The sequence below is a fragment of the Hermetia illucens genome, chromosome 2 (assembly GCF_905115235.1).
Source record: "Hermetia illucens chromosome 2, iHerIll2.2.curated.20191125, whole genome shotgun sequence".
Lineage (NCBI taxonomy): Eukaryota > Metazoa > Arthropoda > Insecta > Diptera > Stratiomyidae > Hermetia > Hermetia illucens.
Window position 1 is genome coordinate 129,968,682 of NC_051850.1, and position 144,179 is coordinate 130,112,860.

The 144,179-nt window shown below is 41.3% G+C and overlaps 6 protein-coding genes across 7 annotated transcripts; 3 read left to right on the forward strand and 3 right to left on the reverse strand.

Moving 5' to 3' along the window:
• The first annotated feature begins 372 nt into the window (after positions 1-372).
• Positions 373-5,743, forward strand: LOC119648556 (arrestin domain-containing protein 2-like). Its single transcript, XM_038050326.1, has 3 exons — positions 373-400; positions 5,285-5,559; positions 5,617-5,743. The coding sequence occupies exons 1-3, from the start codon at positions 373-375 to the stop codon at positions 5,704-5,706; spliced, it is 393 nt and encodes a 130-aa protein (XP_037906254.1). The 3' UTR covers positions 5,707-5,743.
• LOC119648557 lies at positions 5,716-6,531 on the forward strand (the record flags this gene model as incomplete). Its single annotated transcript, XM_038050327.1, has 1 exon — positions 5,716-6,531. A coding segment is annotated over one exon (387 nt), but the record flags the coding sequence as incomplete, so codon positions are not given.
• Positions 6,532-22,198: 15,667 nt separating this feature from the next.
• LOC119649821 (cytosolic non-specific dipeptidase-like) lies at positions 22,199-44,745 on the reverse strand. The gene is made up of 11 exons (XM_038052156.1): positions 44,455-44,745; positions 30,518-30,623; positions 30,328-30,456; positions 29,989-30,271; positions 23,569-23,731; positions 23,416-23,503; positions 23,073-23,140; positions 22,913-23,013; positions 22,692-22,855; positions 22,385-22,636; positions 22,199-22,328 (listed from the first exon to the last, which is right to left on the reverse strand). Exons 1-11 carry the CDS (start codon positions 44,490-44,492, stop codon positions 22,248-22,250), a joined length of 1,473 nt encoding a protein of 490 aa, XP_037908084.1. The 5' UTR covers positions 44,493-44,745; the 3' UTR covers positions 22,199-22,247.
• A 4,520-nt stretch (positions 44,746-49,265) lies between these two features.
• On the reverse strand, positions 49,266-50,312 carry LOC119648558. The gene is made up of 3 exons (XM_038050328.1): positions 50,047-50,312; positions 49,853-49,985; positions 49,266-49,766 (listed from the first exon to the last, which is right to left on the reverse strand). The coding sequence occupies exons 1-3, from the start codon at positions 50,100-50,102 to the stop codon at positions 49,266-49,268; spliced, it is 690 nt and encodes a 229-aa protein (XP_037906256.1). The 5' UTR covers positions 50,103-50,312.
• A 12,078-nt stretch (positions 50,313-62,390) lies between these two features.
• On the forward strand, positions 62,391-63,716 carry LOC119650082 (OCIA domain-containing protein 1). 2 transcript variants are annotated; one of them, XM_038052586.1, is made up of 5 exons: positions 62,391-62,593; positions 62,661-62,786; positions 62,854-63,023; positions 63,084-63,259; positions 63,320-63,716. In XM_038052586.1, exons 1-5 carry the CDS (start codon positions 62,522-62,524, stop codon positions 63,556-63,558), a joined length of 783 nt encoding a protein of 260 aa, XP_037908514.1. In that variant the 5' UTR covers positions 62,391-62,521; the 3' UTR covers positions 63,559-63,716. The 2 variants fall into 2 exon arrangements, with proteins under 2 accessions (XP_037908514.1, XP_037908513.1); XM_038052585.1 differs by having other exon boundaries at positions 62,393-62,593; positions 62,649-62,786.
• A 9,577-nt stretch (positions 63,717-73,293) lies between these two features.
• On the reverse strand, positions 73,294-74,196 carry LOC119648260. Its single transcript, XM_038049908.1, has 2 exons — positions 74,076-74,196; positions 73,294-74,008 (listed from the first exon to the last, which is right to left on the reverse strand). Exon 2 carries the CDS (start codon positions 73,991-73,993, stop codon positions 73,454-73,456), a length of 540 nt encoding a protein of 179 aa, XP_037905836.1. The 5' UTR covers positions 73,994-74,008; positions 74,076-74,196; the 3' UTR covers positions 73,294-73,453.
• Positions 74,197-144,179: the final 69,983 nt, after the last annotated feature.

A 144,179-nucleotide genomic window follows, 5' to 3' on the forward strand; every position in this document is an offset into this window, starting at 1 on the left:
ATGGCATAGCGTTGATGATGATGAAGCTTCAGGGTAATGTTGAATGCAGTCCTAATTACCTTACTAATCTCGCTTTGCTGAAAATCAATTATTATATTTTCTTCTTTATCTGTATACTTCCAAACAAGAACCGCGAAGGTTGTCATCTTCCTTCCTTGGAAAAACCCATCATTATTCTTATACACAAAGGTAGCGATCATACCCTTGCTGAAACTGACCGTCCTGTTTTACTGCTCTTCTTTGATCCTCCAAAATCCTTGAGATACGAGTATACGCTCACTCTGTGTCCAAATGTTTAAATCCACTTTACCTACACGCATTCTTGATTGCTGATCACTTTTCTCGAAATTGGGGGCGGAGCTTCAGCAACATATGGCTTTCCCGCAGCAAAACAGCCAAGGTGCGTCTCTGAACCGCCGGTGCTTTTGAGGAAGAGCCAATTCTAATGGCCTGCGTAGGAGGTAGTAACCCTGAAGGAATGGCGATGGGCACAAGTTAACTGAAGTACTCTGCCCTGGGTTCTGGTTCGAAATAATAGCAACCCTTGTTGCTATGGAAAACGAAGATTAGCCTGAAGCGCTAGTCCAACGGGATACATTATCGACACTCTCAGTTATTGAGGACGAACTACAAATAGTTTCGGACATATTGGAACCAACAAAGTTGGAATCTCTCCGCTCCCGAGCTGTCGGTTAAAGGTTGGTCCAATTGGCTTGCCAGCAATTTTAATTTGTACATAGTAAAAGGAGTGTTGGCTGCCTAGTGTTTTATTAAAGAAACCCCACAAATCATCTCACGCTCCTTATGTAGCTCTAACTGCCTTTTGGATACCATAGGAAGGATACTGGAGAGAGGGATGTATGATAACCTGCGCCCGTTGATCGTGGAAACCGCTGATTTAAGCGCGGTGCAGTGAATTTTGGAGTCTGCGTCCTACGGTGGATGGATTAGTAAAAAATATAAATCTGCTCGGGATTTGATTGTCTTTGGTAACTGCTACGTGGTAGTGACGCTAAACAATAAAATCCAGCAAGCTGGTGCTTGATTGAGAGTTTTTTTTTTGGCATGGTATCGAGATAGATGATGGGCCGGATGAGTACATTATTACTGTCGGAGGCTTACAAAATTTCGTATTGAGATCCCTTTCAAGGAGCGTAATGTGTAATGGAGTGCTTGGCTTGTAGAGCTCAGTTTTGGTGTTGCAGATAACCTGGCGGTGATTATAGTCGTAACGCACACTGAATACTATATGCTTCTCAAACAACTCATATCACCCAATTATTGTTACGAATAGATCAAACCTGGTGGCGGAAAACACTGTGGCGATCCACCGTATGGAAAACAACAGTATTAATATCCGAGTTCGTAACTATGAGGTTGCCTCAAAACCCGTGGTTAAGTATGAATGAATTATTATTATTATTCTGTTAAGGGAAAGTCGCACCGTATCTCAAGCAGGCCTATAACCGTCAGGAACTTTAGTATGTTCCCTATTTCCAGATGTTTCAAATTTGCATCTGATATTAAGTGTTCTCACAGATGTCTCGACCTACTTTGTACAAGTGCCGGACACTGTCCCAGGACGTGTATAGAGGTTTCATCATACTCCTCACAAAACCAGCAGGCAGTGTCCGTAGATATCCCTAGCTTCCCTAGGTGATAGTTCAGCCGACGGAGGTTCTTTTTGGTGAGGTTTAAGTAATCCTTTGTGCGCAGCACCCTGGACTGCTCCATCCTTGGTAGACCCGCCCAGTATAGTTCCCTCAACCGTTGCTCTTCATTTCTTAGATTCATAGCCATGAAACCGTTTCCGATTCCACAGAAGGGTTCTGGCTCGTGTAAAGGCGTCCCTGCTCCCTTCTTGGCTAGTTCTTCCGCCGCCTCGTTGCCTTTCAACCCAGCATGGCCTGGAACCCAAAGTATTCAGACATTGTTGGATGAGGGGAGTGTATTCAGTCTCTCAAGGCATCCCCACACCAGTTTAGAGTTCACCTGGTTGGACCTAAGTGCCTTGACTGCTGCTTGGCTATCGGTGAAAATAACTATGTCCTGCCCCCTGTAGTTCCTTTGCAGATTAAAGGAGGTATATTTGCCTAAGGTGTATATTTCCGCCTGGAATATGCAAGTGTACCTACCCATTGGCTCAAAGTACATTTTCCTTGGACCAATGGCACCGGTACCCGCTCCCTCAGCTGTGAGGGATCCGTCAGTTTACTAAGTAATCGGTTGCTGGTTTAAGCCGTATGTTGCAGCCACGATCTCCCAGTTTGCTTTGTTACTCCAACGTGTTTGAAACTTCTTATCGAAGTGAAACCTCATGGTCATGTTATTGCTTGGTATCAGTAATTCGGGATACTGCCTAGAAAGAATATCAATCGTCCTTCAGTTTAGGCAGCTCCTCGCCTCACTGCCGTCCTAAACATTGCCTCACGGCCATCCTAAACATTGCCCTCTTTGCCTGCATCCCAGACGGACCTCCAGGGATCATCAGAGCCCTCGTGACTTTCCGACAAGTGTTTCCGACATGTGTCTTCCAGAGTAATTTTTGGTCTAGCGTAATTCCCAAATATTTGACCTCTGTTTTTCGTTTCACCTCCATATCATGTAATCTTATGGCTCTCAGTTGATCAAGCCTACGCCTCCTATAGTGGTTTTGGCTGGGTTGATCTGCAGTCCCAACTTCCTGCACCAGGCACTAGTAACCCTTAGTCCAGTTTGGATTTGGAACGGCGATAGTACCCCACCCTGTGGACAGCCTTGAGTGGTGTTCATGACAGTAGAATTTGTACCTGTCGGTACTTCTATTTGCCTGCTTTCTAGCATTTTGCCTATCCAGAATGCCAGAGTGTTTCCCACTCCCTTGCGGTTCAAGGCATCTTATATCTCTGGGTGCGATGTGTTATCGAATGCTTCTTCGATATCCAAAAACGCTCACAGTACAATTTCTATTGTTTCTATGGTATACCGTATTACTTCTGCCAGTTGATACAGAGCAGTTTCCTGCCCGGTAAGCGCGTTGACAGTGATGTAGGGGCTTACGCTTCAGAACGTTAGTTCTAATATAGTCTATGATTTTCTCCACCGTTTTGAGTACGAATGATGTTGGGCAAATTGGTCTGAAAGATTTAGGGTGAAAAGGCTCCATTTCTTCGCTTTCGTAATAAAGACCACTTTTGCTCTAAGATAATTCCTAGGCCTCCCTTGGTTAGTGCTGGGAAAATGCCATCTACTCCGGGAGATTTCAGTAGTTTAAAAGTTCCCACTGCCCACCTTAGCCTAGCTTCTAAGCATATCTCTTTTGCTGGTTTCTAGTTCTCCTTTCTTCCCCTTTTATTCGTAGTTGGGGTATCAGGCAGAATTTTGTTGCCTGCCACCGAGGGATAGGACACCGGAAAATGAGTTCTGAGAAGCAGGTATACCCTGTCCTCCTCATTCTCGGTAAATGTCCCATCTTCCTTTTTCAAACAAAAAGAGGACATTCCCCCGTCTTTGGATACAGCCTTGTACAGCCTGGTTGCTTCTGTGATCTGTTCGATCCCTTCACAGAATTCCCTGAAGCTGTTTCGTTTTGCTTCCCTGATCGCGTTGCAATACGCAGTCAGTGCACTTTTGTACCTCTGCCAGTCCCCGGTTTGTTTTGCCGGTTGAAGAGTTTTCGTGCCTCTGTTCTCATTCTGGCCAAATTCCTGTTCCACCATGGCGCATCCCTTGATGACTTAACTATCTTAGCCGGGCAGCTGGCCTCATATACGTAAATGACGACTGTGTTGAGGTTTTCCATCACTGTTTCTAGTTCCAGTTCGCTCTTGATGTCACCGTCCCCTTGAAGGTGGGCAATGTTGTTGCTCAAGTGCGTTGCGTAGGATTCCCAATCCGTTCCCCTGGGATTCCTTATTATTCTTTCTATTTCGGAGTTTCCCTCAATGTTGAATCTGAGTATCCTGTGATCAGACATAGAGGGTGCATCCGACACCCTCCAATTCCTGACCATTACGTTCATTAGAGTATTTCCTAGAGTTATGTCTAGTACTTCCTGTCTAGTGCTGATCACGAATGTTAGAGTGTTCCCTAAGTTACATATTTCTAACTTATTTCTAAGGATAAATTGAAGAAGGTACTCACCTCTACGAGTGGTGTCGCTGCTTCCCCAGACTTCGTGGTGGGCATTGGCATTGCAGCCGAGGAGAAGTGGTAACGCCCTCTTCTCACAATACTTCGTCAGTTTTGCGACTTGTTCCGGTAGAGCCTGGATTTCGTCTCCTGGGAAGTATCCCGATGCCACGACTGCCTCTCGAGTGCTCCTCCCGGCTTCCAATGAGACTTGAATAGCCACAAGGTCCCCGCGAAACTGCCACTGGTACATCCAAGGCTCCAATGTTCTCCTTGGAACTTGCCCTTGCAATTACTGCAGATGCAGCGTTCGCATGGTGGAGGTCTATTTGGGTTATCTTAGTGCTGGCCATTAGCTCCGTTATGAATGAGTATACAAGGCTGTTTGTAGTAGAAGTGCTTCGTTTCATTCTCATACACGTGGCGTCCGTTTAGGGGGAGGGGGTGAGTAAATGGATTTGTTGCATGGGGAAACGCCGTATTATATTGACCTGCTGATCATGTGTGCAATAGATGCATGCACTGAGGCCTAAGGCGATTAGAGCCAAGTCTGCAAGGGACTCATCTGAAATTTGTCTTGCCACGTTGCCCACCGAAGGTTATCTGGTACCATGCGAAGCGGGATGACTCTCAGAGAGCGCATGTCTTAGGAGAATTCCTGGGGGGATGTGTTTTAGAGCCGATTATTTGCGATTGGCCCCCTGTGGGAGTTTCGCGGTGGCTATGGTTGTCCCCCGGACAGAGCTTTTTGTGGGCTGAATCGTGAAGTTCCGCCGTACAACTCGGGCGCTATGCGCCTTAGTTGCGGTAGATTGTGCTTCGAAAGTTTCACATCCACCAATATAAATGCTGAGTCTGTACTTAGTATAAACCAGTACTGCTACCGCAGGACATACTACGTTTTTGTCACCGTTTAACTGTCTGTAGAGGATATATTTGATATCCTAGTAAGATATATTTTGTCCAATTGGTGACTTTTGCATTACTCGGATTAGTCCAGCCTGTACTTCAGTTTTTTACATCAGTTTCTACTGTGGCCGCTATCGATGATAGAATTCTACACAATTTTTTTCTATGTATATTTATAGCCATTCATATCGCAATTGAAGGATACGCATCTGTGCATTGGACAGAATCACGTAAGTATTTTTTGGTCGCTTTTTTCATTATACAGTCGACTATCGGGCACATGATCAGTATCTATCATCTGGAACTTATGTTCTAGGCCAGGAAGGAGGAGAGTCAATAGACCTGCACCCTGGAACATATTCATATAATTTTCAAGTGGCCTTATCTCCTCAATTGCCAAGTTCGCTTGAAGGAAAGTACGGACATATTTGCTACCAAGTTGTGGTAACGATCGATCGACCTTGGCGCTTTAACGATGTATTCAAAAAACCTTTTACTGTTTTGTACTCGTTGGATTTAAACCAAAATTTCACTTATAAGGTACACAAGGTAAACTGTTTGAATCTTTATCTGAATAACTCTAATTTCCACTTGCAGGCACCAATATATTTAGAGGTTGAAACAATATTTTGCTGCATGTGTCGTCTATCAGGCTTGTTAGCAGCAAAACTGAGTGTGCCTTTTTGAGGATACGCTCCCGGCCAGAAGGTTCCCTTTGTCTTCAAAGTCGACAATGAATCAAATGTTGATTGTGGAAATGTTCGGGTGAAACTCGTTCAAGAGATAGTTTTTAGCAGCGACACTCCGGAACGCGAGACTAAGAAAAAAGCCAGAAAAGTTGCGGAAAAAAATCTTGGTCCAGTATTAAAGCTTAGTAGTAAGGAATTTAAAAATGTCCTCGAGCTGCCATTAATTCCACCCAGCTCAATAAACTCCTGTCGAATTATTTCTATTTCCTATTCATTTTGTGGCGTTGTACACACTCGAGGATGTCACACAAATTTAGAACTGACGGCACCCTTTACTGTTGGTAGCGTTCCATTGCATGAAAGTGCAACCAATCCGGCAAATATTATGATATAATGCAACAACCAATAGCATCACAGCCGCCGGATCAAGGGGACAGTGCTTCAGGGTATACTACTGCAGGCAAGAGTTTTGCTTTTGAGCAAGCCTCCTTGCACTGATGCACATATATCAATGTGTTTGTTTTGTAGTTCCAAAATCCTATGAAGAAGTGATAGTATCTCCCAAATGATCTTGATCCACATGCCAAAGTTGAATTGCACATTCCTAAATATCCAGTTTATTATAATTTTGCGACAGCGGCTCCAGAAGAAGGAACCTCTAGTGATGATATTGGTTGGAATACAATGTCTTCCGGGTGGAAAAGTTAATTCGTGCCGAAGGAAAATGAAACGAATTTAAGGGGGCCATCCCGTGTGTCGGATCCACGGAATCGATTTTTTTTTGACATCAATTGTATCTAGATATGGTGTAGAATATATGGGTAAAGTGATTTTTCAATATTCGGAGTCGTTCGGATAATATAGTGTTAAACACGTGATACGTCGCATGCCAGATTTATGTCGATTGCCGTAATAAAGCTCGTATTTATCGTTCCGAATGACGTTCGAATGATTTCGCTAAAAGGACAAGAATTGAAGCTAAGGCTGTACATGTGGTTTTTGGCGAAACCTAAGGTTTATGGACTTGGTATAGCAGATTAATGATCAGTTAAGATTTTATGGCTAAAAACCACATCTTACTTTTTAAATTCGTTTTTCTTGAAACTGCATGTTGAAAATCGGCTGCCACCATAGCCCAAAACCTATCAAAGGAAATTCTTTGAAATTTTTACGACTTATTCAGAACATATTTCTACGGTCCGCAAACTAGGATAATTGCAATTAATTCAGTAGTTTTTTTTTATTCATTAAAGAAGCCGTGAAAAGACACCAAAATTCACAAAAAAGAAATTTACCACGGCCCCAAAAATTTAGCTTTTAATTTTTTTAATAATCCTAGTTTGCGGTCAGTAGTTAAGTCTGTATGTTAATATGCCGTTTACTTTTTTTCTTTAAGATGATCGCAGCGCCCTATAGTGTGGCAGCAGAAAAACACCTTTTTTTGGATATGGGTGTATAAATTGCTCTGTATTTGAAAAACGAACTATGCGATCGGGCTGGAAAAATTACTATGCACGCTCAAGATATTAATAATTCTATGGTGAAAAATTCGTATTTGTATCGTTATCCAGTTCTTCACAAAAAAATTCTAAAAAAAAAGCTAAAAAAAACGGCCTTCACACGGGATGACCCCCTTAAACCTAAAATACTTAAACCTAGTTCTTTATTATTTGCTATTTGTGTTCGTATTGGATATTGGTATATTTACATGCTTTTACATGACAAAATTATAAATATATTATATATAATGTTTAAAATAAAGCGAAATCTAATGGTGTTTGATTTTCTATTGGTGGAAATGAGCATGTTTTGAGTTAAGATTGAGACTAATTAAAGATCTCCCTTTTAAAATAAAATGTAGATCTATTCTTCTTTCCCTTCTTTAGCCTTTCTTCTGTTCAGTAGTAAGATCGGTTCATCTAGATGAGGGTGTCCAGCCCTCTGGCTTGAGAACCCACGGAGACAAAATTAATCAACGCTTAATGAAAACTATTAGAATGCTGATCAAATATTTAGAAATTTAGCTACTTGATCCAGATAGTAGTAGATAACTGCACCTGGCCCGCCCGGTAAACCTTACTGATGGGTTTTACTGAATTCTGTTGCAAAGGTTGGCATACATCGGACAGAGCTGGAGATAGGATCCATATGATCGCACATAGGTATTCTGAATATATTAACCGCCAGCTGAACGATTCAATCAGGAAGGACTAAGTTCTTAGAGACAATCTTCTAATGGTTGTTGACATCATCCCTCTATAAGGACTTTTCCATCGTCTGAAAAGAATACTGATGGCGAATCATATTTTAGAATTTTCATCCTTTGAGGTGTTGCTATTGACCTTAATAAAGAGGTAAAATGAATTAGCAAGGTCACGAGGTTGGACGGAAGCTTTTAACAAGGGCTGTACGTGTACCTTTAGATCTTAGTGGGTTCCGTATTATTTGGTTTTCGGTTGGTTTTAGTGCATGAAGCAGGTGCAAGGGAAGGTAGTAATACAAGTGTCACTGATAATAGAGGGATTGGATGCTGTATATTAGTCGACTCAGCTGTAGATGACCTGAGTCAAATCATGATGCGACGCCAATGCTTCAATACTTCGCCTCTTATTGTACTTTTGCGGTTTAAAAAGTGAAATGTTGTAACATGCTTTACGCATTTGGTTCCGTACTGTACTGCACCATCGTTATCACTTTAAAAAAAATTTCCGCTCAGAATTCAATGACAAATGGAGAATACAAAATGGTGAAAAATTTCAAATTCGAGTTCACTTAATCCATATTAGGCCAAAAGGTCATATGTGACTCACTTGCTCTTGATCATAGTGTGAACGATGCTGGTATATTTTCCTTTGTCAGAGTCATTGAAATTTTTCGATCAAGCATCCATAAGACTGCTCACACGAAGGTGGCGCCAAAGTTTTAACGCCATTTTCATCTGGCTATGAAATTATAGCACGTACACGACGCAACCTGTGGGAGATGAACTGCTCATTCATCAAGTCGTCGCAAGGCCGCAGCCTTGTTCACGCGACTGCAGTTAGCTTCGAGGATGGGAACAACCTGCAGTACAAGAGCATTATTCACCATATTTGAATTTGGACGTTTTATACGTTTTATTTCCCAGTTCCAGTCTCGGAAGAAATACCTAATACTTGCACTAAGTATCAATCATTTAGGCTCGGACAATCGTACCTATTTAGGGGGGCTTCGGTGGTGGTGGAAGCGATAAGTTAGTGGGAAAATCCGTCGGGAACACCCCTCAACATCGCGTGTTTCTACATGGTTTGAACCAGAATGTGTGAGGGTGCCGGGACATTTAGAAAAGTCGTAATGGATTTAGGCACAATACCTGTAGCTAACAATATTAGGGGAATTACATACACCCGTTCGAGATGCGAATATTCCATTGATTTCCCGAGCCGGCCTCTGGCAGTTCACCTTCTTCTCACGTACCTCCGTTCAATGTTGCTATATGTGAGATAACCACGCACAAAACCACTCAACGCCTGCTGTCAGATCCGAGAAAATAGAATACTCGCAAGTGGTAAAGCAAGGTGCACTAGCTAAAATAATGACGATGGTAACCAAATACTGAAAACTATTTTCGAAAAACTTGACATTTTCAATAAAAGACTTGACGAGCAATAGATAATAAACAAACAAATTTGCGAAAAACTTAAGCAATTTAACGTAAGCAAATAAAAATATAGCAAGAAATCAAATGACAAAAGTCCTAAAAATCATAACGTGGAATGCAAATGGACTGCAAAAGCACCTATGGTACAATAGTTGGGAATCTTCCTTAATACTGAGAAAATAGGCATATGCCTATCTCAATCTCAGAAAGCTACTTCACGGGGCCTGCGAACGCTAAAATCCGTGGCTTTTGCTCATACAACGCAATACATCCCAGTTTACAATTTTTGTTAAAAAAGATATCAGACACCACGCGGAATAGGAAGTTGAAAACGAAAAAATGCAGCTCGTGACCTTTAGTGTACAAATATTTACCAAAGTTGTGAAGATCTCCTCAATATACTGTCCGCCCCAATCTAGTGTTGAACAAGTGGGAAAACTATAGACTGGACGCTTCAGATGTAAAGGTTTTGTGTTCATTTTGTGAGAGAAATTTGCCCAAGAAGTGCCATTCTTCTCTACTTGGAGCGCAAGGTTTGTGTTTCTAGCAATGATCACCAGGGATCAGGGATCGCAATCCGAAGCGCCGTTCTGCAAAGGTTTGAAGTGAAAAGAGTTGACTAACGGTGTACCATCTTTCTATGAACGGCATTCTTGAGCGATGGTATCGATCGATCAAAAGAGCAATAATGTATCACAACAGAAACAATGACTTCCAAGGGTACTCTAGGGTTTTTGTAACACTTTCATTATACTGTCCGCCCCAATCTAGTGTTAAACAAGTAGGAAAACCATAAGCTGGATACTTCGGGTGTAAAGGTCTTGTGTTCATTTTATGTAAGAAATTTGCTATGCATGTTTTCCATGTGTCCGGATAGCTGAGTGGTTAGAGCACAAGGCTGTCGTACGGAAGGTCGCGGTTCAAATCTCGCTGGCTGGATTTGTATCGCGATTTAACCTCGGATACCAGTCGACTCAGCTGCGAATGAGTACCTGAGTCAAATTAGGGTAATAAGCTCGGGCGAGCGTAGTGCTGACCACACTGCCTCCTACAGTGTACTGTAGTGTACCGTTACGGCCTTGAATGAAGTGCTCTAACACACTTCAAGGCCCTGATCCAATATGGATTGTTGTGCCAACGATTATTATTATTATTATGTTTTCCAAACAAAAGAGCTCCTCTATTTTAGGCGATAGGTTAACAACATTTAGAGGCAGAGCATTATTTGAAGAAGCAAGTGCAAAAGTGTATGGATAGCTGAGTGGTTAGAGCACAAGGCTGTCGTACGAAAGGTCGCGGTTCAAATCTCACTGGTAGCAGTGGTGTCGTGATTTGACTTCGGATACCAGTCGATTCAGCTGTGATAATCTCGGTAATAATCTTGGGCGAGCGCAATGCTGACCACATTGCCCCCTTTGGGAAACTCTAATCCTGTAGTGTACCGTTATGGTCTTGAATGAAGTGCTCTAACACAGTCAATCATCTAATTAGATTGTTGCGCCAACGATTATTATTATAAAGTGCAACAGTACAGTTTCCTCTCCTGCGGTAAGCCTATATAACTAAAATTAATAACACTTGAAGTTATTAATTTAATATATTTTATTGATCTTCATCCTTTCTCAGTTCCAACTAGACTCTTAGTTATTTATTTAATATATTTTATTGATCTTCATCCTTCCACAGTTCCAACTAGACTCTCCCTTTTATTATCTTACTGCTACCTTGATACCTACGATGCTCGCTCGTTTGTGCATCCGTTATGCAGGTGCACTTAATAATGTTTATGATTCTATTGGTTTGTGCATCCGTTATGCAGGTGCACTCAATAATGTTTATGATTCTATTAGTTTGTGCATCCGTTATGCAGGTGCACTCAATAATGTTTACAATGTTTCGGAATTAACTGTAAATGGGAGATAAACGACCCAAGCGGATATTTAACCTCTCCCCTATTTAACTTGAAATTCTCCGTAATTTTACTGGATTGCGAGCTTTTTACAACAATTTTCATTTTTTTTTTTGTTTTTTTTTTTTTGTGTCCATGATATAGGGTAAGTATTATGATAAATAGTATTAACAGAAATGCGCTTACAATTGAACCAGATAGGTAATTTATATTTTTATGAAATTTTAAAATATTGATATGTTCCAAGTTTCTCTTATTTTCTAAAACTATCTCTTTGAAATCAATGTTTTTGGTGAAATTATAATCCGTATTTTCATTATAAAAGAACCTGTCAATAAATTTTACATTTGTTTTACCAACGGTTTGATTTAGTATCTGGATTGTACAGTTATTGATGTTGATTAAATAGTTACCATTTAGGTGTATGTTTCTGTCATCACAATAATTAACAATATTAGTTTGTTTAAGATTCTTACAGATTATAGTGTTATCATCAACCTTCACAATTTCTGTTCCATTATTTTCTACAAGTACGCAATTATTTCTTGTAGTACTCTTACTCAAGGGTTTCAACTCCCTTTCATAATTCAATTTTTCATCATAAACATATTTTGTTCCATTTATTTCTATAAAATACTGATCTTCTAACATTGCTTGTAAATTATTCGTAGTGGGTAACGATGTAATTAATTTGTACTCTTCAATTTTGTAAGAATTTGGAATTTTAAGGGCCAAAATTATTGTGTTTTCCTTATACTTCAGTAGTCCGGTTCGTACGTTTTTGAGTTTATAAAAGTCCAGTTTAGTCGTCAAAATTTCGGTTGCTGTTAGCATACTAGAGTGAATCAATCCATGTTTCATCATTGCTATGTTGTCAATAATCTGATTTAACTTCTCTTCCAAAATTCGGAGTTTTAAAATTTGGTCTGTTTTCAGTTGTTTTTTTTTTTTTTTTACTAATAATTTTTCGTTTTCTGTGAGTTGTTGAAAGGTTTTACTAATTGCGTTTCGGTCTGACTCTATCAGATTTTTAAGGTATTTAATCGAGTTATTAAAATGAGAATTGAGTTCAATTTATTTATTAAGGTTTTGAACTGCATTTTCACAATTCTCTTCTATTAGTTGGATATGTTCTACTATTTCCTGTCTATCTGTGGTGTTGCTAATAGTAGAAGTTGCAGTGCAACTACCCAAACTGAGGTCATCACCTGCAAATTTACGAGGACGTTTTATATTAATGGGATGTTCTCTACCTAATTCTTTAATCCTATATCTCGGTTCGTTCTTATAGTAATTACGTTTATAGTTCTTAACTGGAATAATTCTCCTAGTCTCCCTATAATCTTCTCTTTTCTTATTAAGCTTATTTATATATTTATTCTTGTACTCCTTCAAAGTCTTTTCAAGCATTGCAGGATCAGCCCGTACTGCTTGATTCGGAGTCATTTTGATAGAAGAGTGATATCTATCATTATAATTACTTACTGCCCTATGTATTTTCTGTAATAAAGTTAGATCTAATTTCCTCATAGATACTAGTTTTTCCTGTAATGTTGAGTGAAACCTTTCGATATCACTATTCCCTGTATGGGTATTAGGTTTCGTGAAATGTAATGCTATACCTTGCTCTCTAAAGAAGTCCTTGATATTAATACTGGCGAACTCATTATTGGTAATAATCTTCTGCGGTTTACCAAATTTAGAGAAGTGTTCTTCCAACACTTCGATCTTCCTATTCCAATTTCTATTTTGCAAATCATAAATATAAGCTTTTTTCGTCAGCTTATCAATTAGCGTTAGAAATGCCTGCTTCATGAAATAGTATATATCCATATGCAAAATTTCGTTTATACTAGTGGGGGTTTCACTAATTTTGTATTTAACTCTGAAAGGCTTACGTTCGTATTTGGTTTCCAAACACGTTTTACAATTATTAATAACTTTGGTTATCTCCTCGACTAACTTCGGGTAATACAATTTATCTTTTAGACTATTAAAGGTTTCTATAATCCCACTGTGCATACTCTCAACTGTGTGATATAAGGATATCTGTCTATGGATTTCCTCTGCTGTTTTTATTTCTCTAGCCCTCATTGTAGCTTTGATAAACTTTATGTTCCTATCGTCTCCAAATAGTTCAATTAATACTTGCTGAATTTTATTAAACTGATGGTATGAAAGTTCGGTGTAGATTCCTGTTATACCTGGTCGAATATACCTTCTTAAAAGGTCAACCCAATGGTCCCTATCCCTAGTCATATCCATATATATTATTCTACGGTTATGCAATATTTCTATTTCCTGATCTACGTCATATGCTAGTATTAACTGAGTTTTATATTTATTTACTATGGTCTCTTTAATAGGAATGTGATCCAACTGTTGTTCATCTTGTGAATGAACTGTAGCGTTATCTGACAAATCATTGATCGATTGGTTATCAGTGGAATTTTCTTTTTGATTAGTGGCTTCTGGAATGCGACTCAAGAAGTCTGCAACCTTGTTTTCCTTACCTTTGATATACTCTATATCAAACTGATACTCTTGTAGTTTCAGTAACCACCGTTGATTACGTTGACTAAATTCTTTCCATAAGTTTTCCATTTCACTTTTTTCTTCTTTATTTAAATGACTTAAGTCAACGTTCCCTTGTTCGGCATTAAGTTCAAAGCACTTGAGGTTTTCTTCATTTTCTGAAGAATCTACAGATATTTTACTACCATTATTTAGGATGAGACATTTATTCTCAAAATTGAAGATTTTCACAATTTTGGATAATATGTCCATTCCGATTAAAAAGTCATACGACTTCCCTAATAAATCCCTCTTATACCATTTGATTCCACCTTTTGGATCAAAGTTAAATTCTGTTGGAATATTTGTAATTACTCGTTCAACGCTTTCCGTGGTTGTATGGATTATAGTCTGCAAACGGATGTTAGTCTTATCGAAGATTTTAAACTTGCTACAATCTACTCTAGCAGAGTTCACAATGCTCATTGTTGAACCTGTATCTATCAAGCACTTGTACAGTTTATTATCAATGGTAAGATTAGCAAAGATTTTGTTTCCGAGGCCTAATTCATAAAAAAACTCTGGTTCAATATTATGAACCTCCTCGTTTACTGAATTAGACCCGGGTGATGGGTCATTTCTATTTTGGTTTGATCTTCTATGGGTCACGGTACCTATCTCCATAGGTTTAGGTGGTGATCGCCTAACCTGGTCAGAACGATTCCAGGAATGTTGTCTATGTTGAGTAGGATTATTATTACTTCTAAACCCAGAATCTCGGAAGTTATTTAGTCGAGAATTTTGTCGATCTTGCCAAAAATGTCCCGAGCTACGTCTGTATTGATTTGATTCTACCCTATTTGGTCTACCAAAATTTGAATTGTATTGTCCATGATTACCGGATTGTTTCTGTCTATTGTCCTGTTTGTTATGGTGTTTTCTATAGTCCTGACTGTTATAATTCTTTCTTTCCTGATATAGTGTTTCTCGGTCTAAATTATCTTGATCGTAGCCCACTTACGAGTATAAAATTCAAATTCAAATTCAAAACAAATTTCTTATATCACGTGACAAATTACCACTAACTATTTGCTTAATTCTATTCACTAATAACGCGTAGAAAGTTTGGCGAGTTTCCTCTGTATTCGATTCATAAGTGGCGAATGTATTGATTTCTTCTATAATATATTCAATTTTAGAGTTAAGATCGGAGATAGAACATACTTTGAGTTGCGTTATTCTTCTCGAAAGGTTCTTGTAGTTCGTAGATGGTCGAAAATGTTGTTTGAGTAAATTTCTAGCCGACTCCCAGTTTTCCGGACGATTATTTAACAAAAGTTCCTTTGCCGCTCCTGTAATTTTTATGTTATAAATTACCTGCCAGGCTTCTTCCCGTGATTCCTCATCAATAGCACTAAGATGACCACCAACGGTTGTTAGAAACTGCGTTAGCTGCTTCCTGTCTCCCGAAAACTCTTTTATGTAGGCAATTTGTTTTATTATTGTTTCTGCTCGATTCGGCCGTTGCAAATTAGCTAAATTCTCCAAAGCTGCTATCAATCGTTGCGCTAATACGTTATCCATTTCGGCTTGAAGGATGCGTCGATGGTAAATAACTAGTCTGTCTCTACGTTGAGTCTTGAGGTGAGTCTATTTCACTGCACTTTTATATTAGATTTTTTTTTTTTTTTTTTTTTTTATTGCTAGGATTCCAAACCAGCCTCAGAATGTGTTTTAAGACGGATTTATGCTTGTTACTCCGCCTCCTAGCTTTGTATTTATTTTAGTTAATATATTTTTTTTTTTTTATATTATTAAACGAATCGCGACACTTGATTTTTTTAGTTAAAACAACTTTGTTTCTAAAAAATTGCGCCGGTTCTTGAACGAATTTAAAACACGTAACTTCGCGTATCACTGGATCCTGCTCGATGCATGGATCCTACCGACTGCGCCACTAAAATTAATAACACTTGAAGTTATTAATTTAATATATTTTATTGATCTTCATCCTTTCTCAGTTCCAACTAGACTCTTAGTTATTTATTTAATATATTTTATTGATCTTCATCCTTCCACAGTTCCAACTAGACTCTCCCTTTTATTATCTTACTGCTACCTTAATACCTACGATGCTCGCTCGTTTGTGCATCCGTTATGCAGGTGCACTTAATAATGTTTATGATTCTATTGGTTTGTGCATCCGTTATGCAGGTGCACTCAATAATGTTTATGATTCTATTAGTTTGTGCATCCGTTATGCAGGTGCACTCAATAATGTTTACAATGTTTCGGAATTAACTGTAAATGGGAGATAAACGACCCAAGCGGATATTTAACCTATACTGGCAAACTAGCGGAAAAAAAAACACTTGATATCAGTTATTTCTTCGTAACTAAGGGAATCTCAGACGAATACATCCATGTTGACAACATTATAAACATAATGGTCGATCATTCGCCTGCTATGATGCTGGTCAGCAAAGTGAGAAGAAAAGGCTATCCTTCCAGGCTGACTAATTGGCAAATAAAGTGGGCGGTATTCAAAAAGTACATCGAAGAAAACGTTTGCATAAATGAGCAAATCAACACTGCTCTTCAACCAACTCGAGGTGAAAATACAAGAGTTGACTTCGAAAAACACTCTTGCTCATCATGGACTGAAAAAAACATTTACAGACAGTTTCGCTGAGGTTAGCGAACTAATTGCAGAGAAAACATTGATAATGAAACTGGATAACGGAAAGGAAAAAACTCTAAACTTTCTGACAAACGAGCTAAAGGCCTTATTTAGCGAATATAACAAGTCGGGAAACCGGAAGCTCAGCACTTCAGGTATGAAAGGTTTTGTGTATTTCCTTTATAAAGAGATTTGAGTGTGCATCTGTCTCATTAGCATGTAGCACGTAAAATATGCATATATTATGTCAAAATTTCCACTTTCAAGTAATATTTACATTCATAGTCTTCAATTTGCAGACAAGCAGCAGGATCATGCTCTATGCTATAGCCTACATTACTGCAAAATTTCGTGATTCTAGAGTGAACTTAAGGGGGGCTCTCCTGTCAATTACTAAAAAATCTAGTAATGTACTATTATTAACTTTATTTTAGCAGGTATCGGTATGCAGGGTATTTCGGAGTCTAGGCACCATATAGTGGCAGCCCCCTGATTTTTTTCAGACTTTTCGGTTGGGTAGTTTCTGAGAATGGGTTCGTTAAAAAAATGACCACTTTCAACCCCCCGCACTCCCCACCTTTTCAACAAATGCCAAAACTAAGACCGGCTTCGAAAAGTACTAACCGAGACCTTTAATTTGATACCCCACATGACTATATTTGATGAAAAAAAAATTTACATCCCCTTTTGCATGTATGGGACCCCCCCTTAAATTCGACGTAAACGGATGTAGCTCACTATATAGGTGAGCGTTTACAGTTCCCACCTTTCTACCAAATTTGGTGCCAATCGCTATAACCGTCTCCGAGAAAAATGCGTGTGACGGACAGACAGACAGACAGACTGTAAACCGATTTGAATAAGGTTTTGCGTTTACACAAAACCTTAAAAATGAGTCCTTTAACAGATTTGTCTCAAATGTGGCAGCACACAAAAACATAGGTTACTACTTATGGAAGGCTGCGAGAGACTTAAAAGAACCTAGACAAAATCATCATCACTATCAACGGCGCAACAACCGGTACCCGGTCTAGGCCTGCCTTAATAAGGAACTCCAACTGCAACGAGGTCCACCAATTCGATATCCCTAAAAGCTGTCTGGCGTCCTGACCTATGTCATCGCTCCATCTCGGAAGCTAAACATTCTTTGGGAGGATTCTACCTTCGAACGCGGCCAAGAGTTCGAAATTTTTCTTGCTAACAACCCAAGTTTCCGAGGAATACATGAGGACTGGCAAGATCATTGTCTTGTACAGTAAGAGCTTTGACCCTATGGTGAGACGTTTCGAGCGAAACAGTTTTTGTAAGCTGAAATAGGTTCTGTTGGCTGCCAACAACCATACACGGATTTCATCGTCATAGCTGTTATCGGTTGTGAATTTCGATCCTAGATAGAAGAAATTATCAACGGTCTCAAAGTTGTAGTCTCCTATCTTTATTCTTCCCGTGTGACCAGTGCGTCTCGGGTCGATCTTCCCATGATGTCGATATCGTCAGCATAGACCAGTAGTTGGGTGGACTTAAAGAGGATCGTACCCTTTGCATTTACCTCAGCATCGTTGATCACTTTCTCCAGGGCCAGGTTAAAGAGGATGCATGATAGGGCATCCCCTTGCCGTAGACTGTTGTTGATGTCGAATGGTCTTGAGAATGATCCTGTTGCTTTTATTTGGCCTCTCACATTGGTCACGATCAGCCTAGTCAGTCTTATCAATTTCGTTGGGATACCTAAACAAAATATCCCCCCCTCCCCCCATTAAACAGCAAAATAGCAAATAGATTCGTTCTACGCAGGTGCCCAGGATCACGAATTTGATAGAAAATGCAATGGAAAAGACAGGTGTGCTCAGCCGCTTTTCTTGATTTCGCCCAGGGATTCGATAAGATGTGGCAGCAATGCATGGTGTATAAATTGCATAGGGGCCTCCCAGAGGAATTATTCTTAAAATCATATGTATACGAGCACCTATTCAGAGTAAACCACGAAGGAACATAATCTGTATTGAAGAAAATTGCAGCTGGTGTACAGCAGGGTAGTGTATTGGGCCCAATACTGTTTCTTTTATATACCAATGGTACATCTTGCTGTGCTGAAGCTAAAATAGCGATATTTGCGGATGACACCGCTATTCTTATCATCGGTAAAACTACTGACGAAGCAAAAATAAAGCTACAAACAACTATTGACCAAATTGTAGAATGGACCAAGAAATGGAAAATAAAATTAAACCAAACCAAACTAACGTACATTAACTTCACATACAAATCCTGCTAAAGTCATCATAAACGGATAAGACGTGCCGCAAGCGAGGGAAGTTAAATATTTCGGTATGCCATTCCATGCTAAGTTCAGTTAGAAAAGGCACATCCTAAGAATGAAGGACGGGTTAAATGCCACATACAGATGTACTGGCTTTTGAGGAGGAATTCTCAGCTCGACGCTAATTTACAAGCTAACCCTCTGGCCCACACACGTACAGCATCCAGCTCTGGGGGTGTGCCAAAGAATCCAACTTGAAGATCATATAAACGTTCCAAAATAAAATATCTAGAAGCATAATAGACGTTAAACTTGGGGTTCCGTCCAGGGTAGCAATTCATCAGACGCTGCCCCACCTCTTTTTTTATGATGCTAAAGCAGAAGGGGATGCCTTTCGATGCTATAAAGCTATAGGACAGCCTTGACCAAAAGGATTGAAATATTGGGAAAGGGTTGAGGGTGAAGGAAGTGGCGATGCACTCTTTACCTAGACATCTGTATGTTGTAGTCAGACGGGAAGACAGATAATGTCGTGGCATCCCAATTGCTAGTATTATATTTCAATCTCCACCACTATAGAAGAAATCGCCGTGACCCAGCTAGTAGATGAAGGATTACCCAGGATTCTCAAATACAAGCAGATGCAAGTCAAGAACTACCAGTTAGAAAGCGGTGTTTCCGTATACTGCGACATGCAGATTAGTGAAATCCACCCATACATTCATGCTGGTTTAAGAAAGAATATGCACATCCGAGCGGTCGTTCTACAAGGAACCATTAAAAGTTCGTATGGCAGGCTATGTGCTGTTTACCAAGCCAAAAAAGTAAAACTAGAAAGCACACGAAATTGCAGTACCAACACATCAAGGCCCACCTGCATCGACATAGTTGGTCATACGATGAAGTCGCAAGGTTACACCCAAGTCCTGAAATCACAGACTGATATATCCGTTTGCCGAAGTAATGCCGTTCTTCTCTACTTGGAGCGCAAGGTTTGTATTTCTAGCAATGATCACCAGAGACGTGATTATTTGGTTGCGAAAAGAGTAGAACAACGGTGTTCTATCTTTTTACGAACGATATCCTCGAGCGGTGGTATCGATCAATCAAAAGAACAATATTGTATCACAGCAGAAACGATGACTTCCAAGCGTATACTTGGGTCTTTGTAAAACCTTCAAAAACGACTTCCGAACATTGCCCGCAGAGCTACGGTACTTTGCTTCGGTTACTCGAAGAATCTTTCTACCAGGGGACATACAACTGAACCCTCAAATATCTATTGAAAAGTTTGTGGAACAACTGAGACAGTTACGCCCGACAACGCTGGCGAAAGTATGTGCACTACTAGTGGAATTTAATTGTATGATTTTCATAACATAAAATATGCATGCAAGTTGATATATGTGTGTTTTGAAATTCACACAATTAAATGCCACTAAGAGTGTACATACCTCCGGCTTAAATTCAATTTTTATGAATGGAAGTGACAGGATTAATAAACGACATTAATAATTAGCACTTGCAACGCAAAAAGTGCTTTTCGCAGTTCTCAAAACGAATTAATTCAAATTAATTACAATCAAAAGTAAAAGCCGAAAACGAAAAGTGCCGCCAAATTGCAAATGGCGTAATCTGTCATCACAACGAACCTTGCTGACGTGGAGCGAACTTGACCTGGAACGAGCAAAACGAACACATCCTTTATTTTTTAAGGACATTACGCAACGCTTGGATGTGGCAACAATTCTCTTTATTAGTGGTCGCCTCGTGTTGGAATTTCAACTAGTCCTGGAGCTTTACGATTTGCACTCGGAAACAACAAAAATAGTCCACGTTTCATCAGTAAGACATCTCAAGATGTAATGACCGGATGTCTGCTGTAGGATTCGCAAGGAGAGCAGAATCTAGGTTGCTCAGATAATCAAAACACGAGGGGTATAAGCTTATCCAGCTTACAACCGGTTGTGTGTGTCGTTTTTTTGGCTTATTTTATAATGAAAAAACAGACAAATTTTATTTTTTAATGCGGAATAGTGAATTTTTTATTCCTCATATACCGATGTTTCGAGGACCAGTTGTCCTCTTCCTCAGTGAGCTTTTGTTTGGACAAGACAAGAAACTTCAAAAGCAAAATTCATACGGACTGCTCTTAACGACGTAATTAGCTGCTTTCCTGAAGAATTAGCATTTAACAATGGTAGTGCCAAAACTATCGAGGAGGCTCTAACCAGAATAGAATTGGAGTAGTGTCTTACGCAATGAATAGTATTCATGCTGGAAACCAAGATATCTCAATCAAATCTGAGAGGTAGCCACTTGATTAGAGCTGTGAGTAGAGAAACATCCCAGAGCGGCGTCATCTTTCCGGTGTTGTTGGGATTGAAGGTGGTATTGGTGTCAGGGATGGTTTCGTCTGTTATGAGTGAGATTATGGAGGGCGCACTGGGAAAGATCCGGGCTCACCACAAATCTAATCACAACTTCCCTGATGCTAGTTAGCACGAACCCAAGGGCATTCGAATTTTATCTTTTCGAGGCTAAATGGAGAAAGATTAGCACTTTTCACCAATGCAAAGTATCTGTGTGTGTTACTAATCTTAACATATTATAGAACTGAATCTTCACAATTTTTGCATTGTGCTTTCTACTTAGCACAAAGTGTAGGACCGGGAATGATGTGTTGCGAGGTTATGAAACAGTATTCTTTACCAGCAGACCAAAGATGGTTGCTAGAGTTTTCCCGCATACGCACAGTGTAGCTGAGCCGCCCAGGATTCACCAGTTATACTCAAAAAGAAGTAGGATTTGTATTCAGTGTCGATTTCCTCGGTGGGGCAGTGCAGAGATGCGCTGAACAGTTTGAGAGGCACGCTCAAAGTCACCCTCCTCTGTTTTCAGTAATAGGAACATTGAGGGTGAATCGACAGGTCGCCCGCTGGCTAAACCGGGATTTCCTCTTGTCAGTCTCTCGGATTGAGAGTAGAATCTACTCGCACAAATTGACAGCCACTAACTTCAGATGACCAAGGCGTCCCCACCGCACTAAGCCAAGGATGATTAGGTCTTTCTGCAGCAAACTCGATAACGAAAGCTTTCGGGCCGGACGTGCAAATGCATACATTATTATGGCACTGAACTATAGTCGTCAGATTCGCCATAGATATCAATTTGCTTTGCTGATGTCGCGGAGGGAGAAGAGAAAATCTCCAGGATTTTCTTTGCAATTGCTAGAGTTAAACTTCGGACATTAGGTAAACTATTATTTGGGGACCTCAAAGAGATCTCTGGTTGCCAGGGAGTCGCTACCCTTTGTAACCGCAACAGATTGGTCCTGAAGGTCGGAGCTGGCCAAATTCTGCGACCTTGTCCTTTCCAAAGCAGTGGTGACTTTAGGAGTTGGTGGTATCGGAATGTAATACCACAGTGCTAATTGGGCGTCTGGGCATCCTTTCCAGGGCAGGTAATCACATATAAAAAAAATTTATTCATTCTTTAAAAGATATTTTATTCAGCACAATATTTTCCAGCAATATCTATTTCTTACTTTCCGGCTTCTTGTGGCAACCACAAGGTAGATTTGCAATTTCGTGCATGTAGGCTGCAAGTAGTTTAGTCTGTAAAAACCGTTAATGAGTAACTTGCGAAATATTTATTATCTGCGAATACCAACCCCTTCAACATAGTTTCGTATATCAAGTTTTTCATTTTGCGAGTGAGCTCCATCGTCAGCTGCACCGATTGGTAGTAGGATAACATTTTTTCCAGTGGCCTCTTGTAAGGTAAGAGTGACAGGAATCGATCCACCCTCTCGAGTCATATCAGGTTCAACGTTGAAAACATGCTTCACAGCCTTCTTGGCTGCTTGGTAGTTTTCATGATTCGGGTCTGCTGTCCATGGTTTTCCTCCATTTACTTGATATACCTGTCATTGAATTAGTACTGTAGACGCCAGGATGATTTATCTTATCTTCAGATACCTTCATTGTATTAGGAGATTTCCTTTCAGCCCACTTTTCATTGGTATAGTCAACCACTAGCTTGTCGACTTTTTCAGGAGCTTGATTTGGAACAGTACGAATGGAAAACTTTCCAATAACTTTCTTTGGTATAACCGTCTTTTGACCTTGTTCGTAGAATGCACCTGAAATTTTCCAAAAAGCATATAGATATGTGATCAATGCGTAGACATTCTTCTCACCTTCAATTCCGTGGATGGAAAGGGATGGGTACCGCCAACGATGCATTAAAATTTGTGCTTTATCTTCATTGTGACGTAACTTGTTTGCTCCGATGTTGCTCCTAAAATAATTCCGCTTTGTGAAAATACATGAATTCAAACTGAAATGTGGGCAACGTACTTAAATTCGGGAATCTCAAAATCAATATTTTTATACATATCTTCCTCGCCGGGTTCAACGGGTGCAACCTATATGGCAGGAAAATAAAATGAGTGATAGGGTCTAGGTTAATTGAGACAAAAAATAATAATAATGAAGGACGCCGATGGTCCAGATTTGTTATGATTTGTGGTCCTAAATTTGCACCCTTGTGGGCGAAATCTGTTATACCCTTAGGAAGTTTAGTAGTTTGGGCCCCTACTCCAGGTGAGGAGTATGATTAATCTAAATATCATCAAGATCCTGCACTAGTGGGTAAAAATTAAGGACCATGAATCTTAAACGAAACAATAGGTATTATTACGTCATCTAAAATTCCAGTAATTAAAATACGCCCGTTGTCGTCTGTAAGACTGTTAAGAAGGTAGATTAAATCGGCCATCGCTTCATGTCTAGGGAAAGATAAGAAATTGAATCATTCAAAGTGTAAAATGTTGAGCATCCGGAAATATCTTACATAGTGCCTCCGTAGATTCCACTATGTAAGTCCTTCGTTGCACATTCGACTTCTATGTAGTAATAGGAAATCCCTCGAAGTCCGTATGTTATGCAAGGCTTTTTTGTGCCTAACCAGTAATTATCGGAAATGCAAACATAGTCCACATCGTTCAAAAAGTCATCTAAACAGAACAGCCAAAAAAATTAAGAGAATTTAATAAATGTAAAAACGTAATGGTGGCAAGCAAATTCAACGTGGACCGCTGGTAAGTTTCTTCTAAAAATTACTCTAGAAATCCCTTCAATATACATATTTTTGCACTTTTGCCTCGAGTTTGGGAAGGTAGCTTCGGGAATTGACACTATTTTCCGAAAAGCACGATAAAAGGGGAGTAGCATTCTATCACTGATATAATTTCTTCTCGTTATCGCCTTGGCTGAAAGACGTGAAGAGGTCTAATGGAGTGTCATCTTTCTTCAAACGTCTTGACAACGGGTTTGGTTTTTTTCTTTTATCAAGTCATGAACTAGGACCACAACTGGATTGGAGAAGAGGCTGTCAGAGTCACAGTAAAGATAAATACCAACAAAAAGAAAATTCTCAATCCGTTGAGTCATGGCATTTTTCTTCTTTTCATGTTGGCTTTATTTAAAACTTACAAATGCATCAGCCTTCTATCCATGCTCCTATACATAATTACCGTTGCTATCACTAGAAATATATAAATGATCACCAATATATATCTACGTATGGCATTAGGATATCCTGATATAAGAAAATACACAACAATGAACCTTCTTGATGAACAAGCCACTACATGGCATACAACAGTGGAAGAAGAGTGTAGACTTCTTTAAAATTCCCAGAGGAAACTAAAGCACATTCCAAAGAACCGATAACACTGGCACATAGTTGCGGTTGACCTGTTATGCCCTATGTGGGAGTTTATGGCAACTATATACAATATATACGAAGCCGTAGGGAGAATTTTAACTTAACTTTAACTTTATTGTACTATCCTCTTGTGCGCCTGTTTAGGCAGTTTCCTGTTTGCATCGCTCGCAAGCTTTTTGAAATCCAAGAACGTTGTTCTTGATTGTGGGCCCTACTAATATATCTTTGTATTGAACCTGTGGAGGCAAAAGAGTTACATTTGAAGTGCATCTTGATTTTTCAAAAAGAGTACCCTGCTAAAATAAGATTTACCCCTTTGTGGGGTACAGAGCGTCAACTACACCTACACGCCATCGTTGGCGATTACCTGAGTTGCGTTTCAGCCCCTCATCGCGGTTTCTCGAGACGCCCGCATTCCTCCTCTACTGTTCTGCACCAAGTGCCCCTAGGGCGGCCCACTCGTCGGCCACCTTAGGAGAGTGGATTCCACTGCATGGCGTAGCCCGCAATGCAATTGTTATCCCTCTTTAATGTGTTACCTATTCACTCCCCCTTCCGCCTTCCAATCACATCTTGCAGGGTAGCAGGTATTATAATAGCATCAGGGCAGCATACTCCGATGCAGACAGGTGATGATGAAGGTTTAGAGGCTTCGAGTGGGAATCATTTTCCATGTGTTACTGGCAGACAGCAATACAGGAAAAACACTAGAAGGGAATAGTGTGAACTTGATCTTGGTGTTGAGATAACTGCATTTCCAGACTTTAGCAAGCCGATCTAGTGCTTTTAATGCGTCGGACGACTCAACCTTATTGCCTTAAATGCGCCTTCGAAGCTTTGCCCATCAATGCAGATAGAGAGAGTGCGATGACCCATCAGGCTGAAAGCCTTGGTTTTTTCGTGTTTATCATCAGGCCAACTTTACTCTATTCAAATTCAGAGCCATTTGACCAAGGTCCATGACTCGGTGAGAGTGCGGTCAAGATGTTTGAGGAAAGATTTTATTTTCCTTTGCACTGAATAATATCGGCGACAGGATGCAGTCCTGACGGACTGCGCTTTCGACCTAAAATTCCTCTGAGATTTTATCTCGGTGCAGCACGTTGCATTTTGCGCCAACATATGTCGCTCCCATAATAGTTGTTTGGTTGTCCGGAATACAACTTCTGCGCGGAGCATCCCAGATACACTCTCTGTTCACGCTGTTGAAAGTTTTCTCGAAATCCATGAAAAGTAGGTGAAGCGGAGATCCAACCTCGGCGCACTGCTCCACAATTACTCGCAGGGTTATTTGTTTATTAAACAAGCAAAAGTAGTTCTTTGAATCTTTATTATTCAATATGCGCATTTCAGTAGCAACTTGGTAGCTTCATCAGTCGGTTATAACTCCTTGATTCAAAGGAATAATTTTGCTTGTTTTAAAAAAAACGAATGTCAGTACAAACAGGGTCTTGTCAAAGCTCACTTTGGTATTTAGATCATTTATTACGATCACAATGTGACCTTTAGGAGGCTTCCCTAAACTCCGTGTAAATGCGCGTAGAAGACATGGCCCGGAATCTTGCAGTCAGAAGTTTGCCAATAGCCACCAGGAACAATCCGACGCCGGAATCGTGTCTACTACCACTCGGCTTTCTAGAGTACAAAAGCACATTTCCAGAAGAGGGAAACGAGAACTCGCCAGAGTCCCACCATCTTGCTTCGCTTAGGCCAAGCACACATTCCAGAAACCAATTCTAGTTCATTTTTGATAGTCAAAGGTCTTCGGAATTTAGCCCACAAATTTCTATCCCTTTTAGTAGCCTCAAGCAGGGAAGACTTTGAGTATATCCTTAACCCACAAATCACAGGGCAGAAGGTTAAACAGTTAAACGTTGTTGGAATCGGTGAGTATTTACCGAATTTGAAGTGAGATAAAACACATGTCAGGAAACCTGTCGACGAGCGGGATGAAAAAGACCTTGCTAAATACCAGGCGATTGTTGAAGAATACAATAGCAAACGTCTGGCGAACGAGCAGAAGACGAAGCCCATCACTCTGAAACGCAATCGATCTCAAGACGAAGTCGAGTAAGAATTTTAACTTAACATCACAAGCGGAGCAGAGTGAGCAAGAGCCCAGCCGCTCAGCAACATCTGAAGAAAAATACGCAGCAAAAGTCAGCCGACGGGCCACGAATTGCGAAACCCTTCAGCGCCGTGGCCAGGAGCCACTTACGTGTGGTGCTGACGGATGGTAATTCCGCTAGCGGCAAACTAGCGCCAGAGGTGTGGATCAGTGTCAAGGCCAGGTTGTCGGAGAACACCTCCTGGACACCGAGGGAAAATACACAGGTTTCATCCCCTGTCTTGATTGCTCTCAGGTTATAGCTTGCGAGTACCAATTCTCTAGGGACTTTCTCGGTTCGTGCGTCGCTAAGGTCATCGACGCCTCGGAGGGCGTAAAGCTTAATGTCATCCCTTTCGACGAGATTCCTAGGAGAGTGGTCGATCGCATCTGGTTCCCGAAGATCCGTATGGATAAGGACAAGCTCGTCTAATCCCTGCGCCTTCAAAACCTCAGGATTCCCATGGACGACTGGGTTGTTATCAAGGAGGAGGAACCCCAGACAAACAGCCAAACATAAGACATATACATCACACTAATACAGGAGCCCTGAGTTGGAGGTGACCAAACCATCAAAAGGCTCCAAAGAAAAAGGACATATCAGGAGCATGTATTCTCGCGAGGAAGAGCCTGTATGCTTTTCTGTGTCCGGATCTGAGCTCCAGCGACCTAGTCGTGGTCAAGTTGGAGCAGGCGGGGGCAGAGGACGTGTATATTTCTTCGGCTTACATGGCTCATAACCGATCAGCTCCGCCAGAAGAACTACAACACTGACGAACATCATAGCATACCGATGTGTAGCAGGGGCAGTACACTTCCATTTCCCCAGCTCAGAGAATTGTGACGGTTGCGAGGACGTCCTTGATATCACCCTAATAACCGACAATGCGATTCTTAGGGTGGAAGACTGGAGGGTGGAAGACTGGAGAGTGTCTGACCAGAGATCCTTCTCGGATCACAGTTGGATATTTTTCAGTGTAGATCTCGCCGCAGAGGTATACAAACCCTTCAGAGATCCCAGGAGGACCGACTGGAGAAAGTTTGGTCAAGTAATTAATAACCAACTCTCCGGTGCGCAAATTGGTAAGATTGGCACGACAGACGAACTGGAGTCAAAGGTCGGGGTTCTGGAATGCGATACCGCCTTTAAAGTCTCGTACCCTACTAAGTACAGCAAAAAGACAGTGCCATCGTGGTGAAATGAAGATCTCTCCAGCCTTAGGAAGCTGACCAGAGAAGTCTTTAACATCTGCTACAGGCATAAATATTGGCAGCCATACAAGGACTGCCTAAAGAAGTACAGGTCGGCCATTAGGACCGCCAAGAGGCGGTCTTGGTTGGACTATTGTCAGAACATCGAAAGCATACGAGTTCGGGAGGCTCAGTAGGATTCTGTCCAAGGAACATAAGAGCGCATCCTTTCTTAAAAAGTCGGAAGGCTCCCGGGCGGAATCTTCTAATGAAACCTTGGAGCTGCTGGTTCAAACGCACTTTTCAGCCAGCGAGGAGGACTATGAGTCAGAACCTTGCTTGGAGGGTTTGCTGCCACCCCAGCTGTGCGAAACTATCAAATCGGAAATTATCGAGGATAAGATCATTAAATACGTTGCAGCGTGCAGTGCCGTCAGACTACGTGAGTCCGGATGCTGGGCAGCAAAATTGTACGGCCACATTAACATCATAGACGAAGTACCTCGGATAATCTGGGTATTCCCCACAGACTATGCCACACGCAAGCTGAACTTCACGAGAAACTTTGCTGTGGACTTTCCAACCAGGGCAAAGTGGAACAAAGGCGGCGTGTTGCAGGGTTATGACTCAGTATTCTTTATCAATGGATCAAATATGGCCTGTGGAGTGTACCCAAGTTATATGGTCTCCTAGGTTTCGCCAGTGTATTCCAAGCAGAGGTACTGGCGATATTGGAAGTCTGTCTATGGCTGGAGCGAGATTCGAGCCCCAAGCGTAACATAGCCATTCTGAGCGACCATCAAGGCCTTGCACTCAGCGATGAATCCCTCCCGGGAGCACTGCAGAGACGCGCTGAACCGTCACCCTCCCCTGGGCTCACAGGCATAGGAACATAGAGGGGAATGAGCGGGCTGACGAGTTGGCCAGGCGAGGCTCTGCTCTTGGCAGCCCTTGGGTGAATATAGTCGGTGTTCCGCTGGCGGCTGTCAGGGACGGAGTCTACTTCCACTACCTGGTAGCCGCGGGCCTTAGATGGCGAGGACTTACGAGTTGTGCCAAATCAAGGAGAATTTGGCCCACCTATAATATAGCCCCATCACGAGAGCTCCTGTGTCAGACGCGTGCAAATGCATTCAAGATTACGGCGATCTGAATGGGGCACTGCCCTATAGGGGACCATGCCGCCAGGCTCGGCATACCCTACAATTCGCATTGCCGAAGCTGCGGAGAGGGAAGGGAAACCCTGATGCACTTTCTCTGCGATTGCCCAGGTCAGGCTGCGGACACTGGGTAAACCATTCTTTCAGAGAGATTTCTGGCTGCAGGGTGGGGGAAGCTACTTTCTTTTGTAAATGCTACGGGCTGGCTCTAAAGATCCGGCTAGACTCTGCCTCCCTGCTCTCATAACAACTGTCACGGTCTTAGGAGTTTGTGATATCAAAACAGAGCGGCCACTGATACCTACCTACCTACCCTACAGCATATAATATTGACAGTACTTGCTTATTGCTTATTTTAAGAGAGACGAAGTAGGACATCGTACAGTGTCCGTGTCCTATCTAAATTTACTCCTATGGCCGGAGAGGTTGAAAGTTAGGCTCTGGATTCTTGAAATCCGGGTTCGAACCTCGCTCCCTGTCGTTGCTGTTCGTATTGGACTTTGTTCTTGCTCCGCTATTGTAGACTTATTATTTATACATCATTAAATATGATACCAATGAAACTGGTGTCCGGATAGCTGAGTGGTTAGAGCGCAAAGCTGTCGTACGGAAGGTCGCGGTTCAAATCTCACTGGTGGCAATGGAATTTGTATCGTGATTTGACGTCGGATACCAGTCGACTCAACTGTGAATGAGTACCTGAGTCAAATCAGGGTAATAATCTCGGGCGAGCGCAATGCTGACCACATTGCCTCCTAGTGTACCGTTACGGTCTTGAATGAAGTGCTCTAACACACTTCAAGGCCCTGATCCAACATGGATTGTTGCGCCAACGATTATTATTAATGAAACTGGAGCATAGCGTCATTCAAATGGGCAACGAAATGAAAATGACAAACGGAATACTATATAGTATTCGTATATTCCATAAAGGGGTGAGCAGGGGACATACTTTTGCAATATTTCAACCTCGCGAATTTGTCCAAAGTAGGCGTACAGGTGGTGCACCTTGTTGAACCAATTGTTTTCTAAGATAAAAGACCATACTTACTATCTAAAAGAGCCATAAAAAAATTCAATTATTACCTTTTCTCTTCATCAATAGTTCCGGTAATCCCTTGCTACCACTTTCTTCCATTCCTTCAAATACAAACTTTATATTCACAGGCAATTGGAATCCAAGATCTTGGTAGGCCTGAATAGCATGAAGCCAACATAAAACGGGTCCTTTATCATCACTAGCTCCACGAGCGTAGAGTTTGCCATCTCGTTCAGTTAAAGTGAATGGCTCGGTATCCCAACCGTCCTCCTTAGTCGCAGGTTGAACATCCAAATGACCATAGACTAGTAAAGTCTTGCAGGCTTTGTTCTGGAAAAAAATCTATGGTTTTAAAGGATTTATTCATATGTTAAATAACAAATTACATTTCCGAGCGTTGCTAGGATCACTTTTGGGAGGGGGATTTTTTCACCACTTGGTAGCGTTTCAAAACCAATGTCAGCTAACTCTACAAATGCTCCTCTTTCCCGTAATTTCAATGCCATCCAGTTTACCTGGTGTTTGGAAGATGAGATTAATATCTCATTATAAATCCGAAAATGTTAATATTTTTACCATTTTGTCAATTTCTTCTCTCAATTCCGGAGTAGCTGATACAGACTTAATTTCACATGCTGCTCTCAAGTTTTCAATGTAAATCTCTTTGTGTATTTCAATGTACCTGAAAAATAGGTGGATAGAGTTGCACTAGGTGTTTCGAAGCAATTTTTTGGGCCTCCCATAAATGCAAAAACCTAAACTGGATTTGTTTATGAGCAAGTAATAATGATTAGGTGTGTAAAATGTTAAATGTCGATGATTGGGTGGGGGTAGTATGTGTAGGATGTAGCATGTTGCATGGCATACCAAAGCTCATTTATTTCGCTAGGTTCAGCGTAAAATCAACTAGGTGCATCTTATTGTACCCTTCCTTTGGGTTTGTTGTTTCTCTAGTGGTATTTTTGCACCAAAAGAGAATGGGACAGTCCAATAAGACTTAGGATATCTTCCTAAATGCTAAATCTGCATATTGGGTGTTCACTATGGATCCTTATCGTCATGTTTACGCAGAGGACATTGACTGGTGATTAGACCTATATCTTCATGTTTAGTTTAGTTAGTTAAAGTATGCCTTTGCGCGCACATAAGGTCATTTGGTATACATTGCGACAATATCTAGAGCCAGAGAAGTGTTAAACGATTTGTACATATATCTAATCGCACCTTGTCTCCGTTGGTGTTTATCAATGAATTGTCTTCTCGTCATTCCTTTTGGAGGGCGCCTAATACTCTACATATTACTCTATGCAAATAATGAAGGGAAAGCACAAATGTTTATTGCATACACCTTAGCTTCAAAACAGACCTAGTTGCTATGTTTTGCCCCGGGTTCATTATGTCTTTTCGGAGTATCCCAATCCCAGTTTCATCTTCTGTCTTAAATCTGCCTGTGTTCATATTATGTGGTTCCTGAGATGGTTATCACTCCAACGATTCCAGTCCTTTTCAACTTGCATTGTCTGGACTTTGGTATCGAAACAGTATTTGAGTGTCGTAAAATTACCGCTCGTTTTCAGGGTTGGGCTTTTCATTGCTGCTTGTGCAATCTTCGCATGTCGCAGGCGATAACCTCTCCCTTTACTGCGAGGTCTGGGGGACAACTGTCAAGGGTGAGTGTGCTCTTCATTGCACCTGTAATGGAGACCAGGCGAGTCTTTGAAGAGAGGACAGTTTTTTAGCAGCTTGCCTCTATTCCACCTTTGACCACAGTACTAGTGCTCGATAGGTAAATATGGGTTCCTATGACTTGGTAGGTCCAGCACCTTGTATGTGGTTCCAATTCCCATGCATAACCTATAGACTTTTTGCGGCAAAAAATACCTGCTTGCTTTTATTAATTACATACCCACGATGTTTTTTACAATTTCCTTTCGAATCCAGGATCACTCCGAGATATTTTGCCTGATTTGGTAGTTGAAGCCGTTTACCGAAGGAGGATGTAAGTTTCAGTTCATCAGCTTCTTCTTTTTGGTTCACCTCAGAAGACTAGTTTCATTGGAGTTTATCGAGAGCTTGACTAAATCCTTCTACTATTCAGATTCAAAGCTCGCTTGCGGGTGTCATCTGGAGCAGCGTTCCTTCTGTTGTTCGTTGTCTCCACTTGCTCACAGAATCTCTTCCACGGATCCTTCTAAGGCCCAAACCTCATTCAGCAAAGTTCGAGGCCAAAATCAAATTTAGTTGACTCATTTTTTAACTTTTTCTTTCGCTTCATGCTATTTAAACTAACTTGCAAGAATCCTAATATTTATTTGAGCAGTTGTGCGTGTAAATGTCAGTCTATACATTACTCAGGTAGATCGATCTACACACGTGTCAAAACAGTCATGTTAGGAATTGCAAATCAAGACGAAATATGAAGGTTGGCTATATCACTTTGATCATTAGCCAGACATAGAAGATATCTCTCTCTTTGTAAGCAATTTTGAAATTCTCATAATGCTATATAGTTAGTTTGTTTTGTTAGGGTTTATGTTCAGACCGGCTCAGCTTGCGTTTCTAAATCCAGAGCCATTTGGACAAGGTTCGTCACTCAGTGAGATAGTAAGCAGATGTCATCAGTCTAGTCAAAGTGATTGAGGAAAGATAACAGAAGAGATAAGGCAGCATGACGAAGGTCATCGTATTAGTGACAAGATGCTACCTTGCGGACCCCGCTAGGATTTTAATTACTTCGAGATTTTATTTCGGTGTAGCATCAAAAAAACTTCTGCCCCTTTCGTAATGTTGGGAAGAAATTCTTTGCCATGCATGTTTTTACTACTCCGGGCCCGATATTTTACTTTCCCATATCCAACTGAAAACTTCCAATTGCTCTTCTCTAATTATTGCGGGTGTTATCTTTCAAGTCTCTTTTGACAGCCACCCTTACCGTGGCAGTAGCCCCTGAGTTATGAAATTAAAAAATTGAGACCTACTTGAAACTTACTTTCGTTTGCAAAGTTTCTTCGAAAATCTTTCTTACTACGCTAAGCAATAAACTTTGGGTTTCTTTTAGTTTTTTATAGGCTGCATTTGGGCTATTTTTCTGCTGGGTGTACCTGAGGGTACACTATCTCACTTAAAGTTAGGTTTTCTACTGGATAATGTGCATCATCTCAACATTGAGCCGAACTTTGTTTCTCTTACTATTTGGGCCATCGCTTTTGGTGTCCAGCATTCCCATTTTGGCCTTGGAGCTTTGTTAACGGTTCTCTCCCTAACTGGAATAAAATTATCTGGTGCCCATTGGGGAGACAATCCAGATTATCTGGGTCCTACAATCGAACCAGACCATCTTTTCTGGTGTGTACGTTTTACGTATATCACCTTCGTTCGCCAGTACAATTTCTAACTGCATAAAATTTAATACCTGCTATACAAGATCCGGCAGGTTTCTCAATTGCACCTAAACAGTCCACAGTCGATCCAGCCGCCTCTTGAACTGAAAACACCATTCACGTGCGACCAATCCGGACGGCGCCATCAGTTCAACTCTGGTCGTGAGAGATGTTGATAAACATATATGTATTACACGTACGGATTTTGCTTGATTTCCTTTCAGACCAACCGAACGAATGAAATGTGCTTTCTTCCTTTTTTGCTGGTCATCAGCAATCACGAACATTGAGGAGCATGTTCTCGAACTCGGTCAAAATATTACTTGAGGGAATGTATCATCTATACACATATATATGTATGTATATATTGCCTACCAAATAGTAATAATGTTTGGAGCAATAATCTATATTGGATCATGTAATATCGCCGCCGGGCGCTCATGCTGCGACTCCACCAGTCCAATCTATCATCATCCATACATCTTAATCCTGTGTGACCCTTTAAAAGTGGAGGCCGAATTAATCTTATTTTTCCATTCCACTTAACAGATACCTCCTTTCTGGGTATTTGACGCTAGCGACAATATGACTATTGTATAAATTCTCCTCCTTTGAGGTCGTGTCGCAATCGTTGACAATATGTCCTTTATCCTCACAACTTCTGGACTATACGGATCAATAACCCGCGCGCGAAGTACTCATAAGAGTTGGGCTACAGATCGCGCTACTAGTATTAAATACATATGATCTTTAGTTAATTCTAACCGTCGAAAAACACGCGTACCAATTTGACAGCTGTCCGACTACTAGTTTGTGGGGTGGAGCATTTTGAGTGAAGCCACTTTCGTTGGTTTGAAAAAAAATGGATAAAAAGGAATTCCGTGTTAATAAAGCATTGCCTTTTGGTGAAAAAAAATACTGAAGGCAAGGCTTGGCTTGATGAACATTATTCGGACTTTGGACTAGGAAAATCAACCGTTGAGAAGTGGTTTTCTAAGTTTAAACAAGGTCGATATACGCAGTGGACGCCCCAAAGAGGCTGTTACCGACGAAAACATAAAAAAAGTACACAAAATAATTTTGGATGACGGCAAAGTGAAGCTGATCGAGTTGTTGGACATATCGTGCATGTATGCTTGGGTATGCGAAAGCTCTACTTAAAGTGGGTGCAGCACAAGCTCAATCAACCGAAAACAACGGGTTGAGGATTCTGAGCAGTGTTTGAAGATCTTCTTCTATAAAAAACCCGAATTTATGGATCGATATGTGATAATGGACCAAGAATGGCTCCATTATTTCACACCAGAATCAAAACGATCGTCATTTGAGTGGACTGCACATGGTGAACCGGCTCCAAAGCGCGCAAAGACGCAACCGTTGTCTGGCAAGGCTATAGCATCAGTATTTTGGGATGCACTTGGTATAGTTTTCATCGACTATCTTGAAAAGGGAAAAATTATCAAGAGCGACTATTACATAGTACATGAAGGATGAAATCGCGGAAAACAGCTCCTTTTGAAGAAAAAGAAAGTGCTGTTTCATCAAGACCATGGACCGTGGCTGAAATCAATGAAAACGATAGCAAAACTCCATGAGTTGAGTTTCGAATTGCTTCGCATCTACCTTTTTCTCCAGATGGGCCCCCAGCAACTTTTTCCTGTTCTTAGACCTAAAAAGAATGGTCGCTGGAAAGAAATTTAGGGCCGATGAAGAAGTAATTGTTGAAACTGAGGCCTCTTTTGAGGCTAAAGACAAATCGTACTATAAAGATGGCATCGAAAAATTGTATAATATGATCGCTATAATCGATGTATAGTCCTCGAAGACAACTATACCGAATAATAAAATCAAATTCTATCAAACAGTTTTTTGTAGGTTAACAAAATTTTCAGTTCAACTGACTCAAATCTGAGGTGAATAGGACCCCTTTCATATTAACAAAATATGTATCTAATTTTGTTATATTCTTTATTTCGGTCCTTCGAGAAAACTTCGGGGTCCGGCAGAATCACCCCCTTCCCACTCACCTCTCGCGGAAGAACTGGAACTCTCCAACTTTTTGTATAACTGCCGGTAAAAGAACGCTTTTCATTAAAATCTAAGGAATTCCAATTATTTCAACAAATCTTTTACATCATCAAGAAACAGAAGCACTTTTTTTGTTGTAAAAAAAGTAGAAAATGTCCTATACCCGCTTCGTTGGTTAGTTATTTCGGCTTCAGCAAGCGAATTTTACTGTTTTAAGTGAAAACCCTAAAATAGACTCCCCGCCTTATTTTCAATAATGACATCGATTCTATGGTGTAATTTAACAAAACCCTCAAAGACCGTTTTTTGAAAAAAAAACTCCGTGTGTGAGATTATCAGCATTTGAAATTTCAACCAAATTTAAACAGACTGAAAAGCCCGCGCCATGATGAGTGACGTCAAAGCTCGACCCAAGAAACTTCAGTAGCCCGACAAGTGGCGGTTACTCATAAAAATATAAAACTACCAATATTAATTTTCCCTGTGAAATGCTAAGGAGGACGATGAAATATTGTTTCGTGCCTTCCTGCAAAAATTTTGGTTGTCCGAAAGGAGATTTTCGGAAGAAGCGGATCGCCATCGTATGACGGAATCAGGTTTGAATTGTGACGATCATTTCAATGTGAGTTAGCATTTTCTAAACTTTAACTCCAATCCTCGAATCCATTATGCGATTGCGTTAGAATTTCGTGTCATTGCTATTCAAATTCAAATCAAGTCACAAGAGACGAAATACCGCAGAATATGCAACATGATCAAGGTTCAAATCCTTCTCAGTGCAAATCCATTTTTTTGCGGCCTTTGAATCTTTTAGAAACGTTTTATTGTCATTCAGTTAGAAATGTCAGAATTTGCTATCTAGCTTGTTTCCATTACTACCGAAACGTAAGGTAAATTGAAGGATTGTCTTTTCACGAAACAATTAAAAACTGATTGATTACTTGAAAAGTATTATAATAAACACTAAGCCGGATGTCTTCACGTAGATAAGATTCAAATTGCTTGCTTGATGACTCGCCTTGTGAGAATTCAGTTTTTAAACCATTATAATTAACAAATGAGCGTTCTGAAATTGTTTTTTTTAACGGATATGGTATTTTGGCAGATGAAACTATTATTTCGGCCTAAAATAACATATAGTCATTTTCTAACGCGGGGAGTCTATTCTGCCTTATTTTTCGAGGAATTTAAATTTCTAATTAGGTCATGAATGTCTTCTGTGATAAGGAGGCCGAGTTTTGATTGTTCCTATGACAGTGTTTTTTCTTTTTCAACTTGGAGATCAGTTTGACTGAGATAATTATAATAAATTTACTTACTGTGAAGAAAAGGACCATATAGGTTATGCATAAGGGCCGGAAACTTTGACCTTTCCTTAGTTGGTTGTATGTTCCACCGATTCAAGGTTGAAACAATTACCCCTGGAGAAAGCATCCCTGGACAATATTCAAGCATGTTTTAATGAAAAGGAGAAAAGAGAATTCGGTATCTCGACAAAACGAATAAGATTGACTAGGATGACCCTCACTAATGGCATAGGTCAGATAAAAACAGCAAGATCACTCTCAAAACCTTTCATTATAAACAATGGTCTAAATTAAGTTGAAGATGATCATGCATCCTTTTTCACCTGGCCCTGGAAATGGTCATCCGTGATGCTGACGTAAATATGAGAGACACAATCTTCTCATATTCACTTCCACCCAAATGCTGGCCTATACTCACGATTATATCAATATCGTAGGAAGAACAACAAGATGTAGACACGGTCCTCATCCATATTAATTGCGTTCGAGAGAAGAATTCTCCAAAGAATTTTTCACCCCCTTCAATAGGATGGTTGATTTCGTAGGCTATATAACGATGAAATTTATGAACGATCGTGGATAAAATCCGACGATCATTCGCATAGCTGGGAAAGTCTACAAGGGCAATGTCTATGGTAGAAAAAGAAGGCAGATCCTGCCTCAGATGTAGCGACGGCGTAGACCATGACGCCAGTCGGCTTTTAGGGATAATAAGTTGATGGACCTCGGTGTTAAACCGGGATGTCTGGAGTTCCTTATTATTATAAGGCCTAGCGCGGTTAGCGGTCACTGCGCTGTTAATGATGATGATGATTTGAGAGTTTAACTGAGCATTAAAGCATTATCCCGATTATAGCTGAAAATAATGCTAAGAGGGTACAAGCACGTATTCAGCAAAGTTTTCAGGAACGCGATTGGGACCAGACCGAACAGTGGCATCAAGACAGACAAAGTCTACTACGTATGGAAGAATTTACTACTTTCTATGGATAAATAGGAGATACTAAGGAGTCATTTCCCAAAAGTTGCCCTGAACAATATAAACACTTTTTTTGCACTTTTACTATTCTATTTTTACCACAGTCGAGAAATAGGTAATTGCAGCTTATCTTTATTACTTTGATTAAATAAATTTGATTGATAAATAAATAAGGCTTAATTAGTAAACAGAGTCGCTCAGTTGATCGTTTTGCTACATATATCTCCAAATGGAAAAATTCTATTCATTCCGTTGCTATAGAAGGATAAGAAAACGTTGATAACAAGAAATAACAAAACCGCAAGAAGAAAGTCTTATCATGGATAGATATAGATAAGCAAGTTTATGACGAAACTCAGAGTTCAGTTTACCCGATATCGGTGCAATGATTTGCATATACATATAGTCACGTACGTATAATAGATACAATTCACTAAGGGTCACAACAAATGATGAAGAAAATAAGAACACTCTATCAATATAGTCTAAGTGGTTTTGATGGTTATACGTAGTAATATTGAGGTCTTAGAACCCTACAAACCTGAATCGAATGTAATACGTGATAGCCTGGAAAACCACATCAACTCTATGATTAATACATAAAGTTGAATAGTTATGATTGAGTGAATGAGGTGAAATTCTTATCTCTTTGAAGTGCGAGCCAGCTGGACTTCTTTGAGCGGAGTTCCTTATGTTGCATTGTAGGAGCTAGTGTATGGGGGTGCATGTTACTGACGAAATTGATCCTAATGGCCATTTATTGTAGAAAGGGTACTCAAAACCATGGGGGCGCTGCATAAAGAATGTTTTTAGTTGGAGATATAATGTTTCATTCATGAAAATTTCTCAGGTCTTTTTTGCTCATAATGCTGTTAAGGCCAGATAAACACATTTTTAAAGTTTTGTATAAAATAAAATCTTATTAAAATCGGTTTACTGTATGTCTATGTATCATCTAAACTTTTCTCCAAAACGGCTCCTTGTATCACCAAATTGTGCATAAATAAAAAATATAAATAATAATAAGCATAAAGAATAAATACTGAATAATAATAAATAAAGAATAATACTGAACATTTTCGATGAAATATGGCCACTAGTAACAAAGTTATTAGCCACTAGAGATCCGATGCTGCTTTTTCTAGATTTGTTTTAAGTGGGCTTCTGCAGAGCTGCTAAACCAACTCTCATTGTGGAATTATTCAGATACTAACGAAGGTGAACTATTATTATGCGGACAGTAGTTTCAACAAGAAATTAGTTATGTAAACCGCTTTTGAAAAATAATGCCCAATTAAATGTTTAACTGTGGGCAAGTGGAACTGGCTTGCACTCAAGGAAACATAAAACGATACCGTCCAGGTTGCGGTTTCCGGACTGTTTTAATTTTTTGTGTAATCCAAAATCTTATTAACATCGTTTTACTTTCTGTCGGCCTGTTCTCAGAAACGGTTATACTGATTGACACCAATTTGGTGCGAAGGTAAAAACGCACGTATGGGGGAGGGGAGGAGACTGCTCATGAAAAGGAGGGGTGCAACGCTCTTTTTCAACGAATATAGTCATGTGGGATATTAAATGGAAACTATCGATTTAAACTTTTTAAAAGCGGATTTCAGTTCTAATATTTATGGCACAAGGGAGGAAGACGGGGATTGAAAACTGGCCATTTTTTCACGGAAATATCCTCAGAACCTGCCACTACACGTTACCTAGACTTCAAAATACCCTTCATACCGATATCTGTTCAAATAAAGGTAATAATAGTATTTTAATATAATTTTTAATAATTGACTGCAAACCCCCTCTTAAGTTTTTCCTGAATTATGCAGTCAGATCGGTTATAATATAAAGCATGATTCTACCAAGTTTGGTGGAAATTGCACTATTACTAACAAAGTGATAATAGGTCAAAGTTGTCTCAGACTGTGAATGCCAATAGCACGCGAAAATTAATATTCTGATATAATATATAACATGTAATATACATGTATACACTGCGTGCTTATATGAAAATGTACAAAAGCCTTTGGTTTCCCAATTTGTTTTTTTAAACGGTATGACTTAGGGAATATTTCGACAAAGCAAAATGGAAAGCTTGGTATAATTTCTGATTAATGGTCTTTTACTTTTAAGTTTTGGGCTAGTTTTGTGGAGATTTTGGTGAATAAACTTTTAACAGCAAATGAAACTGAATCAGTATTATCAGCCAGACTCTGCTTTTTCTGGAAATTTTAGGGAGCCTTTGATAACGAATGCAAATTCACTCCCAGGTGTCATCAGTTTGGAAAGTTCATATATATTGTCTCACAGCAGCTTTAACCTCCTATTCGCTTTAATATTCCTTACCTGTTTCACGAGGGAATATTCAAATATTCATTCCAAAGAAATTTTTATTCCACTTTAATATCTTTTAATCGTTTTCAAAGTATTCTCTATTTAAGTTAACAAACTAGTTTAATCTTTTGCTTCATAGCTCAAAGATTGTTTGCCAAGTAGAACCCCTCCCATATTTTTCTTTATCTTAGTAATGCCAGTAAGACGCGTTTCTTTTTTACAAGACAGAAAACTCAAAACGGGAAAGGGTTAAGTATTTAACAGTCACGCTATTTTGATGCCTCAGGTTGGGCTACACCAACTTAACTGTCACAAATTGGGTCTTTCCTACTTGTTTAATTGTCTGATACTTAGGAGTAAATTCTGAACGAAATTTAAAAGTATTTGGTAATATGTGCAAATACGTATTTCGGGAACCAGCTGTCCCCTTCCCCTGGGAAAGTTTCATTTACAATTTGAGTTTTTTATAGCTAGTCATGTAATTACAATATCTGAATTAAGCTTCTAGTCTTCCCCTCGTCCCTCCTAAAAGTTCTACCAAGGTGGGAAAATTGCTGCCCATCTCCCTGTTTAGCCTTTTTTCCGGGGCATTTTCCAGATGTGGAGATTCTCCTATTAGTCTAGTTTCCTAACGTCGTTCATTTCCTACAAAATATTAGCGTTGCCAAACAACAAATGGTGTCCCTGCTCTATTATGTGTTTGGCAACCGCGGACTTTATGTGTGGGTTATTTTTTATTTTTACGCATTTGGCCTCCTTTATGTGTTCTAACACCTTGGTGTGGACTAATCGTTTTGTTTGCCCTACGTAAATCTTGTCATAGTCTGGGCAGGAAATCTCATAAATGCCGCTTTTTTCTGTACATTCTGGAAATCGTGATTTGAGGTATGTGTATGTGATAGTTTGATGTGATTGGGTCGGTTTCCTGTAGATGTTGAATTCAAAGTTCCTTCTTTCCCGGATTACTTTTAAGTCTAGGAACGCTATTTCCTCTTCCTTTTCGATCTCCATGGTGAACTCGATGTTCTTATGTACCCGGTTGAGTTTCCCGAGGACTGTTCCTGCTTCTTCTCTTTTGATGATTGCTAATATATCGTCCACGTATCTGATCCAGAATCCCGTGAGTGTTCCAGCTTCCTTGAGTTCATTCTTCAGGTTCTCCATAAATAGAATTGGTTGCCCGTTGTTGCCCCGGAGGTTGTTTTATAAAATTTATTCCTGAATTTCAAATAGGATTCACTCATGCACGTGAAGGTCAGTTTCTTATATAGTTTTGGCTTCTTCTTCTACTCGGATGAGTTTTTATGTGTTGTGATCCATTCTTCGAACAAGTATAAGGCTTCCTTCATCGGTACGCTTAGAAACAACGCTTTTACGTCGAAGAATACTAAAATTTCATCACTTTGTATTCCCCGGCCTTGTTGAGTCTGGCAATGGCTTCTCTGCCGTGTCCCACTGCGCGTTTTTCTATTTTAAGGCCAAAACAAAATATTGCGAAGTGGCTCTTGGAAGAAGTCAAAAGGTAAGGCCTTAAAATAGGAAAATGGGCGGTTGGTTCCCGAAATACGTATTTGCACATATTACCAAATACTTTTAGCCAATAAAAAGGAAAAATTTTAAGACTTCGGCTAACACGGCTAACCTCCTAATTACAACCATCAAATTTAAACCTATTCTCTGACTTGATTTTTGTATCGTTTGTTAATTTTTGTGGCGCCAGGATTTGTCCCCTGAAAAGTTTGAGGATTAGAGTTAAGTAAAATAAATTATTAAAAAAGCAGCACTGAAGATATGTCCTATAGGTTGTGTCCGAAACACGTGTTTCCTACCTTTAAATAAATATAATTCTATAGTTATATTGGAAGCATTTGCTTTTAATAGTTTTATTTAAAAAGAACTATAGTAAACAAAGGAACTATTTTTATAAAACTTACACCAAGTGATTCATCAACTTGTGCTCAATGTGTGGGACAGCAAACCAATGCCCGACGACTGGCAAAGAAGCATTACCTGCCCCATACATAAAAAGGGAGATATCACGCAGTGCAGCAATTATAGAGGTATCACGTTGCTGAGTACAATCTATAAAATATGCTCCACTATCTTGCTAGGCCAGATAGCCCCATACGCCCAGAACATGATTGACCCATACGAAAGAGGCTTCACTCCAGGCAAATCAGCAACAGATCAGATTTTCTCTCTGCGGCAAGCAATGGAAAAACTGTTAGAATATGGACAACAGTTGCACCATCTTTTCATTGACTTTAAAACCGCCTATGACAGCATAGCCAAGGTAAAAGTGTGCACGGCCATGAGAGAATTCGGTATCCCGACGAAATTGATAAGAATGACTAGGCTGACCCTCACTAATAGGATAGGTCAGATAAAAGCAACAGATCACTTTCAAAACCTTTCACTATAGACAATGGTTTAAATTAAGTTGAAGATGATCATGCATCCTTTTTAACATGACACTGGAAATGGTAATCCGTAATGCTGACGTAAATACACTCTCGAGACCATTCGACATAAACAACGGTCTAAGACAAGGGGATGCCCTATCATACGTCCTCTTCAGCCTAGCCCTGGAGAAAGTGATCCGTGAGGTAAATACGAGGGATACGATTCTTTTTAAGTCCACCCAACTCTTGGTCTATCCTGACGATATCGACATCATGGAAAGAACGACCCGAGACGTACAAACTGCTTTCATCCAGATCGAGCAGGCGGCGATGATCTTGGGCTGCACATCAATGAAGGCAAGACAAAATATATGGTGGCAACGTCAGCAAACCAAAACATCAAACCGCACTGGTCGAACGGGAAGAATAAAGGTAGGAGACTACTACTTTGAAACCTTTGATAATTTCTCCTATCTAGGGTCGAAATTCACAACCGATAACAGCTATGGCGATGAAATCCGACTTGCAAGATCATAGTCTTGTACAGTAAGAGCTTTGACCCTATGATCAGACGTTTCGAGCGAAACAGTCTTTGTAAGTTGAAATAGGCTCTGTTGGCTGACAACAACCGTGCGCGGATTTCATCATCGCAGTTGTTATCGGTTGTGATTTTCGACCCTAGATAGGAGAAATTGTCAACGGTCTCAAAGTTGTATTCTCCTATCCTTATTCTTCTTCGTGTTTGACCAGTGCGGTTTGATGTTGTTGGTTGATTCGTCTTCAGTGCTGACGTTGCCACCATATATTTTGTCTTGCCTTCATTGATGTGCAGCCCAAGATCTCGCGCCGCCTGCTCGATCTGGATGAAGGCAGTTTGTACGTCTCGGGTGGTTCTTCCCATGATGTCCATATCGCCAGCATAGGCCAGTAGTTGGGTGGACTTGAAGAGGATCGTACCTCTTGCATTTACCTCAGCATCACGGATCACTTTCTCGAGGGCCAGGTTAAAGAGGACGCATGATAGGGCATCCCCTTGTCGTAGACCGTTGTTTATGTCGAATGGTCTTGAGAGTGATCCTGCGGCTTTTATCTGGCCTCGCACATTGGCCAGGGCCAGGGCCAGGGTCAGTCTTATTAATTTCGTCGGGATACCGAATTCTCTCATGGCCGTGTACAGTTTTACCCTGGCTATGCTATCATAGGCGGCGTTAAAGTCGATGAATTGTCCATATTTCAACAGTTTCTTTGGGTTAGATAGTTTTTCAAAATGAGTCCGTGAAAGAAAGAAAGATCACTTTCACTTGGGGGTTCACAGTTCTTACCAAATTTCGTATAATAGGAGTAACCGTTTCTGAGAAAAGTACTGCGACAGACAGGCAGACAATAAACCGATTTAATAAGGTTTTTTTTTATACAAACCCTTGAAAATGGTGCTATGCCAAATTTTCCCGATTTCAAGTAATTGAAGGGATTTTCTCATCAATCAAATCTCTTCGGTAATCGCCGTCGTTTCTGAGCACACATAAAGTCAACCGAAATGCACTTTCGAAAGTTGTCGAATAGTCTGGGTATCAACCGAAGATGCAGATTAAAGTGTAGATTAAATATCATCTGCAGGAAGGAACAAAATCCAGAAAATCCATAGCACAATTATTATAATTAAAATAAACTCCATTTTTCGAATGGATCGTTGGTCAGTATCCCGGCAAATTTGAATCGAGAAAGTCTGCAACTGCTGCGAATTAATGTGAACTTGGACCAAACCTTCATCACCTCCAAATAAATATACGACATTATTAATAAAACGGCACTGTGCCAAGTATGTACGAATGGAAAGTATCAATATTGTGCGGTTTATCGGCGTAACTATGATAAATGCTGCTGCGTAGGCCTAAATACAAGTTAGACTGATAAGAAGCTTCAAGGCAGACAAGAGAAGATGGGCTCGTTATTAGATTATTCAATTTCTATGTTAATCGGTTGATGACAATTACCATTGACAAATTCGTGCATCTGAAGCCTCAGAGTAGAACAGAAATCACATATTTGCATTCATACGAATCAAAATGCCATTACATACCTGAATAAATGCGTTAACTGCTGTGGCAATTCCGCCATTATACTCCACTTTACACTAAGGTAGTAACCACAAAAAAGCTAACAAATAAAATATTCGGTTTGGTTTTTTTAAAAGGAAATATTTTTCACTTAAAAAATAATTTGGCTTCACGAAATTTTTGAAATTGTCAACTGAAACGTGTAACATTCAAACTGCTACTGGACGTTTCGAACAATTCGCTTTCTAAGTCAGTTGGTATAAAAGGTCTTCATTGGCTTATCAAACCGCAGAAAGCAGACATTTCATTATTTATGGTTTAATATACTCGGTGAGAATAAAATATGCCTAACGTGCAACTTTATCGGACAAACGAAAAGAGCCTTTGATAAATCCATTTTGGCGCCGTGAGCTTTTATCAGAGTTGGTAACAATATGTAAAATGCATTTTGCAATATTCAATGTTGCCGATGTGATACTGATTTTAAGGTAAACGATTGAATGAATCAAAAATTGATTTTGAACTCAATGCGAAACTCATTATCAGCTTCATGGCCGCGCTTGAACTAATCCAAACAATAAATCAGTTCACAGCTGATGTAATCAACGTACCATGATTGCTATGATAAGTCTACAAGATGGCTATCAGTTATGTTTTAACTTTCGCCAGATGTTTTTAAGTCAAGATGATTCTATGCATGAAATCTTTTCACTGGAAATGGTTCATTTTGTTGACGATGAAGGTACAGCCCGACAGTCAGAAACTGTCAACTCTTCAATGAAAAAAACCGGATTACCGGCAAATCTGAACACTTCAGTCTCTTACGTGTCATTGTACAAAACTTCGCATGTCCTTAACAGATACGTGACCGCGCGCCGGAATCTGAAAAACGAAGCAACATAAGACATCACGCGAGCCTTACTAAGGATCAACACTCTAGCTAGATTTGAAAATTCAAAAAAAAAAAAAAAAATAACGGCTCGATCGCGCGAGTGGAGCCGTAAATTTCCTGGCCCGAGTGCCATGATCGATAGGCAAAATGCACTACGGATCGCACACTTAATTAATGCTTCTTCTGACTGAGATGTACAATAAGGCGCGGCTATTGGGAGGATTGGAGGATGCCCTTCTTTGTGGTTAGTTTTGCGGGTTAGAGAGGAGGTGGAGAAGAGAATGTCCTCAAATCAAAACTTTAATTTCTCTCATTTCGGAATAATTTATTTAGTCCAGCGGACAACGAGACCTTCGGGAGATACACGTGGATTTGTGTTTCTACTTTAGTGCCGTACTCCTTAGTTTGGTAGAGATTTAGATATGTCTTGCATCCACCAGTAGCAATGTAGAACTATCTACTCAGTATAGATTGCTACCGTTGTTGCCTGTCATAGTAGGATTTTAATTGTAGTCACAAAATAAATCCATGTCTTAAGAAGACGGTGAGGTTAAATCAACTCGACAGGCACTCAGGTAAAACCACCAAGGACGTAACTGGACTCTCTCCGTACCGAGTTGCCTCACCAGAGGTTATCTGGTACCATGGGAATCGCGGTGGTTGTCATATGTTTGAGGAGAATTTCCGGAGGCTACCCTCTCAACCCGGTTATTTAAGGTTGGCCTCCTTGTGGTAGTTTTATAGTGGTTGTGCCCACATCGCAGGTAGACTTCCTTGTGGGCTCAAGCGTCGAGTTGTTATACAATTCGGCGCCGTACGGTGTTAGATAGGCCTCGCATCCATTGGAATGGATGTTGAGCCTACAGTCCAAATCAATCCATGTCCGAAGAGGACCGTTAAACCCCCAGGACCTTCATGTACTTCTCTACTTTGGCAAATCTGATTCAAAAGTAACTTATGGCATACGTCTTTCGTCTTACAGAAAAATTTGACTTTTAGTTCTCTTAAGCTGCTGGTATCCCAAGCTATCTTAATCTGAACAATTTATCCAGCCTCAAGCTTCAGTATATTTAAAAAGCTCATAGTAGTAAAAAAAATATGTAATCAAAACGAATCAAATTTAAAGCGAAGGCCATTCAAATCCTAAAAGATTTCCAACTTCATGAGAGAAAAATTAAGCTTTTAAGAATTCCGGCGATATAAACTGGACATTCTGGGTCTAAGCAAAGCGGTGTGATGAAACCCTGGAGTGTACTCCCTTGTCTGCTACAGCATTATGTTTTATATTCTAAGAAAGCTACCTCAGGGTGCCCTTTAATGATCTGGGGGCTGGTTTCTAAATCTTGATTGCGAGATTTCGAATCGTATTAAAGAGCACCATAACCATACAGATTTTTGATAAAAAGAAAAGGATGCTTTTTTTGAAGAGGCAGTATAAAAGAGGATTCTTGCAAGTGACGTTGCGATCGTGATGGTTGATCTGAATGCCAAAGTCGATTTTGATAAGACCTGTTTGTAGACGCAGGAGATTTAGTGTTTGCATTCTGAATGTGCGTAACAAAAGGGGGAACTGAGATCGGCCTCGAAAGGGATGCAGACGATATGGTGGCCCAGCGGCGGCCCACCCCAACCTAAACATTAGCCTCCTACCGCTTCCAATATAATGGAGGGGAACCCAACGTTTTGTGAGGAATCTGCCTGAAATCACAGTCCTAAGTGCCTCCCAGACTAAGGATGGGGTGACGGTACGGTCATCCTCCCAACTTCGACTAGTCTGGTCGAAACTCAAAGTCACGACTCAAACCAGACACCAACAAAGTCAATAAAACGTGACGATGAACTGAATCAATAATTTGAGCTAACTTCTCGGCAAATATTTAAAAGGTGGAGCTCCGGAATTTCCGATGAGCAAGTGAATGGACAAGATCAATTCTACTTCTTTCTACATCCTTCACTCAGGCACCTTGGTTTCAGCCGGCTATGCAGAGAAATCCGCTGAAGAGCTCTCTTTCCACCTGGTGAACAAAAGCCTCCTAGGGTCACTTAGGCATCAGAGTATTCGCAAGCGGAGGAGGCTCTGATTCTAATACTAACAAGCCCAGTGGTTGTAAACCTCAAAAAAAGCGGAAATGCCACCTTTCGGGTCCCACGTTGGGTGTCAACTATGTTACGGTGAGAGTTCAGCGTGGCATCACCTTGGCATCAACACAGTCAACCAATCAAACTTCCCTTACATGTTTGTCAGTCGTGAACACCGACTGCCCGAGATAATATATGGAACTGGACGGCACGTGCTGGCGCTAACCCGAATGTTAGCAGCTCGGGTTTTCCAATATTATTTCTCTGTCAAGACGCTGAGATTTTGTCATGTGCTTTGACTCAGAAGTCAGCAAAATTAAACCCACCCGAAGTAAACTATTCTAATAGAGACGTGACGGGGAGGCAGTTTGATATCATCGAAGGTTAAAATTGACACAGGTGGTATTAATCCGCGTCTCTATTAGAGTAGTTTACCCCGGGTGGGTTTAATTTTGGTGACTCCTGAGTGATAAAATCTCTGTGTCCTGTCAGGGAGATAATAATGGAGAACCAAGAATCGCAGCCCTCACCTCACCGAACTGCTAGTATTCGGGTTAGCTCAAGGACGTGCCGTCCGGTTTCATATATTATTTCTCGCAGTCAGTGTCCATGACTGGCAAACCTGTTAGGGGAGTTTGTTTGATTGACAGTTTTGGTGACTGTGTTGGTGCCAAGCTGATGTCACGCTGGACTCTCATCGTAACATACTTCACCATGATCCGGACTCGTACAACATTCGATATCTTGTAGATGATATGGAGGGCCACCGTAATCACCACATTTGGATACGGACGGTCACTTGAAACAAAAGCAAAACTACTTTTGGCATGAATACAATCAAATGGAGTAAAGCTTCGACGGTCTCCATGCGTAACATTTCCGCACAGTCCCTACAGAGTTGCTACTTCCACTTATTCGCAAATTCTGGGAATCTGAAATAATTCCTTCTGAGTGGATGGAGCGGATGATCATTGAAGGGCACCGTCTTGAGTGTGATAACTGGCAAGGTACTTGCATGCTTCCTGCTGTCGAGAAGATATTGGTAAAATCATCCTGGAGTGATCTACGCAGGAGCGGCATTCCAGAAAAAAAAAATAAACTATTATCAGAGCAACATATCACTGTGTGAAGTGTCAAGTGCGTACAGCCCAAATATCAGCGGACTCTGATTGATCAGAAAGCGGCAGTGGGCGTGGATAGATCACACTAAGCAAGTGCGACAACTACATTGCGGGCTACCTCATTATCCTAGGATGGGGATTACGTTAGAAATACATAACATAGATCAATAGTGGAGGAGTACACGCTTTCTCGAAAAATCGTGGAGGCAGCTAAAGCACGTTTGCTAGGAAATTACAGCGAATGCGCGCAGGTATCATAGACATGCCATGCTCCACATGAAAATTTTGTATTTATGTAAATAATTAGGAATCTGGCTCCGTTCCAGTCTATAAATATGTACTTGTGTGAGTGTTTTTTTTTCAATTTCCCTTGGACTTGAATAGGCAGATTATAAAACGCACTTTAGAAGTTGACGTTTGACTCCCGAAATGCGGATATCTTCAGAATTAAAATTTTAGTTAAAAACAGTTTTATTTTTATTATTTAGTTTCTCGCGCTTATATATAAAAAAGATAAAGTTTTTACATATGTGTCCCAACTAAAACTTGAATATATTAGAATTAGAAAATCATTTTCAAAATTAACTACCCTAGATCTGCATATTTTTGTGCTTCTCCGAGTACGTATAACAGTTAAAGCTTATTATTAATTTTATAAAAGCTATAAATTGACTATTGAGCATTTATGTTGTCAATTATTATCAAAAATCTTTACAATAAATTATTCTACTTCACTTCATCCTCAACCTCTCCTTTCTAACAAATTGATACAATGAATTTCTTCTGCTTTGGAAAGCATCGTCTCAAATTTATATGAATTATTACACCTACAAATTTCGTCTAGACAGTCAAGGCTTTGTTCATACCTACAAGCAAAATAGGGAGGCTCAGTAATTGCTATCACAGAAGGTTCGTGGGAGTAGGCTTTGCTGATAATATTTAGGATTTCATCGTTTGGCTCTGGTCTCAACTGTCTCTGTTTCAGTTCGATAATGTTCAGTTTGCCAAACATACCCCGTTTCTTCTCCAGTAATTTACTTCCACATATACGGTTGGACTCATCCTCAGGCGTTGAGTAATACCAGTATTCCATTTCAGGACCAAAAATTATAGTAACCGCGGTGAAGACGTCACCATTCAAGCAAAATGCTTCAATATTATTTGATTCTATTTCGAATTGATTGACACGAAGTTTATATCCTTCAGGGGCAGAGTTAAGTTCATAGTTTAGGATGGAATAGTACTGAAAAAAGATTGTTTAAATCCTTATAATCATATATGTAAGTGACAAATCAGTAAAACAGATACAATGTGAACGCGGATACTTACCCATTTATAATGTTTATAAATATTTGGTTCCACGTGATTTCTTTGCTGTCTCCTGAATTTCTTATGGCGTTGAAGCTCTTCCAAATTTAGGAAACAGAACCCGTCGTTCTTGATTACAATACCATCTTTAGCTCTGAAAATGAAAATAAAAAGGTTCAAGTCGATAGATTCCCCTTACAAATATATAAATTTACTTTGAAGGATTATAATTCAGGAAGGTAACGTAAATATTAATGATTTTATCATCCATTCTTTCCGGAGCAGCGTCGCCACACACTCACTGGATTATCTCAATAAATACCACGATTTTTTTGGAATTTTTGAAAATAAGCTATTCAGTGCATTGTAGTTAAGTATGCACGCGAAGGAGTAGATTTAATGACTAACATTTGCATTGAAAATATTCTGCTTATTTGGCATATTTACATGCAGATATTGAAGGGGGAGTAAAAAACCGGTTTCCTGTTTGGATTTTGACCTTTTACGGTTGTAAGTGCGAATTTAGCTCGTACGTATCTACCAACATATGTACGTGCAACTTGCAATACTGAAGCAATGATGTTATTCCAAATAATTAAGGATTGTTAATGTATAAGTGAGGGGTACTAAGTACATACATTCTTCTAATTGACACGGTGGGAAATACAATATTACTCTACTCAATTAGGGACTTCAGTTCTCAAAAGCTTTCCATAAATTGCCCCCTACATAAAACTAGCGAAAACTTGAAAATACTGAAAGAATTCCTTTTATATATGTGTGAAGGGTAAAATAATGGATTAAGGAGGTCAACCCGTGTGTCGCATCCGCTGAATCGAATTTTTTCTTTGGCATCAATTGTATCTAGATATAGTGTAGAATATATGGGCAAAGTGATTTTTTGATATTCGGAGTTATTCGGAAATTATAGTGTTAAACACGTGATAAGTCACATGCTAGATTTATGTCGATCGCCGTAATAAAGGTCGTATTTATCGGTCCGAATAACGTTCCAATGACTTCGCTAAAAGGACAAGAATTGAAGCCAAGGCCGTTCATGTGTTTCTTCAAGAAACCTAAGGTTTACGGACTTGGTATAGCAGATTAATGGTCAGTTAAGGTTTTGTGGCTAAAAATCGCATTCTACTTTTTAAATGCGTTTTTCTCGAAACCGCATGTTGAAAATCGGCTGCCACCATATCCCAAAATCTATCCAAACAAATTGTTTAACATTTTCGCGACTTATTCAGAACATATTTCTACGGTCCGCAAACTAGGATAATTGCGATTCATTCAGTAGTTTTTTTTTTATTCATTGAAGAAGCCGTAAAAAACGGCAAAATTCAAAAAAAGGCACCGAAAATTTAGTTTTTAATATTTTTTAATAATCCTAGTTTGCGGACTGTAGTCAAGTCTGTACGCATCGCCCTCTAGCGTGGCAGCAGAAAACACCATTTTTTAGAGATGAGTGTATAAATTGCTCTGTATTTCAATAACGAACTATGCGATCGCGCTGGAAAAATTACTATGCACGCTCAGATATTAATAAATCTATGGTGAAAAACTTGAATTTGTATCTTTATCCAGTCCTTCACAAAAAAATTCTAAAAAAAGCCAAAAAAAACTGCCTTCACACGGGATGACCCCTTTAAGATTGGATTTCATTGGGGAGAAAACCCTCGCTTTTCATAAGTTTAACTATATGTCCGCCTTCTTTTATCTGTCTTTTTTCACCCACAACCTTATTAAAATCGATTTAATGTCTGTCTATTTGTCTGCCACACGAGATTTACTCCGAAACAGTTGGAGCTATTGTCCCAAAATGTGGTGAGAACTAACACTTCACTTCTAAAAAAACGCCTTAAGTTTCTTCCTAGAAGTACAAAATATTGCAGCCATAATATTAGACATAATTTTGAAAATTTAGAGGACAATCAAACTATTATTGTAAAAGCTATCCAAACAAAATTTTGTATTTTACGTGAATTTATTGTACTCTAAGATGTGTAGGATGTCACCATCATATGAATGGAGGATTTGGAGACATACGAAGGAATATTTTGAATTTTTAGCTGTGTACGAGTGGAAAAAAGTGAATGAAGAGTTTTTTACACAAGATGAACATCGAACCTTTACACCATAAGCGTCTGACTTCCGGTATTCCAACTTCTTTGTAGCTGGGAGGAAACGGCCCTTTCCGGTGTTAAGTCACTGTAGAAACATCCACATTTTGGCCTTTTTTGCTGAAAGAATGCCCTAACACCTTTCGAATGATAAAGAATTAAGATAGGAAAAATATCTAAATACTGTTATTTTGAATTTATGTGCAACACCTCTTAGACGCGTTTTTTTCGAAACTACATTTTTCACGTTGGCCGAACTCATCATCATCAACGGCGCAACAACCGGTATCCGGTCTAGGCCTGCCTTAATAAGGAACTCCAGAATCCCAGTTTTGCGCCGAGGTCCACCAATTTGATATCTCTAAAAGCTGCCTGGCGTCCTGGCTTACGCCATCATTCCATCTCAGGCAGCGTCTTCCTCGTTTTCTTTTTTTACCATAGATATTGCCCTTATAGACTTTCCGGGCTGGATCATCCTCATCCATACGGATTAAGTGATACGCCCACGTGACCTATTGTGCCAGATTTTATCCACAACCCGACGGTCATGGTATCGCTCATAGATTTCGTCGTTATGTAGGCTACGGAATCGTCCATCCTCATGTAGGGGGCCAAAAATCCTTCGGAGGATTCTTCTCGCGAACGCGGCCAAGAGTTCGCAATTTTCATTGTTAAGAACTCAAGTCTCCGAGGAATACATAAGGACTGACAAGATCATTGCCTTGTACAGTAAGAGCTTTGATCCTATGGTGAGACGTTTCGAGCGGAATAGTTTTTGTAAACTGAAATAGGCTCTGTTGGCTGCCAACAACTGTACGCGGATTTCATCGTCGTAGCTGTTATCGGTTGTGATTTTTGACCCTAGATAGGAGAAATTATCAACGTTTTCAAAGTTGTATTCTTCTCTCTTTATTCTTCTCGTTTGACCAGTGCGATTTGACGTTGTTTGTTGGTTGGTTTTTGGTGCTGATGTTGGCACCATATATTTGGTCTTGCTTTCATTGATGTGCAGCCCAAGATCTCGCGCGGATCGCCGCCTGCTCAATTTGGATGAAGGCAGTTTCTACGTCTCGGGCTGTTCTTCCCATGATGTCGATATCGTCAGCATAGGCCAGTAGTTGGGTGGACTTAAAGAGGATCGTGTCCCTCGCATTTATACCAGCATCACGGATCACTTTTTCCAGCGCCAGGTTAAAGAGGACGCATGATAGGGCATCCCCTTGTCGTAGACCGTTGTTGATGTCGAATGGTCTTGAGAGTGATCCTGCTGCTTTTATTTGGCTTTGCACATTGATCAGGGTCAGCCTAGTCAGTCTTATCAATTTCGTCGGAATGCAGAATTCTCTCATGGCCGTGTACAGTTTTACCCTGGCTATGCTATCATAGGCTGCCTTAAAGTTAATGAAAAGATGGTGCAACTGATGTCCATATTCCGACAGTTTATCCGTCGCTTGCCGCCGAGAGAAAATCTGATCTGTTTCTCACTTGCCTGGGAGTAAGCCTCTATGGTATGGGCCAATGATATTCTGGGTGTATGGGGCTATCCGAACTAGCAAGATAGCGGAGAATATCTTATAGATGTTACTCAACAACGTGATACCTCTATAATTGTTGTATTGCATGATTTCTCCCTTTTTATGTAGGGGAGAAATAATGCCCCGTTGCTCGTCGTCACGCATTGATTTGCTATCCCACACCTTGAGCATAATTTACTGCGCATTGCTGTGTTTGTCTGCAATGCCGGAGCTGAAGTCACTACCACTCGCCAATCACAGAAAAACTGTGGCTGATGTGAATACTGCCTGTCCTAATTAGGACGGATGCCTCTCGGAAACCGTTGCAACTACCTTACGTCCGTTTTGATTCGCGGCAGCCGAGTTGAGGGGGTCGTTCGTCTGGTTCCTCGCTGAAACCCCCTTTGGTTTCAGCTGGGAGTGTAGTGTTGTCGCGGGGCGAGAAACTCCTGTGCCGAACGCACGCAAGTGCCAATCGCGGTGGCCATGACATCGAAAACAAATTTTTGACAGCCCAAATTGTTTTTTAGAAATACCAAAATTATTTCTTTTAAGTCGGTGAGTAATTTATTATCCCGAATGTACATTTCAGTAGTAACTTGCTACCTTCATCAGTGGGTTCGAACTTAAAAAGAATAATTCTGGTTTTTCTAAAAGTTAAAATTTTTTAACTAAATTAATTTAACTAAAGTCTCATAGGGAATGGATTTCCAGTTAGTGATGGTGGTGAAATGCCGACGTCTTATGAGAATATATAGTCGATTGTGTCTTACTGTTCCCACTATATAATAAAATGTAAAGTTAAGTCACACGTGTTGGATATCCCCCGGGAAACCCTTTTACCTGAACCCGATACAAGATCACAATACGTTATTACGAAACACACCGCAATAAACAGTCACAAATATAATTAGGGTTTTACGCGAATTTGTCGGGAGAGTAAAACCCGTAATTAAAGGAATGTATCCTGGGTTTTTTTAGCGATATATATAACTGGCTTTTCCAGGATAGTATTAAGGACATTATGTAAATAGAAATAAGAAAGAGAAAGGAATAGAAAATAAATGTATAAATACGCTGACTCACAGCCTGTTAAGTCAGTCTGAGTTCGAGCTATGTATTGATCTAAGTGTAAAATCGAGTTTTTTCTTCGTTATTCGCTCAAGAGGATGGGAAACCGCAACCACGACACCCCTCTACACGTAACTGGCGCAGTCGGCCGTTCAACTACCAAGGATTTTATTTTCGGTGTTATAAGCGAAAACAAAAGTGACGTGGGTACAAGATTTATTGGATGCCCTACCGACGTTGGAGCGTAAAGAAAATAATCCGCAAGTGAACAAATACAAAACGAAGAACATGGACTTCAAAACGATAACTGCACACATAAGCTCGTTGCCTAACTTCATGGGGGACCAGCACGATCTTCATACTTTTATAGGCTCGATCGACTCAATCCAAAAGATGATTCAGACTTTTTCAGAAGATCAACAAACGCTCATCAACTATCAAATCATGGGAAAGCTTCTGGGAAAACCGAAACAAGTCGTCAACGCCTTGCCATCAACGCAGTGGATTTCGATTAAAGGGGCACTTCTATTGCATTTCGACGAACCGGAATCAGAATCCAGACTTATGGAGAAAATACTGGCAGCACAGTTCACAACTCCCGCCAAACTATACGAGTATGTAAGTAAGTACTTGAATATTATTTGCAACAAAATTAAAACGAATGTTGCATATACAGCAGAACAAGCTGCAAATGAGATTAAATTAAGAAGGGAAATGGTGAAATATTGCTATATTGATAAATGTCCAGAGCCTGTAAGGGGAGTGCTCTGTGCGCATAAGCCCGACACTTTAGAGGCCGCTTACGCAGTTTTAGTGAATGCGGGATATCTTCGATTTAGTGTAAATCAGAACAGAAACTCATCCCAATACAATAATTATAGTAATACTGTCCGAAATCATGTTAGTTATCGTAATAACGCTCCGAATCAATTCAACCGAAACAGAAATTTTTCTCAATACGATAATACTTTTAGGAATCAAGTTAACCATAATCTTAATCATAACTACCCTCCGACTCAATTCAACACAAGCAGAAATTCTTCTCAAAATAATTATTCCAACAACAATTTTCGTAATCAAGTTTATGAACCTAAAACAAACTCAATTTAATCACCGTCAGAATTCAGGAAACTACAATCAGAGACCACATAGTCGGAATTTCAGGCGAAATGATCTTTCAATGCCTACCGATGTCTCAATGAATACAGCTACCACTTCAGGATCTTCATTACATATGGGCTTCGAAAAATTTTCGATTACCAGCCTCGGAAGACTCCCAATTCTTCGATTAACCATCGAAGGAAGACCTTTAAAATGTCTAATTGATACTGGCAGTACTCATTGCATTATGAACTCAAAATTAGTAGGTCATAATCGGCGATATCCATTAGATAAACCCTTCATCATGAGCACCATACATAAAAAAGAAGAAATAAGATATGGTTTAAAAACTGAATTTCCATCCGAGTTTCGTACAAAACATCATATTGGGTGGAAACTAATCGATTTCGTATCCAATACATTCGACTGTATTATCGGTCAAAACGCCCTCTCCGGTACGCAAGCAATTTTAGACTTTTCAAAAAATATAATTACAATCAATAATATTTCACTGAGCTTTATCCAAGAAGGGGAAAATTATTCAATGATAGCAAACGAAGTAAGTAACATTTTAAATAAAGAGAGTTCTGAAATTCCCGAAATCTCAGTTAATCCAAATAATGAGACTAATTATACAACCGAAGAGGATTTAATGATAGAAAGAATTAAGGATGAATTTGCCGACATCCAATATGACAAACATAAGAAACTAACTTTCACTCACGAAATAAAGCATGAGCTGAAGCTAACGACTTCTGAACCCATATATCAACAAAATTATAGGTATCCGTACTCCCTTAGAGATTTCGTCAAGCGTCAAATAAAGGAAGATTTAGAACAAGGTATCATCGTACCCTCCAAGTCTCCGTATAATTCCCCAGTATGGGTTGTGCCTAAAAAAAGCAACGAACATAGGTTGGTGATCGATTTTAGAAAAATCAATAATTTAACCACTGCTGATAAATATCCGATTCCTCAGATCGACGATATACTTGGTCAATTAGGTAACGCTAATTATTTTACAAGTATAGACTTGGCAAAGGGCTTTCATCAAATTGAGATAAGGCCCGAGGATAGGCATAAAACCGCATTTTCAACAGACGAAGGACATTTCGAATTCACACGGATGCCTTTTGGTCTAAAAAATGCACCGTCAACCTTTCAGAGGTTGATGAATTCAATACTAGCCAAATACATAAACAAAATATGTATCGTATACATGGATGATATACTTGTCTATAGTACAACTCTGATAGAACATGAAATCGCCCTAAGGAAAGTGTTTCAAGCTTTACGAAACGCAAATTTAAAGATTGAAATGTCTAAAACTTCATTCCTAAATAAATCAACGGAATTTCTAGGCCACGTCATTACAAAAGACGGTATTAAACCGAACCCTAAAAAACTTGAGGCCATAGACAAATTTCCATTACCAGCAACACAAAAACAAATTAAATCATTTTTGGGACTAGCAGGATTCTACAGGAAATTTATTAAGGATTTCGCGAAAATTGCGCGACCAATGACTAGATTTTTACAAAAAGACGCCAAGGTCGATTTAAATAACACTGACTACAAGGAAGCATTCCAAAAATTAAAACTGTACATCTCTAACCATCCTATTCTTCAATTTCCAAATTTCAATAAACCGTTCGCAGTCACAACGGACGCTTCAAATTTTGCGATAGGAGCAGTGTTGTCACAGGATAATAAACCAATATGCTTTGCATCCAGAACACTAAATTCTTCAGAAACAAAGTTAGCAACAATCGAGAAGGAGCTACTAGCCATTATATATGCTTTAAGCTATTTCAGACCTTATATTTACGGACGGAAGTTCGAATTGCACACCGACCATAAACCTCTTACATATTTGGAAAATCTTAAAACTGATAATCCGAAACTGCAAAGATGGAAACTAAAGTTAATGGAGTACGATTTTCATATCAAATACATTAAAGGCAAGGTAAATGTAGTAGCAGACGCATTATCTCGTATAGAAATAAACGCTTTAGAGGGTGAAAGTGATTTAGCAACGCAGCATACTTCTTACGAAGATAATTCACATTATATTCCAATATCCGAAAAACCACTTAACTGTTTCTCTACCCAAATTGTTATCAAAGTAGGCGCAACAAAGGTTGCCAAGAAGGAAAAAATTAATCGAAAAAAAGGACTACATTTTTTTTTAAAAAGTTCACTGAGACGCAAGCTAAGTACGTGCTGAACAACCATGTACCTTTAATAGGAACTACAGGAATTAAGGTCCCAACTAAAACACATTTATTGATATTACAAAAAGAATATAATATTTGGAAACAAGCAAATAGTAAAGCAACTCTGGTTAATGCTAACTCTTTACTATATGATTGTTCGCTCAGCGAAATCATGGAGATAATTGCAAAAATGTATAAACAAACAAACCACATTGGCATAAATAAATTGTACTCTGAAATACGAACTAAATACTACTACCCTAAACTAAAAGATTTTATTCAAAACTACATAAATAAATGTGAAATTTGTCATCAAAGTAAATACGACAGGAACCCACCTAAAGAACCTTACAAAGAAACATTGACCCCTAGTAAAGTTAGAGAAGTATACCACATGGATATATGGTACAAACATAAGAATCAGATGTATATAACATGCATTGACAAATTTTCCAAATTCCTCGCAATTATACCAATAAAAAACCGTCAATGGGATACTATCATAAATGCCTTGACGACACTTTTCAATAAAATTGGTAAGCCTACAAAAACTATTACAGACAACGAATCAGCTCTCATATCACAAAAAACACAAGAATGGTTTGAAAACGAACAAATAGATATTCATTTTACGAGTCCCAACCACAAGACAGGTAATTCAGATGTTGAGATCGCACATAGAACTCTTAACGAGCATATACGAATCTTTTTACTCAGGCAAAAATTAGAAAATAACGAACTAACCCTATTAGATCCAGTACAAGAATGCGTTAGATATTACAATACAACAACACATTCTGCACACAAATATAAGCCATCAGATGTGTATTTTGGTGAAGTAAATACTGAAATCGTCTACGAGAATTTGAAACAAACCAAAAAGAAAAATTTAGAATACCACAACAAGAGTAGACAGTCAGCAGAATTAGACTCTAACTGGATTAAAAACCCAACACCTCAAAAATTAGACCCCAGATTCAAAAAAGCTAAAAATAATCAAAAAATCCACCCACAAAATATGAAAAGGCTCAAACATACATTTTCTGATATCTGATGGATGAGACAAAAACCTAATAAAATAAAACTGATATGAATTAACTCAGATATCTTGGTTGAATCGAGGATATATAGTGGTATAATATTAATCTAATTATAATAAGTACTATTACTGTTAAGCACATTTAATAAATGAGTAATTGTAACTCCAAAATCAGATGTAATTAGAACAAGAAATAGAATGTATTATTGTAAATAAAAAAACAGATTCAGCACATAATTAATTAAGACTGTATACGATGATGTATCACCATTAGAAGCGTAAATCATAGAAAGTAAGCAAATCCTATACAAAACTTACACCTACTCAAACTGCGGACAGTTTGTACTTAAAGGGGGGAGGAGTTAAGTCACACGTGTTGGATATCCCCCGGGAAACCCTTTTACCTGCACCCGATACAAGATCACAATACGTTATTACGAAACACATCGCAATAAACAGTCACAAATATAATTAGGGTTTCACGCGAATTTGTCTTGAGAGTAAAACCCGTAATTAAAGGAATGTATCCTGGGTTTTTTTTAGCGATATATATAACTGGCTTTTCCAGGATAGTAACTAAGGACATTATGTAAATAGAAATAAGAAAGAGAAAGGAATAGAAAATAAATGTATAAATACGCTGACTCACAACCTGTTAAGTCAGTCTGAGTTCGAGCTACGTATTGATCTAAGTGTAAAATCGAGTTTTTTCTTCGTTATTCGCTCAAGAGGATGGGAAACCGCAACCACGACACCCCTCTACACGTATCTGTAAGAATATGAGGCATTTGTTTGATGAACTATGTATTCACAAGTAGAAGGTCATGAGTGTCCACAAAATCGACTATACGCGTTCTCAAAGGGAACAAATTTTGCAATATATAATAAAATTAATTTTAATGAATCATCAGCAAGAAAATTTTCGGGGAACTATTAGAAAACGGAGAGTTTAGTGCTCCAGTCTGACAATTGACTTCTAAGAGCTTATATCTGCCTAGAACCCCCAAATAGAGGTTTTTCAAATTTTTTCAGTCAATACATTTTTAAATTATAAGTTACCAAAAATCGATTAAGCAACTTTTTAGCAAAAGGAAACAAAAAAAGGCGGTTGTAGGGCCGATTTTTCGAAAGTCCGAACGGTGTGTACTTCACTAAATGATCGAATGAAGAAATTATAATCAAATTCTCAAGTTGATCGGATGAAACGTTCTACTGCTCGCCGATTTTGAAAACGTGGTTTCGGCAAAAGATGCGTTTGAAGTTTAGAAAGGTTATAACTTCTACAAAATTGTAACTTCACTCTGATATCTCAGCATCATACAATTGCCTTTCCATAGCCATATTTTACCCCTGCATTTCTTTTATGCTTTAAAGTTTGTGTTTAGAGGTTTAAATGTTGTTTCCTTCTTAGGAGTTGGTACAGAAGAACTAATTTTAAGAATATTTCCAAGTTGGGTACATACAAGAACGTAATTGATTATGAATCTAGCGGTGTTTTAGCGTTTTTAAACTAATGAAAAAATATGTAGAAAAAAATTTCAAACAGATATAGCCTTTTAAGGAAGACACATGTCGGAAAGCCACGAGGGCTCTGATGACTTATAGACCCATAGCAGGGAAAAAATAGGGTTGCAGCCCGAAGATACTACTTTGGATATATACTGCAATAGTAAGGCCCGGTAATCTGGGCAGAAAAAACCGAGCTCAACACACAAGCCAGGGAATTACATAAGCTCCAAAGACTGGCTTGCGTGTGTATCAGTGGGGCAATGAGGACATGCCCAACGGCATCCCTGGAGGCCCTCCTGAGATTAACCTCTCACCATCTGCACATACAGATACAGGCAAGGAGGACAATATTCAGGATGGCCGGTAGTATCAGTGAGGCGGGGCCTAAATCGAAGGAAGATTGATATTCTTTTTAGGCGATACCCCGAATTACTGATACCAAGGGATAACATGACAATGAGGTTTCACTTCGATAAGAAGTTTGAAACACGTTGGAGTAACAAAGCAAACTGGGAAAACGTGGGTGTGACATACAGCTTGAACCAGCAACTGATTACTTGGTACACTGACGGATTCCCCACAGCAGAGGGAGCGGGTGCCGGTGTCATTGGTCCAAGGAAAATGTACTTTGAGTCAATGGGCAGTTACACTAGCATATTCCAGGCGGAAATATACGCCATAGATAAATATGCCTCCTTTAATCTGCAAAGGAACTACAGGGGGCAGAACATAGCTATTCTCACCGATAGCCAAGCAGCGATCAAGGCACTTAGGTCCAACTAGGTGAACTCTAAACTGGTGTGGGAATGCCTTGAGATACTGAATACACTCGGCTCGTCCAACAAGGTCTGGATACTTTGGGTTCCAGGCCATGCTGGGTTGGAAGGCAACGAGGCATCGGACGAACTAGCCAAGAAGGGAGCTGAGACGCCTTTACGCGGTCCAGAACTGTGGAGTCGGAAACGGTTTCATGGTTATGACTCTAAGAAATGAAGAGGAACGATTGAGGGAACTATACTAGGCGGGCCTACCAGGGATGGAGCAGTCCAGGGTGCTTATTGGGGGATATGAACCCATCACACAAAGGATTGCTTAAACGTCACTAAAAAGAACCTCCGAATTTTAGTGGGAATTCTCAATGGTCATTGTCTGTCTATATCTACGGACACTGCCTGCAGGTTTTGTGAGGAGTATGACGAAGCCTCTATACACGTCCTGGGGCAGTGCAAAGTAGGTCGAGGCATCTGGGAGAACACTTAATACCAGATGCAAAGCTGAATGATCTGGAAGTAGGGAGCATAATAGAGTTCCTGACAATAGGTACACTATAACCAGTAAAAGGGCTTCAGTTCAGCTGAAAAACGGCGGCTAAAGGAAAACAATTTGAAGGCCCGATGAACTTGAGAAAACTACTTCTTACAGCGAAAATGAGTTCCTTCCAAGTAAGTTGGTGTAAAGAGAGGAAAAATTGACCAGATGAAGCGGTTAATGTAATTTTCTCTGACAAAAGCATAAAATTCTTTTTGATTTTTGGCGAAGAATATGATGATGAGTAACAAGATGAAATCGGTTTTCTTATGAACGTGAGTGTATACTTACATACATACCATAGCCTACTTCCCTGAGAACCATATTATATAATTTTCGCACATGCTAATCTTTGAGCCCTTCAATTGTCACCACCTTTTAAATTTTTGATAATCCGTTAAGATAAGGTTATTATAAAGAAGTCATAATTCTCTATTACTAGAACAGTTCAGCTTCTGGTTTCCGACCTGCTTATCTCTCAAATGTAGGTTTGCAATTATGACACCTTTGCAGATTGTACCCATAAGTCAGCCAAATATTTCCAAATATGCAGACCTATGGAATCATTAATTAGTAACGTCTGGCTGGTGTGGTGAAATGCCCTCCTACGTCACGGAATAGAGCTGTCTGGATATATTTATTTCCTGACAATATTGGGCAGAAGGCATTCTAGTACAATTTCACCTAAAAGCAAAACGTCAGAATCAGCCGGTCGTAAGCCGACAATTTTTAGGTGCATAAAAGTGAAGGTGGGATAATAGGCCAGATTCAGCGTTGTTATTAAACCGGATACTAATTATCCTCACCCAATGTCAGACGCGACTCTCCCTTCGCCCGGCGGGGCTCCCCCCTGCCCAAAGCCACGCCATCAACATCCGTTGGTAAGCTTCGTTCGCTTCCGCTTCCAAATTTGATTTACATTTCCTCACCCCACAGGCCCATTACCAGTTTTCTGCGGAAGAGCTTAGGGTACTTCGGGAATGCAACACCGAATCGTTTTTCCAGCGTTCCTTGCCAATCGGGACTGGTCTCGGACTGGCCGCGTACTATGGAGTGAAAAGAGGATTTCTCAGTGTATGTTCCAACATTGCCGAAAATTGCGAAACACTTTTTCGACTTTGAATAATAAATTTCTGTGTAGCCTAACCAGCGGTTCGGAGCGGTGCCAAAAGTTGTAGTGAGCGTGATCGTTGGATACTTTATAGGAAAAGTAAGTTATCAGAGGAAGTGTGCTCAGAAGCTGATGCAACTTCCAAACTCCAAATTGGCTGAAGTTTTGAGACAACGGAAGAAGGGCAGCCTGTACGATTCGTGAGTATCCTAGAATTTTCCTGGAACGTTTTATTTAGAGTCCGGTTACTGAATATGCAGACTAACACCCGATCAAGGCCTTGGAGCCGGTCTCGCCTTGGCTCCATTCACGACGCCCAACCCAGACATCTATTCCGATGAAACCATCCGCAAAGGCCGGGTTAATTCCTTGGATTTGGACACAGAGCGACCAGTGCAAAAAGGACTGGACGATACTTATCGACCGACATTAGACAGTAAGTTTCTGCTGGCTCCATTTACTCTTAATAAATGCAATTAAATGAATACCATTCAAGGTCCCGCTATTGTCTATGAGGACAACTTGCCGGCTGAGCCTCCGAAGCAAACAGTCAGCTACGACGAGCTGCGAAAGCAGAATCGTGACGAATATTACAAGAAATCGCAAAACCAGTTCTATCGTCCGGTTCCACCAGAAGCTCCGACGGTTATTCGCGGGAAGGAGGAACCGACTGCCCCCGAACCGGAGAAACCGCAAGGCACAAAGAATCGCTACGGAGATGTGTGGACGCAGTGAAGGAATCCTTTGTTAAGTACTTAATGCAAGAGGAATGTTGCTTGGTATTAGCGCGTAGAGCTTTTTCGTTATATTTTTATATTGTCGCAAATGGCGCGAGCAATTGGTATTTTATGCAAAATGTAAATTGATTGTTTAATAAAATAACACGAACCATGTACCCTTGTTTTGTTGTTTCGCTTACTTTATACATTTTCTGGATCTATTCTCTGTTGACAAAGTGGGAGAGTTTTGTTACGTTGAGAAATTCCAGTGGTAGTTATATAGGCTGGCTTCCAGATGGTACTCTAATTCGCAAAAATAGAAATACGGCGGCCAGCCCGCCCGCTGTATTTAACACGTTGGATCGGGGATTTCCGGGTAATGAAGACCGCCTCTTCTTCTATGTTCTCAAGATATTCTTTAAACTCCGGGGGTCAATTATTCCTTGGAGAAGAGTCTAATGGTTATAGCGTGTTCAGTAAAATTAAGATTAAAAAATGGAATTCATACATTTTATTCAAGTGAATTTTTCTCCATTACATCAATATTGGTCCAATCTTTCTCGCTACGAATAAGGGCTTCACACTTATTCTCCATACTTTGCACTAAATTTTGTGATTTGAAATAATAAAAACTTGTTTTTCCTATTCGCTAGTGTTGATTTATATTTTGCTGTCTGCCCGCAGAATTGTTAGCACTGATGAAGGGGACAATTGGTTCCCGAAATATCGGTATTTGCAAAATCAACACTAGCGAATAGGAAAAACAAGTTTTTATGATTTCAAATAATTAATCGCTAGAAATACGGCGTAATTACACTCAGCTAAATTTTCTGCATCACAACTGTTTCCATATTCGTTTCAACGTTACTTCCAGATGTCGAATGCTTATCTTCTTTCCTCTTGTCAATTGGATTGACGTCTGGGTTTTGAGCAGGCCAATCTAATGTGATGATGCCATTTGCTTCTTTCCCGCGGGTGCCACGCTTGGGATCGTTATCCTCTTGCAAAATTCATTCGAATCGAATCCTTTCCATACAACGATCCGGCAGACTTCAACAATATTTTCTTGAATATTTTTTAAACTCTGCATCGAGATTTCTAGGGAAAGTATGAATTTTACCGAATCCTAGTTAAGAGAAGCATCCGTAAACATGGAACTTTGCTGGATGTTTAAACGACCGTTGTGGAATTGTTTCTTCTTTTTATGACCAAGCCCGTTTCCAGCAATTACTGATTATAAAAGTCGATTTGTTTGTAAATATTACATTGCTCCAATCACGGTCGATATTTTCCTTGGGCCAATATACATGTTTTTTAACGTGCTCCGATGACAGTGCAGGTTTTCTCATCGTACACTTGTGAGAATTATCGGATTCTCGAAGTCTGCCTAAGTGTGTTTAATGACATCTTAATTTTCTTTTTATGTTGCTGTTCACAACGATAATGTTGGAAAGTTCGTGAACAAAGAGACGATGACATCGTTCTACACTTATTGATAATCCTACTTGACCCTCTTCCTTCTGATTCATTCCGCACCGAATATCCTCGAAACTTAGGTGTCTAGGTACCTGGAATAAACTCATTTTTAGACCCGCTTTATGACTGACGAGAAATACTGATTCGAAGCGTTTCTTGTACTTGGCGCTCATTCTTTTTAAGAGGGTCATCCCGTGTGCCGTTTTGGAGAAATCGTTTTTTTTGTATGAATTGTATCTGTGTATAGTGGAGAATATGCGGGCAAAGGGATTTTCCGATGTTCTGAGTCGTTCAGAAATTACAGTGTTAAACAGGTAAGGTTTTTTCAGCCGCGGCTAGAGTACTCGATGAGAAAGAGCATCGAATCTTTTTTTACCTGTTAGTTTTTTACCTGGGCCTTATAAATTCGAACACAGGTATAAATATAAAAAGATGGAAAACCAATCAATTGTGTAAACTTATTTGCTGTTTGGAATAAAAAGGATAATCCAGTCTAGAGTGAGCACTGAAAGGCCTTCAAGCTATACTCAGTTATATTTTGTTGTAAGTATTGTGCTGTTTGTGTGTTCAGTGATTTTTTTAAATGGATCGTACGAAGGGAGATCGCTTTAACGTTCAACGTCATGCTCGCACTAGAAAACGAGTATTTCATGGGAATCGATACTTATCAGAGAAAAAAAAGGATTTCACATCAACATCAGCAAAGAAACTTTTAGCAAGCATGAACATGGATGTTCCAATTGCGACAAGTTTTGTATATTGTATATTGGATTTTGCTGGAGTTTTCTCTGGTATTTCCGCAAATCTCTGCAAATAATAAAATATACGTTGTAGTAAAAAAGGAATGCGTAGGACATGTCGAGAAAAGAATGGGACGCGGCTTAGAAATGCAAAGAAGAATCACAAAGGCATTGGTGGAAAAGGGGCTGGAAAACTTACTGATAAGGTTATTAACGACCTCACTACATTTTTTGGGCTAGCTATTCGTCGACACGCAAATTTGATAGAAGGAATGAAGCAAGAAATTTGGGGAACTTTCTTCCATAAATGTTCTACAGACGAAAATCCTCAGCATCCAAATTGTCCAGCAGGCGAGGACAGTTGGTGCAAATGGCGCAAAATGGAAGCTAAAAGACGACTGGATAGTTTCCACCACTAGAAGGCACCTTTGACTGAATAAGTTCAAACAGTCATCAAACCAATCTACAAAGATTTGTCACGAGATGATCTCTTGAAAAGATGTTTAGGAGCAAAGACCCAGAATAACAATGAGTCGTTAAATGCATCGATCTGGACTTTCGCTCCTAAACACCTCCATTCTGGGGCCAAGGTCGTAGAAATAACCACTTTCCTGGCTGTAATTATTTTCAATGAAGGATTCAATGGAATTCTCAAAATCCTAGTGACAATGGGATGTCAAGTTGGTCACATATGTAAGTTTTATGCCGACCCCCGTAATGAAGCGCGAATTTGGCGGTCCGAACGACAATCGACTGACCTCGCTAAAAGAGCCAGAATTGAAACCATAGAGCAACAATCGGCCTTACAAGACTTTTTTGAAGAAACGAAGGGTGCTCTCTATGGACCAGGTATAGCAGATTAATGATGAGTTAAAATTTTACTGTTGATGATCACATTTAAATTTTCAAATGCGTTTTTCTCAAAACTGCATCTTGAAAATCGGCTGCCACCATAGCTCAAAATCTATCCAACCAAATTGTTTGAAGTTTTCACGACTTCTTTAATACATATTTCTACGGTCCGCAAACTAGGATAATTGCAATCGGACGGGTCGTTTTTTTTTATTCATAAAAAAAAGCCGTGAAAAAACACCAAAATCCAAAAAATTAAGTTTAAAAGCCCACCAAAAATTTACCTTTTAATCCAATCCAATCCAATATAACTCGCAACCTTGTCGTGTTTTTGCGATGATAAAAGGGAGCGTCTTTCCACCTGTTGGCACTTTCGGTCACGCTGCTCCCAGGGCAGAGGTGAGGCAGCGTCTGATGAGTTGCCTCTGCCCTGGACGAAACCGTCAGTCAAATTTTTGATTTTTTCAATTCTTAATGCTTGGGGTGCTACGCTCCAATACTAGGGATCCATGGACTAAAAAACGAGGGAGTAAGTTGCTCCTCATTTAGTCCGGTCCACCATCAAGTGGATGGAGACTTAGGATCCCGCAGATCCTAAACAATTACCTTTTAATATTTTCTAATTATCGTAGTTTGCGGACCGTGGAATATTGTCCACATTAAAATGCCGTTTATTTTTTTTCCTCAGATGAACACAGCGCCCTCCAGCGTGGCAGCAGAAAAACACATTTTTTGAAGATGGGTGCATAAATTGACACGTATTCCGAAAACTATCTACGATCACATATACTAGAGATATCAATAAACATATGGTAAGAAAAATCACGTTTCTATCTTTATCCAGTCCTCCAAAATAATTTAAAAAAAAAGGCAAAAAAAGCCTTCACACGCGATGACCCCCTTAAGCAGCTACCTACTTCTGCATTTAAAACGGACTGAAATGAAAATGCAACTTCGATTTTGCTTTTATCCTAGAGGTTTCAAATTCTGATCACCTTCCCTCTATCCTTATAAAATAAGGAAATAATAGTGAATATGTTCTTAATAAACACGCTGTAATTCCAGCTATCAGCACCACAAAACGGGTTACACTCTATTTACCGTTTTTTAATTTTGGTTCGTCTTAGCATTTTTTCGATATTTTCATATTTTTATAAATAATACGTTTAAGAACTGTTAACTGTGTAAAATATTAGGTTGATATCTACTTTCATTTAAAATCGATAAGCATATTCCCAAGCGTCTGTCGAACGGTTCCCATATTATAGAAATCAGTAACGAGGGCTTTTGCTCAGCATAAGGCCAACCCTACATCATATTACAATGTTTGTTTATTTCAATTTGGGGTGGCTCGGAGCGCCTAGGTGATTTTCTCGATCACGTAGAATGGTCCCGCGAGGACGGTTGGCAGGCAGTGCCTATAACGCCAACGAAATCGATTTTTGATTTTGGTTGATGTAACTGCTGGTAGACTTGTGTTATGTCCGCTTGTGAGCATGTGTTTACACTTTGGTTTAGCTGAGTAGGTGGGAGGGGATGCTATTTCGCTTTTGCTTGTGTCCAAAAGGTTGCTTCCAGGGTATGGTTGAAGAAACTGATGCGTGGAGATCCAAGACTTGGTAGGAATTCGTGGGAAGATGCTGGCGAAGAACTGTCCTTTTGCTCTAGAGATTTGTTGATACTCCTCATTCCAGACGTCCATAACCTTTTTGGTCCGTCAAGCCACCATCGTCTAAAATCTATCCAACGAAATTCTTTGAAATTTTCAGGACTTATTCAGAACGGTCCACAAAGTAGGAAATTGCCTCCATACGGGACGACCCCCTTAAGGAGGACTCAACGAGCAAATGAAATCGCCATTGGTATTTTATTTGCTTGATGGACAGTTTTCAGTGATCTTTTTGCTACGACCGTTGAAAATTCTTGTGAAATTGCGGTTGCGGTTTACGCCATGCAATGGAATGCACTTCCCCAAAATGGCCGAAGAACAGTAGAGGAGGTGCGCAAGTGTCTCGGGAATTCTTGACGGGAGCTGTAGCGCATTTCAGGTAACCGCGAGAGATGGCGTGTAATTGTGGCTGACGCGCTATACCCCACCAAAGGATGTATGGTAATCATATATATATTGCTTCTGCTAACCGTTGGTAATGGTATCACTCCACTCATTAACAGCGTTATATCCGCTTTTACTGTTTCGTCCAAATCTAGAAATACAATTATCTCAACATCAAAACCAAAATGAGGCTCTTCCACGCTAATGTTTTCTCTGCGTTGCTATACGGGAACAGCCCATAAACGCAGCGCATACACTTGCTCAAGTTAATATCATAGAAACCAGTGAAATAGCCTCAATGAAGACTCTGGTGATTATGTTCCTTGTTGAACCCAACACTGCCCGCTCGCTAATATCAATGCCGTATTTTCTATATCGAGAGCCAAATCCAGACGTTCAGTCATGTAGTTCCTACCAGTTATCCGCAAAGCACTTTATATACATATGTCAGCTTTTTTCCTCGTAGCAAAGTTCTTCCCGACGCTATTCAAAGTCAGTTGTCGTAATAGCCCATAGCCGTTCAAATTACGTTATACAGCGCAGTTTCAGTCAGAATATTCTTTAGGCTGACTTTGTATCTGAATGTTTCGATAATCAGCTACCCATGAAAAATGGTTCTATATTGGGTGGAATACTCTAGAATAAGGTGGTGAAGTACTTAACTGAGCGGGTCGCCATTCAGGAGGAATAAATTGTGTAACTTGTACTTGAATTGTACTACATCTCCGCATCTCTGATCTTGAGTTACCTTTTTTTCATGGATATAATACATTCTAGGCAGCTTAGGAGTTCTAGCGTATGGAAATTGCTGAAAGGATGTTAATTTATTGCGAGTTTTGGTCCCCCATCCTTTAGAATTTAGCCAGAGTTCATTACATTTGGAAATGTGTTCAACCATTTGATTTACGCCGAAGAAAGAGATCTTCAATAGTGGTGGGTATTTCAGGAAATAAGGACCAGCTTTGTGTGCCATGTCATGTGAGTAATATGTTGTATTGAATTATTTAAGTTGGAGATAATCTACACCCTAAGTGGTCAAAGGGTAGTATAGGTCCCAAGACGAAACGTGGGTTGGTACCCACAATAGAGAATAAAACCTGGGAAATGCCTGCTAAATTAAGATCAGCAGCTCTACTACCAAACCCTATCTCCACCTGCACGTGGTGATCGCTGGGAGCTCTTTCTTAACGAAAAGCTGCAGACGGAGAAGGATGAAAGCGAATCTCCCGCGCCTAAAAACGGGACAAATTGTACCAACTGGTCCTCCTGGTTGGGGATTGGGTAGGGCTGACAACCCTACAAGGAAAACAACTTGTTACGAAGCCACAACAGGAACCTCGGACTGGACGGATAACACAACGACGAACCCGGCAACGACAAAGGAATAACGATTTGCGCATTTTCTCATGGAACGTGCGCTCCCTGTACAGAGATGAAGCTGCTGAGCAGCGAGCCGATACCCTGTCCCAATATAGGGCTGATGTAACAGCGCTACATGAGATGCGTTGGACAACGACCGGTTTCCTGGAGAAGATCCGCTACACCATATATTATAGTGCCTATCCAGTATGTGCTCGGAGTAAGTTTCTTAGTCAGCCAAAAAATGAAAGCTGCTGTTATCGACTTTGGAAACATAAGCGAACGGCTATGCACTCTTCGCCTGCGAGCCAAGTTTAGAAATATAAGCCTCATTAACGTTCACGCCCCTACAGAGGAGACTGCAGAGTCCGAGAAGGATATCCTCTACGAGACAGTTGAACCAACCTTCGAAGCCTGTCTCATATATGATATCAAAATCATACTTGGGGATTTTAACAGCCAAGTAGGGATGGAGCCCGTATTCAGGCGATATGTTGGCTCCCATAGCTTACACCGAAATACAAATGATAACGGACTGCGGATTATTCAGTTAGCAGTGTCACACGAAATGGTTGTTGAAAATACCTGGTTTGCGGAAAGCGGTCCGCAAACATACGTGGGCCTCTCCAGACGGGACCATTTTCAACAATATTGACCACATGTTGATCGAACGCCGCAACCTCTCAGCCTTGATGAATGTCAGAACATATAGGGGGGCCAATATAGACTCGGATCACTACCTCGTTGGCATAGTGCTCCGAGCTCGAATAACAACACCACCCCGAATCCCCGCTGACAATCAGGTGAGAGTTAACACTGAAGCCATCCACAACGACACCTATAAGAGGGAAATGGATGCCGCAATAACCGCAGTCAACAGAGGACCTGGAGATGAAGCATCAACAAATGATCCTCCTCTAAAGAACGTTATCATTGATACCGCCACAAACATACTTGGCCCCGAGCCGCAAAAGGAGTCGGAACAGCTGGTTTGTCGATGAATGTAAGGTAGCAACGGAACGCAATAATGCCGCATAGCGAGTAACGCTGCATTCTCAAAGAACACGGGCACGCGTTGACACATATCACGAACTCCGTCGAGCGGAGAAGCGACTTCACAGATGGAAAAAGGAAGCCTGGGAGAACCAACAAGTCTGTGAACTCGAACAGTATAGGGAGCAACCGCACCAGGCGCGCAAGTTTTACCAATAAGTCAGCAGGATGAAGCCTTATACACCTCGATGTTCATTCTGGCGAGACAAAGAGGGAAATCTGATTTCCGACAGAATGGGCATATTGGAGCGATGGGTTGAGTACTTTGATGAGCTACTGAACAACCAGAACATTGGCGAGTTGGAGGTCGCGCCAACTGAGGACGACGGATAAATACTGCCACCACTAGGTATAGAAGAAACAGTCCGTCCAATTCAGCGGCTAAAAAATCATAAGCCGTCAGGAGCCGATGGAATTACAGCCGAATTGATTAAATATGGAAGCGACCAGTTACACTAAGTGTTTCATCAACTTGTGCTCAAGGTATGGGACAGCGAATCAATGCCTGACGATTGGCAACGAGGCATTATCTGTCTCATACATAAAAAGGGAAATATCACACAGTGCAGCAATTATAGAGGTCACGCTGCTGAATGCTATCTAAAAGATATTCTCCGCTATCTTGCTAGGCCGAATAGCCTCATCCGCCCAGAACATCATTGGCCCATACCAAAGAGGTTTCACTCCAGGCAAATCAGCAACAGATCAGATTTTCTCTCTGCGGCAAGCGATGGAAAAACAGTTGGAATATGGACAGTAGCACCATCTGTTCATCGACTTTAAAGCCACCTATGATAGCATAGCCAGGGTAAAACTGTACACGGCCATGAGAGAATTCAGTATTCCGACGAAATTAATAAGACTGACTAGGCTGACCCTGACCAATGTGCGAGGCCAGATGAAACCAGCAGGATCACTCTCAAGACCATTCGACACCAACAACGGCCTACATCAAGGGGATTCCTCTTTAACCTGGCCCTCGAGAAAATGATCCGTGATGCTGAGGTAAATGCAAGAGGTACGATCCTCTTTAAGTCCACCCAACTACTGGCCTATGCTGACGATATCGACATCATGGGAAGAACCACCCGAGACATACAAGCTGCCTCCATCCAGATCGAGCAGGCAGCAATTGGCGCGAGATCTTGGGCTGCATATCAATGAAGGCAAGACAAAGTATATGGTGGCAACGGCAGCACCGAAAACCAAGAGACCAACATCAAACCGCACTTGTCAAACGGGAAGAATAAAGATAGGAGAATACAACTTTGAGTCCGTTGATAATTTCTTCTGTCTAGGGTCGAAAATCGCAACCGATAACAGCTACGATGATGAAATCCGCGCACGGTTGTTGTCAGCCAACAGAGCCTATTTAAGTTTACAAAAACTGTTCCGCTCGAAACGTCTCACCATAGGGTCAAAGCTCTTACTGTACAAGACAATGATCTTGCCAGTCCTCATGTATTGCTCGGAGACTTGGGTTCTTAGCAAGAAGAATTGCGAACTCTTGGCCGCGTTCGAGAGAAGAATCTTCCGCAGAATTGTTGGCCCTACATGAGGATGGGCGATTCCGCAGCCTGCATAACGACGAAATCTATGAGCGATACCATGACCGTCACATCTTTTGCGACCCCCGTGGATTCTGGTTAACTAGAAAGCCAAATAAAATATTCTCCTCAGTTGAAGCGAATCTGCCGTCAATGCTCTGTAAATACTGCTCCATTCGAATCTTTTGAATGAGTCTTCGTGGTAAAGCTAAAGATTATATCTCATCACTCTTTTTATACCAACCAATCCAGACAGGAAAGATGAAATCCTTGTTTACTCCATGAACATCATGATTGCATGCAATCATCAATAGCCAAAGCGAAAAATTTATCTTTGCTACTTTGGATTTTCTGCAAAAACAAATCGAACTGAGGTTTGGAAGTTTCGTTTTTTTCGAATTGACTCGTATCAAGAAATTTTACGAGACTTCAATGTTTAGTTCTACCTGCTCATCCATTACAGTTAATTTTAGCACTTCCACGTTCTAACATTTACGAATGAAGACTTTCCTGATGACTACAGAACCGCAAGACCGGCCCTTTTTGATCCAACTCAACACTTTCGTCCTTATGGTGAACCAACCGTGACAAACGGAATCGACGAGCAAACATAGGGATTGGAGCCCCCGGCACGATGTGCTCCACGCAGCCAGAGTGAAAACCATCCCCGCTTCCATTGAATCTGATTTAATTACAAGCTCGAATCAAATCTCTGTCAAAAAATGCATAAAAAGTACATACAAAAATAATATCGGACTTAACTAAACACTTAACGTCTAACACTTTCCTTCGCAAAAAGAGAATTAAGAATTCTTGTACAGCCTGAATGGATTACTCCTCAAGTACTAAGCAACTTAAGCTACTCCGCATCCGGCGCCGCGGGGGCGAGTGGAATTGTCGCCTTCGCGGCGCACTATTGCAGTCCAGTCTTCGCGGCGGAGTCTCGAGGAAGACTCCTTCGAAAATGGTGTCGAGGCTCATGGCCCTTTTTGGTCTATAGCTAGTTGGTGTGTGGATCTGAGCATTGATCTCCTCCAGCGATACTAAGTCGGTGTCGTGGTCATGAAGTCTTTGGTCATGGCTTCGATTGCTGTCGTCGGCCTCCTCCTCCTCGGGGTTGGGCTCGTCGACTTCTGGAATGGACGTGATGGAGATGTTTTCGATGGGCGAGGGTGATCTGCTGGACGGCGCTATCGAGCGTATACTGAAAATGGGCAGCTCGTCGATGTGGTTGAGCGAGATGTTCCAGGGATCCGAGATTTTCCGCAGCGGAGACAAAGACGAATCCATTCTGTCTCGCGGGGATCCTGGCGGTGTGCTTGTCGTGATTCTGATCCGCTCGTTTTCGTTATCTACTGAGAGTTCTGCCATTTTTTTGCATAATGCCTGCGGAAAATGGAAAGTGATGAGTGTGCGGGCTCAGGAAAGAAGCGGTGCGTGAAAATACGCCTACCAAATTGCGCCGCTAGAGTACAAGTTTGTTTTGATTTCTACTTTTTTCGTCGGGGTCGTGGCCGATTTAAATCTGACATTTACGATAACGAAGTGAGGCAGTGTCAGACTGCAAGCCGCTGTAACCATTCTAAAAGGGTGTCAAGAAAGTAAATGCCATTTTCTCTTGCAAAAAATTTGAAATTTGCAAAAGCTCTAAACAACTACTCTATTAATAATTTCCCATTTTACTTATTTAAGGGGGAAACTTAAATATGTATTGCCATGGACTTAGCTTCGACTAGTGGAGAATTCACGAAATTAAAAGTATGATTACAATACACTCAATTTATTATAAGGCTAAAGGAGTTACTTAGTAAACGGCTTACCCTCCGATGCCTTAGATACGTATATGGTTCTCTATATCTTAACAAAAATGTCATCCCAATCATTATTATTATAAAACTATTAACTTCAGTTGATTGTGCGAGAATTTCATTACCACATATCGACATTTACGCTTTTGTTACGTAAAAGTTTGCATTTTGTTAGTGAAACGCAGAAAACGAAGGAAATACGTACGGATTTAAATATGAAAAGTGGCGGTAAAAAAATAGCAGCGTCGATTTTATGAACTGTGAAAAGGAAAAATTAATTTCAGAGTTTGATAGCGATAACATGCAACTTCAGCAAAGGCAAAATGAAAGTAAATTTATATAAAAAATTTTATCAGAAAATAATGAAGCATAACATAAGGGCTCGAAAGGAAAGGAAAAAATAATAGCACTCAATATGTCGTTCAACAATAACCAACAACGCAACAATGTTTGGGTTTAAGATAGGCTTGCCACATTTTTTGCAATTATATTGGTTATTAAAGGTAAGAAAAAAGGACATAGTGTCAAAATAAAGTATGGCGGGTGTATCAAAACCGCTTCGTGTCTCTGTTGGAGTTCATCAAGGAAGTGCCCTCTCACCACTCCTCTTTCTCCTTGTTGTGGACACCGTTACACGGGATATCCAACGTCCAGCGCCCTACACACTGCTTTATGCAGATGATGTTTTCCTAGCATCTGATAGCAAAAATGATCTGGAGCAACTTGTTCAAAAATGGAATGATCGCCTCATGCAACACGGTCTCAGATTGAATTTAAACTGAATTTTTCACGCCCGATCCCCATGAAACAGGCACAATCACTGTCAGCGGCAGTGATCTGCCCAGAACTGAGCGATTTAAATACTTCGGGTCAACGCTATTAGCCAATGGAGAGCTGCGTTATGAAATTGCTTCACGCATTAACGCAACCTGGATGAAGTGGCGTTCCACAACTGGTGTCCTTTGTGATCGACGTATCAACGAACGTCTCAAATCTAAAATTTACCGCAATGTCGTCCGTCCAGTCGCTCTCTATGGTTCTGAGTGTTGGCCGACCATAAAAGACAATGAACTGCGTCTTGCGGTAATGGAGACGAAGATGCTACGTTGGACTAATGGCGTCACACGTTTAGATCACATCCGAAATGAGGATATCCGCGATCGTTATGGGGTTGCACCGAGCGTGGAAAAGTTGCGAGAGAGGCGTCTTCGATGGTATGGTCACGCAATTCGTGCAAACGAGAATTCACTTGCAAAGATTGGTCTGAACATCGAAGTCGATGGTAAACGACCAAAAGGCAGACCTAAGCAACGGTGGCTTGATACGCTGGATGGGGATTTGAAAGCCTCGAGATTGCACCCAGATCAGGCATTCGATAGAGCCAAATGGCGAAGCCGATCAAGACGAGCCGACCTCGCTTGTGAACGAGACAAAGGCTGAAGAAAAAGAAAAGGAGAAAAAGAAGAAGATTTAAAAACATATTTTTTATTACTTCTCGCAAGTTTTATCAAATTATTAAAGCTGCTAAACAATTGCACAGTATCTTTACAATCTATATTGGAATTGAAATAGATAAGTAATTCCATTTTTTATCAGGTTAAAGGATGCTTTGTTTCTTTCGTCTCGCCATTTCCTATTCATTGCAGAAAAAACTCTCTCTGTGAATGCTGACGTAGCGGGAATAGATTGTAGCAAGTCGGGAAACCGGAAGCTTGAAGTATAAGAGGTTTTGTGTTTCCCTGTGTGAGGAGCTATGAGTGAATGATGTTCTGGCTGTACATTGTTCAAAATTCCATTGATCTCTATTTTTTAAAAAGCGATTTAAAAAAATCATTTGATGGAAAGTACTGTAATGATAATAGTGAACCTCACAAGGTTCACACCCAGAGTCTAATATTATTAGCAAATGTGAAGAACTTAACCTACAACAGATGCAAACAAGTGGTAAAGCTTGACGCTTCAGGTAGAGAAGGTTTTGTGTTTCCCTATGTGAGGAGCATAACGCAGTTCTCCATTCGCTGATAGTATTGACCCGAGATATTTAAATCGCTCAGTTCTGGGCAGGTTACTGCCATTGCCAGAACTGAGGGATTTAAATATCTCGAGGGACAGGTTACTGCCATTGCCAGAACTGAACGATTTAAATATCTGGAGTTAATGCTATCAGCCAATGGACAACTGCGTAATGAAATTGCTTCAGGCATTAACGTAACCTGGATGAAGTGACGTTCCACAACTGGTGTTCTTTGTGATCGATGTATCAGCGCACGTCTCAAATCTAAACTGCAATGTCGTCCATCTGACGCTCTCTATAGTTCTGCGTGTTAGCCGCTTATAAAAGACAATGAACTGCGTCTTGCGGTACTGGAGACGAAAATGTTGCATTGCACTGGTGAGAATGAGAATATCCGCAATCGATATTGGGTTACACCGATCGTGGAAAAATTTTGAGTGAGGCATTTTCGATGGTGTGGTCACGTAATTCACGCTAACGAGAATTCACTTACCAATATTGATCTGAGCATCGAAGTCAATGGTAAGCAATCAAAAAGCCGGCCGAAACAACGGAGGCTTGATACGCTGGATGGGGATTCAAAGGCCTCGCGATTACATCCTGATCAGGCATTTGATAAAATAAAATGACGAAACCGATAATGACGAGCCGACCCCGCTTGTGAACGGGACAAAGGCTGAAGAAAAAGAGGAAGATGTGAGGAGCGACGAGTGCACGACGGCTCCGTGTCACATAGCTAAAAATTCCATTGCCTTCTATTTTTTAGAAAACGATTTAAATAAATCATTTAATGGAAACCCCTGCATTGATAATAGTCAACCTCATACGCTTCATACTCTGAGTTTAATATTATTAGCAAATGCCAAGAATTTAACCTACATCAAATATAAACAAGTCGGGAAACCGGAAGCTGGGCGCTTCAGGTATGAAAGGTTTTGTTTGCTTCTTGTGTGAGTGTATTTGAGTGTAGAACTATCCCATTTGTACCCAGCCCGTTAAGAATATGCATTTAGCATATCAGATTTAGTACTTGGGGTTGTAATTTTACACGGTAAAAACAACTTTGAACTACTGTAACTTTGTTACTAATAGTATGATTTTGATCAAACTTGAAGATTTTTACACCCCCCTTCTAAATGTATGGGGCCCCCTTCTAAAGGGGCTGGGGCGAAGTAGATTCTTCATAAATACGACTTTAATATTTCACGCTAATATCAATTATTCCCGTCAATTATGACTTCAGCATCGTATTTGCATGGCTGTGAAAGCAGTTTATTCGCGCAACATTGATAAGTTTGAACTGCTATAACTTTCGCGTTAATATCCAGATTTCTATGAAATTTAGCACGTATATACAAAATATTGTCCTCTAAGCTTGTACAGACAGACAGACAACGAATCAATTTTAATATCAAAAATGATTATAAGGAACAGACAAATTGACAAAAAGTTGAATGTAAGAAATTATGTATAAGGAGAGGAATGCAATATGTGATGTCACACTGCAATGTTTTTATCATCACTTTACATGACTTTTCACCGAAAAGGGTTTTTGGTTACAGAATAAAAAGAATTACGATTTTTTTTACTCTTGTTTTTGCCCTTTTTAAGGTTTTGTGTGTAAAACAAAACCTAATTAAAATCGGTTCACTGTTTGTCTGTCTGCCACAGACATTTTTCCCGGAAACCGTTGTAGAAATTTGCACCAAATTTGGTGGAAAGGTGGGGACTGTCAACGCTCATGCACACAGTCAATTACATCAAGAAATCTTTTCTAAAAGTATTTGCATAGCTAACGCATCTACTCCGATTTTTTAAAAATCTGTTAGGCGTATTATTCATTCATTTATTTCAAATTTATCGTTGTTCGACCATTCCTAACTGATAGAACGAGGTATTTTATTAGCGGTAAGCTATTCCTTTGTAGACAGCGATATATGAACTGCCGCGTTATCATGCATTAAAATTAGCTTTGCCGATTGAAACCGCCTCAAGTATGACAAGTTATGGCGCAGCATTTCTTGGCAACTTTCGGAATTGATTCAGGTACCGATGGTCTTGGTAAATGCTGTCGCTACCGACTGGGGCGTCGCAAAATAGTGCGATTCTTTCTTCAAATTATGCCGTAAAGGTGCTTAAGAGGGGTAGGGTTAATTTGTTGAAAAAATATGATTTTAAGTTTTTTTTTTCGGATACAGATAGTGCCAACTTATTTAGTCAATTTTCATATAATGATGACACATTTGAACAATATATCCCGAAATTTCTATTGCAAAAAAAAATAAAATTGAACGAGTGACAGTGAATCTCCAGAGGCACTTGGGGAATTAGTTTTTTTTTTGGCGGTGTACACGATATCTCGAAGTAGAATCATCTGAAACGCAAAAATCAAAATCAATTTGTTAAAGGAGTGTTTCTCGAGGTAACCCTGGAAGGAGTTTTTTTTTTATTTTTAAATTTTTTGTAAAATTTGAAAGCAAAAAAACCTAGTTTTTTCTAAAAAACCTAGTTTTTGCTAAAAAACTGGCTAATTCAAACAAATTTAAAGTTAATATACATTAAAAAAAACCAAAAGTTTCAGGGATATCTGGAAAATTATGCGAAGAAGTGCTGCGCAATTTCAAGACTATTGGTATAGCAGATTTTGAGTTATAGTGTACTCGGGCTTCAAAAGTAGCAAGTTTCAAAAAAGCGATTTAAAGTTTTGCACACTGAAGTACCCGGCCGGGAGCAACGGACGTTCAAGTACTCATAACTTCGTCAATTTTGAAATGTTATACATTCATTTAAAAATGTAAAGAAAAAACTTTAAACTTTGAGTACACAGAGTTTCAATGCTGCTCAAAGAAGGATAGCTTTTAAACTTCTCCAGAAAACAAGAAAGGATGTTAGCTTGTAAGCTTCTCCAAATAAGACTGGTCGCCAGAGCTATAGCACTCCTCGCTGCTCTAAGTATTAATTCATGGTATCCAGGCGCAGCTGAACCTAATTCCGTTAGCCAGGGTATAATTGTCCGCGGACATGATGGAATACGTTTACCCGATTAAATTGATAAAACTGACTAGACTAATACTGACCAATGTGCGAGGCCAGATAAAAGCAGCAGGATCACTCTCGAGACCATTTAACATCAACAAAGGACTTGTTAGCACTGATAAAGGGGACAAGTGGTTCCCGAAATATCGATATTTGCAACCATAATAAGTATTACTAACGAATAGAAAAAACAAGCCGGAATATTTTGTGTTCATGTTACACATTCACATATTTTCATTCGAATATGGCCCAAAATATTCTGTCATATTTTTTTCAAACTACAAGATGTACATACATATTACAGACGCAGATATTATGCTTTCCCTAAACAAACAAACATTGCCTATTACCGAACACTATATATATATACTTATATATGCACGTATGTAAATTGATTGTACACATATTTCCGATTTGTTTCTTGCATAAAAGTATATATATATTCAAAAAGCCCACGGACCCTCTTCCCCGCCCAACCGGACCGAGGGGCGACCAACCTAAGGATGGGCTGAAGGCAACATCCAAAGGCCCGCATCACAGCGATGATGCGTTTTAACGCAAAGTGTGTGCGACCATGCAAAAATGTATTACTACATCCCGATTGTCGCACACTTCAGCCAATGACGCGGAGGTTCTACACTACAGAGACATGGATCTTATATCGAAGACAGTGCGGATCAAGACTGAAACCCATTAGGTCAGATTGTTACCGGACAGGACTCTTCGGACTATAGCACAGGTTGCAAGGATAACGCTTTTTGCATCTCCATGTATAGTCCAGCCCTAAGATCGAGCGTTTTCAGCGCTTTATGTAAGTTCCGCGGGACTAATCCCGTCGCTGAAATTACAACTGGGACTACTTCGATCTTTTGTAGTCTCCAAGTCTGCTGCATATCGTCTGCCAAGGGGCCGTAGTTCCGGATTTTTTTGTGCTGTTTTTCAACAGTGTTCCGGTCCAACGGTACGGCTACATCGATTATAAAGCACGCTCGTTCTTCCTTCAGAAGCAGAACTAGATCGGGTCTGTTATGATTAACACTGTGGTCGGTGGCAAAAGTGTGATCCCACAGTAGTTTGACCCGATCATTTTCCAAGATTCTCTGCGGAGTATACTTATAGTAAGGATGGTAGGTTGCCACTAAGTTATACTTCAACGCAAGGTTTTGATGGAGAATCTTGCAGACGGAGTTATGACGATTGGTGTACTCGGTACTGCTCAACATCCTGCACGCAGATGTTATGTGCTGGATGGTCTCCTCTTCACAGTTGCATAACCTACAACTGGAGTTGGTGATTGAGGAGTCGTGAAGAATGTACCGTTTATAATTTTTTGTTGGGAGCGAAGCATCCTGAATTGAAGTTAGGAATGCTTCGGTCTCATAGAAAAGTACACCATTTGTCAACCATTTGTTGGAGGCTTCGATGTCAATGCCTGACAACAACAAATTTTTTATATGACTTCCGTGAATGGGTTTCTCTTTCCACATGTCGATTTTCTGTTGGACTGAAGTAACATTCGACATGGGATCCCATTCTCTGCTTCTCAAGTTCAAAGGAGATAATTTATTATCTGCCATGACGGTAGTCTGATGTATTTGGCTAGAGGATTGTTTCTCATAGAAAGACTCACGAAGAGAATGCACTACGAAGAGAATGTACCCCCCTTCCTCCCTGATGACGTGGGATAGTGATCCTCAATTTTTCGGCAGCTCTATTGTGCATGTTGTTGCTTGCAATATGCCGAGGTATTTGTAGACGTCCTCCGAATCCATACCCTCAATTCGGATGTTATTTTGGCTGTATCCTTCGTTGTCGGTGTGTTTTCCCCGAACAATTGTTTTTATGCGACATTTTTCCAAACCCAACTGCATACCGATATCCCTGCTGAACTGGATGGTGATGTCCAGCAAGGAGCGAAGTTGGTTCTCGTCTTTGGCATACAATTTGATGTCGTCAATGTACATCAAATGGCTTAATGTACATTTCGACAATATGCCATGCTCGACTTGGAACCCGTATTTGCTTTCATGCAAAAGATGGGATAGCGGATTCAAAGCCAAACAAAACCACAGTGGGCTTAGAGAGTCGCCTTGGAAAATGCCACGCCTGATTGGTATCTCTCCTGATATTTGTGAGGATACCGATAGCTTCGTGCTCCAATTCTTCATTACTGTTCTCAGAAGAAGAACGACATTCGGGTTGATTTTATACAAGCGTAACACTTGTAGTAACCACGAATGTGATATGGAGTCAAAGGCTGATTTATAATCGATGTAGGCTGTCGAGATATATATATAAAGTAGGTATATTGAATACCGTTTGTTCAATGTATATACAGATATATCTATCTAAATTAGGCACTACCCCAAAGTTTCATTTACATATCCATATAGATACATACATATTTCTGTCTTGAGTAATTCATATATAAATGATTAAGGGGGTCATCCTGTGTGAAGGCCGTTTTTTCGTTTTTTTAGAATTTTTTTCGTGTAGAACTGGGTAAAGATACAAATACGAATTTTTCACCATATATTTATTAATATCAGGAGCATGTGTAGTAATTTCCTGCCCGATTGCATAATTCATTTCTGAAATACAGAGCAACTCATACACCCATCTCCAAAAAAGATGTTTTTCTGCTGCCACGCTAGAGGGGTGGTAATTATCTTAAAAAAAAACATGTAAACGGCATTATAAAGTGCAGACTTAACCACCGCAAACTAGGATTATTAAAAATAATGAAAGCTAAATTTTTGGTGCCTTGTTAAACTTTTTTTTTGTAGATTTTGGTGATTTTTAATGCTTCTTTAATGAATAAAAAAAATTACCGAATGAATCGTAATTATCCTAGTATGTGGACCGTAGATTTTAATAGATTTTGTACAGCAAATTTTCAGCATGCCACTTGTAAAGGCTTGGCTTCAATTCTTTTGATTTTAGCGAAGTCATTCAAACGTCTTTCGAACCTATAAATATGCGGTTTATAACGGCGGCCGACATAAACCTGGCAAGTGACATTTTACTTGCTTAACACTATAATTTCGGAACGACTCTGAATATCAAAAAAACACTTTGCCCATATATTCTGCACTATATCTGGATACAATTGATGCAAAAGATAGATTCCTTGAATCCGACATACGGGATGACCCCCATACGGGATGACCCCCATAATAAACTAAAACGAAATGTTTCCCTGCGTCCTGTCATTCATGTGAGCTCACCTTGCGGTGGTATTGACGAATTGATATGGTATGATGACGTCATGCACGTTTTAGAATGCATGAGATTCACATAAAATGTAAAAGTTTCACCTTTTATAAGTTTGTTAATAATAGTCGGATTTCTTTCAAACTTCCCAGAGTTATGATTTATGTTATCCTTTATACCACTTTTGAACTTCTGGCATGAATTAAGGGGTGTTTTCGGCAAAATTTCTTAAATATGCTAATATACTATTATTAACTTTATTTGTATAGATATCGGAACGGGATGTATTTTAAGGCCTAGATTTCATTTAGATACACCACTGTGATTTTTTTCAGATTTTTCGGTTGGATAAGTTCTGAGAACGAGACTTGTTACACTTTTTGATGGTCATATTTTGAGCCCTCACTCCCCTATGTTTCATTCGATATCAAATATGGATACCAAATACCAGTTTCGAAAAGTACTAATTGAGCTCTTTCATGTGATATCCCACATGGCCATATTGTGTGAAAAAAATTTTGCACCCTTCTTTCGTAAACTTAACACAAAATGGTCCCACTAGCCTGCTGTATGTAAAGGGATTCACAGACCGCACGCTCCAAATGTGACAATTGGTCTAACCATTTCCGAATAAATGAAAGATAGACGGACAGACAGACATCGACTCGATTCTAATAAGGCTTTGTTTCGCACAAAACCATAAAAACAAGTCGGAAACCGGAAGCTTGATACTTGATGTTTTGTTTGTTTCTTCTGTAAACATATTTGAGTGTAGAACTATCCAATTACTTAGCCCGTGATGTATATGCATTTAGCATGTTAGACTTCTCACTTTAGTGTAATGTCGATATTTAGTATTTTGGATTGCAGTAAATTTACACGGTAAAAACAATTTTGAGCTACTGTAACTTTGGTAGTAATAGTACGATTTTGATCAAACCTGGGGATAACATGTTTCATATTATAATCTACTGTAAATTTTTGTAGGTCTAGTGTAGACCTATGGGGGGATTCTAGTCAATTTCCCGATAAATATAGTAATATACTATTATACAATTATTATCTTAATTTGGGCGGATATTGATATGGAGAGTATTTTGAAAGGGAGCTTTATGATTTTTTTAGATTTTTCGGTTGAGTAGTTTTTGAGAATGGGTCCGTTAAAGAAATCGTTATTTTCGACACCTCCCATTCCTCGTCTTTCTAACAAACGTCAAAACTAAGACCGGCATCAAAAAGTACTAATCAGGCTCTTTCATTCTTTCATCCTGACTATATTCGGTGAAAAAAAATGTACACCCCCCTTTTGCATGTATGTGGACCCCCCCCCCTCCTTAATTTCAACGTTTTATTTTGCAAACAAAACCTTAAAAAGGAATTATTTCAAATAAAATCAACAACAGTCTAAGGCAAGGAGGTGCCATATCAAGTATTATTTTTAACCTGTCCTTGGGAGAAAACTGATCCGCCGTGCTGATGTAAATACGAGAGGCACTATCCTTTCTTCTTGAAGTCCACTCGAATACTGTCCTATGCTGACAACCAACGACCAACAGAGCCTATTTCCGCTTACAAAAACTGTTCCACTCGAAACGTCTCCCCACAGAGTCAAAGCTCTTACTGTTCAAGGCAATGATCTTGCCAGTCTTCATGTATTCCTTGGAGATTTTGATTGTTAGCGAGGAAAATTGCGGACCTTTAATTGCGTTCGAGAGAAATATCCCTTGAAGAATTTTTAGTCTCCCACAAGAGGATGGACAGTCTATATAACGACAAAATTTATGAGCGATTCTAAGCCCGCCTGGTCGGATAAAATCCTGATTAACAGCTTGCGACGGGCGGGTCGCTTACTCCGCATGGGTAAGGATCATCCAGTACGAAAACCGGAATATAAGGGCAATATTTATGGTAGCAAAAGAAGAGAAACCCTGACATGGAGCAATGGCGTGAGGCAGGACGCTAGACAGCTTTATGCTTAGTTGCTGGTGGACCTGCATGTGCAGGGGTGATTGCCAACACTACGAGTATAATCATTATAGATCTCTTTCATTTACACAGCGAGGTCATGTCGTTGCTGAAACAGACTTCTACTAAATTTGTGGCTGAAGTTTGTCGAATATAGTCAATGTAACCTAAACCTTGTACTTTTTTACAGCTGGTGTAATTAAAGGTGTCTAAATTCAGTTGAAACTATAGATAGAGAATACATCCAGCAGCATTTCTACACAATCTTTGAAAATGTTAGATCTGATGGTAGTCTATCTTTTCGTTATAGGCCCTTGTAAAAACGAGGAAGCGAAGAAGGACTAGACCGTTGGCTTTGCTCATTAAGCCGACGGAAGGCAAGACATTTGCGGAAGTCCTTAGTGAAATCCGCTACAGGATGAAACCCGAAGAGAACGGAGCAGAGGTGTCTTCGATTCGGAAAACGAGGAGTGGTGGAGTTCTCGTCGAACTGGGCCCAAAGGCAACCAATAAGAGCACGTTCTGCGAAGCTGTCAAGGGGCTATTGGGGGAGAAGGCTCTTGTTTCCAGCCTAGAACCCATGTGCTCTCTAGAAATACGGGATCTTGACTGCCTCACAGAAAAGGTCGAAGTAGAGAAGGCGCTAAAGCGTGAATGTCCAGAGGTAACCAATGCCCGGGTAGGTATTACCTCTGTAAATGCTCGATGCCAAAAGCTCGCCGTGGTGGAAGTCCTTGAGCAATATGCGAGGAAACTCCTTAACAGCGGGAGAATCAAAATCGGATGGGTAGTATGCAGGGTACAGGGTGTCTGGACTATGGACACACGTCAGCAGCTTGTAAGGGTCCGGACAGGAGGACAGCATGCCGGAGATGCGGCCAAGCGGGTCATCAAGCGAAGACTTGCAAGGAAAGCGAGAGTTGTGTTCTCTGCAGGGATCGTGGTGCGTCTGGTGAAAGCGTCGCACACACTGCGGGCTCGGGACGGTGTCCGATCTTCAGGGTGGAATTGGAGAGGGCTAGGGTGCGAACGCCATGATCCGCATTTTGCAAATTAACATGCACCGGGGTGCAACCGCTCACCAGTTGCTAGCACAGTTCGCTGCGGAAGTAACTGCTGATATAGTGCTGATTAGCGAGCAATACCGAAACAAGGAACCGCCCTCATGGTATCTCGACTTATCGGCACCACTGCCATCTGGGTTCGGGACAACGTTCGACTTCGTGTTCTTGCCAAAGGCCGGGGGACGGGTTTGTCTGGATCCGGTGTTTAGGGATAACGTTTTTTAGCGTTTACCTGACGCCGAATGAGACGATGTCGGACTTTCGGCGCTGGCTTGATGCTCTGGAGGACGCCGTTTCGAGCACGGAGGGACAAATCCTAGTTGGTGGTGATTTTAATGCCAGGGCTCTTGAATGGGGCATGCCTCAGTCAGACTCCAGAGGGAAACGGATTCTGGAAATGGCGGCGAGAACCGGACTCGTAGTTTTAAACACCGGATCCACACCAACGTTTCGGCGCCCCAGCTGTGAAGGAAGTATTCCTCACATCACCTTTGCGTCGGAATCTCTGGCATCATCGGTGGACGGGTGGCGAGTCCTAGAAGACTTCTCGGCAAGTGATCATCAGTAGATTGCGTTCGGAGTGTTTGGCGCTATTTGCCGGCGAGCACCAACACGACGTTCCCCCTGCGTGTGGAACGTTGCGAGGGTGAACATCGGAAAGTTCGTCGAAGCTCTTGGAGCAGGTAGGGTCGCGCTGGGGGGCACTCCGGGGGATGGTAGTGTCTCAGCTGACACCATCGTAAATTCAGTGATGAATCTGATAAAGACGCGTGTGAGGCTTCCATGCCCCGAAGAGGCCCCAGGCGCGACAAGTCTTCTATGTACTGGTGGACGGCAGAAATTGCCGACCTACGGAAGGAGTGTCATAAGCTTCGCCGTTTGGCACAACGTTTGCCCGCCAACGAGGAGGCATGTGCCATAAAGGCACAATATAGATCAGCAAAAAGGAGACTCCGCAGCGCTAAATAAAAACGAAGCTCGCGGCTGGCAGAATCTTGTTAATGAGGACTCGTGGGGACTTGGCTATAAGCTTGTCACTCGGAAAATCGGTGCTCTGCGGAAGCCCTGCATACTGAGCACCGACCAGATGGACCGCATTGTGCGGGCATTGTTCCCCAGACACCCTGTACGGGTTGATGTAAATAGCGCGGAAAGCGTCGTGGACTGCCCCCTTTTCACAATGAGGGAGCTCGAAGAGCGGTTCTCACTATGAAAAACAGGTAGGCGCCAACGGCCAGAATTGCTGCTTGAAGTGTTCAACGCGTGCTTGAAGGAGGGCATTTTTCCTTGTCGCTGGAAAGTGGCCAGACTCGCGTTGATCAGTAAGGTTAAAGGAGACCCCGAGCTCCCGTTTGCATACCGACTGCTGTGTATGCTTGACACGGCCGGAAAAGTGCTCGAGAAGCTCATCAGGGGTAGACTTGCTGAAGCGATCCGTGCTGCCGGGAACTTATCCGCAAGGCAGTTCGTGTTTAGAATAGGAAAATCTACAGTGGACGCTGTTATGGAGATCGTAGATGCGTTTAATCGAGCCGGGGCACACAGCCGCCGATCTCGATGGATAGTGCTCCTCATAACGCTTGATGTCAGAAATGCCTTAAATTCCGTAAGATGGACAGATATGCTAGGCACACTAGAGAACTCCTTTCACGTGCCAAGCTATCTCTTGCGGATATTGAGGGATTATCTGAAAAACCGCTCCCTGCTCTATGAGATGCTAGAGGGCCAGACGAGGATGGAAATCACGTCGGGAGTAGCACAGGGATCCATCCTAGGGCCGGACCTCTGGAACGCTTCCTACAATAGTCTGCTGAGACTCGATATGCCCGAAGAGTCGCGCCTGGTCGGTTATGCAGACGACGTTGCGGCATTTGTTGCTGGACGCACTGTTGAACAGGCGCAAAGCAGACTTGGCATATAGATGCGACGGGTAAGCGAATGGATGACTGCTCACGGTTTCCACCTTGCGCTGGAAAAAACTGAAGTAGTCATCCTCACCAGAAGAAGAATTCCGATCCTGCGTCCCATATCGATCGGCGAGTTGACTATTGACATCAAAACCAGCGATTAAATACCTTGGTTTAATGCTCGACTCGAAGATGAGCTTCTTCGAGCAAATCAAAGCAGCAGCGGACAGGGCTGCAGCTGGAGTCGCGGCCTTGAGCCGGCTAATGGCGAATGTCGGGAGCCCTATATCAACTAGGAGACGTCTCCTCATGGGAGCAACGCAGTCCGTTCTTCTCTATGGTGCGGAGGTATGGGCTGATGCCCTTGACAAGGAGGTGCATCGTAAACTCCTCGCTCAAGTGCAGAGGCGGGGAGAATTGCGAACCGGCTGTGATGGTGATTGCGGTGATCCCCGTTGCCCTCCTTGGCAAGGAGCGCAAAGCTATCTATCTCCGTAAGAGCGAAAACTTAACAGAAGCGGTTGTCCGTGAAGAACGTCAACGCACCCTTAGCGAGTGGCAACTTTCTTGGCAAAATGAGCCAAGGGGTAGGGTAAGTGGACTGCGCGGTTCATCGACAAATTAGACCCATGGTTGAACAGAACGCACGGGGAGATTGATTACTTCCTTACCCAACTTCTAAGTGGGCATGGAGGTTTTCAGTCTTACCTGCACAGGATCGGGAAGGCGCGATCTCCTGATTGTGTGTTCTGCAATGGAGTGGCGGATGACGCTGAACACACCTTTTTCTCTTGGGAGAGGTGGGACGACCTCCACCAGCAACTTTATGTAGACGCAGGGGAGCTCTCTCCAGACAACATTGTCAGAGAGATGCTGAAGAGCGCTGGCACCTGGAATCATATTGCGCATTATGTTCGGGCTCTTCTTATTACGAAGAAGATTGAACTCGACCGGCGGAGGGATCGGACGGTAAGGGGTTCCTTGAACTAACAACAACTCCCTTCCTCCCCTCCCCTCCCGTTGGTGAAAGGAATTCCCTGACTTGAAGGCTCCCAAAGCCGGGAGAGCGGGAGGGCTAGCCCGAAGTAATGTGTCAAACGGTTCCAGGCTAGTTCTCTGATGACAGGGAGGTGTTTAGTTGGTAGTCCGCCAGCGTGCTGTTGCGGGAGTCCAACACTCTCCAACACACCTACCTTACTAAAAAAAAAAAATTGGGCCTTGTATTATAGATATATTGATATTATAGATATATTGCTTCGTCAACTTCCGAAATCAGGTAGCAGGGTTCCTTGACCCAAACATCACAAGTCTGCTATTCTCCTGGTCATTCGTAGTAGTTTGTTATTTCGAGTAAACTTTCCGTAGCCCCATTCGGTAGTTGGCATCTTTTTGGCACTCCTATTTTAAAGTATCGCTCAAGGTATTATGAAGGGGAGTGTATAAAATAGCTTGAATTTGATTATGATAATAAAACCACTTGTAGCACTATCAACAGGTTTTCTAATCTGCATAATTATAATTAAAAACAATGAAAGCACTCACTTAAGATAACCCATCTTCCATTGTGTCAGTTTCGTCCATTAAATCAGATTTACTGCTAGTAATGCCAGATTAACTTCTTTGGTGTAACTGCAGAAAAATTTCCATAATCAAATCCTGCTCCTCGTTGCACACAATAACATAGTAAAAAGTTGTACCTGAATATTCGCCCGACGGAAGCATGAAAAACTCCATAAAACTGGATAAGAAATAATTTGTAATAAAGTAGGAAACAGGATTAAGTACGTACTTGACTAAAATGGACTCAACTTTGGACTTGCCCTGAGCCTTGGCTTGCTGGGACTGGCTGGGCCACCGAATCATTTGATATGCATCATTTACGTCTCATTATCAACGTGATAACACTACCTAATGGCGACCATTATGAATATTTACCGTCTTTAAGTGTCCACATAAGCTGACTAATTATCTCCCGGTGCAGACTATAAAGTTCCCGACGATAACAAATCATTACTTCGGATGTTGAGTAGAGTCATTCTGCGTTTTGGGATGGGGAGGGAGGTAATATGAGAGCAAGATGAATGAATTATGTCGGGTTGTTAAGTTAATTACGGGGCGATTGACATAGGGCACAAGGTAATGAGCTCAATTATTTACAGATGGGGTCCAGGTTGGGATGACCTATCCAGAATTTAAGGCAACTTTTTATGTAGAAAGTCGGAGATAATGGATTTTCGAAAGGAGTAATAAATAACAGATACATAAGTCAGGAAATTGGAAGGTGGGCGCTTCAGGTAAAGACGGTTTTGTGCTTTGCTATGTGAGGAACTTCGGTTGAATAAAGGTTCTGTTTGTATACCCTTTTGCACAGCTAATTCTGAAAAGTATTGTATTATTAGCTTGCGTTAGTATCTAACTTCGTTTCCATGTTTTAGCACCCCTTAGTATCTTCAACACACTTTAAATTTCTTAATTCCCATCCCGATAATCATCTATCTAAAAAAATTATTTCTAAAAGAAAGAAAACCCTTCCACTTTTTAAATTTTCCCAAAAACCCTAAAATCATTTAAATGTTTTCAAATTTTAATATATCCGTTTTTAAAATATTCTGAAAGCGCTTGTTGTTGCGTATTATTAGAGACACTCTTAACGCCTCTTTCTGGCTGAAGCGAAATGCATGGGAACGCAAATTGATTTTGTTGGTGTAATGAGGCCAGTGAGTGACATACAAATTATGAAAAAAATCGAGGCAACTCCCTCCGACAACGTCAAATAGCATTGGTCAAACGAGAATAATAAACATAGGACTTTGAGACCGTTGCTAATTTCTCCTATTTTGGGCCGAAAATCACAACGGATAGCAGCTCCGATGATGAAATCCGCGCACAGTTGTGGCAACTGTTCCGCTCGAAACATCTCACCATAGGGCAAAGGCTCTCATTGTACAAGATAATGATCTTGTCAGTCCTCATGATTTCTTCGGAGACTTGGGTTAGTAGTAAGAAAAATTGCGAACTCTTGGCTGCGTTCGAGAGAAGAATCATCCAAAGAATTTTTGGCCTCCCACATGAGGATGAACGATTTCATAGCCTACATAAGAGCGAAATCTATCAGCGATACCATGATCATCTCGTTGTGGATAAAATCCGATTCAATAGGTTACGGTGGGCGGGTTACTTAATCCGTATGGATGAGGATGATTCGAAAAGTCAATAACGGCAATATCTATGTTGGAAAAAGTAGACAAGGTAGACTGACTGCCTGAAATGGAATGATGGCGTAGGTCATGATAATAGACAGCTTTTAAGGAAATTGAATTGGTGGAACGTTAGTATCTTTCGATGATTTGATTAAACTTAATATCAAAAAATAAGACAAATTAAAAATTTTCTCAGAAGTTTCAAAATAATCGCCTCCAGATATTACATACTTATGCCAGCGGTTTTTCCAGTCTTTCAAGTGCCAAATTCTTCCAAAAACAAAATGTGCGATTTCGGCACCATTCGAGACTTTACGCGTTTGAGGCCCAAATTCTTTTTCAAAATAGTATTTGTCGATCCTTTTGAAATGCCAACATCATCAGCAAGGTCTCTAATTCCTAATCGATTATAATGTTAAGGCGTATGAGGGAAAATTGGCGTGTATATCCTCTGAGTGTTAGCGCATTCCGAACAAACAACGATAAGACAAAAGGCGCACAATCAGGAGTAATAAAAACGTCCTTCTCCTTTTTTTTCAGTCTTTGCCCCGTTCATAAGCGGGGTCGGTTCGACGTGATCGGTTTTGCTATTCTGTTTTATGAAAAGCCTGATCTGGATGAAATCCCGAGGTTTTCAAATCCCTATCTACCGTCTTAAGCCAGCATTGTTGCGCTGGCCTTTTGGTTATAATCGACTACGATATTCAGACCAATTTTGGCGAGTGAATTGGCGGATTACGTGACCATATCATCAAACACGCCTCTCTTACAATTTTACCACTATCGGGGTATGAGGTTGCCCGCGGGTATCCTCACTTCGGATGTGATCAAAGCGTGCCACGCCATTAGTTTAACGTAACATCTTCGCCTCCATTATAGCAAGACGCCATTAATTTTCTTTTATAGTTGCCCAACACTCAGAACCTTAAAGGGCGATATTGCTGTAAATTTTAATTTTGAGACGGTCATTGAAGTGAAACGCCACTTCATCCAGGTTGCGCTAATGTGTGAAGCATTTTCATAAAGCAGTTTTCCATTGGCTAATAACATTGATCTGAGATATTTAAATCGCTCAGTTCTGGGCAGGTCGCTGCCATTCACAGTGATTGTGCCTGTTTCATGGAGATCGGTCGTCAATTCAGTTTATTCAAATTCAATCTGAGATCGTGTTGCATGAGGCGATCATTCCATAGATAAATTGCTCGAGATCATGTTTGCTATTAGATGCCAGGAAAACATCATCTGCATAAAGCAGTGAATAGGGCGCTGGACTTTGGATGAGTTTATGTGGCATGCGGTCAAACGCTGGGAGTAATAGAAGCTTTAGGTTGCGTTAATGCTCAAAAGGGAAGATGGAAACATAGGGTTATTCCAAGCATCTAGTTTAAGGCCCTTTAGTCCTGAGTGTCAAAGTGAATATGAAAACGCGGAGTACATACTAGCTAGCGGAAGGGAACGGCTTGAATATTCTTAAGGAGACTTTTACTAGTAGGGATGATCATTCCGCAAATGCTTGAGTCCGAAGAAACATGCAATGTAGTATTTGGCGCCATAAACTGCATTCATGGTGAGGTTCAAAGAGTAGAGCGCCTGCGAAGGAACGAAAGGGGAAACAATTATCACCGGAGGAACAAGTGGGGGAGGCTGAACCCGTCCGAAGATACTGGGTCTTTACATAGCTCCCTGGGGAAAATTGGGTGAGTAGAGATGGTTTTGCTGGCTTTCGATGTCTTCCATTTCTAGAGTAGAGAGATGTTATGTGTCCTGGATTGAGAAGCGAAAATTTGAAATCCCCAATTGATTATCATCATCAACGGCGCAAGAACCGGATTTTATCCACAATCAGATGGTGGTGATATCCCTTAGATATTTCGTATACAGGCTTCCCAATCGTCCATCATCTTGTAGGAGGCTTCTTTGGAGGATTCTTGTCTCGAACATGGCTAAGAATTTTTTTACTAAGAATCCAAGGCCCAAGGAATACATGAGGACTAGCAAGGCCATTGTCGTGTACAGTAAGAGCTTTGACAATTGTGATTTCATCGTCATAGCTGTTATCGGCTGTGATTTTCGATCCTAGATAGGAGAAATTATCAACGGTCTAGTCTCCTATCTTTCTTGTTCTTATATGAAGAGTGCTATTTGAGTTTTTTGCCTCATTGGTTTTTGGTACTAACATTACTACCATATATTTCGTCTTGCCTTTCTTAATGTGTCAGTACATAGAGAGAGAGACTTAGAGAGGATGATGACTCTCGTAGTTACCTGAGCATCACGAACCAGTTTTTCCAGCGGAAGGTTAAAAACAGTGCACGATAGGGCATCTGCTTGTTTTAGACCATTGTTGATGTCGAATGGTTTCGAGAGTGATCCTGCTGCGCTTATCTGGCCTTTAATGAGGGTTAGCTTAGTCACTTTTATCCGTTTCATTGGGATACTGAATTCTCTCATGGCCGTGTACAGTTTTACCCTGGTTGTGCTATCATAGGTGGCTTTGAAGTCGAAGATAGGATGGTGGAACTGATAACCATATTCCAACAGTCTTTTATCGCTTGCTGCAGGGAGCCAAACTGTTCGGTTGTTGATTTGCCTAAAGTAAAAGAGCTTTGCTATGGACCGATTGAGCATAAGTTATTGAGTCGTCGGTGTAATCGGTCGCCTCCATATTTATTTGATTTTTGAGCTGATGAATTGCACGGAGTCAAGTATGTTTCTTCTATGCATGGCGGGTCGTCCAACTCGCCGATATTCTGGTTGATGAATAGTTCATTCAAGTACTCAACTCCTCGCTCCAATATGCCCATTCTGTCGCAAATCAGATTTCCCTCTTTGTCACGATGAGGATCGTGAGGCTTCCCACTGCCGACTTGTTGGTAAAACTTCCGTGTCTGGTGCTGTGTGGGACTGTCCATGCTTCATCTCCAGGGCCTCTGTTGACTGCGGTTATTATGGCACCCATTTCCCCATTATAGGTGTTACCGAGGGCTGTGTTACGGATGGCTTCAGTGTTCATTCTCACTCGATTGTCAGAGAGAATACTGGGCGGTCTTGATATTCGAGCCCGGACCACCAGGCCAACGGGATAGTGATTCGAGTCTATATTGGGTTCCTCATATTTTATGACGTTCTTCGAGGCTGAGAGGTGACAACGTTCAATTAGCACGTGGTCAATTTGGTTGAAAGTGGTCCCATCTGGAGAGGCCGACGTTTGTTTGTAGACCACTTTCGCGCAATCTAGGTACTTCAAACAACTATTTCGTGCGACACTGCTAACTAAATAATGCGCAGTCGTTATCATTGGTGTTTTTATGTAAGATATGGGAGCCAAAGTATCGCCTGGATACGGGCTCCGCCCTTGCTTGACTGTTAAAATCTCCAAGTATGATTTTGATATCATACCTGGCACAAGTTTCGAGGATTCGTTCTACTAATAATTATAATCGTTGATGCAACAATCCAATTGGATGAGGGCCTTGAAGTGTGTTAGAGCACTTCATTCAAGACCGCAGCGATACACTACAGGATTACATTACCTTGTACGAGGCAATGTGGTCAGCATTGCGTTCGCCCGAAATTATTACCCTGATTTGACTCAGGTACTCATTCACAACTGAGTCTAGTGGCATCCGAAGTTAAATCATTCCAAATTCTACTGCCACCAATGAGATTTGAACTGCAACTTTCCGTACGACAACCGAGTTCGTCGTTTTGAAATCCATCCAATTCGAGGCTCCATCCATCCCGAACTTGGTGGACCGGTTGATATAATTCGTCCTGTTTTTAGGGGCGAAACACTCGCCTTCAATCTTCTGCGTCTGCTGCTTTTCTTTAAAAAATAACTCCCAGCGGTCACCACGTCTGGGTGGAGATAGGGTTTGGTAGTAGAGCTGTCGGTGTTGGTTCGACAGGCGTTTTTCAGGTTTCATGTTCCATCGTGGGTACCAATCCACCTTTCTCCCTGGGACCTATACCACCCTTCGACCACTCTTTAATTCAAAGCTTTATTATTAGATTAGATTATTTTAATGGGCTATAGATTGGTTCCGTCGAGCTACAAAATAGTGACGTTGTCCTTCCTCTCTGAAGTAAGGAGACTATAAAAAGTTTAAACAACGTTGGATCTTTTCAGCGTACCTATGGTTTGGGGAGGTTTGGCGGAGAATCACAAGTAGTATTGAAGCTGGGTCACGGCGCGATGGAGGATGAAAATGCGTATAATTCATTTAGTTGAGATTTGACAAATAGCTTATTGTCTAAATTGGGTGTCCCCAGTTACTTGACTGCGCTATTCGAAAGTTATCTTTTTAAAAGGACTCTTGTATGATACAGACGAGGGACACAGGGTCCGGAGCTTGCCCCCTATTGTTGAGCGTGGTGTATAATCGGGCTCCTATCTTTCCTGTTCCGAAGGTGATTTAGATAATTGGTTGCAGGGATGACTTGCTTGTGGCTGCCGTCGCGAAACAATCTGAAGAAGTATATACTAATGAGACCATCAGAGGTCATGGTCCAACTTGATCCAGTGGAACCAAAGACGAGAGCGTTCTTCATTATTCAGGGTGCCATCCTGTGTGAAGGTCGTTTTTTCCCTTTTTTTAGAAATTTTATGCAGAACTGGATAAGGTTGCAAATACGAATGGATAGATTTTGGGCTATGGTGGCAGCAGATTTTCAACATGCGCTTTCGAGAAAAACGCATATAAAAAGTAGAATGCGATTTTTAACCATAAAATCTTAACGTCATTTGGACCGATAAATACGCGCTTTATTATGACATAAACCTGGCATGTGACAGTTCACCTGAATCTACTTGAAAAGGGTACAGAATACCGAATACAACCTGATTCTTCCTATTAGATAGTTGGTTTAGTGACTGCCAAAATTTACTATCGCCTAATATAATTCCTGACAGGGCAAAGTGGTTGGTGGAAGTATCCGTACCAATTCAGTTTGATTATCCTCCTTTTTGTTCTAAATGCGGTTGTTCACCTGACCTGGAAGTCAACATCATTACCTCTGAGCAATATGTACTTAATAATTTCAATACAGCCTTCCACTATTCTAATTATATCCAGCTACAATGAACGCCATTGTTTGAATAATATTCAGAGCATGGAAACGGGTAATAAAGAATGCATTTTTCCTGCTCCTGTTGTAGGTACATAGTATCGAAAAGAGAACTTTACTCGTCCACCGTGCATCCTGCAGGCTTACAATATCCTGGAAGCTCTCCGACATGGGAAATTTTACATTATCGTTGCTCCTAGAATGCTTTGTTGTTTGATTCACTTTTATTCTAGAGGACTAATAACAAACTTCCTGTTCGAGCTATGGTCAGTATGTGGTTCTAGCAATGGAGAAATTCTAAGTGGAAGTGGGAATAACCTGAGAGGTAAAGTGGAAAGATGATGCAGGAAGTGCTTTTTAATACAGAATAATTAGAAGAAGTTGGGTCAATTGGCGTTGGGAATAGATCCTAGCTAATCAAAAGAACTTAGTGTGAGAAGTCGGCTGTTTAGAAATGAGCTGTATGCGAAAAGTACAAGTCAACGATACAAGCGTAATGCTGATCACATTGCCTCCTACAGGGTACTGTAATCCTGTATCGTTACAGGTCTGAATGAAGTACTCTCTCAATTGGATTGTTGCGCCAACGATTATTATTATTAAGGATACAAGTGCGAAAGTTTCATCTTTTGTTGGGAATAAATATATCGAACGCTTCGCAAGTTCAAGAGTTAGTAGTTCACCACTTAGAGTTTCTTAGGCACATTATTTATCCGAAAGGCAGCGAGGAGTCATTGGAGGCTGAATAGTTGAAAAACATTCAAGTGTCAAGTCATTGATAGAAGGAGTAAAAATCTAAGCAGACAGAATTAATTGGTTATCGAGTAAATAAAGCAATCTAGCTTGTGTTCAGGCAAAGTGTGGGTGCCGACAAAATGTCCAGTCTAAATATCATTATCATTGAAAGTAGGCAAAGCAAATATGTTAGTTTCCGGGCACTCCCGGAGGCCAATTCACGTGTGCAGATTCTAGTTCGCTGGACATGTTGGCGGCAACTGCCGACAAAATCCATGAAATGTACTTGCAGCTCATGGGTGCTGAAGTCGCAAGCGAAGCCCCGGATAACATTCAACAACATTCATAAGCTGCATTGGCAACCACCGTAGCAAAGCATGCCAACGCCGTGGCTGCTCTCCATCCGGGACGCGGTCGAGATGCGCTCCTCGAAATAGGCGCTCGGATAGTTGGTCGTCAGGATTCTCGACATGTCCCGCGTTATGCTGGTACCACCAACCGTTCACGGAAAAAGTCACAAAATGTGGCAGCCCTTGCGCCTTTCTAACAGAAAACTAAACCTACCTGTACCCCTGGCGACAGCTACCTGAGGCGCAACACCACGTTGCCTTCCCGTTTACAACCCCCGGGCAGACACAACTATTTGATTGATACAGGTGCTGCGGTTTCGGTTCTCTCGGTATCCATGTACCATCTATTAACGCCGCAGGCTTTAAAATTGGTGGCAGCAAATTCATCCGCACTTATGGCTACTGGCAAGTAGACCTGAGTTTGAGACTTCGAAGCACGTATTCGTGGCATTTCATTATAGCGCATTTTGGGCCGTCACTTCTTGTACCACTATGGTTTGTTACTGGAACTTCAACGCAGGTGCCTCACTCATCCATGAATCAACCTTACGTCATTAGGGACGATCTACACCTGCTCATCCGAGACTCTATCCATCATTTTGGGAGACAATGCGGACTAACGCGTTCGTACACTTCTTCAAAAATACCGCAACATGGCTACCAAGCGTAGTCTCTCCGAGACAGTTAAGCATGATGTACACAACAGCAACACCACCGACAGTCTTATCTTCTCTAGGTGCGTCCACTACTACGAGAGAAGCTCGCTGCTGCACGGAAAATGCTTGAAGAGCTCCTCGAGGAGGGTACATCTAGATCCTCAGACAGCTGTTGGTCGTCGCTACTCCACATGGTCCATAAACCAAACGGCGCATGAGATCTTTTGGCGACTATAACCGCCTAAAAGTTCAGACTTTTTCGGATCGATATCCTATACCGCTCATCCATGACTTTGCCTATTCTCTCGCTGGTAGCCGTATTTTTTTACCTTGGATCTAACCAATGTCTACCAAGAAATCCCTGTAGCTCCTATTCTACGAAATCTGAACTTTGGTTTCGTTTACATGGATGATGTTCTGGTCACCTTCTCTTCAGAGTTTGAGTATGTAGTGCATCTCGTGTGCATTTCTCAACGTCTTCTTGAGGCTGGTCTTGTTCTCAACGTTGAAAAGTGCAAATTCCTCCAACCGCAGTTGAGATTTCTTGGCCACAATATTTGCTTTGATGGCATTCAAACGGACCCGGGTAGGGTGTAAGCAATTGCGAGCTTCTCATTCCCCAAAACTGTTAAGGATCTGAGAAGATTCTTCGGCATGCTAAACTTCTACCGTCGTTTTAACAATTATCAAAGACACCCGATTAATTGAGTGGTCCACAGCCGCAATCAAGACATTTGAGTCAACCAAGTAACAGCTGGTGGATGCCACGCTTCTGGCATTTCCTCAACAAGATGCCCCTAATCGTTTTCGCCGATGCATCAGACATCGTGATAGGTCCTGCTCTTCAACAAAATGTGAACCAAACCAAACCAGCCGTTAAACTTCTTTTCAAAACAGTTGAACGGAACTGCAGTACCTACGATCGTGAGTTATTAGCCGCGAATCTCGCAATAAAATACTTTCGCTATTCCCTAGAAGGCAGGCCGTTCACAGTGTTTGCAGACCCACAAGCCTTAAAGAAGAAAACCCGACCAAGCTTCTCCTCGTCAACTCAGGCACCTGAGCTTCATTAGCCAGTTCACCTCTGACATCCAACACGTGTCTCGAAAAGGCAACGTAGTTGCTGAAGCTCAGTCACGTATTGAGAAGGCGAAGATCTCCGCCACAATCGATTTCCGGGCTTTCGCGGGCGCTCCGTTTCTACATTATACTACGAGACCTCAGAAAAGGGACCAAGGCCATTTATTCCGGACGCATTTCGCAAGCGAGTATTCAACACAGCTCACGATCTGGCGCACCCAGGCATCCGGACAACGAACCGATTAGTTAGCGTGAAACAGTTCTGGCCGTCCATGAATAAAGACATCAATTTTTGGCCCAGGCAATGCATCTTATGTCAGAAGTGTAAAACTTCGAAGCATGTGAGAAAAGAAGTAGGTACGTACCTCTGATCCACGAACCGCTTTCACACCATTCACCTCGATATCATTGGCCCATTGCGAGACTCGCACACAATCATCGATAGGTTCACGCGGTGACCTGACGACACTCCTCTAAAAGAAATTACGGCACTATCATTTGCCAAGGTCCTCTGCTGAGAGTGGACCCGGATCAAACCACCATTAGCCATGCGAAAAGCGTCGCCAACATGCCTAATGATCTTGAGTCATGCACACACGGCGAATGGACTCGAGATTGATCCTGCTGCTTTTATCTAGCCTCGCACATTGATCGGGGTCAGCCTAGTCAGTCTTATTTATTTCGTCAGGATAGCGAATTCTCTCACGGCCGAGTACAATTTTACCCTGGCTATACCATCATAGGCGGTTTGATGTCCGTATTCTGATCTTTTGCTGATTTGCCCGAAGTGAAGCCCCTATGGTATGGGCCAATGATGTTCTGGGCATATTGGGCTATCCGACCTAGCAAGATAGCGGAGAATATCTTATAGATGGTACTCAGCAACGTAACATCTCTATAATTGCTGCATTGCGTGATGTCTCCCTTTTTATGTATGGGAATGGGATCCGCTGTCCCACACCTTGAGCATAAGTTGATGAACAGCTTGGCGTAATTGGTCGCCTCCATATTTAACCAATTTGGCTGTAATTCCATCGGCTCCTGGTAACTTATGGTTTTTAAGCCGGTGGATTACATGGACTTTTTCTTCTAAGCTTGGTGGTGGCAGTATTTGCCCGTCGTCTTCATTTGGCGGAACCTCCAACTCGCCGATGTTCTGGTTGTTGCGTAGTTTATCAAAATTCTCAACCCATCGCTCCAATACGCCCATTCTGTCGGAAATCAAATTTCCGCGCCTGTACGCTCCCTGTACTTTTTGAGCTCACAGACCTATTGGTTCTCCCAGGCTTCCTTTTTGCGTCTGTGAAGTCGCGGAGAGTGCAATGACGCATCAGACTGAGAACCATGGTTTTCTTGGTGTTTACCTTCAGTCGACTCAACTTCTCTCTTTCAAATCCAGAGTCATTTAGTCAAGATCCATGACCCGGTGAGAGAGCAAGCATATGTCAGTAATGTAGCTAACGTGGGAAAAGATGTCGTGGCCCCTTAGATAAGGCAGCAAGGAAAATGACACCGATAATAAGAACAAATCATGTCGGTGATAAAATGTAACCCTGGCCGGAGTTCACCTTGAATCTCAGATTTTACGGTTACTGTAATAGCCAAACCACTTGTAAATTTAGTACTCTGTTCAGCAGTATGCTGATTTCCTTTAAATTTTCTCACATATTTTTTGATTTTGAATGCGTTTTTTAGCGCTTTTTGATACCGATTTTTACCCATTTTAAATACATATAAATGCTTATATATCCTTCTAAATACAAACTAAACATGTGAGAGAATGCCAATGTTTTGGTGTATAGTGTATAAATATAGAATAACGGTATTTTGAAGAGGGAATATTGCAAAATTGGACAACAGCCTCTAGCCTGTAGCTTTCTTAATTTACCGAATTTCTTAATTTTAAGAGATGATTCCTGAAAGTATAAGCAATTAAAATATATTTTTTTTTGTTAAATTATAACCGGTACCAGCCCTTAATAAGTTCATTTGAGCAGGTATCGTACTGGATTCTAGATATCACGTGCATGGACTGGCACAATTTTATCAGATTTTTTTAGTTGTGTGAGAAAGTAGAAATTTCGTATTTCTCTATAAGGTGTATGGAGACCCCCTTAAAATTAACGTGTGACAATGTAATTCACCACATGTGTTGGGGTTCACAGTTTCAAACCTTCTACTGAAGTTCGCGTCAATCGGTGTAACCCTTTCTCAGAAAAGTGGGTGCGACAGACTGGCAGACAGACAGACAGAGCATTCATTGATTCTAACGATCCAACGGACTTTTGTTTTAGGGTCGTGGAGTTTTTGTTGTGATCTGATGACGGCTATGTTCTCCGTCCACATGTGGCAAAACCGCTTCGCGTCTCCATCTGTGTTCATCGAGGAAACGCTTTCTTACCATTCTGCTTTGTCCGTGCCATGGATAGTATCATCCAGGGCATTTAATATTTCTACTATATTTTATTTCCCTAGCGTCTCATAACAAAGCTGATCTCGAACAACTGGCTTAAAAGTTGAATGAATGCCTCATGCGATACGGTGCGAGACTGAATCTGAATAAAATAGAAGTTTTGGCTATCAACCCCAGAAAACAGCTACTTCCGCTGTCAGTGATAGGGAATGAATTGAGCGGTTTAAGTATTCCGAACCAATGTTAGCAGCCAATGGTGAACTGCATTATGAATTTGCTTCACCACTGGCGTCAAATCTGTCCACCAACGGACGTTTTAAATCCGAGATCTACTCCAGTATTGTCCACCCTCTATTTCTGGTTCTGAGTGCTGACTTGCTAACAAAGGCAACGAACGCGGTATTGGAGACAAAGATATGGCATTGGCCGGTATGGTATGGTTGGACGAGAATTGGTCTGAACATTGAAGTCGAGGGAAAACGGCCAACGACGGTCTTAAACGCTAAATGGTTATTTGAAAGCCTTTCGACTTCACTCAGACTAGGTCTATGACTGAGGGAAATGGCACAAACAGTTAAGACGAACCGACACCGGATGTAGGGATGTAGTTGAGCTTCCCCAGAAAGGGATGTCAAAGGAGTAGATCATTGTAAATTCAAACCTTTTTTTTGAAAACCAACATTGGTTGGGGTAGCCTTGATTGACGGGCTGTTCTCAATAAAGAGTTGAAAACCACAATAACGTGTATATGTATAGTAATCGGTTTGTTTTTGGTAATAAAACCTCAGGAAGTTGGCAGCTCCCACATTAAAAATGCTTTTACATTCCATAGAAACTTTTATCAAGCAGGAAGACGGTAATTGCATTTCCAAGCTGTATAAAACCATGCATGGTCCATGTCCTTAGGGAAAGAGAAACTTTGAGATCCATTATAAAAATAACTTGAGCACAGGATACAAAAGGTAATTATGGTGAAAATTGAAAATAAGCTTCCACTTTGGCTGGTCTCATTCGAAAGCAAGCTGGGTTGAATATTTTCTGAATCTCATACATATTACCACTTGGTTGGGCCAAACACTTTCATGTTATGACTATTCATAAGGTTGCGTTCTCTCCGGTCTCATGTGCATATATCATGAAAAGTTATTGTTCTTTGCACCGACGTGCAAATATCCTGGCGTTGTGCAAGGGAATCCCCATGCTGCTCTGATATTCATTTGTGTGCGCTGCAGTCTGTAGGTACGTTAAAGGACGTGGTGAAAATAAAGTGGCACTTGCAAATGGTTGTCTGGTTTTATATGCAGTTTTTATCACTTCAAAAAGGTTTCGTCGTGGAAAGATAGGAATGTTTCCTCTTCCATCGTATCTCAGATTCATGCAAAAGCGTGAGAATATTTGCACATATGTCGTATACAAATTGGAGCAAAAAGCGTGGAAAGGAAATTCATTGAAAGGAACTTGAAGGGCTTTGAAAGTAACATAAATGATAAACTTCCGCCGTTGTCTGTGCGACAGGCTAACCCTTCCATGCATTGCATTCTTGTTTATTTCGGTCCGTGATATTTGGTTAGTGGTGGATAATGTTTAATTTGTTTATTTGACCATTCAGTAGAGGAACGCGGGATTTTACAGATGAGAGGGTATAAAAGGTTTTCTGGATTTTTTACATAAGAATTTTTCATTGCACGACAATTTCATTTGTACCTAGGTTGAAGCGTATATGCCAAACTATTTACTATAATGTGATATATACCTGAGGCTGAAGTAAATTTACGCAGTAGGGACAATTTCGACACACTATAATTTTGTTAACAATAGTAGGACTCGCACTAAACTTTCCAGTTTATTTATTTATATTAAAGAAAAAGTTTTATGATTCGCCCATGATTGGTCAAGATGGTATCGAGCTGAGCGACGGAGACAAACGATAATGAAGGCTTAGAGCTTTCAAACAATAGTTGTATTCACCTTCCACGCGCTACTCATACCGCTGGGAGCTCTTTCTTAACGAAAAGCTGAAGACGGTGAAGGATGAAGGCGAGTCTCCCGCGCCTAAAAATGGGACAAATTGTATCAACTGGTCCTCCAGGTTTGGGGGTTGGGTAGGGCTGACAACCCTACACGGAAAACCGATATTAAGAACCCACAGAAGGAGCCTAGGACTGGACGGATAACACAACGACGAATCCGGTAACGATAACGGAATAACGATTTGCGCATTTTCTTCCTGTATAGAGATGGAGCTGCAAAGCAGCTAGCCAATACCCTGTCCAATATAGTGCTGATGTAACAGCGTTACAGGACATGCGTTGGACAGGGACCGGTTTCCTGTAGAAGAGTCGCTACACCATATATTATAGCGGCCATCCGGCCAAAAAATGAAATCTGCTGTTATCGGCTTTGAAAACATAAGCGAACGGCTATGCACTCTGCGTTTGCGAGGCAAATTTAGAAATATAAGCCTCATTAACGTTCACGCCCCTACAGAGGAGACAGCAGAGTCGGAGAAGGATACCTTCTACGAGGCAGTAGAACGAACCCTCGAAACCTGTCCCAGATATGATATCAAAATCATACTTGGGGATTTTAACAGTCAGGTAGGGACGAAGCCCGTATTCAGGCGATACGTTGTCTCCCATAGCTTACTTCAAAATACAAATGATAACGGACTGCGCAAATGATAATGAACTGCAGTGTCAGACGAAATGGTTATTGGAAGTACCTGGTTTGCGCGGAAAGCGGTCCACAAACATACGTGGGCCTCTCCAGACGGGACCACTTTCAACTAAATTGACGATGTGTTGATCGAACACCGCTACCTCTCAGCCTTGATGAGTGTTAGAACATATAGGGGGGCCAATATAAACTCGGATAACTATCTCGCTAGTATGGTGCTCCGAGCTCGAATAACAACACCGTCCAGATTCCCCTCTGGCAATCAGGTGAGAGTTAACACTGAAGCCATCCACAACACAGCCCTTCGCAACACTTATAAGAGGGAAAAGGATGTAAACAACAGAGGATATCAACAACAGAGATCCTGGACATGGAGCATCAATAAATGATCTTCACAACCACCTGAAGAACGTTATCATTGATACAACAAACATACTTGGCTCCAGCCGCTAAAGGAGTCAGAATGGCTGGTTTGACGATGAATGTAAGCGAGCAACGAAACGGAAGAATCCTGCATACCGAGTGATGTTGCATTCTCGCGGACACGCGCAAAGGCTTATCACGAACTCCGTCGAGCGGAGAAGCGACTTCACAGACGGAAAAAGGAATCTTGGCAGAACCAACGTACCAGGCGCGGAAGGTTTACCAACAAGTGAGCAGGAAAATCCGAGGGGTACGATCCTCTTTAAGTCCAACTAACTACTGGCCTATGCTGACGATATCGACATCATGGGAAGAACGACCCGAAATCTACAAACTGCCTTCATCCAGATCGAGCAGGCCATGGTCGGCACGAGATCTCGGGCTGCACATCAATGAAGGCAGGGCAAAATGTAGATGGCAACACCCACACCGAAAACCAACCAACCAACAACCGCACTGGTCAAACAGGAAGAATAAAGATAGGAGACTACAACTTTGAGACCGTTGATAATTTCTCCTATTTAGGGTCGAAAATCACAAAACTGTTGTTGGCAGCCAACAGAGCCTAGCTTACAAAAACTGTTCCGTTCGAAACGTCTCACCATAGGGTCAAAGCTCTTATTGTACAAGACAATGATCTTGCCAGCTGATTGAACGTCGCCACCTCCCAGCCTTGACATATTGGATCGATGGGTTGAGTACTTTGATGAACTGTTGCACCATCTTTTCATCCACTTGAAACCCGCCTAAGATAGCATAGCCAGAGTAAAGTTGTACACGGCCATGATGGAATTCGGTATCTCAACGAAACTGATCAAACTGACTAGGCTTTCCCTAATCAATATGCGAGGTGAAATAAATGCAGCAGGAGCACTTTCGAGACCACTGAACATCAACTAGACTGCTGTTGATGCCCTGTCATGCCCTATCATGTGTCCTCTTTAACATGTTGCCTGTCCTCATGTACTCCTGGGGGGCTTGAGTTCTTAGCAAAAAAAATTGCGAACTGTTAGCCGCGTTCGAGAGAAGAACCCATCCAAGAATTTTTCATTCCCTTAAATGAGAATGGACGAGTTCGTAGTCTACATAACGACGAAATTTATGAGCGATACCACGACCATTTTGTTATTGATAAAATTCGGCTCAATAGGCTGTGGTTCCTAATCCGTATGGATGAGGATGATCCCGTCCGGGAAGCCTATAAGGGAAATATCTATGGTACAAAAAAAGAAAACAAGGTAGACCCTGCCTGTATGGAACGACGGGGTAGCCCAGGACGTCAAATAGCTTTTCGGGATACTGAACCTCGGCGCAAAACCGGGATGTCCAGAATTCCTTACTTAGGTAGGCCCAGACCGAGTACCGGTTGTTGCGCCGTTGATGATGATATACCGGAATGGGGAACTAACGTCTTACAAGAGCATCATTAACCGTATCTTGTTCCGCTTGTTTTTACTTCCACCACTTGGTGGTAACCGTCAGATAGTGCTCACAGCTAATGGAGAAAAGTGAATAGCCATCCGTTTGCAGTTCTTTATTGGTTATGAGAAGAAACACAGTACAAAAACAAAATATGGAGGTTAGCGGAGGAGATAAAGTTAAAAATCGATCATCAATATTTTATTGCTGTGGCTGCTTTAGCAGTAGATAAAATTATAAGCAGAGGAACCGAAGGGCGCGACCTGGACACTGATAACATTTTTCTTTTTGACAATGTGATACAAATTTGTCAAATGATTTTTGTTAGAACTATGTAGCGAAAAATACGAACACAGCGGCTTATAAAAATATATCGAAACATCTTTTTTTCTTTTTGACAATGTGATACAAATTTGTCAAATGATTTTTGTTAGAACTATGTAGCGAAAAATACGAACACAGCGGCTTATAAAAATATATCGAAACATCTTTCGGTGAACAAACTATCCTTTATATAAACTGCCCACTAGCTATGGTTGATTGCGAGGATCAGGAAATCTGCACATCTTTGAAAAATGAGTTAAATTTAGAGAGTGCGCGGGAGTCGAAAATAAAGAGCTAAAGAAGAGGATATGGTGGAAAGCAGGCAGGGATCATTACTGCCTATTGCATCGGCAAGCAGTGGGTAAGATGGCTGCTAAAATCAGGCCCGCATGGTTCATAAGCATATTTCAATTGTGCATAGTGGGAGGAGTGTTTCCCGCCCAGAGGTTGCAGAGGCTGCTTCCGTTTGTCGAGCTAGCTGGTGAAGCGGCAGTATGGGTTTCGCGGAGCGCGGTTCCACTTTTCTCTAGGCTTCCATATCCTCCACGTGGGATTCATTCCCTTTCTCCAGAATTGCAGCTGCGTGAGTTTTGCTGGGAGCTCCAGCTCTCCTCTTTACCGGCTCCACTTTTTGGGAGTGGAGCCCATTTTCTCTTCGGGGTTTGCTGGATTGTTGATTCATCTAAACGTTCGCGCATCCTCTTTCCGGATTATTCTCTTTCGTATTCTAAACAGGTGTCACTTGTGTCGCCTGGCTCATTATTTCACCCGACAACTTCACTCGTCTGTCATCCTGCTCCTTGCCGTATTCCAATTGGATGCCCCTTATATTATGCTCTTTATATTCTGGTGAATGTTTGTGTTTTTGCAAGAATTCAGAAAGCTCCATGATCTTGCTGCTCAGTACGATAAAAGCAGCCCCCGATTCGATGCTATATCCTAACCGCTTGGGTGGTTTGGCGTCAAGCTTTCTCCTCCTCGTATGGGGGTAGCGCCTTCGGTCGCGGAGTATGTGCCACTATGGATGGGGATCTACGAAGCATAAAGCATCTTCGGAATGGGTCCCTTGATTGTGTCAGTTATAGGCCCTCCCGTGCACTTGTAGCAGTAGATGCTACAGTAAACAAGGTTCCCACTGCTGAGGAGCTCGTTGGACATCGGCGGGCGGAAGCCCCTTTACCCACCCCTAAAAACTGCGGGCACTTGGTTTTCGAAGCCCTGCACCCTAATTTTCATTTTCCTCTGTTCCTCCATACTTGGTTTTATTTATGGGTATTCTTTCCAACTTTTATCCACGCGTGGTCGTTTTTTACCTGCTATCCAATCAGATCATAAGCGTGCCTGATGGGAGATTTGTCAACTCCATTTTTTTTTTTTTTAAAATCATTTTTATTTTTAAGAAATAGGTAACAATAGTATATAGATTGGAAAAATGAACAATAAAAAACAATCTTTTAAAATAACAAAAATAACTTAAATCTAATGGCCACTGTGGGTTCTCAAAGTTTTCGAATAACAATTTACAGGCAGAGAAGAGAAACAGTAAGAAATAAAAATCTAATTTTACAATAAGTTGTCGGGAAATGGTCAAAAACCCGACAGAATTCACTTGGCCTTAGTGGCAAATAAAGAAATATAAAAGTAATAATAGTATTATAATAAATGTTTTATCGCTTCAAAAGATACTTTTAATTTAAATTATTGTTCTTAAAACTATCATAATTATATATTTTATATTATACATTTTTTCTTTTTTTTTACAATAACATCCATACAAAAAAAAACAAAGAATAATAACGTATGTATTTATAAGTTACAACTGGAGACAAAATCAGCACCCGTTCAATATGTACATATTTACAAAGCCCCACCAAGAAACAAATGGCAGAACTGAGCACGGCCACCGCTAACCGGCATCCCGCAGCCACCAGTACCAAGATTTCTCTTTTTCATCCTGCTTAATATCAATTGCTCTCGCTCTGTAGTATTTCCAGTCGAATACCGGAGCCCCCACTGTCAAATTCGGGGGGTATTCTATCCTTTTGTCCGTGGCCCGTCTATGTATATGATACATAACCGGATCACCGGCAGAATCAAGAATTAGACCATTCCTGTCAAGATACACGAACGCTTCGGGAGGAATGAAGCCTGTCGTGAGAGTTTTCTCGAAATACCCATCATTTGGGTAGAACGGTTGCGAAACCCAAGGGTTCTCACCATGCGAAGCAGATCGCACTATATGATTCCGAATCAATCTGACGATAATTGTGTCGATTCTTGGCACAGCAGCAGCTGCATACATCACTTCATTAGTTACATAGTGCTCATAGTTTGACGAAACAGTCCTATTAAGTCCCGTGCAAGCACGCAGACATTTCCATTCAAAGATCCTTATTTTCTCCATTTGGCTAGCAGTCAAATTAAACCAGATAGCACACCCGTAGGTGAGCACCGGTCTAACCAAAGTAAGATAACAAATAATCTTAACCTTCCGACTAAGATGTGGAGCATAAAAGAGTCTTCGAAGAGACATGAATGCCTTGCGAGCGCTTTCTAGCGCGACTTTAACGTGCTCGTTAAATTGGAGACGCTCGTCAAGACGCACATGCAGGTATCTAACGCACTGCTTATGAGGAATGCGCTCAGAACTATCCTCGTTTGCGACAATGTGGAAATCTCTCCAATTCCTTTTCAAGTTCCTACTGGCATACGCCAAGGAATTTCGAAACAGAATCGTTTCACACTTTTGCGCATTGGTTTTCATCCGCCAACTGTTCGTGAAGAACCTAATATCATTGAACATCTTCTGAAGTTCAACTTGCACCTCAGTTACCTTCTTGTGCGCGTGTAGGCTATCAGATCGTCAGCAAAGGCAACCAACAACCTTTTAGGAGATTTATTAAAATCGCAAGAATTGAGCAATTCGCCGGCAAATACCGCAAAAAGTGTAGGCGCAGTCACTGTCCCTTGCTGTAATCCATTGAGAACATGAAATTCTCTGCTAGTAGTGAGATTTCCGTCCGTAATGACAAAGCACTTGCCATACAGCATACTACACATCATCGCTACGAGGTGGCTGGGACACTCATTCTTCAGGAGCCTGAAAATCAGTCCATCCAACCAGACGGTATCAAAGGCTTTCTCCATGTCTATAAGGCAAGCGCCTACGCACTCACCATTGTTAATCCGCCTGCAAATATCAGACGTTACCTTCGTTATTGCATGTATTGTCGAATGTCCAGATCGAAATCCGAATTGCGCGTTCGGCAATAATTCCTTCTTCTTGATATGCCCGTTCAAGGCTTTCAATACCAAAACCTCAAACACCTTGCTGATGTTAGGCAACAAACTGATTGGGCGGTAGCTTTGAGGGCTGGATGAATCCTTCCCTCTCTTTAAAATCGGGAATACTCGGGCTTTCTTCCTTTGTCCTGGAAAGCAGGAATTGTTCAATAAATTATTGAACAAAATGCAATAATTACGAATGGCAATGTCTGGTAAATGCCTGAGGACCACGTTGGGAATGCCATCCATACCGGATGATCTCTTATTGTTTACTCTTCTAAATTTGGAAGTTAACTCTACACATGAGACAAAGTAATCAAGCAGATTATCACTCGGTATGAGATCAGCCTGCAACGCAGAGCTAAATTGGAGAACTGTGGTGCCGTTCAGGCTATATTTGAAATTGTGGACATCTCGTTCTACAATTTCCGAAAGTCGCGTTGGCTCTAAGTCCCTTCTGGGCCGATGCACCGATTCAAAGTGCTCCCCTATAAGTTCGAGTTTCAGAGCATCATCCATCACGATGTAATTGCCTTGCGCATCAGCAGTTACACTATTCGTGTCTATACCTGAGTCAATAAGGTGTTGTGTCTCGCTGCCACCGACTTTAATTCTCGGTACAGTTATTCGTGACTTCTTCCGGAATAACGTATTTATCTTAGTAAACATGGAATCTGGATCGCTTGGTGAAATACCCTTTAACTTCTCCCGCCATTGGAAGTTCACTTCATTTATGTAATGTTGACGGATAAGATGATTTGAACTCAACCAATATGGGATGATGATAGTCCCCATATCTCCGATAGATTTTGTCGACGCGAGTCAGCAGAAGGCTTTTCACTTTTTTCAACCGTTTTATGGCTGCAGTTTCATATCCTTCCATATTATTGCGAGGTTTAATCTTAGGGACGACTTGTTCAATTGTTTCCAGCGTCAAGTTCTCAAGCTTGAGAAGATACTGAAGTATTTCCTCGTTGCTCAAGTTCATGTCACCTGGTGCAATTGTACTATCGTTTTCCTCATCAAGAGGTGGGCATTCCTCTCGATATTCCTGAATAAACCTCTCTTGGAATTTCTTCCAATTTGTTTGTTTAAAGTTCAGCCTGTGGACGCCACTGTCCATCGGCAGAAAGCGAACTCTTCGTCCATCAAACAGAACTTCAATAAGAATAGCGTTATGGTCGCTATCGTAAGGAAGAGTCTGTAGTTTCCGTTGAGGATTCCTAAAATTAAAGTTCAAGCGCGCGTCAGCAATGCACAAATCCAGATAGGAATTTGCCCTGGGCCAGGTTGGACTCTCTGACCCATATAATTCGCATTTATACTCTATCTGGTATTGCTCTATCCAAGATTTGAGGAATACCCCTCTGGGATTGTTTGTCGCGTTTAGCCAGCTATAATATAATAATTATGCAGCCTATTCAGTTCGAGTATCGTGAACAAAGAATGGAATTCCTCCTTGAACTTGACTCGGTTGTTTCCCACTGCATAGACTGGCAGAATGTATAAATTCCCTCCTCTAGGCAGTGAAAACAGAATACATGAGACTTCGATACACTCAAAGGTTTCAAATTCCTATTAATATGCCTGAAACGATAATGGCGACCCACAATGATGACGTGGATCCGGAGACCATCCAGTGGTACCGCTGTGACTGCAGACCTAGCAGCGGGCATGCTGTTTGTGTAAATATTCTGTTATGCTATTTATTTTTGTATTGTGTACGTGTAGCGTATGCTGCATGTTTTCACACATGGTTAGTATTTTATTGAGGATAGTGTTCATCCCGCCACTTGCTGTTGGGGCTTCTTGGCTCCCCCTTGTCGAACTACTTCTACCAATGGGATCCCCGAGACGATTGGCGCCGAAGGGACGGTACCGTCCAACGCCGCTGACACCTTCGTTCTTTGGGCCGATCTCGGTGCCTGCTGCCTTGTGACGTTAACATTGCGGTATGCAGGACATCCACGGTACGAAGCCGGATGCCCTCCGCTTCCGCAGTTAACACAGAAAGTTTTTTCCGTGCCATCTGCTTCAGTCAGCGAATATTCGGCTGCGGTATGGTCTTTCCCGCACTTTACACATCGTAAGGTCATTTGACAGTTCACTGCCTAGTGACCATAGCGCTGGCATCTTCGACACTGGACGATTTCGCCCCTTAGCAGGCGCTCAAAACGAATGGCTTGGTAATTAAGCGACCTGATGCCGATCAGATGGCTTCCCCGGCTCTCCGGGCTTATCTGCACGAGGAAGTGCGGCAGGATTCGTTTTTCCAAAATGGATCTCCTCGTACTAAACCATGACACTGAGAGGAGCTTGACCTCAGTTCCCGTCTCCCGGAGCATTTTGAGCACCTCATCGGGCTCTTCCTCCGCATCAAAGCCTTTCAGAAGGAAGGTTTGCGCCTTCTCTTCCTTTGGAGTGTAGGTGAAGTGAGGAGCCTTCACTCGCTCGAGGACCTCTCGTGCTTTTTTGTAATCTGCAATTTTATTACATTTGACTTGGGCTCTCTCGGCCTTCGTCTTTTTAATAACAAAATTTGAGAGCCCCGCGCTCCTATTAAATAGAGTGGCTAAATCTCTACCACCTAATTTATCAACATGAATGGGGGGTACCCTTTCCCCCTTTTCTTTATTTCGGGTGCTAATTGTATCCCCAGTCGGACCATTTTTTAAATTTTCACCCACACTTGCATTATTTTTTAAATTTTCACTCGTACTGGCATTACTTTTTACATTATTTAACATTTTTTCTTGAGTTTTGTTTTTTTTCTTTAATTTTTTGGAAACGTAGACCAAAAACTCACCTAATTTTCCATTTTCACTACTGCAACTTGCCTGGTTAGCATCCTCTTCTGGGACATTTCCATCGCCACCGTTGTCGCTGACTCTCGTATCGTCTGCTTTACTGCTCTCTATGTCCTCCATACGGACAGATTCGCTATCGAGAACTTGTTCGCCCTCAAGGCAGCCCGGTTCCTTCATGACTGCAAAAGTAGTCGAAGAAAGCTTAACCTTTTTTCTGGCTACCTTTGGAGACGGCGGGCCCGCCTCCCCAGCCATTAGCTGCTCTGTAAGCTTTCCATTTTTTTATCAATATTGTCATTTGATTTTTGAAATCTTCGAGTGTCTTCGCCAGCTCGCCATTTCTTCTTTCAAGATTGGCTATCCTCACTTTGGCTATTTTCAAGTCTGGATCCTCCTCGTTGCGGACTCCACGACCGATCCGAGTGCCCCTAGGCCTTATGGTGGGGTGCCGGTCTGGTCCGCCACCCGCCGGCGGCTCGCCGCTCATTCCCGCCAAGCCAAAAATACGAATTTTTTCTCAAAACTTTTTAAGGAAAAGTAACTTAGACAAAAACTCAAAAGTAAATTAGTTTCAATTAAGTTTTAAATTATATATTATTAATTAAGTAATATAAGTATCTTTTTATATTCTTGATAAAAGTTAATTTAATTTCAATTTTAAATTATTTTTATTAATAATTGTCAACTCCATAAAGCATATACTATTGGCCATCAAACGTATACTATTACCCTAACACTAGCAATGCTGCTATCGAATGTAGGTAGCCCGATACATAGTAGACTGTTGCTAATCGTGCTACCAGTGTAGACATCTGCACTGACCGTCTTAGAATATTCTAAATTACATTCATGCGAATATGCGGCTCCTATCGAACAACATCTTGTGAAACAGTGTGCGTCGTTGACATGTAGGCAAAGAATGGCCCGTCGATATAGGCTTATCCATAATATACAGAAGCCAGTGGGCTAAGTGAAGACAGGGTGGGATAAAGTACGACCTAATGCAATTCCAGACTGGATACGACATATAAAGGAGTAGATACAAAATATGTCTTCTTTATCTGCTTTTAGGCAGGGCGGTGGAGAGAAAATCCATGCCCGGGCTGAAAATTATCTGAAAACAAGTTGGAAGATATGAAAGATTTTGTTGACTTTTTATAAAAGAAGATTTGGGATGCTTGCATGCTTGCATTTATGTATATATTGAGGTGTTTATGCGTTGAATATATTCGATATTGTATTGACATTTTACCCCAAGAGGAGTAGTTATTCGACGAAAAAGAAACAACTTTGACCTACTGTAAGTTTGTTAATAATGGGAAGATTTTCACTGAACTTTCCAGAATGCTGCTTCATATTAAACTCTATATTACTGCAGACCATTTTACGATTCTAGGATGAACTTAGGGGGGTTTCTAGTAAATTTTCAAAATATAATAATATACTATTACTAACTTTATTTGGGCAGATATCGTTACAGAGAGTATTTCGGAGGCTAGACATCATGTGCATGGACAGTTTTTTTTAGATTTTTTGGTTTCTTAGTTTCTTAGAATGGGTCCTTGAACTGATTGACCATTTTCGGATTCCCGCACTCGTTCCCTTCGCAACGAATGACAAAACCAAAAAGTACTCCTGAGATCCTTCATTTGAAACCCCGCATGCTTATATTCGTTGGAAAAAAATGTTGCTCCCTTAAGTTCGATATGTAATACTGCAATTCGCCGCCTGCGTGGTGGCTTACAGTTCCAATCTACCCATCAAATTTCGTATCAATAGGAGCAATCGTTTCTGAGAAAAGTGTGTATGAAACACAGAGGACCGACCGATTTTAATAACGTTTTGTTTTCAACAACTTTGGGCGAAAATTATTCGTCCGGTATGGATGCCTCTTTTCCACCTGGGCCTGGGATTGCGATTGTAAGAAGGAACCCTCAATCAGAATTTGGATTTCCGTTTAACAGCGGGTAATGTAATGAATTATATACTCGGATCAGAAAGGACGTGAAAGACAATAGTAACAACGGTTAAATAAAAAAACCATCTTTTGGAGAAAGCCAAAATCGAATAGGTAGGCAGTATTTGATGAGGTCATCTCTGCCCTGGCGAATGGAACTGTTAGTAAATACTACTTTTTTATCCGGATTCTTCTATTTAAGCCTTCATTCAACACTTAATTGGTGTTTTCCGAAAATTTTGCAAAACTTATCAAGGATTTCACCAAGTGCATAAGGCATGAAGCTGAGATGCATGCTGATCAGGGAATTTGAGAGCTCTCTGTCTTGACGTAGGAAGTTAACGACGCTGGGAAACTTGACCGATACGAAAGCCTTCACATTTCCAAAATTCCTCTTGAAAAAAGGCTGAACAAGCACAATTTTTTACTTTGGTGGAACTTTGGGAAAACTAAAGAAAAGCACATTTAGGATACGATAGTCACAAAAACCCGAATGATAAGGATAATTTTCAGAAAATAAAACTGCGAAGAAAGACGAAGTTAGTTCCAGCAATACGTATTTGTATATATGTATCACCAAATCAATCTTTTATTGAAAAGTTTGACTAACTTGCCACCAACTAATTTAAACCATGATTAGTAAATTTTTGATACCTCAATTAGAAGGCATTAACTTTACATACATTTGGTTTCAGCCAAAAGGTACCACTTGCCACACAGCGTATGACACAATTGAAAAATACATTTGACCATCATCATCAACGGTATCCGGTCTAGGCCTGCCTTAATAAAGAACTCCAGACATCCCGGTTTTGCGCCGAGGTCCACCAATTCGATATCCCTAAAAGCTGCCTGCCTCGTCTTTTTTTTCTACCATCGATATTGCCCTTACAGACTTTCCGGGTGGGATCATCCTCATCCATACGGATTAAGTGATCCGCCCACCGTAACCTATTGAGCCAAATTTTATCTACAACCTGACGGTCATGGTGTTGCTCATAAATTTCGTCGTTATGTAGGCTACGGAATCGTCCATCTTCATGTAGGGGGCCAACAATTTTCGGAAGATTCTTCTCTCGAACGCGGCCAAGAGTTCGCAATTTCTTAGCTAAGAACCCAAGTCTCCGAGGAATACATGGCAAGATCATTGTCTTATACAGTAAGAGATTTGACCTTATGGTGAGACATTTCGAGTGGAACAGTTTTTGTAAGCTGAAATATGGCCTGTTCACTGCCAACAACCGTGCGCGGATTTCATCATCGTAGCTGTTATCGGTTGTGACTTTCGACCCTAGATAGCCTCTTATCTTTATTCTTCCCGTTTGACCAGTGCGGTGTGATGTTGTTGGTCGGTTGGTTTTTGGTGCTGACGTTGCCACCATATACTTTGTCTTGTCTTCATTGATGTGCAGCCCAAGATCTCTGGCGGATCGTCACCTGCACGATCTGGATGAAGGCCGTTTGTACGTCTCGGGTCGTTCTTCCCATGATGTCGATATCATCAGCATAGGCCAGTAGTTGGGTGGACTTAAAGAGGATCGTACCTCTTGCAATTACCTCAGCATCACGGATTACTTCTTCGAGGGCCAGGTTAAAGAGGACGCATGATAGGGCATGCCATTGTCGTAGACCGTTGTAGATGTCGAATGGTCTTGAGAGTGATCCTGCTGTTTTTATCTGTCAGGGTCAGCTAGTCAGTCTTATCAATTTCGTTGGGATACCGAATGCTCTCATAGGCAATAGGCGGCTTTAAAGTCGATGAAAAGATGGTGCAACTGATGTCCATATTCCAACAGTTTTTCCATCACTTGCCGCATAGAGAAAATCTGATCTGTGCTGATTTGCCTGGAGTGAAGCTTCTTTGGTATGGAGAAATGATGTTCTGAGCGTATTGGGCTATCCGGCCTAGCAAGAGAGCGGACAATAACTTATAGATGGTACTCAGCAACGTGATACCTCTATAATTGCTGCACTGTGTGATATCTCCCTTTTTATGTATGAGGAAGATAATGTCTCTTTTCCAGTCGCAAGGCATTGATTCGCTGTCCCATACCTTGAGCACAAGTTGGGTGTAATTGGTTGCCTCCATATTTAACTAATTCGGCTGTAATTCCATCAGCTCCTGGCGACTTATGATTTTTAAGCCGATGAATTGCACGTCCGATGTCCTGGTTGTTCAGTAGTTCATCAAAGTACTCAACCCATATATTCTCCAATACACCCTTTTTGTCGGAAATCAGATTTCCCTCTTTGTCTCGGCAGGATGAACATCGAGGTGTAGAAGGCTTCATCCTGCTGACTTGTTGGTAAAACTTGCGTGTCTGGTGCGGTTGCTCCCTGTACTTTTCGAGTTCTCAGGCCTGTTAGTTCTCCCAGGCTTCCTTCTTCTATCTGTGAAGTCGCTTCTCACCTGGCCGGAGTTCTTGGCCGGTCTCGAGAATGCAACTTTACTCTGCATGCAACATTCTTCCATTCCGTTGCTAGCTTACATTCATCGTCAAACCAGCCGCTCCGACTCTTTTTGCGGCTGGGGCCAAGTATGTTTGTGGCCGTATTTATGATAACATTCTTCAGGTGATCATTTGTTGATGCTTCATCTCCAGGATTTCTGTTGACGAGTGATTAAATGGACTTGCTAACTGGCCACTTCGTTCGTGCGATTTGCTCAGTAGTCGCATATCTACGCACATAAGCTAGAAATAATTGAGCACTTCGAAGTCAAAAGTCGACGTGTCATTGCCAAAATATATCCTGATTTACTGGGAAGTAACTCCAGGTACATGCCAGTCGGCCACAAATGCCACAAAATATTGTTTTTCATGGATATTAAAAACCTTTGCCTATGTTTTATTCTGATTTAAACTTTTCCGGCTCAAAAAAACACTCTCTATTTGCACGCCTGCTTTGCTTTTGAATTTGATAATAAAATAGTTATCCCATATTAGGCGCAATTTTGAAAAATATCTTTGCTAGTAATATTTGCGGCTGATTGGCTTTTCTAGAATTGCCTTCTTTAATAAAGTTATTCACTACAAACTTCAGGCAATCCCTTTAATCTTCCATGGTGTACTCAACATTTCATGCTTGTCGGTTCTCTGATTACGTCCTTTCAAACTAATTTTAACATACCTTTGTCATAATAAGGAGATTACTTGCCGTAAGCTTCCACTCAAAACCTCCCATCCAAATAGTGAAAATAAATAGGTGGGAATGATGAATGGTACAAGCAATTACCGCCATCTTGTGAAGACTCAAGTAGGAGCCACATAAAAGGCTGGCACGTTACGTACGTGTTTTATTAATTTCCTTAGTTGCTTTACATTAGCCCTTGAACCCATCTTGGAGATATGTCAGGAGGGTGAGCACCGTAAAAAGCATTTCACATTCGTTGGAATGCAAAAAGGTCATAAATGGGTCTAGTAACACGTATTGTGTATGTACGCATATGTGGGGGTGTTACAAAACGGAAGGGAAAATTTGCAGATATTATCTGCATAAAAATCAGTTATGCTTCTGAAGTGGGAGGTTATATTAAAGAGTTATAATTTGTAATTCTGGGCAAAGAAATGGTCTGAAAAAAGGTAAGAAGGAGTCACAAATCGTGAAAACTGCTGGATTTGGGTTTACGTTTCTACAATGGTAATTTGCAACTTCGTCAAAAATTTGGATTGGATTCTGGGTGGGCCCGACTGATTACAAAAATCTCAGTCAGGTGACCCACGTAGGGAAACCATGATGGCGAATCGCACTCACCGTTGATTCTTTCCACTTCCCCAACAATCCTCTCCCTTGTCTGCTTATTTATCCATCATTCGAACCTAAATGTTTGAAATGTTCCCTACATTTTCATTGAGTTATGGCCAGCCTTGCTTGCCATGAATAGGTTCTTAGTAGCTGCCGATAAGCTAGGATAAAGAATAAGATAAGAAGTGAAATGAGCAGCGAGGAAGATGCACGCAGTGGATGTCCCAAAGAGGCTGTTACCGACGAAAACATCAACATATTTAAGTGGAGTGATTTCCATTTGTCGTTACTTTCGGTCACGCTGTTCCCAGGGCAGAGGTGAGGCAGCGTCTGATGAGTTGCTTCTGCCCTGGACGAAACCGTCAATCAGCTTTTTCGTTCTTTTATGTTATAGATGTTTGGAATACAGTGACGCGTCCGCAACCTGCCGGGGACCTGACAGGAGGGCCACATGCCCCTGATGCAGTCGGGCAGGCCATAAAGCGAATACCTGCGACGAAAAACAGGGTTCGTGCGCGTCTGGTGAGAACTTTGCGCACACTGGGGGCTCGGAGTCCAGTCTTCAGAGCAGAATTCAAAAGAGCTAGGACGCAATCAACATGATCCGCATCCTACAGATACATATGCTTACAACCGTTTACAGGTTGCTGGCGCAGTTCACTGCGGAGAGCAAAGCCGATCTAGTGCTCATCAGTGAGCAGTATCGAAACAAGGACCCAGCTTCACGGTACCCCGACATATTAGGTACCGCTTCTATCTGAGTTCGGGACGGCACTCACCTTAGGGTTCTTTCCCAGGGTCGCGGGGGGGGGGGGAGGGACGGTTTTGTTTGGGTTCGGTATTGGTAACATTTTTCAGTGCCTGCCTAACGCCGAACGAGACGATGCCGTTTTTTTGACGCAGGTTTGATTCTCTGGAAGACAGTTGACTCTAGGGCACAGATGGGCGGATCCTGGTCGGGGTTGGTTTTATTACCAGGGCACTTGAATAAGGCATGCTTCACCCAGACTCCAGAGAATGGGTATGGACCATAATTATAGAGCACAGATCACCCGAAAGGAGACTCCGCAGCACAATAAACAGGAGCAAAACTTGCTGCTGTCAGGAATAGGTCGGTGAGGTGAATGTGGACCTGTGGGGACTCGGTCACAAACTGGTATAGCCCAAAAATAGAGGCGTTACGAAAATCCTGTTCACTTAAGGCCGAACAAATGGACCGCATTGTACGGGCACTTTTCTCTGCGTACTCCGCACGGAATGATAACAGCAGTGCGGAGAGCGCCGAGGACTGCCCACTTTTTTCTATAAAAGAGTCAGAATAGGCAGTCCTATCTATGAAAGACAAGAGGGCGTCAGGAACCGATGGCATCCCAGCAGAGGTATATAAACTGGTGCTGCAACATCGGTCAGACCTACCGCACGCCGTTTTCCCTCCTCGTTGGTAGGTAGCGAGGCTTGTACTGATCAGCAAAGGGAAAGGCGACCCTCAGTTGCCGTCTTCGATATGTTTGCGATACGTGATGTCGGAGATTTATTCCCACGGCTTTTCCCATATGGATCAGCGAGTCAATAATCGAGTCAAAACAAACGGTAAGTACTTTTGACTGACTCTTGACTCAAAGATGAGCTTTTTTGAGTAAGTCAAAGCAAAAGCGGACAAGACTGCTGCTGGAGTTTTGGCCTAAAATCGCTAAGGGCAAATATGGGGGGTTCTACGTCTAGCAGGCGACGTTTTCTGATGAGTTCATTGCAGTCTGTACTGCTTTATGGCGCAGAGGTATGGGCTGATGCTTTTGGCAAGTGTAAGCGTCTTGCTCAAGTACAGAGACGGGGAGCTTTGGGAGTGGCATCTGCCTGCCCAGCTCTTAAGTAGACATGGAGGTTTTCAGTCTGACCTGCGTAAGATTGGAAAGGCACGATCTTCTGATTGTGTATTTTGCAATGGAGTTGTGGACGACGCCCATCACAGGTGGGATGGGATTCAACATTTGCGGGGAGATATTGAGGAGCGCTGATAGGTGGAGTCGTGTTGTCCATTACATTCGGGTTATTCTCGTTACAAAGAAGATAGAACTCGACCGTTGGAGGGGCCCTACCTTTCCGGGAGTCCGAGACTATGTGCTTAAATGCATTGTCCTATCCTACCCCAAAAAACAAATGTTGCATTCCGTCGCCAATACTATTCCTTCTTGTTACCGTTGATGTTCTCCTTGATGTTTTGCCCTAAAGTACCTCGATCACGCGGCTGGCTGTTCGCTTTTTCATCTTTTGGATCATGGCCAAATCGTTCTGAATTTGAAAGCAGATGCAAGTAGAGTTAGATTGAAGGTAAACACCAGGTTCTCAGTGTGACGGGGCATTGCACTTTTCCTATCTGCATTAACGGTTAGAACAACGAGGGTGTCGATAAATTTATCTATCTTGGTAGCGTCGTTTCAGCCGACGGTGGCACCCAGCTTGATATAACCTGACGTACTAACAGCGCTAGATCCACCTTCGCTGCCTTGTTTATAATCCGAAGATGCAGCTACCTCACCAACAATATCACAAACTATTCTTTAGTAAGGATTATTTTTTTGTATTTAGCACACGGAAGATGCTCACTTCTGTTTTTCATAGTCCCAAGCCTTCATTAACACCTGTCTTCGCCGCATCTGGCGAGTTACGGGTAGATGCGTTGATTATAGTGGCGAAAGCACTGCTATGCAATGCAGCTGAACCCACATTCTTTCATGTTCGTCACGTTAGAATCACAAGTCGCAAAACAGTAAAGGGGAGTGTATGGGAAGTCCTGGGAAATTCAAGAGCATTTTATCGAACCGGGAACGATGGCACATAGGTGTGAGGGACGTGCTCTGCTTCATTTAGGAGACATTAGCCACATATATGTATATATATTGTGAGGCAACACAAATTTGTACTCTAATAGGTTTTCAGAATTCAGAAATATCTTCAGTCTCCAACAGTGGTAAGGTTCTCTTGACGTTTTTTTAGGGGAGGAGATCATGTAAACAACCTTTATAGCTTTCTTCATAGCCTACAGTTTTACAGTTTTTCTGGAGTGCAAATAGCAGAGCTGATTGCTCTCATCAACATCAATATAAAGTCCACCATACAATTGATTTTTCAAGCGTCCTTGAGAGGCTTCGCAATCTCTGTAAAAAAGACTAAACTTTTCTAAACATAAAAGTTCGTCAATGGATACAATATTAATTGGATTTTACACATCAATTTTTGCACCCTTTTTTGCAAGTGCTAAAGGTGGATGCAGTATTCGAAATCTTGTTTTACACAATAAATCAACGATCGTCTATTTTTGGAAAAGTATAATATTTGGTAGACACTCTTCAGTTCTTCATTCTTCTTGACCGTGGCCGAAGTATTACAGAAACTCTCTTTCTATACCAGATTCTACCTTAACTACTATTTGATCATAGGTGTACAGGTTGGCATAACATACGAGTAAAAGCATTTAAGTGCTACTGGAATGCATGCCCTTTATTGAAAAAGAGGTTTAAATTTTCACCTTGGAGTTCTTTAATGATTGAGTCTTTGATCCAAGACTTTCGAACAAGTGCACGCAGAAATCACTTACATATAATCTGATTCACAATTAATTGACAAAATACTCGTTTTGGGGTCGTTTTAACTTTTTTCAAGGTACACTCTCCGATTGTTTCATACAACGAATGGGGCAGACTAAGAAAGCGCGGTAGCGAATGCAGTCGATCATTTTGTAGTTTACATTCATATTTCCAATTCTAGGTTTCTGCTATTCCTTTCCCCTATTTTTGTGTATTTATGGAGATATCCTTAATTCTCTGGCCTCTTGTACCTACGAAACCGGGGAGTAGACGTTTTTGACCCCGTAACCTGGAAACCATTCTAAAACCTATTCCTTCGCGTAACCAAGTATTACAAATCCTTTTAAAGTTTTCTATAATGATAATTGAAACAAGTCGGGAAACCGGAAGCTGGACGCTTCAGGTACGAAAGGTTTTGTGTATTTCTTAGTACGTAGCACGTAATATATCCATATACTATGTGAGAGTATCCACTTTCGGGTGATATTGACATTTATAGTCTTCAATTTTCAAAGAAGCAACAAATTTGAGGTATTATAACTTTGTTAGTAATAGTGCGATTTCCATCAAGGAAATAAGGTCATGCTCTATATTATAGCCTATATCACTGCAAAATTTCATGGTACTAGGATGAACTTAAGGGGGGTTTCTAACCACTTACAAAAAATTGTAGTAATATACTATTATTAACTTTATTTAAACAGATATCGGCATGAAAGGTATTTCGGAGCCCAGGCACCATATAGTGGCAGCCTCTTGATTTTTTTCAGATATTTCGGTTTGGTAGTTTCTGAGAATGGCCCCCTTAAAGAAGTGATCACTTTCAACCCCCCGCACTCCCCACCCTTCCAACGAATGTCAAAACTAAGACGGCTTTGAAAAGTACTAATCGAGACCTTTAATCTGATGCCCCACATGACTATATTTGATGAAAAAAAAATTTACACCCCCCTTTTGCATGTATGGGGACCCCCCTTAAATTCTACGTAAACGGATGTAACTCACTATATGCGTGAGCGTTCACAGTTGCCACCTTTCTACCAAATTTGGCGTCAATCGCTATAACCGTCTCCGATAAAAATGCGTGTGACGGACAGACAGACAGACAGTAAACCGATTTTAATCAGGTTTTGTGTTTAAAAAGGGGTCAGTTGGAGTGCTACATACTAATGTAGCCCTTTCCTGGTGATATGATGAGCAACGAAGTATAAACGCGAAATCTTATCGTTAAGCGATTTAAATAGTTTAAATATTACTGATCGATTTTTACATAATTTCAACCCAATCCGGAGGACCTTTCTGCTTAAAGGAGTCCATATGCACGATGTTGACACAGGTATGAATAAGCACAACAACCAAATTCCCATATTCGTCACATATGTATGCACACGTCCGTAAACATCTTGAAATAGAATTTTACATAAGATCCGATTTGAACTCCTCGTAATAGTCCTAGTTTGTGAATGCTTTACCGTAACACCGAGTTCCATCCTAGGATAAGGGGTTCGCCCCTTTCCGATTTGTCTTTTTGTACGTCGAGCTATAAAGCAACAAGTGACTCTGCCAGTAACATTGTGTCTTGGAATCGAGTCACAGAGAAACAATCTAGCCGTTGTCGTAGTTTCGGGAACAATACGTGCTGAGAATTCCATGAGATTGTTGGGGTTGATTTCTAATCAAGATGTGCGGTAAGAGTAACTCTGTCGTTCAACAAGAAGTAACATTGTTCGGCAATATGAAATTGAATAGGAATCAAGGGTGGAGTGGGGATAAAGTAGGGGTAGAGATTGAATTCGCATGATACAATGTCAGTTCTGTGAAACTGTTATGGGTTCAGATTGGAAGCCTATGGATTGTGGAAAATATGAAACTACATGGGCATTTGGAAATTTTGAGGTTTCGAGTATCTAAAATAGGCATTTCATCCTTTGATGCATTCAAAATTGTTAATTAATTTTCCGGAATCGTTGACTAGTGGAGTTCTCTGGATATTGATGTTTCGCTTAGTTGGGTCTTTGCGTAAACTCAAATCAAATTTGTTATTCTTCCTATGGGCCTAGATTTCTCTCTTCTCTGTTTCAGGGAGCAATTTTATCAGAAGTAATAAATAGTTCAAAAAGTAATTGTGTTGGGAGTTTTGAACCGTACCGGTACTGAAACTATTAGAATTTGCATAAAATAGACATTTCTGCGTAGCCTTCTATGAATATTTGACATTCTTGATTCCTTTATGTTCATGTATATGCATATCTGTTTCCTTAATGCTTGAAGTGCATGTGGGGAACCAAGGAAGTTTCTTATTGATTTTCAGCTGAACATTTCGGTTCAGTATGGTGTTAGTTTTGGGATACAGCGAAGGTGTTACCGAATCAATATTATCATTTGTAGTTCTGGAGAGTTTTTTTCTCAAGGTGGCTCTGTAATCTTAATAGCTGCTGCTGAGGCGAAAGCAGGCATCCTAAGGATGAGTCAGGTGGAAGTAAACTCTAAGATGTACCCTTTCTGCGGCGTTTTTCGAAGTCAGGAGGGTTTGCTCAGTACTCAGGGAACTTAGAAACTGGCAGGTATGCGGTTGACTGTGGTTTGAGTAGGGACCTCGCAGAGCGCTGGTTGGTTGGAATCGTGGATTCAACCTTATTTTTGCTCCCATACCACGTCGACCTGAGTCAGTTCGAAGTATCTTGAATTTCGTTGACGACTGGTCCTAAATCGGAGGGAGAGAACGACTGATGATGTTCGAGATTGAGTTGAAGGGAAACAGAAAGCTTACTGAAGAGCATTTAGGGGTATATGGAGAGAATTATGAAAAAGCTTGAGAACTATTATATTGACATTACAGGAACCATTAGGCACCGATCGAAAACAGATCCAGGCCCCATCGAATTTTTTTAACCCAACAGACTGCCGATACCATCAGTAAAGTTTTGGACACCATGTGACCAGTGTGTGTATGGTGGGGGAGAAGCTACAGCTTCTGAGCACTCAGGCCGTGCTGGCCCATTGTACTCGCATGTGACCAGTAATCTGGAAGCTGACAAAAGGTAGAATCTGTGTGACGGAAGTATCCTTTTCGTCCTTTTCTTCCTAGTCAGGAAAATGGAAAAGTTGTTAATTTTTGGAGAAACGACACATAATAATGTCTCCTGGCTGGGAGGGAGCAATCGAACTCCCAGACAAAAATCCGTATTGTGACAAACAGAGAGAGAGGGAGAGCACAGAAGAAGTTGTATAAAGAAATTTACCTAGTTGTAAAGGCAAGTCCGGGCAGGAAGAAGCGAGTGTCGTGCTTCATATGCATGGATAGTCATAGTCCTTTATTGTCGAAGTTTTGGTGAAGGAAAGGGATGAGCGGGAAGTTGCTGTTGGTTGCTTTGTAGACCAGGGGGTCTACGGTAGCTATATAGCTGAAAATATGGTCCAGAAGTTGCGTCTGCAGAGAAAAGACCCGGTCATGAAGCATGTTTCACATGCCCCGCTACTACCCCCATGGTTAGTGTCTGGTTCCCTTGAAGTATGTGCTTCTAAGGCTACCGGCGCGTATGCGTTATTGGGGGATTCGGATAATAGTTAAAAAATTACTTGCACACACCGATTAGCAAAGAAAAGGTCAGGTGGGGGTCAGGGAGTGTTGGGACAGATGCCAATGCGAAGTAAGATGGTAGGACTCTCGAGAGTACTCTTATTCCTCTTACCACACTAACGGCAATGCGCTTTTACATTCTAGAATACCAAGTGGTGGCAGACGCGGATTTGGTGTCGAGTTTTTTCTGATCATTACCGCAAAGCACGTTTTCTTCAGTTGGGAGCCGGTTTCTGACAGACTTATGACTGTAAGTTTTCGGTTCAAGTTAAAGAGCGTTATAATTGTACAGTGTGCACCAACGGGAAGTCCCGATATAGACAAGGATACTTTCTGTGAGTAAATACACGCCGTTCAAGAGAAGCTTCCTAAAGGTGACATTGTCATCGTGATCCGAATGTCAAGGTGGGATCTGACAACACTTTGCTCTGACATGTGATGGGGAAGCATGGCCTTGGTGACCGCAACAATAATGGTGAGAGGTTTGTGGATTATTGTAGCTTCCAGTGCTTCGTGAGATGGTTGGGTTTCAGCAGTATATTTAGGAGAGGAGCTGACATCGGTCTCGAAAGAGATCACCATCTGACAGTCGCTTGCGTTCGCTTGCCTGCTGCGTCTCCCACTTCTCGCTCAACATCGATGGCTTATTTGATCCAACTGCCCCTCGACAGCGGGAGAGCTATCTTACTGATCGGACGGCAGATATACTGAATAACCCGGCAGAGAATATCGATGAGCGTTGGACTGCCATCAAAAATGTTCCTTTCTAGAGTGCTACACAGGTTATCCGCTACGTCACGAAGAGGCGTCTTGAGATCAGGTTGACTGCGGAATCGTAGAAGCGATTCGATAAAGGAAAGGGGTTGAAGGTTCTATTGACCGCTGCAGGCGATGGCGGGCGTGATGTGCTCGAACTCCGATACTGAACGAAATCCCGACAAGTTCAGTGTAGTGTACGCCATGACAAGAGAGAATTTGCTATCGCGCTGGTCAGGGAAGCGGAAGAAGAAGTTCATACTGCATCACGAAAGAACTTGCATGTTGGTATGCGTTGTCAACGGTCTACTTATCATCTAGTTTAGTTTAGTTTAGTTAAATGGGGGGAGCCGCAGCTCCGAGCACTCAGGCCATTATTAGGCCCATTGTACTATCCCCGTAAGTTGCCTATTCAATGGCTTCCCGCCTACGGTGTTCGCAGGCTTTAGCGAATCTGAGAACATTCTTAAGAGGCAGAGAGTGTGCAGATTCTTCATTGAAGAAAACCTTGTCAAGGTGTCTTCGTCTGAGATCTGAGGATGCCGGGCAGCTGCATAAAAAGTGCAGGGCTGTCTCCTCCTCCTCCTCACATTGGCTGCACACAGCCGAAACCATTACGCCAATCTTTTCCATATGGTAGTTTAAGGGGCAGTGTCCCGTCAAAAGCCCTACTAGGGTTTTCATGTCCCATTTCTTAAGGGACAACAAAAATGCCGCTCTAGTGGCCCTAGGCTCCTTCACAAGGATTTTCGCTTGCCGGCAATAGTCCAAATTTCTCCACTCGGTTGCGTGAATCCTTGCAATTTCACCCTTCAGAGTAGACTTGACAGTAGATGGTCGGATTCCAAGAGCTGCTTCTGGCCCCGCCATTGTGGATCCAGACCCTCGGCGAGCCAGTCTATCAGCCCCTCCTTACCGGCGATGTTAGAGTGCCCCGGCACCCACATCAGGAATGTTTCGTTTAGTCGGCCAAGTTTCAGCAGCACCTGATGACAACTCCACACCAACTGCCTTGATATGTTGTTACCATTTAGTGCTGATAATGCCGCTCGACTGTCGGAACAGATTCGAATGGTGCGACCCCTCCATTTTTGTCGCAGACATTCTTCTGCTGCCAATGAAATGGCATATATCTCCGCCAGGAATATGGTCGTCATTTTTCCGAGGAGTCGGGCCAGTTCTATAATCCGATTCTCCGAGAACACGCCTGCACCCGATCCATTCTCCGTGACTGACCCGTCGGTGAAGATTATTAGGTCTGTAATCTGAAAAGACTCATGGCCACTTGTCGACCATTCTTCTCTTTCGGTGATTACGACAGTGTATGTCTTTTAAAAGACGAATCTGGAAACCATATGATCGGTCGGCATCAGGGCTACCGGATGTTTTTCAAGGAATTTCCAGATAGACGCATGCCCGTTGAATTGGCCGCCTTTCCACGCCCCAATGGCATCGAGCCTATAAGTGAATGGGGGGTAAATTTAGGATAGCTTAAAGTGCTGCAGTCGGCGTAGTACTCATTGCTCCAGTAATACTTAGGCAACCAAGTCTCTGAATCTGCGTTAGCAGCTTCCTGATGTTAGCAAAGTTCAGTCTTGGCCACCAGACGATGCATGCATACATCAAAATGGGTTTTATTATGGATGTATACATCCAATATATCCATTTAGGTGAAAGTCCCCAGGTCTTACCTATCGCATTCCTACAGCACCAGAGCAATCTGCAGGATTTCTGGTATTGTTTCTGGATATGATGCTTCCACGTTAACTTGGAGTCGAAATGTACTCCTAAGTACTTGACTGTTTGTGCCAGCTGGATTTCCGCCCCTGCTAAGGTGGGTAGCGTATAGCTGCCCCCCCTGACGTTCCTAGTGAACATAACTAGTCCAGTCTTCCTAGCGTTCACCGTGAGTCCATTGCGGAGGCACCAGCTGTGGATTACATGCAGAGTTGCATTCAAGCGGTCACATACTGTGTACGCAAACTTGCCGGTAATTATTACGGCTAGGTCGTCCGCAAATGCTTGCGCGAAGACTTTTTTGTCCTCCAGGAGCCACAGCAGGGTATCCATCACCAAGAGCCATAACAGTGGAGAGAGAACCCTTCCCTGTGGGCAGCCCCTGAGACATCCTGCTTCAATAGACTTCTGGCCGACCGATATGTGGATTTTTCTCCACTCTAGCATGTGAAGGATCCAACTGATTAGCAGCGGTTCGATTCCATGCTGTCTTGCCGCATCACAAATTGCCGCAAATGAGGCATAATTGAAGGCACCTTCGATGTCCATGAATGCGTCTAAAGCGTATTCTTTATCGGACATCGCCTTTTCAATTTTTGCCGTAAGTTCATGGAGTGCTGTCTCCGTGGATTTGCCTTTCTGGTAGGCGTGTTGCATATGGTGAAGTGGTCATTTAGGAATGTGTGTATCCCTTATGAACCGATCTACTAATCTTTCTAGTCCTTTTAGCAGAAACAACTTTAGGCTGATCGGTCGAAAGCTTTTTGCGTCTGTGTAGGTGGGTTTTTCTGGTTTGGGAATGAACAACACCTTCACATCCCGCCATTTAATTGAAATATAACCTTGTGCTAGGCATGCACGATACATATTCCGCATGTGTAGACCCAGGGCATCCATTCCTTCTATTACTAGCGCAGGGATTGTGCCATCGGGACCTGCAGACTTGTATCTATGGAACGAGTTAAGTGCCCATTTCACTCGCTCCAGTGATACTACTTTCCATGCCAGATTCCAGTCTCTCGGTTGAGGACTGTATGCACTTGTTGGCCCCGAGATTAGATTTTGGATGCTGCCTGGGAAGTGTACTTCAAGCAAATGATTTGCCGTTTCTTCATCGCTTTCTGTGTACTTCCCATTCTGTAAACGTAAATAACCCAGTTTCTGGCTACGTTCTTTGACCAGAATCCGCTTCAGCTTTGAGGTTCCCTCAAGAGAGTTAGTCTCTTCGCAAAAGCGTCTCTAAGATGATCATTTAGCCGATCTTATGCTCTTGTTTAGAGCCTTCTGTGTCTCTTTATAGCGATTCCAGCTAGTGCTTGATTCACCCTTCAGAGCACGATTAAGGAGCATCCTTGTCGTTCTCCCCTGTTTTGCCAAATCCGAGTTCCACTATGGTTTTTTACCTTTCTTTGGCATCTTGAGTGGACAGCTTTCTTCGAAAGCTTCTCTCATGCTAGTTGTGATCATCTGGGTTGTCTTCTCAATTCCAGCAATGGATTTGATGCGCCTCCCAGGGATCGTGACTCGGGCGCTCAATTCTGTTTGATACATTACCCAATCTGTCTTCCTCGGATTCCGAAATGCCCATAACGAAATCAATACGTCTGTGATCCGAGAGTGTGATATCGTTTGATACTCTCCACTCTCCGATCAGAGCCGAGATGTCAGGAGATGCCACCGTGATGTCGATGACCTCTCGCCTGACCACGTTGAAGAAAGTGGGTTCATTACCCACATTTAGGATCTGCAAATCGGTTCCTACTAGATATTCCAGTAGTCTCGATCCTCTTGCATTGATGTTCGAACTTCCCCAGCATATGTGGTGAGCGTTGACATCACATCCTGCTATTACCCCCATGCCTCTACTTTTGGCATATTGGATAGCTCTGATGAATGTTCCACTGGGAACGTCTTCTGCGTCGTAGGGGAAATATACAGAGCACCATAGTATCTCTTTATCTCCCTGTTGACTTTTTATGGTTAGCTTAGCTGATGTGGTGTCGCCATCACATAGGTCGTTAACCAGGTTAGCCTGGAAGTCTTTGGAGACTACCATGCAGGTGCGGGGTCGATCGCTTCCATTGACATGCAATAGGTCAGCATGTTGTAAGTTTAGGCCCCTGACTGCCCCACCAACAACCCACGGTTCTTGTATGAGGTATATCATTTATCATCTAAGGTGATGAGCAACTGAAGACGTGGAAAGAACACCACAGTTCTTAACCGTATCACATGCGGTGAAGTTCCTTTTCCTGTAGATGAAATGGCTAGTTACCGTAAGACGCGGATGCGGACTGTTCCTCCAAGCAGATTAAAAATCATTTCGGTCATTAATGTACTCAAAAGGAGTTAAGCCGCTGGACTTAACAGTCTCAACACAGAATTATTTATCGCTGCACCTGCTGTTACAGCAGATCTGCTGCTTCCATTAGTCGGAAATTTTCGGCATCCGACACTTTTCCCAGAGAGTGGAAGTAGGGAATAATCATTAAGATTCCAAAGAAGGGCACCCGCTTTGAGTATGACAATGCCTGCTCACCGCCGTCGCAAGGATAATAGGCAAAATAATCCTGAAACACATTAAAGAACATCTCGAAAGCCTGGTTGACAGAGAGCAGTCTGGTTTTCGTTTCGAATCCTCCTGCATTGACTACATCAACACCCTACGGATCATTTTGAAGCAGTGCTCGGAACTTAGACCTTCGCTGCACCTGCACTTCATTAATTTCATGAAAGCTTTCGATAGCGTGAATAGGGAGTCTATCTGCAACCCTCGCCTCTTGGCCTATGCGGGAAGGCCTTCCGGAGAAATTAATAGCCATTATCAGATCGATATATGATTGCGCAAAATGTCATGTGCCCCAAGGAGCGAAAATTTGCAACGCCTCAAATATGCTGATGACGTCCCTCGCCGCATCATGTACCGTGGCCAAATGACTTTGGACAGAGAGGCAGGTCAAGTTGGATTAATAATAAACACCAAAAAATCAAGGCTTTCGGTCTGATGGGTCATCGTACCCTACCTATCAGCAATAATGGGCAGAGCATCGAAGGCATTGATCAATTTGTATATCTACAAAGTGTGGTTTCTGCCGACAGTGGCACAAATCGGATGTTACCCGACGCATCAACGGTGCTAGATCCGCTTTCGCTGCCTTGTTTAAAATCTGTGTGGCTAAAGTCCTATATCTCGTCCAGGGGTAAATGGCAACCAGAAATGTATGCATGTATAATAAGTATTGATCTCTTCAGAGTGCGACTTCTGCGTAGAGGACCCCAGATATACTTCTTTGTTAGGGTGTCGAAAGCTTTCTTAAAATTGATGAGCCGACCCAGCTTGTGAACGGAACAAAGGCTGAAGAAAAAAGAAGATGAGCAATAAGTGGAACGGAGATTTCACACTGCAATGATCTGAAGAGTGTTTATGCGGCTACGGCAAGAGGAGGGCAATTTGTTTGCACTCTTTCCAGTAAACTTTGGAAGTATTTTTTTGATACGGCAGTAGGCGTATCAGTAGGGCAGTACGGAACGCAAAAAAAAGTAATTGTTGCCCTCAGGACAGGGGCCCTTTCTCGGAATCTCGATGATTATTCCTTTGTGTTATTAATTGGAAAACGTTTCAAGTTGACAGGATTTACAAATATAAGTAGAAAATCTGCAGAGATCAACAGTTCAACGGACTGATTTTTAAGCCAACGGGTTTACTCCACTTCGGCGCAATTGATTGCAAATATGATCTGACTTTTATTTGGAAGAGCAGTCAAGGCTGGAATTCCTTTGGTACGGACTTCTTGCACTTTACCACAATAGACGCGCTCCAGCGAATCGGGCTCACCACTACCCGCAACAATGAGCAAAGCCTCATCGTTTTAGGTTCATCAATCAGCAGTTAGCCTGGTATTCTGAGGTGATTTTTGGGAAATGGCCATCAGCTTGACCTGCATAGCAAGTAAAAGCATCAGGCTCAGTGCTCATCAATATTCTCGGGTGGGTTGTTTAAAATTTGTATCGCATGTACAGTAGGAAAATTTTCCTTTTCTGTTTAACTGTGTTTGCCCAATAGCAACACACACCTCCTAAACCTAGTGTGGATCGGCGATGTGGTGGTCCTAGCACAATATTGTCAGGTCAAACTTGGAAGCCGCTCCTGACGCAGTTCAGGAAAGTATCCTTTTCCACTATATGGAAAATTTCTATTGGTGCGTAGTAAGGTACAACTGCGACGCTCTTTAATCTCGACAGGAAGATCGTAGTCAAGATCCTGTTAGAAACGACTCCCAGATCAAGCGACTACGCTTTGTCGTAGTTGCCAGCAAATGACTTGTGCCGGATTTGCATCTACTATCGCTACGCATTCTAGAGTACAAGAGGGTTAGTCCAGTACTTTCCAGAGTTCCATGCAGGTAAACAGGGATATTTATATGATCAATTTGTGGTCACGTTCTGTCAAGGTTATGGAAAGAAAATTCGGGCCCAGGGAAGAAATATTTGCTTCCCTACCTTCTGAAATTGAACTGACCTTTTGAGAAACCGGACGAGTCTCCCGATTTCGTACCCGTTTTTATTAGACTGGAATGAGAGTTAAACTGATAGGACAGGAAGAAAGATAGCCTGAATGCCCCCAGGAGACCAATAGATGGTTTCGAAGGCGATTATTGTATCTAGGGCCAAAAGGACGCATGGAACAAGTCTAGGCGGAAGCACCCAGGGTAAGCGTTAGAGGTACGCATAAGATCACTTTTTGAAAATGGTGATATTAAAAAGTAATATCCCAAACATCAGCTTTCATTACAAGGTGAAAAAAATGGTCTGAAATTATCTGGGGGGTGAGGTAGAACCAACTCGGGAAAATGTCACAATATTTGATTGACATGTGGAGTCCTTATGAAAACTCTATATAAGCTTTTTTAAACCGTCGTGCACATTTTCTAGGATTTTATCTATTTTAAAATGGTATCAGTGTTATAAATATAGATACATACGTGGAGTTATTCATCTGAGAAATGAAGGAAAAAAGCAGCCGTTCCTTTCGCAGGTTGTCTTCTGTATTTTTGTATGTATGCAAATGGGGATGAGAGCAATTGAGGTTACCCTTGCTAGCACACCACATGCCTACCAATCCAGTATAGATTGCTACCCAGGGTACGAAAGTGAATACAAATTTGGTAAAACGGTATGGAAACTGGAATGAATGAATACATTTGCATTCAATTGTGGTTTCATCAGGTTCTGACTGTTGCTTGTTATAAGCAACAGCTGAACATGCCCATGTGCCCTTGATTGATTAGTTTGATTGCGGTGATTCTAATAAGGCTTTTATTTTATAACTCGCCCCCTTTTATTCGCTTCCAATGGAATTCATATGAACGTGATTCAATTTTCCAGTCTATATTGCCGTAAATGATTAGCAATAACTCAGGAGCATATACCATACACCATCCATATAGCTAAGGAGGGATGTTTACTGATACATGTGTAGGGCCCATTCGGATCACAAGAAGCTATTTACGACCTTCTGTGAACCTCTCCTTTTCGCGTAGGAATTATTGATTTTGGATTATTTCCAAAAGTTTGCAAGTATGTTATCAGGACTGTATGAGATGATCTGAATCGTAATGTAATTTTCAACGCTTTATTGGGAGATTAATTCCATTCATATAGTCCTATTATAATTATATAACGGGAAGTAATTAGGCTCAAAATTACCTTCGTTATGTTATTAAGTACTTAAGGGTCATTTACTGGTAGCTTAGATTCATTACAGGGAATGAAATTAGAGCCAATGAATGAATAACACATGTCCGAGTTGAATTTGGGCAGGATTCAAGCAGGAATGAATTGAATTCATACTATCTGGGATAGAGTATTATGCGCCCCCACGTAACTTTAGTATTTGGAATTAATCTTGATATGTTCACAGGGTTGAACTTCTTTGGGACAACGTGTAGCTTTGATGCCGATAGCTTTAATGAGTGTATGCCTTGACATTCATGTGCTGAAGAAATTTCCATTTGTATCTGATGGTTTGCATCTGGACGATCTATTTGATATGAAGATTAAATGGAAATGTTGTTACAGAGGTTTTTAATATATTGGTGTTATATCCAAATAAATTTAATTCAATTGAAATTTGTTCTGCTGACGTAGCGCCTACCCCCTTGCCAAGTGTCTGGTTTCGTGGGATTATTCTGTTCTTGCCTAAATTGCTGCTAATAGCATTAAAATTGGAAGGTTTACACCTCTTAGACTTTGACAGCTTTATCAAAAAATATGATGCGTAGCGTTAAATTTTACGAATATGAGCTGAGCACTTTGGTGTTGCACGCAAAAGGGGCGTGTCTCCTGCAGGCTCTAAAGTTAAGCTGCCGAGAAATGAATGTCAGGGGATGTTTTCTGCTTTAAGTATTCTTGGAATTAGATTTACTTCACGAAAATATTGAGACCTTGTACACTTTTTGGGAAAGAGGCATGAGTTCTATAGTGGGCCTGATATACGTGAACGTACTTTTAGTTAAAGACTATTCATGAGTACAATACGACTCTGAGTACAATACGACTCCACGGGTCCTTTCGGGCATGTAGAGTCTGAGAAAAGGCATACAGGTTATTACGAGGCAAACGAAATTGCTTCAGACGGCTATGTGAGGAGTGAGGTTGCCAAAATAAACCCTTTAATTAGGGCCTACAATGAAAATGCATTGGCAGCAAAGATCACCGCAGCTCATCTTCTCTAAAAAATTGTTGTTATCACAAAAGGCGAAAGGTAGTTTAATCCGACTTTGCGATGTGCATGTATGGCTTCAGGTTTGGATTCTATGCCCAACAAAGCTATGAAATTGCCAGTGGTGAAGATCTAGCCTATTCGCCAACGCATTTGAGCTGTGGATAAAAGAAGAAATATTCGACGTCTAGTAGAAAAAGAAAAAGGTGGTATTGCCTCGCAAAATTCTATAAGTCCCCTGGAGCCCCAGCATCAGATCAGCCGATTTGTTTGTTGGATGAAATGATAAGGTGAATAGGAGAGTAATTTGCTCATCTACTACAAAGTTGTGTAAATTATTAAAAACAGAAAAAAAGTGGAAAGCCTTCTGCTAAAACGCGTCAACAAAATATGGAGATATGGGGACTACCATCATCCCGTATTGGTTAAGTTCGAATTACTCACTCCCCGGGTCATCCCGTGTGTCAGATGCCAGAATTCGCATCAATTGTATCTATTATAGATATTGTGTCGAATATTTGGGCGAAGCGATTTTTCCATATTTGAAGTCGTTCGGAAATTACAGTGTTAAACAGGTAAAGTGTCGTATGTTACGGGCCCGACGACGTTCGAATGACTTCGCTTAATGAGCAAAAATTGAAGCCAAGGCTTTACACATGAACAGAAACCGAAGGTTCATTGATTAGGTATAACAGATTAGTGGTCAGTTAAAACTTTATCGTTAATAATCGCATTCTAATTTTTCAACGCGTTTTTCTTGAAATTTGCTGCCACCACAGCTCAAAATTTATCCAACGAAATTTTTTGAAATTTACGTGACTTATTCAGAACATATTTCCACGGTTCGCAAATTAGGATAGTTGTGATTCTTTGGGCAGCTTTTTTATACATTAAACAAGCCGCGAAAAAACATCAAAATTTACAAGAAAAGTTTAACAAGGCACCAAAAATTGACCTTTCAATATTTTTTAATAATCCTAGGTTAAGTCCACACGTTAAAATGCCATTTATTTTTTTTTAAGATGAGCACAGCGCCCTCTAGCGTGGCAGCAGAAAAACACCTTTTTTTGGAGATGGGTGTATAAATTGCTCTGCTCTCACAAACTATGATCTCGTCCTGGAAATTATTATGCATGCTCAACATATTATATATATTTTTATAGTTTGGTGGGTTATGGTGGTCGTATCTGTATCTTTATCCAGTTCTTCTCAAAAAAATTACAAAATAAGCGAAAAACAAGTCGGAATACTATAAGCTGGCGCTTCAGGTATGTTGTGTTGATCTTATGTAAAAGTTTCGATGCATATTTTTCCATTCGTATATGGCTAAAAACCCAAAATATTCCATCATTTGTTTGCAAACTACAAGAAATGCGTACATGTTACAGGCGTAGGTATTATGGCTACCTTAAACAAACAAACATTGCTTATTACCGAATACTATGCTTATATATCCACGTATATAAATTGATCGAACATGTATTTCCGATTTACTTCGTACACAAAAGCATACATATGTACATATGAAATACTTATATTCAATACTGCTGGTTTAATGTACAAATATATATATCTGAATTAGGTACAATTCCATAGCTTCATTTACATATGCATACCCTATCCCGTGTTTTTGGCAATACTACTTGCTGATAAACGTCGTTTAGCTGCAGGTGAAAGGGATTTTTTGGGTGGCGTTATTTCTTCTGCCTCTGCCTCAAAATATTTCTCTTCCGTCAAGAACCGTTCCCTTTCTGGTGATGTCTGGGTCGATAAATCTTCTTTAAAAATCAATCTTGTCTGGGTCTGATTGTCTCGAAGACTCTCCTTTTTGCTCAAACCTCTACTAGCTGCTGGAAGGTTTTTATTCTTCAGTATTTTACTCATCGCCTTATCAAACAAAGTCTGATTGTTTGATTCTTCAATAACGTCTTTGAGGTTTTCGTATACCTCGGGTGATAATAGAAGCATTCTGTTAAGAACATTGTTTCTCTGCATATTTGCTTTTAAATAACTGCTCCTATAGGACTTGAAAGTAGACTTTCTAATAATATGGGAACAAAGCCACCCCGCTGTATAAGCACTTTCCGTTGTTTTTGAACAGGGCGTTTTGCTTCAGCCAACTTTCGCATATTGTTTTTATATTTGCAGAGTTGGTTAAATACTTTTCTGCTTGGAAGGTGGTTACTATTGAGGGTGTTTAGTGTTATTTCACATATCGCTTTTATCACTTCCGGATCAGCCGTCTTGATTATTGCATTTGTTAAACAGGATTTAGTATTCTTGAGAACGCACAATATATGCTTGTTGTCCTTTAATCGTCTCACTTTCGACACCATGATTACTCCTTATACCGTCTGGTGAACAATAGCATGTAAGGAAACTGTTTTTTTAAAAATATCGGTCCGAAATCTAAGGATTTCGTTTATACCTTGGGTTAAATCCACCAGTAAATAACTATACGGCCTCTGTGTGATATCTTTATATATTTTCACTAGCTCTCTACTATTCTCTGGATAAATCTGTTTAGCAAGATGGAGAAACTGACTTTTGCCCCGCGGGTTTTTAAAAACTACTAGGTATTTGCAATTAAACGATATGTCGCGACAGAATTTGCCTTGGTGAAACACATTTTGTGTGACTAAAACTACTGAAAAGTTATGATGATGGGATCCTTTTGTGGAAAGCTCACGCACCTGCCTTGATAAAGCGTTCAACATCATGTCGTCTAATACAATTAGTGTCGGCTCATTTTGGATGTTGGTAAACTCATCTGGAATAGAATCCAAGTATTCAATGTTTGCAAATGATAAGTTTGAAGGTAGCGCATGTTTCTCCGCATTACACAAAATAATTTTCTTAATTTGAGGTTGTATTAGAGATGTGTTTAGAAGATTTTTTATAAATGTTGTCTTCCCGCATCCTGAAGGACTATCTCGTATACAAAGCTACTGGTACGTACAATCAATATAAAAATAAAATCTGGGCCGATATACGCATTTATTATGAAAATAGGAGACAGGTAATCAACGAGTTATATAAACCGCCTCGCAGAAATTTTAGACGTCGAGCTGTCGTTATCAAAGGTATAGATGACTTATGGCAGGCTGATTTGGTTGATATGAGTGCATTTTTGAGTGATAACCAAGGATTCAAATTTCTCCTTACAGTTATTGACACATTTTCGAAATTTTTCGCCAATAAAAAATAAAAGCGGGGGCGAAGTGGCAAGAGCGATGGAGACAATTCTAAACCAAAAACGTGTACCAAGAACTTTGAGAGAAGAAGACAGATGATGACAAAGAATTTTTTAATAAAACGTTTAAACAATTGATGAAGAAATTCGAGATCAATCACTACTCTACCTACAGTTCCTTGAAAGCGTCAATTGTAGAAAGATTTAACCGCACGCTAAAACATTTTATGTGAAAAGAATTCTGTATGAACGGGAACTACCATTGGATCAATTTGCTCGGCAGATTAGTAAAGAAATACAATATGACCAAACATCGTACCATTAAAATGAAGCCGGTACATGTTGGCCCATCAAACGAAATCAAGTTATTATCAACCGTGTATAGAAAGGTTAACGTCACCTCGAAACCGAAATTAAACAAGTCGGAATACCGGAAGCTCGTGCTTCGGGTATAAAGGTTTTGTGTTCATCTTATCTAAGAAATTTCAACGCACATTTTTATATCCGTATACAGCTACAAAACTACGAGACATACGTACATATTACAGCCGTAGATGTTACGCTCACCCTAAACAAACAAACTGCCTGTTTTCGAATACTGTACACATATAGGCACGTATATCAATTGATCGTACCTATATTTCCGATTTACTTCTTATATCTATCTGAATTAGGCTCTACCCGCAAAGTTCATTAGCACGCATATACTATATACCTACATACACACATGGCTGGTTGGAGTAATTGATATTCATATACAAATGATTAAAGAACTAAAACAAAATAATTCTTTCCGACCGCATTCATAAGAACTCATTTCGTTGTGGTATTGACGAATTGATATGGGATGATGACGTCATGCAGGTTGTAGAGTGCACAAAATTCACAAAAATATGTGAAGTTTCACCCCTTATAACTTTGTTAATAATAGTTGGATTGTTTTGAAACTTGACCAACTTGTGCATTATGTTTTTCTTTATACGCATACTAAATTTTGTAATTCTGGGATGAATATAAGGGGGGTGCCCGGTGAATTTCTAAAATGTGGAAATATACTATTATTAACTTTATTTGTGCAGATATCGGAACCGGATATATTTTGAGGCCTAGATTTCGTAGAGATGCACCATTGTGATTTTTTTCAGATTTTTCGGTTGCATAGGTTCTGAGAACGAGACCTGTTACACTTTTTGGGGGTCATATTTTGAACCCTCACTCCCCTATGTTTCACCCGATATCAAATATTGAACCAGTTTCGAAAAGTACTAATTGAGACCTTTCATTTGATACCCCACATGGCCACATTTTATGAAAAAAAATTTTGCACCCTCCTTTCACATGTATGGGAAGCCCCCCTTAAACTTAACACAAAATGGCGTCAGTTGCTGCATGTAAAGGGAACGGCAGATCACATACTCCTACCAACTTTCATGACAATCGGTTCAGCCGCTTCCGAATAAATCAGCTGTGACAGACAGACAGACAGACAGACAGACAGACAGACAGACAGACAGACGGACAGACAGACAGACAGACAGACAGACAGGTTGTAGACCTGACCTTTGTCAGCCCTTCGCTGGCGCGTGGTATGTCCTGGTGCGTCAGTGAACGCTATACCCACAGCGATCACCAGGCAATCTTCTTTGAGACATGTGTCGAGCCGCAGGCCAAAGAGCTATCATGCCCGAAACCGAGAAAGATTTCAGGCTGGTCCGCAAAATCTTTGGATGAGCAGACCTTCATAGAGGTGTGGTTAGATCAGCCTGATAAAGCAGGCACCTCTACGGAAAGAGCCGTCCATCTGGCTCAATGCATTGCCAAAGCGTGTGACGCGTCCATGCCTAGAAGGTGTTCATTCCCCAGTAGAAGACCAAACTACTGGTGGAATGATGAACTGACCGGCCTTCGATCAGCCTGCCACCGAGCCAGAAGAGCGGCTCAGAGGGCGGTAGGTAGAGTCGAACAGGGACAAAAGGAGCGCGCCTATAAGGCAGCCCGCAAAATCCTCAAGCTCGCCATCCAGCGAAGCAAGAGGGAGTGCTTTAAGGAGCTCTGCTCAGAAGCGAACATAAACCCGTGGGGGAATGCCTACAGAATCGTGATGGGACGATTCAGAGGCCGTTCATCTCCGCAGATCACGTGCCCCACCCTCTTGCTAAAAATCATCCAGGGGTTATTCCCCCAGCAAGAGGAGAGCACCGACACATTCCAACCACCTCTGAATGTGGCGGCAATTCCGCCAGTCACCAGAGACGAGCTGTTGGATATCTGCGGTAGAATAGGAGACAACAAAGCGCCGGGCCTGGACGGAGTACCGAATAAGGCCCTTAAGCTTGCCGTGAAATCCAGACCGGACATGTTCGCTGAGTTGTTCGAAGCGTGCATGTCCGAGGGGATATTTCCAATGGCATGGAAGCGGCAGAAGTTGGTACTTCTGCCTAAACCAGGTAAACCTCCAGGTGAACCGTCGTCATATCGACCCATATGTCTCCTGGACACGGTGAGGAAAATGCTAGAGCGGGTAATCTACAATAGATTACTCCCGGTTGTTGAGAGCCAAGGCGGCCTTTCGGATCGGCAGTATGGGTTCCGTAAAGCCAGATCAACCATTGATGCCATCAAATTGGTTACTGGCTTGGCCGAAGATGCAATTCACGGAAAGGGTAGTACCAGCAAATATTGCGTGGTAGTAACCCTGGATGTGAAAAATGCATTCAATTCGGCCAATTGGAATCTAATACGGAAATCTTTAGCGAAGGTTGGTATTCCCGCCTATCTCGCTGCTATCGTCGATAGTTATTTAACTGAAAGGAGGCTCTGGTATGACACCGATGACGGACCCCAGGAGTACGTTGTTTCCGCGGGTGTCCCGCAGGGCTCCGTATTGGGCCCACTACTGTGGAACATCATGTACAACGATGTATTTAATCTTCCCCTTCCGGGGGAAGCCACAGTGGTGGGTTACGCTGACGACATAGCGCTGGTTGTTGTCGCAAAGCATCTTGAAGATGCTGAGTTATACTCAAGTGAGGCAATCGGTGCTGTTAAAAGTTGGCTAAAGAGCTCTGGTCTGACACTTGCGGAGGAAAAAACGGAAGCGGTCCTCATCACTAAGCGCCGGAAGAGAGATTACGCCTGTATTAGAATCGGGAATCATATCGTCACTTCCAAGCCGACCATCAAATACTTGGGGGTGGTGATAGACAGGAAGCTTAGCTATAAGCAACATGTGCGGTATGTTTGCGACAAATCATCCACTGCAAGTATGGCCCTGGCAAGGATGATGCCGAACATTGGAGGGCCACGGCATACCTCTAGGTTGCTTATAGCCAGGGTGGTGACCTCGATCATGCTCTATGCAACCCCAGTTTGGAGGGAGGCGTTGTGGATGTCAGGGAACGCTACCAAACTGAGTTCAGTCTACCGGAGGACAGCCCTGAGGGTATGCTCTGCCTTCAGGACTGTCTCAGATGATGCAGCATTCGTCATCTCTGGAATGATGCCGATTGACATCTTGGCAGATGAGATGGCGAACATATACAATGCAAAGCCAACCTCTTCCTCATCGCGGACGAGGAAGACTGAAAGGGAGAGATCCATAAATAGATGGCAAGAGCGGTGGGAACGCTCGGGAAAGGGCCGGTGGACGCACAGGCTCATTCCTGCCATCAAGGAGTGGTTGGAGAGACGACACGGTGAGATTAATTATAATCTCACCCAGTTTCTCACGGGGCACGGAGGATATCTCCAATACCTTCACAGGTTTAAATTGGAGACCTCACCCGATTGTCCAAATTGCAATGGAGTCCCAGAGGACCCAGAGCATATATTCTTCCACTGTCCGAGATTTGTGGAAGAAAGGAGGAATCTAGAGGAGACTCTAGGGGAGGTGCTGGTACCAGAAAATCTGGTGCCGAAAATGCTAGCACATCAAGAGAATTGGGATGCGGTAAACTCCATGATCACATCTATCCAAAATAAACTGCGAAAAGCAGAGGAGAGGAGAAAAACGCGGTCACGTGCGCCGCGTATAGAAGAAAGGTGACAAAGCTAGAGTGAGCTGACTCCGCCCCGTGATGTAATACCTTATGGTGGTTCCGCGGGGCAGGGAGGGAGTCGGGGGTGGTTTTAGTGGGTAAAAATCCCACACGCTGGTGTGTCCAGACCAGTGTCTTTTTGAAGATTTCCACCTCCTCAACAAAAAAAAAAAAAAAGACAGACAGACAGACAGACAGACAGACAGACGGACAGACAGACATCGAATCGATTCTAATAAGGTTTTGTTTCACACAAAACCTTAAACAAGTCGGAATACCGGAAGCTCGCGCTTCGGGTATAAAGGTTTTGTGTTCATCTTATGTAAGAGACGCACATTTCTCTGTCCGTATATAGCTACAAATCCAACATAATCCTTCATATTTTTCCAAACTACGAGACATACGTACATATTAGAGCCATAGATATCACGCTCACCCTAAACAAACAAACTGCCTATTACCGAATACTATACACATATATGCACGTATCTAAATTTATCGTACCCATATTTCCGATTTACGTCTTATATCTATCTGAATTAGGCACTAGCCGCAAAGTTCATTAGCACGCATATATTATATACCTACATATATACATGTCTGGTTGACAAATAACTAAAAAACTAAAACAAAATAATTGTCTGCGAACCAATTCATAAGAATTCATTTCGTTGTGGTATTGACGAATTGATATGTGATGATGACGTCATGCGGGTTGTAGAGTGCACGAAATTCACAAAAAATTGTAAAGTTTCACCCCCAATAACTTTGTTAATAATAGTTGGATTTTCTTCAAACTTGACCAAACTGTGCATTATATTCTTCGTTATACTCATGCCAAATTTTGTATTTCTGGGATGAACATAAGGGGGGGTGCCGGGTAAATTTCTAAAATGTGGAAATATACTATTGTTAACTTTATTTGTTCAGATATCGGAACCGGATATATTTTGAGGCCTAGATTTCGTAGAAATGCACCACTGTGATTTTTTCCAGATTTTTCGGTTGGATAGGTTCTGAGAACGAGACCTGTTACACTTTTTGTGGGTCATATTTTCAACCCTTACTCCCCTATGTTTAATCTAATATCAAATATTGAACCAGATTCGAAAAGTACTAATTGAGACCTTTCATTTGATACCCTACTTGGCTACATTCTGTGAAAAAAAAATTTGCACCCTCCATTCACATGTACGGAGAGCCCCCCCTTAAACTTAACGCAAGATGGCGCCACTTACTGCATGTAAAGGGATCACCAGATTACATACTCTCACCAATTTTCGTGACAATCGGTCTAGCCGTTTCCGAATAAATCGGGTGTGACAGACAGACAGACAGACAGACAGACAGACAGACAGACAGACGGACAGACGGACAGACAGACACCGTCACCATTCTAATAAGGTTTTGTTTCACACAAAACCTTAAAAAGGCGATTATGTAAGAATTAGCAAGCACAAACATGTCTTTGAAAAGGGCTACACTACAAATTGGTCAACAGAAATATTCAGGGTAGATCAGATAAAAAATACAGAACCGCGTACTTATACTCTTAAAGATTATCAAGGAAATTTAACAAAAGGAGGGTTCTATGAACTGGAATTACTATAAACAAAGCAACCAGATATATATCTTGTAGAAAAGATCTTAAAAAGGAGGGGGGATCGTGTTCTTGTCAAGTTGCTTGGTTTTACATCCGACCACAGCCCTTGGATCAATTTAAAAGGCGTCATTTAAAGTGGAAACTCGCAGTCAAAATGTTAAATTTAAAACGTGAATACGATCGTCTGAAAACTTTCAGCAATTTGAACATTGAGGATAGAAAGGCGTAAAAATTTGCAAAAAGGGGATTTTTTTACACAAATTTAAAAGACTATGTTAAGTGCTATTTCTGCGCGTTAGAAGCCAACGCATTCAACACTCCCTCAGACATTGAAGCTGAACATCTGCGTCTTTCACCAACATGTGTTTATGTTAACGGAGAAGATGTGTGCGGACCATTTAATCGACCGAGTGTTAAATCATCGTCTTCGAAGAGTCACAACCATATTTTCAACCTAATGAAGCCTATAGCGGCAATAGTTATAGTCCTAGGTTTTGACTATTATATACACCAAAATTGTAATGGCTTCATCAAACATTGCGAATTGCACACGGTTTAGATGCAGAGTAGAAAATATATATAAATAAGTGTACACATATTGTTAATTCTAAAGAATATTGTGTGAATAAGTATAATAAAATAAATATTTGAGCTTTATCAACGAGCTTTTTCATTTAAACTTAATCCCAGTACCTAAGTCAGCAATGATAACCGCAAAATCTGCATCGGCCAAGCCAACCGCCTTAAGTCCGCGGCGAAGGCTACCACCTAAAGCCCGCACCATAGCCGTCCGTCATGATCCCCACAAACCCCACTTCAACCAAGCCACTCACCACAAAGACCGATACCCAGACAAATACATCAAAGCAACTTAATAAAGGCACCAATTAAATCTTGACACTCCCCAAAAACACTTGAAAAAGATTGCTATCTCAGAAACACACCAAAAATAGCTTGACATCTCCCAGCTTCATATCCAGAAACACATCAAAACATAACTCGGTATCATCCAAGACACACAGAAAAAGTACTTATCCTAGGAAAACATCAATAGAGCTTTAATGTCCCCAAGACACAAACCACCCACCCCGACAAAAGCACAGACTTCCCACACAAAGCAACACCTCGTACCCAAGTCGCAAAGCCCATTGTCGCATCTAATCTTACAAGCGTAAGGAAGGGACTGGAACTGGTTCCATTAAC

Coding starts and splice junctions, on each gene's coding strand:
- LOC119648556 (XM_038050326.1), top strand. CDS start 373: ATGGCTTTCCCGCAGCAAAACAGCCAAG. Junction 401..5,284: donor CCCGCAGCAAAACAGCCAAG/GTGCGTCTCTGA, acceptor TTCATTATACAG/TCGACTATCGGGCACATGAT. Junction 5,560..5,616: donor ACCAAAATTTCACTTATAAG/GTACACAAGGTA, acceptor TTCCACTTGCAG/GCACCAATATATTTAGAGGT.
- LOC119650082 (XM_038052585.1), top strand. CDS start 62,522: ATGTCAGACGCGACTCTCCCTTCGCCCGGCGGGGCTCCCCCCTGCCCA. Junction 62,787..62,853: donor TGAAAAGAGGATTTCTCAGT/GTATGTTCCAAC, acceptor ATTTCTGTGTAG/CCTAACCAGCGGTTCGGAGC. Junction 63,260..63,319: donor TTATCGACCGACATTAGACA/GTAAGTTTCTGC, acceptor ATACCATTCAAG/GTCCCGCTATTGTCTATGAG.
- LOC119649821 (XM_038052156.1), bottom strand. CDS start 44,492: ATGGCGGAATTGCCACAGCAGTTAACGCATTTATTCAG. Junction 30,624..44,454: donor CAGTTAACGCATTTATTCAG/GTATGTAATGGC, acceptor CCTATTTTTCAG/GTACATTGAAATACACAAAG. Junction 23,014..23,072: donor TTTGAGATTCCCGAATTTAA/GTACGTTGCCCA, acceptor GAATTATTTTAG/GAGCAACATCGGAGCAAACA.
- LOC119648558 (XM_038050328.1), bottom strand. CDS start 50,102: ATGGATGATAAAATCATTAATATTTACGTTACCTTCCTGAATTATAAT. Junction 49,986..50,046: donor CTGAATTATAATCCTTCAAA/GTAAATTTATAT, acceptor TTTCATTTTCAG/AGCTAAAGATGGTATTGTAA. Junction 49,767..49,852: donor TTTATAAACATTATAAATGG/GTAAGTATCCGC, acceptor ATCTTTTTTCAG/TACTATTCCATCCTAAACTA.
- LOC119648260 (XM_038049908.1), bottom strand. CDS start 73,993: ATGGCAGAACTCTCAGTAGATAACGAAAACGAGCGGATCAGAATCACG.